Genomic DNA, 144,179 nt, shown 5'->3' on the forward strand with positions numbered 1-144,179 from the left:
TAATAGGAATTGCTGCAGTAACATTTCCATATTTCTGTGCTGCCAGCATAACCCTATTTTCATAGAAATCCATCAGAACCAGGTACCCATCAGTGGGATTCCTAAATAGTGATACATGGAAGACAACCATCTACTAACTCCAGAAAATACCTAGCAATCCATGTAATTTAATGCAGAGATACAAGTTGGGGCAAGTTCTCTGGAGCCCATGTTTTTCCCCACCTTTAGTCTTCATCTGTACCTCCCATTGCTTGCAAGGATGTAATGGTCCAAAGGAAGGAGACAGGAAGGAACTGGTTTCCTTGTTATACTAAATAGAAGACAGATGGATGGATGGATGTATAGATAGATGGATAGATAGATAGATAGATAGATAGATAGATAGATAGATAGATGATAGATAGATAGATGATAGATAGATAGATGGATGGACAGGTGAAATAATTGAAATAAATAAGATAGATGATAGATAGATAGATAAATGATAGATAGATGATAGATGAAAGGATAGAAATAAACAAGGAAATGAATGAATGAATGAATAAACAATTGAACAGATAGATCAATAGATGATGGAGCTACACATACTTACCCTATAACCCCACTGGCATTCCAAGACATGTCACCAAAACAAAGAATGTAATAATTCATCTTCTTTAGGCTACCATAAAGTTGCAGAATTCTCTGTCTCTGTCATGGCAAAAGTGAATTACAACTCAACCAAGTAAAGAATCCAAGTTAATTCAACAACTTTCTCATTGTAATCACAGCTCTCTTTTGAAGTTAATTCTAGTGTATGGAAAAGAGAAATAATCCAAAAGGTAGATAAGAATAAACCAATGACTGCATCTGTTGTCATGCAATGCTTTCATAAGTCAAAGAAGATTCAATAAGCAATTGAACCTAATGATCTGTTTTCACTGCAGTTCTTGGATGTTGTGCAGCTAGTTCATCAGAAAGCCTGGAAAGTGGGTGACATATTTCACGCAGTAGTCCAATACTGCAAGCTGCATGAGGAGACAAAGGAGCTGAAACCAAGCCTCTTTGACTGGCTCCTGGAGTTGGGATAAGACAGCTGTCCTCTAAAGACTTTCATCTTTTATTGCAGTTTAGGTTACAGTGGTTTGTGCAATGCTATAAGTTTTCTCATAACATTAGCAGAATTAAAAAAAACTGCTCCTAAAGTCTGTCACACACAGATATACTCAAAAGAAAAAAGAAATTGTCATTTTTATTCATCATTAGAACCTGTGGGCAAGTTTTGAAATATTGTGCTGTAGAACATTTTATCAAAAGGGAAATTCTTTGCTCTGATATAGGTAAGCTTGTGAATAGGCTTGAACCAAATGAAGATTGCTATGGCTACATATTTTTATAATAAAATGACAAGCAAAATGTCTTTATTTACATGAATCAACTGAAAATACTGGTCAAAATTTTTTGTAAACAATAGTATGAATTTCATGTAATCTCTCTATGGAGGTCATTCAGAAAGTAACCAAATCACAGGAGGGTTTAAGAAATGATGGAGAAATTCTAGGTCCCTATTTAGGCTTAAAGCAGATAGCTAGGTGGTACAGTGGATACAGCACCAGATCTGGAGTTAGGAAGATGCACCTTCTTGAATTCAAATCTAGCCTCAGAATTATTAGCTTTGTGAAAAATTACTTAACCCACTTTGCCTCATTTTCCTTATCTGTAAAATGACCTGGAAAAGGAAATGGCGAATTACTCCAGTAACTACTAAGAAAACCCCAAATGGGCTCAAAAAAAGTCAGAAATGACTGAACAAAAACAAAATTAGGTTCAAAATATTGCTTCTTTCAGATATATCTCAGTAGACCTTATCCAAAATACTTCCATTTCTTCAATGTTATCCACCAGCACCTGCTGCCCTTTCTGTAAAAAAAACTGAAAATTTTTCTAATCATAAAGATACCTGTCTTTCAGTATAAAATATTTACTTCGCTAAAAAACTTTACACTCTATTATATAATACCCATTTCAAGAGGAATTTTCTAGGAGAAAAAAAATACTTTGAGGAATTCACCTGAGTTCCATTTTATTTTGATCTCTGAATTTAGTGGCTCATTTTGAATAGTATGCTATACTGTACTGCTACCAAGATATTCACATGTGACTGGAGTAATATCAAATATTAATACTGACAATGTTGCACATGCTTAATTGCTCCATTCCCCTAATTTTGCCAAAGAGGCTGGCAATGAATTTGGGGTAAAATATTGTAATCCTTAGAAAGTTAAGAAAACAGAATTGCTACCATGTCCATCTTCCTATAACAATATTATTACACAAGAAGATTGCTGTCTCTATTCCACCAATATAAAATAAAATCTTCCCTAACTTTTATTTTCATGCTCAAAGTTCCTCAAAGGAATTCTTAAAATATTCTCCTTTTGTACTTAAATTTTTTTGCAGATTCTGAAGTTTAAAGTGAAGGATGAAAAAAAAGAATCATATAATCAAAATTATTACCCTAAGGTCTATTTCTATCCAAGCTCATATTGAAATATCTAAAACACTTCCATTCTTTCTCCAAAGCATCTATTTCTTGGCTAAACAGGTATCAAAGGCCCATTCAATAGTCCTGAATGATATAGATCTGGGATTCTTATTATGCCCAATGTTCAAATCAAAACTGTACCAAACATATTTTGTCCAAACCATCAGTACTTTGTCCTGTGAAGTGAAAAGGGGTGTTTTTATTTTTCAGAATAACTCTTCATAATTGTATGTAGCCTCTATTGTGATAGAATAAATGTTTACTTATCTTACAAAGCACAAATGATATGACTGGATTGTAAAAGTGTGATGCTGTTAAATATGTTGTGCTTAATGTTGCAAATTAATCAGAAATAAATTTAAGTTACAGAAATTGGCATCTTTGAGGGGTGTTTTTCTCCCTCAAAATAACGTGGTTTTTTAAGTAGGAAAAGAAGCAAAAGTGTGTAATGGGACAAAAATGTCAAAATATCGTCCAGAAAACTCAGAATTGGGGCAGCTAGGTGGCACAGTGGATAAAGCACCGGCCCTGGAGTCAGGAGTACCTGAGTTCAAATGTGACCTCAGACACTTAATAATTACCTAGCTGTGTGGCCTTGGGCAAGCCACTTAACCCCATTTGCCTTGCAAAAACCTAAAAAAAAAAAATAACTCAATTAAATCTGGGTTTGAATTACATACACACACACACACACACACACACACACTCATTCCATAACTCCCTTTATTTAATATTTACTGTGAATTCTTGCACAAATCCCTTTACCTTCTGATCAAGTGATTTATTCATCTGTAACATAGGTCAGAAGGATTATGGATCCTTCTATTTCTATGGATCCTTCTATTAGCTTATGACTAGATTCTACTGAAAAGCCTTAACATCTCCCCTCTTATTCTAGGGAAAACACAATTTGTTGATAGTGTTTCTCTACTAACATTCCTTGGCAGGCCCTTTAGATTTGATCTACTAATAGGGCATTTCATCTCTTGTCAGCTGTTGAAAGGTTTTTTAATTGTCCTTCAGTGCCCTTTTGATGGTCTCCTATACCCATCTTCTGGGCTATCTTTTCTAATAGACATTTCTATGAAAGCACAAAGTATTTGGGGACAGAGGAAAAACATTTGGAGTCAGAGGATATTCAAATCCCAGTACAGTTATTGGGTGGTTGTCAGTCAGGATTTTGTACACTGGAAGTCTGGATACCTAGAATCTTTTCCTGGATTTGACAGGACAAGTCTTCTTGGCACTTCCCTTGAAAGATAACCAAGCAAACTTCTACAATCCTTTCCTTCTTGGGCAATAAATGTTGTTTGGATTTAAATGAAACATTTTATTAATATTTGAATAAGTAGGGAAGAAAGAAAATATGGTCTAAAATTGTCCAACTGCTAGTCAACAAGGCTTTCCTGATTATCTCAGGCTACTTACTCCCCTCTACCTACTCTAAAAGTTAATGTGAATTTTGTATATCCCCAGTCATGACATCAAACACAATACTTGCTTAATAAACATTTGCACTTTGATTTTTTTCTCTCAATAGTACCATACTATTCTGATGACAACAATCACCAAAAATTTCCCTATTTTGTGGTGATCTTGCCTAAGGACAAGAAAAGCATTTTTTCATCACACATTTAAATCAATCAATTAACTAAAAGTTATAGGGTATGGGTGGGGACAACTAGGTGATGTCATAATGCATAGAGCATTAGGCTTGAAGTCAGAGAGATCTGAGTTCAAATCTACACTCATTCTTTGTAGCTGTGCGATCCTAGACAGGTCACTTCATCTGTTTGCCTCATTTTCTTGATCTTTAAAAATGATCTGGAGAAGGAAATGGTAAAAAAACTCCAGGATATTTTACAGACACAATTCATATGATTAAATAACATAAGTCAAACACTAGTAAATATAAGGATACAAAAATAAGAATAAAGACTCCTCAGGAAGCTTACAGTTTATCTGTTGTACAATTGGTCTAAATTCCCCAACTTTTTAACAGTCCATCCACTGGTCTCAGTATTGTTACCAATGAACAAATCTTTTCACATTTCTATGCCAACATTCTTCACACACAGTCCTAGACAGGGATTTCAGTCTTCCCTAGTCAACAACTCTCAGAATCTCTCAAGATGCCAGTTGCTATTGTGGTAGACTAAATCTTACTTAGTGAAACATGTTTTACTTTTCTTAGGATAAGAGGCAGTGTTGCAAGAGCATTTTCAAACTCATACACTTTAATAAAAAATTCTAGCTCATATGAACATAAAAATCTAACAAGATTACACAAATTGATATCATTTGTGCCATACTCCTGAAGGCTACCTTCCACCTTGTCTGTCTTCATATTATATATTCTGACTTCCATCAGTGAACAACTTATTCATTAAGCAGGTAAGTGCTAAACATGGAGATGGCAAGAAATGACAAAAAAACACATTCCCTGATTTAGAAAAGTTCAAATTCTGAGATGATATTCAAATACAAAGTAATTGTGAACATACAATACATACAGTTAAACTCATTCTACCTCCATCAGAGACTAAACTCCTCAAGGTTAGGAATTCTTTTGCTTTTTCTTTGTTCTCCCAAGACCATAGGCTTGTGGATTTAGTGCAGTATTCCCTCATTTTATGGATAAGGCATTTTGTCTGGGGTCAACTAACTAGAGGGACAACTGGCAAAGAACTTGAGTCTTTCTTAAACACAGTGAGGGGCACATCATGGGTGATTGCTACTATGACTCTTACCAAACTCAAGCATCTAAAGTCACACAAATATTCATATGTAGTGCAAGGGTGCTTAATAAGCATGTGGTTGACTGATTGAATGAGGCCATAGATCCTCCTCTCCTAGGGCCCCTGCTGAACAGGGCCGAGGGCTCAAGAGGCAGGTGGACTATCAGTCCCAAACTAAGCCCAGGAAGGCCCTGGAGGACAGCTCCTGTTTGGGGGATCCAGGGAGAAAAAGGGGGGATGGCAGGTGCAGGGCTGTCCTGCCCATCACAAAGGTCACCCTTGGGAGAGAGGCAGAGAGGGATGAGGTGAGGGGCTAGCCAGAAAGAGAGAAAGAGAAAAAGAGAGGAAGGCAAAGGGGAAAGAAAGGGGGAAAGGATAAGGAAAAGATGGAGAAAAGAAAAGAAAGGGAGAAAGAAAGAAAAGAAAGGAAAGGAAGGAAGGAAGGAAGGAAGGAAGGAAGGAAGGAAGGAAGGAAGGAAGGAAGGAAGGAAGGAAGGAAGGAAGGAAGGAAGAAAGAAAGAAAGAAAGAAAGAAAGAAAGAAAGAAAGAAAGAAAGAAAGAAAGAAAGAAAGAAAGAAAGAAAGAAAGAAAGAAAGAAAGAAAGAATCTCCTTGGCTCTTTGACTTTAGACTGATTTCCGCCTGTCTGCCGCTGCCCCGACTGCGCCTGCGCCAAAACCTTCCTTACCGCGCGGTCATCGGAAATGACGTGTCCTACACCGATTCCGTACGGAAGGCGGAACCGGGCGTCCGTCTGGGCGGCGCCATGTTGGAGGCCGCGCCAGGACATCCGGGTGCCGAGGGAGGCCAAAGGCCCGGCGCGCTTTTCGGGCCATGAGCTGGCGAGTGCGCACGGAGCCCCTGCCCGGGGAGCCCCCGCTGACCATCCCGGGGGACCCCTACTCGGTGGTCGTGCTGCTGCGGGGCTACTCGGAGCCGCAGGGCGCCGGGGGCGCGCAGAGAGCGGACGGCTCGGTGACGCTGGTGCTGCCGCGGGCGTGGCGGCCGCCGGGCGCGCGTGGGCAGCCCCCCGCGGGGCCGGACGCGGCGGCCGCCCTGGCCCAGGCGGGCTCGGGCCCGGTGCTGGTGGACACGGGCGGGCCCTGGGCGCGGGACGCCCTGCTGGCGGCCCTGGCGGCGCAGCGCGTGGGCCCCGACGCCGTGAGCCTGGTGGTGGGCACGCACGGGCACTCGGACCACGTGGGCAGCCTGGGGCTGTTCCCGCGGGCCGCGCTGCTCGTGGGCCACGACTTGTGCCTGCCCGGGGGCCTCTACCTGCCCCACGGGCTGAGCGAGGCGTGCCCGCTGCGCCTGGGCCCGGGCCTCGAGGTGTGGGCCACGCCGGGCCACGCGGGCCGCGGGGACGTCAGCGTGGCGGTGGCGGGCACCGCCCTGGGCACCGTGGTGGCGGCGGGAGACGTGTTCGAGCGCGAGGACGACGGCGACACCTGGCGCGGGCTCAGCGAGGACCCCGTGGCGCAGGAGCGCAGCCGGCAGCGCGTGCTGGCGGCCGCCGACGTGGTGGTGCCCGGCCACGGGGGCCCGTTCCGGGTCTTCAGGGAGCCCTGACTGCGGGGGGCTGCAAGCACAGGCCCGGCACTGCTGCTGTTACTGCTGCTGCAAGCACAGGCCCGGCACTGCTGCTGTTACTGCTGCTGCAAGCACAGGCCCGGCGCTGCTACTGCTTCTGCAAGCACAGGCCCGGCGCTGCTGCTGCTGCTGCTGCTGCAAGCACACAGGCCTGAAGCCCGCCGAGCCTCCCCGGAGAAAAGCAGCCATGACCCCCTAAGGAAGCACCCCAGGACTGTCCTGGCAGCGCTGATGAGCCCTCTCTGGCCTTGGAGGAGGAAAATCCATTAACTTGCAGCTGTTTCTGAGTCTCGTTTTCCTCCTCTCCAAAATGAGGTTAGGAATACCTTCTTGCTGAAGGTCAAGTGAAATTTAAAGACAGAAAAGTATCAGCCAAAGGGGTGGCTAGGTGGCTCAGTGGATAGAGCACTGGCCCTGGAGTCAGAAGGACCTGAGTTCAAATGCCGCATCGGACACTTAATAATGACCTAGCTGTGTCTCCTTGGGCAAGCCACTTAAAAATAGTATCAGCCAAGTAGAATGCCTTAAGCATATGTCAGACATTCATGTTGGCAGTCATATTTAAATAAATGACTAGGATAAATTGCACCTTTTTTTTGCTCCTTCCTAAATTCAAGGTTCAGCTATGGGTGGAAGTAAGTGGAAATGCTGTCCTCAGCATGTGGGTGCGAGTTTTTCAAATAAATTTGTATTCATCTTTTGTTTCTACATTGATTAAATACTTCCCCAATCCCTTAAAAGAAAGTTCCCCATAGAACAAAACTTTTTTAAAGAGAAAAAGCACACAGAACATCTGACAGCACATATGAGATAGCCTTGATGCACCCTACTTCCTCCCAACCTCTAAAGGACTTGGGGGGGGGGGTGTCTTCTCAACTCTCCTTTCTGGGACCAAATTTATACTTGGTAATTTTGCCTGTTAAACTTTGTTTTGTAACAGCTTTTCTTTCCGTTTACATCATATATATTCTTGGTTCTCTACATCACTAGATCCATTCATATAAATCATTCAGTGCTTCTGTATATTCAGAGTTCCTTATATCCTTAAATAGTCCATTTCATTCATTTTCCACAATTTACTCTTCCCCCAACTGATGGATATCTATGTTGTTTCTAGTTCTTTACTTCCATATTTTGGTACATAAGGGATCTTTTTCCTCTTTTTATGAATGACTTCCTTAGATTATATGTCTAGGAATGGAATCTCAGGGTTAAACAATATGTTTTAGTCATTTTTCCATCCAGGTGCTATTCCTCCAAAGCCTAAGCTTCAAAAAAAAGTTCAGGCTTCTTAGATCTAAATTCCTTTATATCTTTCTCTAAAGATCCTTTGAGAAAATACTAGCACCTAAATCTTAAATTCACCACTGCTATTTTATAACATCCTGTTTAACACTAAATCCAATCTGAATAATACCCCTATCACCCTGCCCAAGGAGAAAAGTAAATACATGAAAACAAGGATGAACTAATTCTGAAAACTAATGAGCTAAAAAATGTTGCTTCTCCCTCTTCCAACCTCCCCTCTAGCTATATATTATGTCTTGACTGGGTGCTCAAATCTAATCAGATAAAATACTTTTAATCTAGTCAACTTTCTATTAAATCCTGTCTGAATTCCAAGTCCAATTCTTCTTGCCTTAATGCATTCAATGAGGGCAGACAAAGAAATAGGCTTGTCTTATTGCAAATGTTTGCATGGATGTCAGGGATCACATAGATTGGTGATCATGGGTGAAAACTTAAAAGGCAGGGCAATCAAGAAGAGAAAAACAGCATGAAGGTAGAGAGTAAGCCTGCTGCTGTTATACATTAACCTATAATAAGTGGTGACCACCATGTGGAAGAGCATGTGTTAATAGCTTCCCAATTTCCTACCAAGTAATAGGTGAAGATGTGTGAAGAGATGATAAAATAGGGATGTAGGCCAAGCACCACCATACTGCCTGTACCTTGTTTCCAACCCCACTCAGGGATTTAGAGTCTAATAAAACCACACAAGTATGGACCAGGCCAAGCACTGCACAATTTTTGTACCTCAGTGCTGTCCCTGGGACTGTCTAATAGGTTACTGGGTGTGACAAAGCAGTACAGAGACAGTCCCAGTAAATCAAATGGTGACATTACTTTCTTTGCCAAAATTCAATTTGCAAATCATGGGCTTACTCCTTGGAGCTCTGCCTTGCTGAAGTTTGGACAGAATATGTATATACAGAGAGAGAGAGTGCTAATTATATAGTTGTGTTATTCTTCAGTACAGTTTATTTTGATTCACTACATTTAACATGGTCAAGCACAGTTCAGGGAAGGACCTGTCATGTATTTAAAAAATTACTACTTTATTTTCACTGTTTCCCAACCCAGAGATTGCCTGTGAAAAGCATTTCTAGAAACTAAATTCATTGTATATATTAATATAAAAATTATAGCTTTTAATATTACATGCAGAGAGGTGGTCTTCAGGAATAGGGAAATAAGGAAAAATAGGGGTGTGGCATTAGTCAGGACACTTACAGTCCATTCTAGCATACCCAGCAAATTCTCATTCTACTTTTCTATAGTCTTGTTTTCTCCAACCCAGAATTTCTGTACCTCCCTATCTATCTACTTCCTTCAAATTCAGTTCATGATTAATAGTTTTCATTTTTATATTTGTATATTTTGTATTTATATTTGTATATATATTTTGTTTATACTCATACAGTACCTGGGCCATAGGAGAGCACAACTATCTACCCAGCTGGTTGATTTTTTTAAATCACTCTGAAAGACCTCAGTCTTTTCAGACCCCCTTTTCAGACCCCCTCACTCCAGCAAGTGTTGATGCTGTTGAATAATTTTTTTTGTATCTTTTTTTTTTAGTTGTTTTTTTTGTAAGGCAAACAGGGTTAAGTGGCTTGCCCAAGGCCACACAGCTAGGTAATTATTAAGTTGTATCTTTTGAAAATAAAATTCCAGACCCCTTGAAATAATTTTATCTAAATTTGTTCTCTGTTTTTTACTCTTAGCAGTTCTCCAAGCTCCAGCTCCCAAACTTCCACAGATCTGCATTGAAATGAACTCTTTCACTTTCATTTACCTTTTGGGGAGGAATATTCTCCATTAATTATCTCTTCTATAAGCTTTCCTCTCCCTGCCTTACACAACCCTACCCATGCATAATGACTGTGAAGTTGATAATATTTTGTAACTTTTCTCCCCATTTCTATTTCTGACCCTGTCACAAATGGAATCTATGAAAGAATCAGGTGCCAAGGGAATAGTTCCAACAATCTGACCACTGGGCAGGTGGGCCAAAAGATGGAAGTAGACTGGTCCTTGTCCCACAGGAACAGCAACAATAGCTATTATCTCATCGAATTGTCACAACCACCCCTTGAGAGTCAGTGCTATCACAATGGAAGGGGGAGTTGCTGAGCCAGTAAAGACTGTGGACAGAGGACCTGGATGTCATTGATGTGGAGAGAGTGCAGCCCTTCCATAATTGTTCAGCTTCCCTAGTTGTAAGCACCCCAGTTCTTTTTTGGCTTCTTACTTTAGACTAAACTTGGACTCAAAGATCCACTTGAATTATGCAAGGGAATCACTTGTTCAGGAGGACTTAGAAAACAATTTTCAGTTGTATTTTTCTAAAAACCTAAAATAAAATCTTTTGTATACTCCATTAACTCTTTCAATGCAGGAGCACATTATGTTGAAAAATATGTTTTTGTAAAAAAAAATTATTTAGTTGTTTTAGATTCATTTATAGCATAGTTAAGAAGAAATTAACAAACTCCTAATATAATTGATCTTTTGCGAAATTCTTATTTTAGCCCAAATTTGGCACAAAATATTCAGCACTGGGATGAAAGAAAAAAAATATTTTTTTCAGTACTAAAAGAGATAATCCTAGTGCCTTCCATCTATGCCCAAATAAAGATTGAGAGGTTTACCTTCATGCTCCTTGAAAAAAAAAGACAGAAATTGCTATTTCTAAGATAGAATGGTTCTAAATGATCCCAGGTGAATTTTTATATCAAATGACAAATTCATCTTTCTAGCTCATGGGTGACATTTGTGAAGGTTAGTTTGTCATACAGTTTGCAAATAAGACGGCCAATTCTGAGGATCCCAGCAACATCTGAAGGAGGGTAAAAATCAGCAGTCCACATTGTGACCTATATGAAATCAATGGAATTCCTAATTAAAATTGTGATCTATTTCTTCATTTGTTTCTTCTATCAACCTACTTTTTAAAAAAGGAATAAAAAATATAAGAAACTTATAATTTAGTGAAAGGAAAATCAAATGGGAAACAGCAAGAGCAGTATTTTTTTTGGAATTGTGTGACCTCTAGACTTGAGTTGATACACTTATGAAGCCAAGAATTTGGAGAGATGTTCTCTAAAGTCCCTGCTAGATTGACAATTATTGTGTTCCTATCTGCAGGTGTCTACACAAGACACTGATATAAAATTTTTAAATATATTAATCCATAAATCCATTAAGATCACACACACACATCCCAAAAAGGTTGGATTAAGAATGATTGTAGGGGAGGCTAGGTGGCACGGTGGATAGAGCACTGGCCCTGGAGTAAGGAGTACCTGACTTCAAATTCAGCCTCAGACACCCAGCTATGTGGCCTTGGGCAAGCCACTTAACCCCATTGCCTTGCAAAACCCTAAAAAAAGAGAAAGAATGATTGTAAGCAATATCAAACTTTATCTTCTCCAATGGTTTTTTGGTTTCTGGATTATTTCAAAATCTCGGAAGAAACACCTTGCCATGGTCACACAGTTAAGAATGTCAAAAACAAGATATGATTCCCAGTGTCCCCTTTCTATCCTCTTTTCAGTAAACTCTTTTATTTCAAGAATTGTCTCCTTGTAGGTTCATTTCAATCTAATATTTACATTCCAGTGGAAGGAATACAGGAACACAGGAATGTAAATAAAAAGTATACACAATATAATAAGGAACAAAAAGTAATGAAAAGTGATTTCAAGAGAATACTAACAATGGGGTGGGGTTGATTTTTAACATATATGAAGTGGTACCAGTGCTGACACATGAGTCGTCATGATGTTTACTGTCTTCAAGTGTTTAAAGGGTTGTAAATAGAAGGATGGTTAATCTTGTGGAAGGGTAAGGAAAGTGGGAAGGGAACAAGCATTTATTAAGTGCTTACTGTGTGCCTTAACTTGATAAATGATTTACAACTGTCCCATGCCTCTCTTAAGAAGTACTGAGTCCCCAATACTGTAAATCTTCCCCTGAAGGCTGAATCACCATATACTGAATGTTGTAGAAGGGACTGTGCAAATTGTACAAGATAACCTCTTAGGTCCCTATCAACTCTTTAGATTGTGATTCTAATTAGATGACTCTTAAGACTACTTTCTACCTCTACAGCTAGTAAATCTGTCCAAAGTCCTCTGTCTTGTGTTGGAGATCTCAGTCCTAGACAATATAATTCTTAATACTACTCACCACAAGTAACCTCATCCCCCTCCCCTCCATATTGATCTGTTCAATTGATTTCTGTATTAACCATCAGGTTAAGCCTTGGACACACACAGGACAACATAGAGATGTCATTGATCCTCCCTGGGTCCCAGTTTCTCCATGTGTCTCCATATAGGGTTAGACTATCTGTTCCTTGATGCTCTACAGTGATTTTCTGGCAGAGTCCCTGCTCTTAGAGGCAGGAAGGGATAGGAGCTGTCTGATTAAAAAAAATAATAACAAAAAAGACAGGATTTGCCACACTTTCTACATAGCCCAAATCTCCGAAGCAAGGGGAAGTCTCTATGTACCTTGACTTCGACTGAGTCCCTAGATCATTCTCCCAGTTCTTTTTTAACTTCAGTTTTCATTTTGCTCCTTGGAGAAGTAATCCTGAAGTCATTAGTCCAAGCTTTGCCAACTCAACTTGTTTTTCAAAATCTGCAAGCTCAGGGCTCTTTGCCCAGGAAGACTATTATCCTGAGGCATGGAATTTGTTCTTTTAGAATGTCAAGAACAATGCTATAACAATCAGAAACTCTTGCTAAATTAATACACATACTGTGAAAATTAAAATACCTCTGTGAGTCTCTCTCTCTCTCTCTCTCTCTCTCTCTCTCTCTCCTTCTCCCTCAAAATTTTTCACAGAAATTTTGTCGATCAACCAACAAGCATTTATTAAGCAACTGTTAGTACCACACACTCTGTTAGGCTCTTGGAATATGTAGACAAAAAATTATAAAGCTCTGACTTCATGGAGTTTATTTTCTAAGAAGGGGGAAGGGATAGAATATACAACATGTGCTTTTCAGTCTTTTATGTGCCATTAGTTTGAAGTTTCTTGAAAGTAGAGATGGTGGTCTTGGGAGTTTTTTGTTTGTTTGATTTTGTATTTGGATCTTCAATGGTTAGCACCATGCCTGGTCCATAGTAGATGCCTTACACATATATATTGACTATCTGACATAAACATAGATAAAGTTATATTGAGATGAAGGGAGGCTTAAAAGCTAGTGGAACTAGGGAATACCAAGATAAAAATAAAATCTTTCTTGCCTTCAAGGAGATTATAAACATATACATATAAGTACAGCTAGGTTCCAATTAGTTTGAGTAATGAATCCATTGAACTGATTGCATGTTCAAAATCAATGTTTGATTTTGTTTAAAAAAATGGGCATTGGTTCCAGCTCAATGGAAGTATGCACTACAAATTTGAAAATGCAGCCACTTAAGTGGGATTCATTATTGGCATTAATTGGGACTTATCTTTACACACAATATGCATGTAAAGTAAACACAAGATCATTTTGGTGAGGAAACACTGGCAGAAGGAGGGGAACTTTCGTGTAGAATGTGAGGTTTGAGTCTAGGCACCTCGAAATTATCTAAGGTAAGTTAGGAAAGTCTGCGAAATGAATCTCTCAAACCACGTCCATCCACTGCCATTAATAATAATAGCCTAAGGGGTGGCTAGGTGGCACAGTGAATAAAGCACCAGCCCTGGGGTCAGGAGTACCTGGATTCAAAGCTGGTCTCAGACACTTAATAATTACCTAGCCCTGTGGCCACTTAACCCCATTTGCCTTGCAAAAAAAAAAAACCCTAAAAAACAAAACAAAACAAAAAATAATAATAGTTTACATTTACCTGAGCATTATGGAATAGTGACCAGAGGGGACAAGGTCTAGAGACAAAAAGACTTTTGGGTTCAAATCCAAACTCTGATACTTGCTAGCTCTGTGACTTTCTGAATTTTACTTTCTTCATCTGTAAAATGGGAATAATTATAATTGTATATTTTAATGTAATTTATACTGTTAGGATTTGTCTTGCAGATAAGGATCAAATGACATGATACAAATAAAGTTCTTTCCAAACCTTAAAAATGCTATTGTGGGGTATACCCACAGACATACACATTTATAATATTATGATAACTAAACAACTATTCACATTTATATGGAACTTGAAGCTTACCAAGACTTTCCTTACATTAGCCTTGTTAAGTAATTAGTGTAAGTATAATAATTCCCATTTTACAGAATGGGAAAGTATAAAAAGATTTACCTAAGATCACACAGCTACTAAGTATCAGAGGGTAGATTCAAGGTTAGGTCTTCTGGGGCAGCTAGGTCACACAGTAGATAGAGCACCAGACCTGGAGTTAGGGGCAGCTGGGTGGCGCAATGGATAGAGCACCAGCCACAGAGTCAGGAGTACCTGAGTTCAAATCCAACCACAGACACTTAATAATTACCTTGTTGTGTGACCTTGGACAAGTCACTTAACTCCACTGCCTTGCAAAAACTAAAAAAAAAGGTTAGGTCTTCTGATTACAAAGTTAATGATTTTCCACTGCTAATCATAAATTTATTGCGTGCATACTAGGTGCTCAATATTTTGCAAGAGGATACAAAGAAGTATGAGATACAACTCCAGATCTAAAACTTACAGTCTATTTGAGGGAAATATGTACATATGGATGGATGTATCTATGTGTGTGTCTGTACATATATATATATATATATATATATTAAACATAAATTTATATATATATTAAATAGGGTTTTTTTAATGCATTTCCCTTTCTTCTTTTAATAAGTAAGGGTCCATGCATATGGCATGCATATATCATAATGCTCTCAAACATTGGTTAAGTCTGATGAACTGCTTCATTTTTCCTTCATATTTGTTCTTTATCAGAAAGGATGACTCACTGAGTAGGGGAGGAGAGAGGAATATATTTGGAAACAACTATAATATACACACAAAATCTCTCAACAAACAAGTATAACAAAGAATGTTCCCCTGGAACATTGATGTGTATAGGCCTTGGCTCTGGTCAGTTCCAATGACATGAGTTTTGGCTGGAGTATTTCCCATGGAATGATGAGTCTGAGCCATTGCTGCTTCAATGATTTGATCATTGATTCCTTAAGGGTTTATGCATCTGGATTTATACAACATGCAGACGATTGCTGGTAAAAACAACAAAAAAGTAGACTGCAATGCTATCCTAATTCTCAAGGCACTATCAGAATCCAATCATTCTCTGAAAAATATTTGAGAAAAGTACTTTGACAGTCTATGAAGAGGTACAGACTTAACAGATTTAGCAATAGAGACTATTTCATATCAAGGTGAGCTTGAAGTTCCCCAAGGAAGTTGTTGTCTTCAAGAAAAATGGTGATGCTAATATATCCAGTACCATCAACTCGCTGCAATAGAAATACTGGTTAAAACCTATTCCAGTCTATTTAAAATATTAACAGAATTCTGCAAGCAACATTATCTGCATACTTTGACCATCTATCCTATGTAGAGGCCTAAATGAGTATAGTTATAAATAACAGTGCAACTTAAGAATGGATCCTGAAATATTTGACTCTGGGGACCCTTAACATGAGAAGAATGGAAGTTGTAGCAGAACTCAAAAAGAAGAAAGGTGTTTTCTTACTGTATAGGTGGGGTATTGAATATGCCCAAGAAGCAATCCACTGACAGACTTCAGAGTTTACAGCCACTCTCAGATTGATACACAATAGATCCAAAAGTTTGAGAAATCACAGAATGATCATGGACTTTGGGTCCTCTGTCCTTTGAATATGACCATTCCAGCACTGGATTGCTTAGATCTCAGGCTCTGTCTGACATACACTAGTGTCAAGGATGGAGGACATCTAATAAAGGCTGGTAGAAAGGAATTTGCCTGGATCTTGCAATTATAATTAAAGGACTTTTAAGCAGGAGAAAGAGAAAGAAGAAAGCTTTCTTTATATGTATCAAAAGTCTTAGTGAAGTTTCACACTATTAAACTTTATTGCTATTTTAAGCTATTATATTTAGTGATTAAAGCTTAAATATGCAATAAGATTTTTGGGACAATTTGAATTTACTGATTTAAAAAACCCAAAATTGCTATAATGTAGATACAGTATGCTTATAAAATTTGCAAGTGACATAAAACTAAAAAAAAAATTAAAAAAACTATTTGATGATAGAGTCGAGATTCACAAAGGACATACAGTCCAAATTTAATTAGATGAAATGTTTCCTATTATCCATAGAGAAAAATGTAAATTTAGCTTTATACTTGGATTAAAAAACTCAACTTCACAAATATGAGATTGAAGAGGAATAATAGCAGTTTGTCTCAAACAGATGTTATTTTTAGTGGACTGTCTCATATAATCAAAGAGACAAACACAATATTAAAAGATGATATTTTTGTCCTTCCTTCTTGGAAGACCATGACATCAGGGAAGTGATGTCATGACAAGCTCATGAATTGGATTTGTGCTAAGAGACCAATCTCACTTTCTCCTCCAGAGTTGTCTGGGTCCATTGGTCAGACATGAATCAGGATGCCTGGAGAAGATCCTGGATGCCGGGCAGTCAGGATTATGTGACTTGCCCAAGGACACACAACTAAGTGTCAATTTGCCTGAGGTCAAATTCAAAGTCCTTCTGAATCCAAGGCCAGTGTTCTATTCACTGCACCACCTAGCTGCACTTACTTATGAAAAGAAGCTTCTTTTTAAAAAAAAACTATAGTGTCCAGCACAAAGGAAGCAATAGACAGATCACATGTAGCTTAGCTCTGGGAATTTATTCTCTTAAGTACATGGATGCAATTAGAGAAAGGAAGGAAGGAAGGAAGGAAGGAAGGAAGGAAGGAAGGAAGGAAGGAAGGATGGATGGATGGATTCACATTTCATCTTTCAGATAAAAGAATACTAGAAGTCTTAAGTGAGATGGGGGGGGCATCATAGATATTTCCTACCTGTGAAGGAGAGGAATAGATAGCATTGGTTTACCAGGGGCAAAGTGGAAAAGAAAGGTATTTTGGTCACCACATACAAGAAACACCTACACTTGTGAAGGAGTCTCAACTGAGATTTACTTCAGTTTGACACAGAACATTTTATTTATCAAAAACTCAATATGGGAAATAATTCTCCTGTTTGATTTGACACCAATCAAGTAAAGGAAAGAATAACAGATAAGTATACAGAAAAGTTGCCCTCTCCTCCAGGAGAGAGAAAAAAAAAGAGAAGCTATACCTTACTATAAATATGTTTTACATTTTCAGCAATTAAATTATCTTCCCCAAAGGGATTTGCAAATGTTCTCAGTAATAAAGGGTGAATATTGTCAGTATAATAAAGAATTAATCATCTAAGTGAATTTTGATCTGCATACATTCTTGCTATGTAAAGGAAAGTTAAATTCTTCTCTAAGTAAATTAACTGAATCAATTAAAATGCATATTTGCTATTTTCTTAATTCTTTTGTTATAAGTTAAATATTTGCTTTAAAAATATAGTGATTATTTTATACCCAGTTTCAAAATAGACTACTCATGAACATTAATATGTAAATTATAGTATCTAACATAATGCCTTGACCATAATTCAAATTACTTATTCAAATAATCAACAAGCACTTATTAAATTACACATGTGTGTACATACATATGTACATATTCATATATAAAACCAATACAATTGTTAACAGTCCTTTGACTTCAAAGAATTTATATTCTAACAGAGGAAGACAACACATAAAAGAAAGCTGAAAGGAGGAAGGGTGGAAGGATTTGGGAAGGCAGAAAAGTCTGAAGTCTGACCTGCAGCTTGAAATGAAATAGATATGGCTGCCCAGGAAAACTTTGGGATCACTGTTCTTAAAAGAATCCAGCTGCCTCAAATAGTAGAACACATAACTTCCTAGAATTTATAAAAAGAAACTGAAAATTTAAAAATCCTGCCATACATATAGATAAAAGCTGGATCTAAAGTCATAAGTCTTGAATGAAAATCTAATTCAATTACTATCTGTGTACTCTGAGCAAGTCATTTTCCTTTCCTCAATTTTCTCAACTGTAAAATGGGGATAATAATGGAACCTACTTCCCAGGATTCTTATGAAGATCAAATGAAAATATCTATATATAAAATGTTTATCACTATGTCTATCACATAGAAAAAACTAAATAAAACTTTTTTTAACAAATTTGCTTGTTTGCTAATTATGTTTATATTTTTAAGCATTTAATTTGGAAAAATAAAATATTTCCAAAAAATTTCCTTCCTACAAGACATTTCCTATCTATATGTAAAAATTATTTAAATTATTTTATTTATTATTATTATTAAAATAAAATATAATTTATTACTAAATTATGTTTTGGGCAATAGCCTTGCCCAGTAGCATTAATTAAGAAACAAAAGAGGCTTAAAAGGAATTTAGATTAGATATCCAAGAGGAATGACATGTGTTCTTTAGATTATGACATTAATAGTATGATGAAGAACCTCCAGCACTCAACATCCTTTAGCATGTGAACATGTATATGTGAACATCTATGTGCTTATTGTTATATCACCATATCCTGGATAAATAATGAATTGGGCCTTGCACATGGGTGTTTAATAAATGTTGATTCAATGTTGAACCAATCAACATATGCAGTTAAATAACTAATATATTGTATCTAATGTATGTTGAGAAATACTTCAATAGGTATCAGTTCAAATTATTTGATGTCTTTCAAACTTGAATAAGTGTATTTGAGCTCATTGTGGAATACTTTTACCATTTACTTTTTTTTAACAGGAATACATAATAACTTTTTTCAAGTCTTTATTAATTTCCAGAGAATATCTTCTAGAATCAGAATCTTTAAGTTTATATTGTAATCATCGAATCCAGCCTTTCTTGAATCAGTCCTTGCTCCCAAGATGTCTTATGTCATCAACCAACTTCTATTCGAACAACTCCAGTGATAGGAATAAGTCAATTCCTTCCATTGCTGGACAGTTCTAATTATTAGCAATCACTGTATGTGAACTACAACTGCCCAACTTTGTGGTTGAGGCTACCATAGTTTCTTTAGAACCAATGGCTCACCATTGTGAAGTGAGGATTTTTAGTTGTCCCCACTCTGACCACAATCATGATGGGTGAATTATACTCTATTACCAAACTCAGAGAAATTATAGTCCAAGAAGGAAATGGGGATATCTCCAATCACCTCCTCCCCAAAGAGCAGGTTTTCTTACAGCTTGCTCTGGTCTGGTTCAAGAAAAATACTATAGAATCTACCCTACTCCATCTCTCCTCAGTCTCCTAACCAGGACCAATGGTTCAACTATGTTGTTCTCCTGTGATAATCTGTGATTTGATTCAATTCAGTTCAATTTAATTTGACAAATATACTAAAAGCCTTTGATGATCAGAGCCCTGTGCTTAGGGTAGAGAAAGAACTTGAAAAAGACATAAGTCCTCCCTGTCTTTATGGAACTCAAAATGTGACAGATAAAATATAAAAAGAATAACTAGAATCTACAGTAAAACATGATAATTACATCAGATAGGTGACAAAGTGTTTATGGGATAAAGCTACACATAGTTTAAAGATATTGGAATTGATTTTTGAAGATTAGGTAGGGAGAATTCTGACAAGATGACAGAAATAAACTCACCATCATCATATAAGAAAAGTAAAAACTAGAAACTCATCAGGTTAAAGTAAAAGAATAACAATAGTTGAAAAGAAATAAAATTCCCACAGGAAAACAGATGAATTGACTGGGGAACTGAGAAATAAAAAGTAAAGTTGCAGGCAAAGAAACTCCCTCTTATTGATACCTGACTAGTAGTCCTAGGTGCTGAGAGCACTGAAAGGTAAAATAATTTGCCCCAAGTTACACAGCTTGTATATGTCAGAAAGGACTTGAACTCAGATCTTTCTGTCTCTCTTGACACTACACCATACTCACATGGAACACTACATAGAATATCAAACTTTTATGATAGCTGTCAGTTTTTCTATATTGCTTTCCCTTTTTTTAACTTTTAAAAGGAATGTATATCTCATAAAAGGGAGAGTAATATATTGGGAAATGTTGGTGATAGAAAAATAAAAGCTAAAATCTACCAAAAATGTTGATAGTTGTATATTAGATTATTAACAAATATTACTACGATTAAAAATCACTTTAATTTTTTCATATGAAAGCTACCTGTTCATAACCTTTGACCATTTCCCAATTGAATTGTTATAGATTTTACAAATTTCTTAATATATTTGAGATGAGACCTTTATCTGGGAAACTACAAATTTTTCACCATTTTCTGCTTTCCTTATGATCTTGGCTACATTTGTTTTATTTGTACAGAAAAAACTTTTAATATGACATAATCAAAATTATCTATTCTCTATATCTTGTTTATTCAAAATTCTTTACCTATCCATAAGTCTTGTAAATAATGTGTACCAGTTGTATTTATAGTCACTTGAAAAATGTTCTAAATCACTATTGCAGAGATGCAAATTAAAACAACCTTGAGATACAATTTAATAAAGCTATTAGATTAGCTAAAATGATTGGAGAGAAAAGCACAAATATTAAAAGAGATGTGGAAAATTGGGATACTAATTCAAACATTTCAAAAAGTAATCTGGAATTAAGCCCAATGAGTTATTAAACTGCTTATACCCTTTGACAGTTAGGTAGCTAAGTGGTGCAGTAGACAGAGTACCAGCCTTGGAGTCAGGAGGACAGGAGTTCAAATCTAGTCTCAGACACTTGCCACTTACTAGCTGTATGATGGGCAAGTCACTTAACTCTGATTGACTCACATCCAAGACCATCTTCAATAGTCCTGATCCATATCTGATCACTGGACCAGAAGGCTCCAAAGAAGAAAGTGGAGCTGGTAACATGACATGACACCCCTCACTCAAATCCAATTCATGTGCTTGTTATGGCATCCCTTGCCTGATGTTGTGGTCCTCTTCAAAAATGAAGGACAAACATCAGGTTATACCACTACTAAGTCTATTTCCAAAGAAGATTAGGGAGAAAGTAAAAGAATTAATATGTTCTGAAATATTTATAAATCTGTTTTGGGGTGGTGGAGTTAAGATGTCAGAATAAAAGCAGGTACTCCTGTGAGCTCTCCTCCAAACCATTTCAAATACTTTTAAATAATGATTCTAACCAAATTCTAGAGAGGCAGAACCCATGAAAAGTGAGTAAAACAATTTTCCAGCCCAAGACAACTTGGAAGATCCATGGAAAGGGTCTATTACACCAGAGTTAGAAAGGATCCACAATGCAGCCCAGAGTGCACAGAAGCAAACCAACTTCAACAATCCAGGAACAGTCCACAGGGTTCCTAGGTTCCTGAGGGCACCTGGATCTATGTAGCAGGGGAATTTTCCATACCTCTCAGCCCAGGGATTGCCAAGGACAACTTGGAAGGACAGCAGGGAAACTCTACTTCACCAGAGTGAGCACAGAGCCCAGTCCAGTGCAGACCCAGTCCCTGGCAACCGGGATCAGGCCTGGGGAGCCACTCAGCATCTGTTTCCAGAATTCTCAGTCCAGTGACAGTAAGGGGGATGGAGGAGACTGCAGAGGTCCCTTTGCTATCCATGAGGCAGGACGATGTGGCTTCATCCATACTCAGAAATAAATCACAGTCTGTGGTCCCATCTCAGGAAAAGAACAGAAGTAAAACAGCTCAGGGTTTAGCAGAGCCAGGATCCTCCTCACAGTTCCAAGGCAGAAGGGAGTGCTTGTGGTCATCCACAGACCAGGAGAGCAGTCAGAACCTCTCATAAGACCTTGGAGGAATTAAGAACCTGCCTAGGGAGTGTCCTTGAAAATAGCTGCAAAAACCCTCAGCACTTGGAAGCAGAGCCCACCTTAACACAGAGTTACAATCAAGTGGGGAAATGAGCAAACAACAGAAAAAAAACCTCCCACCATAGACAATTACTTTGGTCCTATGGAGGATCAAAATACATACTCAGAAGATAATGAAGAAAAAGCTTCTGTATCCAAAGCCTCCAAGAAAAATATGAATTGGTCTCAGGCTATGGAAGAGCTCAAAAAAATTGAAAATCAAGCAAGGGCTGGGGGAAGTAGAGGAAAAACTGGGAAAAGGAATGAGAGTGATGCAGCAAAATCATGAAAATCAAGTCATCAGCTTGGTCAAAGAAATCCAAAAGAAATGCTGAGGAAAATAACATCTTCAAAACCAGTCTGGGTCAAATGGAAAAAGTAGTCCAAAAATCAAATGAGGAGAAGAATGCCTTAAAAAGTAGAATGGGTCAGATGGAAAGGGAGATACAAAAGCTCTCTGAAAAAAAATGTAGAATGAAGCTAAGGAAAACCAATGATTTTGTGAGAAATTAAGAAACAATAAAACAAAACTAAAGAATGATACACTATAGGGGGAGGCTAGGTGGCACAGTGGATAAAGCACCGGCCCTGGAGTCAGGAGTAACTGGGTTCAAATCTGATCTCAGAAACTTAATAATTACCTAGCTGTGTGGCCTTGGACAAGCCACTTAACCCCATTTGCCTTGCAAAAATACCTAAAAAAAATGATACACTATAATATGAAATATCTCATTGAAAAAGCAACTGAACTGGAAAACAGATTCAGAGAGACAGTTTAAAAATTATTGGACTACCTGAAAATCATGACCCTCCCCCCAAAAAATAGCCTAGATATCATGTTTCAAGACATTCTCCAGGAAAACTACCCTGATATCCAAGAAACAGAGAGTAAATAGAAATTGAAAGAATCTATTGATCATCTCCTGAAAGAGATTCTGAAATGAAAACTCCCAGGAATATTATCGAAAAGTTCTAGACTCTCAAGTCAAGGAGAAAATATTACAAGCAGGAAGAAGCAATTTAAACATCAGGGAACCACAGTCAGGAATACACAGGACTTAGCAGCATCTTCTTTAAGGACTTGTAGGGATTGTAATATAATATTCTGGAGGCAAAAGAGCTTGGTTTACAGCTGAGAATCAACTACCCAGCAAAACTGAATATCCTCTTTCAGGGGAAAAGATGGGCATTCGATGAAATAGTTCTTACAAACTTTCCTGATGATACCACCAGAGCTGAAAAGAAAGCTTTATCTTCAAACACAGCATTCAGGTGAAGCTAAGAGAAGGCAAATGGGAAGGGCAATTTATAAGAGATTTAATGATGTTCAACTGTTTGTATTCCTGCATAGAAAGATGAGACTGATAACTCATATAAACCTTCTCATTTATTAGGCCTGGTGGAAGGAGCATATGTAGGCAAGGTATAGGAGGGCATTGAATTTGAAGGTATAATATATTAAATATTGGGGCAGCTAGGTGGCACAGTGGATAGAGCACCGGCCCTGGAGTCAGGAGTATGTTAGTTCAAATCCAACCTTAGACATTTAATAATTACCTAGTTGTGTGGCCTTGGGCAAGCCACTTAACCCCATTGCCTTGAAAAAACCTAAAATTAAAATAAAATTAAAATATTGAGTTAATGGGGGAGGAAAGAATTTAGTAGGAGAAAGGAAAAGAAGAGGTAGAATAGAATAAGTTATTTCACCTAAAAGTGGCAAGAAAATGTTTTCACACAGTGCAGTGGCAAAGGGGGAAGGTGAGGGGCAGTGAGTGAGCCTTACTCTCATCAAAAATGACTCATAGAGGAAATACTCATACACATTCAATTGGGTATAGAAATTTACTTTACCATAGACAGAAATAGGAGAAGAAAGGGATGGGGAAAAATGGAATGGGAAAGAGGATAGTTGGAGAGGATAGTCAGATACAGCACACCTTTGAGGAAGAACAAACAGGGTGGAGAGAGAGAGAGTGAGAGAGAGAGAGAGAGAGAGAGAGAGAGAGAGAGAGAGAGAGAGAGAGAGAATGCATAAATAGTGAGGGAAATACAGCTAGCCATAGTAACTGTGGGGAAAATATTGAAGCAATTTCCCTGATGGACTTATGATGAAGAATGCAATCCATCCCAAAGACAAGAGTTGATGGTATTTGAATATGGACTGAAGTACACTTTTTTCCTACCACTTTATTTTTCTTAATGTTTTGCTATCTTTGTGGGGGGCTAGGGGGATCATGTCTTTGTTGTAACAACAAGACTATTATAATATGAAAAAAAATAATAAATATACTTCCAAGAGACATGGTATTATTTTTAGTGATAAGCAGGACTATCTATATTGATCAGAGGACAAATAAGGGTGTCAGCAGACAGGATGTTAAATCTGTAACAAGGAAGACTTGGGTTCAAATCTTGATCCTATGACCCTGGGCATGTCATTATCCTCTCTGAACCTCATTAACATTTAATATCTGTTAAATGAAAGGATTGACAAGATGGTTGCTAAGAAAATTTTCATCTCTAAATATTTTCATGATCTCAAACTCAAAAGTCATTACTTTTGACTTCTTTTTTTGAAGCCAGAGGATTGTTGTAGCTAGAAAGAGTTCGGGGGGGGGGGGTGTCTGATTGGTGGCAAAGGCAGAAAAGGGAAGGTTTGGAGTAATAATACCTATGGAAATGAGAAATGGAGTGGAGCAGGTAGATCATTTCATATAAAAACTGAGGTCCAGCTGAAGTTAAAGGTGGTGAATCTGTAGTTGGTAAAATCAGCTCAATTTCTTGACCTTCTTCAAGGACACTCAGCAGCCCTGAAGTTGGAGTGACTTGAAGGGGGCTTTAAATGTTTAAGGTAATAGATCTTTGATTGCATCACATTTTAGCTCCTACCAAGGAAGGAAAGAGGAAAAGGATAGAGACCTGTGATGGGGAGGGGGGAAGGAAAGGAATGGTATAAACAGGGCAGCCACTGATACTTCCCCATCAGTTCTAGAAGGAATAAAACTGAGGTTCTCAATGATTCAAGAGAGAGCCATGGGTTTATTAGGGAGGGGATAGGGTTTAGTTTGTTTCTACCTTTCTTATTACCAAAAAGGAGATTAGAGGGGAAACCCCAAAATATCTAAACATAAATTCTGGAATATAGAATATATTCCAATATAGAAGAAGCTAGCAACAAGATAGGAATATGTGGATGTGTCTGGAGCAGTGGTAATCTACTATAAACAGCTAGAGGTCATCAAAATCTAAAGGGGTTTTTTTTTAGACTTTCATACCTAGGAATGAAGATTCTTAAGTTAGGAGCAGTAGATTGGGGTCAAAGAATTCTAGCACTGGAAGTAATATAAAAAAAAAGATCATAGGGTAAGAATAAATAAAGCCAGCAGGATGGGGGAGATAGATTAAGAGCCTAGAGATGAGGTAAGTATTATGTTTGGTATAAGCCAAGTGACAGAAATAAAGCCCAAGTTATTCATGGTTCCCATTCTTGTTTAGTGTCCTTAGAAACTGAGATTTCAGTCTGATAAAACTTAGGAGGGACATCATAGCTGTATTCAAGTATTTGAAGGAATGTGGAAAAGGAAACAGATTTCTTTTCTTTTTTATCACCAAGAACACAACTAATAACACTAGGCAAAAAGTGGGAAAACAACAAATTTATATGTTACATAAGGAAAAGTTATCTGACCATTAGAGTTAACCCAAAGTGGAATGGGGATTGTGCTGGATCAAATGAGTGTTTATGGAAAGTACTTGACACAATTCATGGGACCTATAGGTTCCATATAAATGCTGATTCCTTTCTTTTCCCTTCCCTTCTCTTGGATACTTATGGTCTCCCCCCTTCCCCCTACCACCACCACTTGAGTCTTTGAACAAAAGGTCCCTCCCAGCTCTGAGATTTTCTAAATTCTATGAGTGTGTCAGTCTAAGAGAAGGCAAAGTCTAAGGGTATGACTAAAACAGAGTAGAAATCATTAGAATCCAGTTTAACCTATATGTGATCAAATTAAGAGAGGGTGATCAAACATGAATATCCATCAATATTCATCAAAGTAAAAGCTGAATGAGATGACTGTGACCCAAGCATTAACTTCAGTGAAAAGGTTGGAAGATAGCTACCACAAAGCTGGGGAGCAGATTTCATTGACCTTGAGAATTGGTTTGAGGAGAATAGGATTGAGGGAAATATAGCTAGCAATAGCAACTGTGGGGAAAAAAAAAACATTGGAGCAATTTCTCTGATGGACTTTATCATGATAAAGAATGCTATACATCCCAAAGACAGAGATGATGGTGTCTGAATATAGACTGAAGCATACTTTGTTCCTCACTTAATTTTTCTTGAAGTTTCTCTTTCTTTGGAAGGGGGGATTATGTTTACTTTTACAACACGACTATTGTAGTAATGTTTTTCATGGCTACACATTTTTAACCTATAAAAAAGTAACTTGCTTTCTCAATGCAGGGAGTGAAGTAGGAGGAAGGGAGAGAATTTGGAACTCAAGGTTTTGGCAGTAAATGTTGAAACTTGCTTTTACATGTAGCGGGGAGAAAATTTAAAAATAAAATAAACAAAAAAAAATCTGTGGAAGCAAAGAACCAGAAAATGCAGAGAAGTCTGTCAATTGGGAAATGCCTGAACAACAACATAGTACTGTGCCCTAAGATATGAGCTTGATGATCTTAGAAAAATGACACTTGAAGAAAATAAAGATAAAAAAATGAATAGAAACAAGATAATGCTGTACACAGAAACAATATTGTTTTGAAAACAACTTTGAGCTACTAAGTCATTTTGACTATTCTCAATTCCCAGATTAGCTAAAAAGAACATGAAGACTATCTGCATCCACAGAAAGAGCTTATAAACAGAAACAAGTATAGAATGAATTTACATGTGTGCATGAACACACACATATATACATATATAAAATATAAAACATAAAACATTTCATATATATATATATATATATATATATATATATAACATAAAATACACATATATTTGAGTCTAATGGTGATAAAAAAGAAAAGAAATCTAATGTTAGATACCCTGGATAGGTTAGTTATGTAAAGTAATTGTATCATGGTTACCAATCACTATGAATTGTAAAAGAAGTTTGAAAGCATAAACCAATTCTTACCCCTCCACTCATTCATCTATTGAAATCTGTCTACATCAATAAATATAAAAAAGATTTCTATAGGCTCTCCATATTAAAGAGTTGGTGCACTTTTGTCTGACAAGTCAAGAATTTCTTAGTCATTTTGCAACCCTAACATTTTATACATTTTCCCCATTTTCCCCCCATATAGACGATCTGAACTAAAACCTTTCTTCTATCATATCAATTCCAAGTAATGTAGACATATTAGGAGCTTATTATGATGTTAGTAAATAGTGCCATCTGGTGACACAAAAAGACAAAATGATGGGTACATCTGACTCTTTAAAAAAGTCATTTTTCTTTTTTTTAAGAGAAATTAAGTGATTTTAATCAACACATTATTTTAAAATCTTGACGTATCTTTATAGGATTAGAATATGATGTAAAGGGATGAGATTCAGAGATGAAGTTATTATGTTTCTCAGGAAGCTATTGCACAGAAATATCAGTTCCCTAAATACAAGCTCTAATTCAAGCCACATAATAAAATGAGAAAAAATGATCACATACATTTTTCATTTCAAATATATTCTCTTTCACACTTGTCTTTGAAGATAAGCATATAATGAATTAATAGTTATAGTTAAAAGGGAATATATGATTAATGGGAAAAGATTATATTTAAAGTAATGAAATCATTCATTCATTCATCAGATACTTAGAATATGCCCCTACTTCACACTGATAAGAGTTTTAGAATAGAATCTCCTTAATTAAGTGAAATTCTTTATTTATCACAATTCTCATTACATAGGTCACCTAGGGATCTGAAGTGCTCCAGTTTATAGGATTCTTGTCTTTTGTAAGACAGCTCCAGGTTATGAAAATCATGCTGTAAAAATTTTTGCTTCCTGATGAGGTTGAGATTTAATTAATAAGGAGATGAGTGATGGTTTTTGACACCCTGCTTAGCATGCTGATAAGCTTCACAGACAGTTATTCCAAAATTATTTGGAAAAGCTCTAATGGCAATGCTTTAAAATTCCCAAGTGCTGATAAACTTTGAGAATCTGAGACAAGTTTCTTGCAAGAATGGTTGCTTCATTGATTTCCATATCTGTATTTTTGTTTGGGAATCAGCTTCACCTTGATTCCAAACCACAAATAAAAATCATTTTCTAATTTTCAATAAAACTGATGAAAACAGCACAGGGCAAAGAAAACCATTTCCCCTCCCAATTCTCCCCTCTCCAAATTTGCCACATATATTTGCATATATAAATATAGTTAGAATAAGGGACTAACCACAGTGGCATAGAATGCCACCAATACATTACCCCATGGGGAAGAGACTGGAGGCGGGTAACAGAATGTCCCAGGAGGCCTGTGGGATAGTTGCAGATATTCAGTCTGTGGTTCCAGTCCATTAACCATGTGGTAAGGAGGTTTATCTCTGAAAAGTTCTGCCTGAATGTGACATCATTTGAAAGACACTAATGAATTATCCTTGTTCTGAGATCTGACTTTCTCCCCATCTGACAGCATTCTAGAGAGAAACACTTCTGTGGAAGGAGAGGTCATCTCATTCACCACCACATGTTCTGTTTGGCTTTGCCTTGATCTTTCTTCTTTTATTTTACATGAAGGAGTTAGGGACATGTTTACAGCCTTGTGAATTTTAAGAAGTCACCTTGTTGAGCCACCAAAGATATAGGAGTATGGTCCTTGCCCAGGTTTGCAGCCAGTTGGTCTGATTTGGGGACCCTGTCAAGCCAGGACCCATGAGACCCAACCCAGTAGTAACTAGTAACTAAATTCATTATACAGGTATAACTTATTTGGACATGACCTTGATGAAATCAATGCTATGGAGAAGCTATGTTAGGTCTCCGCAAAGACCAAGACATCAAAGGAGGAGCGTACACTTTGGGAAGAAATATTTATACTTCTGTTCTTGCTGTACTGGCTAAGTAAATATCCTTCAGTAACAGCTAACTGATATTAATTCGTTAAATGGAACTGGCAAGCTAATCAATGGTGGCTAAAAGGACCACTAAAAGGGGACTGTAGTGATCAACATTTTAGAAAGTTATTCAACCCATCAGGGCAGCCCTAGAATCCTGAGAGGGAGACATAGCTGGTCTAGCTCTAGCATAGAGTATAAGAGAATATTTGCTATATATTTATACGTTGTCTCCCTTATAGGGACAAAAATTCCATTTTTGCCTAGTCCAGTGCTTAAAACAGAGTAGGCACTTAATACTTGATGATTATGCAGAAATAGAAAATAATTTTTATTTTAAAAAAAGGCAAGAAAATGATGTTGAAGGAAGTTTTTCTAATTTATGATGATTCTACTTATTTCCTCTCTTTGCAATCCCTCATCAAATTTCAAACGTTAAAAAGGAGTTTTAATGTACATTTCCTATTGGTCCTCCTGAGGTAAGAGCCCTCTGAATGAGAAAGGTTAGGTAATTTGACATTTGCTTGATTTAGACATAGTGCTACCTGAAGGTAGGTTGCTAATTAGATGGCATCTTGTGCTATGGTATTGGAGGAACTCAAGTCTAACATAGTGAAGAAAAATATACTAAATTACACCAGAAGGTGGCACTAGATTGACAAATTAATAATAGCTCTATTTCCAGATTCTCAGAATTGCTATTTAAATTCTTCTCTGAGATTTCCAAGTCTGGAATACCCACAAGTAGACTCTAAGATTTTTGAGGGAAAGATTTTGCCTCAGGTGCCTAACATAACATGGTACTCAAAGGAGGTACTTGATAGTTAACTGAATTTAATGGGCAATGAAGTAGATGCTAATTGCTTATCATATAATAAACATTTAATGGTTCTTACTGATTGTTGTTCTTATTCAGCAACTGTTTCTTGGCTATTGAGGGCATGGCCTACATCCTAGAAGTCAGGAGCACAATTTGTAATAATGTAAGTATGAAGGAGTTTTGCTATCCTACAGTGAGCCCAGCTTTAATACAGTCATGGAAAATTGAGACTACTAAACCTAATCTATCTCTTAACCCCACTACTTACCTTGGGGGGAAGAATTTCAGAAAATGAATATAGAACCTCAATCTGAAAAGGGGAAAGTGAATGAAATGTAAATAGATATAAGAATTTAGAGACCCAGATGGATTTGAACTCAAGAAGATGTATCCCTGACTCCAAGCCCATTACTCTATCCACTGAGCCATCTAGTTACTCTAAAACTGAGAGACAGAATTTTAAAACAAGGAACAAAACCCTGGAAAACCAACTGAAAAGAGTCAATAGGTTGTTCCCAGAGGTATACCTTAAGAAAGAGATCATTCTAATGTTGGGAAGTCCTGTGGTGGGAAATGGGATATCGCATATGGCAAAGAACATTGAGATCAATTTTATGGGAAAATAAAAAATGTGAGGGGTGGGACAGGCTAGAAAATACAGACAGTGTAATTAATATAGAAATGAATGAAAGATCTAGAAAGGAAGCAGAATAATTTTATTCAAGTGACTTTTCTATCACCCAGAAATGTTTCTTTCAAGTTTGAGCTTAATTTCCCAGCTGTGAATTGTAGAGGAAATGAAGGAAGTTTCCATTTTGATGTTAAATTGCACATGTTGTTTTTATCTCTCAATGCAAAATGAGATGATTCTCTAAAATGTTAAACTTAAAGAAAATTCAATCTCTCTAAAAGTCTGCTTTCTCATGAAAAGAACTACTTAAAACATTTAAAAAAATACAGATTGGATTAGATAAATCATTTGGTAAGGTTTACTAAAAGCTAGGCACTTTACTAAGCACCAAACATACACAAATGATAAAACAAGATGAACCTCACTCTCAAGATCCTTCCATTCTAGTAAGACAACAAATGAAGGGAGTGTCATGATGGCAAATTCTAAAATCTTAATAAGACAGGTTGGCAATGTAGCATAACTGATAATGAATAAGTTCCAATGCTTTCTAGTAAAATAAATTATATTAACTTAGTAAGATAGTTTGTCAAGTTAGCATAACTGGTTCCATTTTTGCTTTATGTCTCCATTTTGTATTTGATATGTCACATATAGTTTTTAAACAATAAAATAATTTAATTAGCAACATGTATGTGATCTTGAAAATAACTGATAAATATTTGCATATCCTCCAACAAGGCAGACTACCAGTAAGAAAATTTTATTAAAACTTTAACAATTATTTTTAACAAAATGGCCACAAAAACATGTAGCAAACAATTTAAGCTGAAAGTATAAAACCTTCTTAAGATTCCAACTATCAACCAGTTCCTAAGTCACAAAGAATATGGGAAGTCAGCCTCCTCTGTTTTCTGCACTTCAGACAAGAGCAAGTTCATGTGGTTCAAAGGTTGGGCTTGCCAATGTTTGGCAGAGGTTTGAGAGATTTAACAGAGGACAACCCAGGAGGGAGCTACAGATGGAAACTTTTCTAGCCCCCTAAGAAATAACCATTAAAATCTCTAAAATCAAGGTGTCGGGATATGTTTTTAGAGATCACTACCCAAAGTATTGTTTTACCCTTTGATTGATGGGTTAATTACATGTGTTGAGCACATGCTCATATAATTTGAGCACAATAGTTATTTGAATGATGAGTATAATTCAATGTAAAGTCAATATCCATATAACTCAGGCATTTCTCTTTTTACTACATCAGTGAAATATTATTTGTTTGTAACAGGCATCTAAAAGACTGTTTGTTAAATAACCCAGATCTCCTTCCAAAGTGATATCAAACCATTCAACCATTCAACCTGAGCTCCTTCTACCCAAATAGATCATCTAACTCACATCACTTCATTTTGTCCAGAGGAAAAAATTATCATGAATGTCAAGTTTTTGCTAAAAATCAAGATTAAATTCTATCATCTGTATTCTCTTTATCTACCATTCTAGCAACCCTGCCTCAAAAAGAAAAAAGTTTTGGTAAGATTTACTTGTTATTGATAGGGTAATTGGTTGCTGTAGGGTATATAGAGTATTGGGCATACTCATTATCCTGAGTTCAAATTTGATTTTAGACACAAGTTCTGTAACCCTGGCTAAGTCACTTCACCCTGTTTACTCAATTTTGTCATCTGTAAAATGAGCTGGAGGAGGAACTGGAAAACCACTAAAACATTTTTACCAAGAAAACCTTGAATGAGGATGAAATCAGTCATAACAAACTATGAACAATATATTATGACAAAGAATTTCTGACATATATTATTGTCTTCTAATTATTACTCTCTTCTGTATAATTGTATCTATATTCATTGAGGAAACTGGTCTTTCATTTTCAAACACACAGAAATTACTAGGTGTCTATAATGGTATTCTTGACTAGAGATCAAAGCACTTTACCCTGGACAAAATCTACAGGAACTCACACAAAAGGGAAGATGAGGTAAGAATCACTGACATCTACAGAGAATGAGTCTGTAAAGCAATCTTCCCTCCAACATCACTCCACTGAAATCAGTCTCCATGGTAAAAACCCTAGAAAGTAATGTATGAGGAACTGGACAGCTCCGGTAACTGTGATGGTTTTTACTGTATTGATGATGTTATGTAGTGTGAATAGCCCTTGATCAGTATGCCACTTCTTTTGTTGACTTGGAGAACTTGAATTCTTGGAATAAGATATACCACTTTTCAAATTTCTGAGACTAGGGGCGGCTAGGTGGCGCAGTGGATACAAAAAAAAATATTACTGAGACCAGCTCCTAGAGGGAAAGGTATCCATGGTCCATCCAAGAGTCAATTCTTTCCATGAAATATGTAGAATTACTTTCCTCATAGGACTTTTATGGATAAAGGACTTTGAAAATCTTTAAGTACTGTATAAATTTGAATTATTATGATTATTTCAGTAAAATCAATTAAGACTGGTTACAATTTTCTTAATGTAGGTAATTCTTGTTTAATTAAAAATTTCCTTGATAAGATTCCAAGGTTCCTATCTTTGTATTTTTGTTTCACTTGTCCTATTGTGAGCTTTCTATAAGGCTAACTATAACTAGCACCTTTGCACCTGGGATCTCAATGGTTATCTTATTGGGACTCTTAGGTTGTTTGTATTTTGCCTGCTTATATTTTCAAGTTAACTATTCAAACACATATATGGGCATGCATGTGTATGTGTGTGTTTATATGCATTTGCGTATATAGATGGATGGATAGATATATGAATACACACATATCTGGATAATTGACCTAAACATTTGGCTTTAATGTCTAGCATCTCAAATTCTGTTCACTATATCTATATAGATAGACCTTTCTAATTTCTAACTGAGGGGCAGCTAGGTGGGTGCAGTGGATAGAGCACAGCCCTGGAGTCAGGAGGACCTGAGTTCAAATTTGACCTCAAACACTTACTAATGACCTAGCTGTGTGGCCTTGGGCAAACCACTTAACCCCATTGCCTTGCAAAAACTAAATATATATATATGTATATATATACATATATATATATATAAAATAAAAAAATAATTTCTTACTAATCCACTGTCAATAAAATGTATGTTTACTTAATAATGGTGAATATTCTACTTTACATATATCCTATCCTAAAGAGAAATTGAAAGTTTGGAAGTCCTTGTTCACTTCTCTGTAGGCTGACTGCAATCTTATTATTATTTGTTGGATTTCTGGCTCTTAGCTACAAACTGTATTAAAAGTTCCCTACTTTCAAATCAATATCTTTCCCAATAAACTTTATGAATAATACACATATAATGTTTTCTTTAAAAATTTTATTTAACATAGTGTTGCAAAGGTGCTTGAAAACAGAATCTTGGAGAGATTTGGCTAAATTAGCCAGTTTTCATGAACAGTAACATGATGCTAATCATAACATTTTTTTAAAAAAAGAAAAGAAAGTAGTGACCTTGTCAAAATATCCCATTAGTCTATTTTTCCCATCCAATAATATGCACACAACTTCTAAACCTACTTATTCAATCTTTTTAGTCATACATGTCAAGCTAAGAACAATACATGTAAATAGCCTTCTTTGGAGAAATACTGAAAAGAAAAATTAAACGATGTATCAGAAAATCTTGCTTTCATTTTTGAGAGGCTTATGTTCTTAAACCCAGATCTCATCATTCAGCGCCATATTCTACAGGTATTATCCTTGCTACCTGTAATACAAATGGCATATTGTTATTTAATGTTGCTTTTCAGAAATTTATTTTCTTGTTATCTTCTAGACTTCAGTCTTTTTCTTAGCTATAATAAATTATTGACTACTATGAAATCTACCAGGGCAGCTAGGTGGCAAAGTGGATAGAGCTCTTAATTTGGAATCAGAAAGCCACATTTTCCTAAGTTCAAACCCAGTCTTAGACAATTACTCGCTATGTGACCCTGAGCAAGTCATTTAACTATTTTGGTCCAAGATAAGATGGAAAAGGAAATGTTAATTTTTAAAATAATTTGAATAGAGTCACAAAAACTCAGAAACAACTGAAATGACTGAACAACTAAACTACTAAATGAGCCAAAGCTTCAAGGTCTAATTATTAATTCCCTATGAATGTCAGGAAGTTGTGTTTGTTAATACTAGTGAAATCAAAACCATGGAGTCAGTTTCTCCATAGATCAGAGAGCACAATGGATTGAGGGCTGAGTCTAGAATCAGGAAAACCTAAGTTCAAATCCAGCCTCAGATACCTACTATCTGTGTGACCTTGAGTTAGTCACTTAACCCATTTATATCAATTTCTTCATCTGTAAACTGAGGATAATAACACCTACTTCTCTGGTTTGCTGTGAAAACCATATGAGATTATAAATATAATTTAGGCATGATAAATGTTAACTATTACTATTATTAGCACCATTCTAAACATCGACTGAATTTTAAATCCTCAAAATGCATGATATTAATTGATATGATCCCCAGTCTTTTCCTATAACTCTCCTTAAACATACATAATTTCAAAGAGAGAAATCTTTTCCTTCTATATGTTTCTGATATTATCTACCCATGAATTAGGTTTATCCTGTAAAATATCTTTGGCATTTCTCTTCTAAGACTCATCCCCACCCCCCACATCCCTACCAAAGGAGATCCATGGAACCCAGCATACTCTTACATGCTTTGACTCAAAAAGTCCTAACTACTTTCAAGAAAGGAGTTGATGAGAACTCTTTGTCATTAGGATGAAATGACGATGCCACCTGACATCCGTGGCAATAAACCTTTTGACTAAAATAAAGAAGTATCTAGATGCTGGGAATAGATTTTAATGGAGAGGATGGACAAGGGCATATTCTGACTTTCCATGAAGCCATCTTGGGTTTAAATGTACGGAAATCCTCCATTCAAAGTCATCAGTAATAATTTTCAAACCTTGATAAAATAAGGAATGATTCCCCCATTATCACAAAGTTAAGTAAGTTAACAGATCTATAGGATCAACAAAGAAATTAAATCACATCCTACAAATTAAATCACATATGTCAGTTTGTGGTAATGTTTATACCACTGCTAGTTATAAATGAATTTTGTACTTTGAAATGTATTGAAGTTTGTTTGCTTTCTTTAATCAAAATAATTCGAATAGGAACCTATTTGTTTGAATTGCTTACATTTTAATTAGTTAAACTTGTGGCTAGTGAATGTGCCACCATCCTTGGAATGAGGGACTCTTGCAAAGTCATCTAATCTCTCAGGGGTCAGAGGGAATTCTCTAAGACTGGAAGTTTCAGAGAAAGTATGGATCTACATTGGAAGAAGTTCTTTGCTGGGAGTTCAGAGTTCGCTAACTCCACTAGGACCATGGGTCTGGAAACAAATAAACTTGAACGTGAAGTAAAACTGGACTTACCGCACACATATCCCCACCCTAGGGTCTTCTAGGATCCTTTCTAAATGGTCAAAATCCCCTAGAAGATCCTAACATTGCTTCTGTTAATAAACATTGAAACTTTTTAGGTCCTTTCCCCTTAATCACTTGATAACCTGATAAACTAATTCACATGAATTTAGAAAATCCAGTTTTGATGTCTGGGTAAGTCATGAAAATGTTTCAGTTTCAGTTTCAGTTTCTTCATTTGCAGAATGAGGAAATCTCTTTGATCTTTATCATCATAATGGCTTAATATGTCACCACTCCTTCAGATATTTATTTACACTTTAACACAGTACTTTTGGGAAAGATTCTGTCATCCCAGTGATGAAAATTCAAAAATTGCAACAAGACAGCAGGAATGATATTAGTGGACTTGAAAGATTGTTTCACAGCTTACTCTAAAGCTCATTCAATAGATCATTCTTTGTTTTCAAATATGCATACTAACACACATAGTATTATACAACTTCAGAAAACGAATGTTCAGTATCTGGTAAGGAATTTCTATTCGATTAGTGGAATTTTGAGAAATGTTTATGAATATTTAAATAATTAGGCAAAAATTAGAGAAAGCCAATTTTTTATGCTAGGGAAATTTGGCTTGTCTTTACATGTTTACCCAAGGTCATAAAATAGTGAGATGGTTTGACAGTTTTAGTTATCAGACCATGTTCTTATTAAAATTAAGTAATGGGGGACAGCTAGGTGGTGCAGTGGTAGAGCATCAGCCCTGGAGTCAGGAGTACCTGAATTCAAATCCAGCCTCACACACTTAATAATGACCTAGCTGTGTGGCCTTGGGCAAGCCACTTAACCCCACTACCTTGCAAAAACAAAGTAATAATTAAATTAAATTAAATTAACTAATGTAATGAATATGGTATTTCATGAAGATAGGTTTATGGGGATTGTATTTTAGATAATTCCTCTTTGAAATATGCCATGTTTCGATCAAGGCAATGATTTAAAGAAAATTTGTTTTAAAATTAGATCAATGATTTGTATTCTTCACTTACCTGTAATGATTATATCGCCTTTATAGTTGAAAGCACAAGAGAAAATTTCATCTGTGTGGCCTTCTAGAATCTGGAGGCACTGTCCTGTGTGAGAGTCCCATATTCTAGCTGTTTTATCAGAGCTGCCTGTCAGAAGACGATTTCCTTGAGGATTGAAGGAAATCTGAAAAAAAAAGTACAACATGTGATAGTACTAATAAGAGTACATCCAATGCTTCTAATGACAACATTCCGAGTTATGAGGGTGGGGTTCTAGGGTCCATGTAATGATTAAAATTTTATAGCCTAAAATGATGAAACCCATGTCTTCTTCCTAATTATAATCTCTTAAATAGTTCCACTATTTTATGTTAGCTTTGTCTCTTCATATTTCTACTGAGCTATACTTGAAAGTGAGAATAATTGTGTACTTTTGAGTTCTAACCAACATTTCCCGTATTTTTCTTATATTTTCTTTTTAAATGAAAACTAGTAATAGGCAACATTCTACTAGTATAGTCAAACAGATAATTTAAAAATAGTTTCAACTTGATAAATAAAAGAAAAATTTGTGTTAGCAGAGACCTAAAAAATAATTCTATTTTAAATATTGTCAGATACAGTCTATTAATAGCAACTAATAAAGTGACGCATTTCCATCTTTCATTTATGCTGTCTTTATGATAAATATACTCCTATCTTTATCAAATTAATAAAGATTCCAGTCCTTCATTGCAGAATATTTATTTTTAAAATATCAACACTACGATACTTGGAAGATGGCGACAAGAAGGGATCGAGTCTTAGGAGCTCTCTGATAAAATTCATCAGCTAAGGACTCTAACTAAACTTTCGAGAGACAGAACCCACAAAGGGACCCATTGAGGCTGTTCTCCTACTAAAAGTAACCTGGAAAAGAGCAGAAAGGCTCTGCTCCCCAGGACGGAGAGGCGGCCTGCCAGAGGGGTGGCCACCAGAGCCAAAGAACTTCAGCCTCCCGGAGGCAACCCCAGGACACTGGGAGTCTCAGCTCACAGCAGCAGGGGAGTCTCCTGAGCAGCACCCCGAGGAGCACCGGGCACAAGGTGGGGGAACAGCGGGGGACCTCTGCCAGTCCCAACTACTTTCAAGAAAGGAGTTGATGAGTGAGCACATGGAGCCCAGCCCTCAGGGCACACAGCAAGCAGCCTGGTCTTTCCCCAGCCCTGATCCAGGAAACAGAAACAGGCAGAGCCAGTAAGCAGGAGCCCCCAGGGCATGAGCCCATTGAGCTGAGGGAGGGGAGTGAAGAGAGAGAGAGACTGCAGAGCTCTGTCCTCTGCCCCTGGAACAGGACTCTGGGGCTCTGACCACATTCAGATCCTGATGGCAGTCTAGGCCCCCCCCAATAGAACAGCAGGGGCCCCCCACCTCAGCCCCGTGGCAGAGGGGGGCACTTATGGTCATTCATAGATCAGGAGGGAGGACAGAGCCTCACACACTGAGACCCTTGTGGGAGTGTCCCAAAAGCTCAGGAAGCACCCCAAACCAGCCCCAGGCTGGGAAAATGAGCAAGCAAAGAAACAAAAGGAAGACCATTGAGAAATATTTTGCAAATGAGCCCAAGAAGGATCAAAATACTCAGTCTGAAGATGAGGAAGCACAAGCTCCTGCATCTAAAGACTCCAAGAAAAACAGAAATTGGGCTCAGGCTATGACAGAGCTCAAAAAAGACTGAAAATCAAATGAGGGAGTTGGAAGAAAAACTGGGAAAAGAAAGGAGAGAGATGCAGGAAAAACATGAAAATGAAGTCAGCAGCTTAGTCAAGGAAATCCAAAAAAATGCTGAAGAAAATAGCATACTGAAAAACAGCTTAGGTCAAATGGATAAAACAGTTCAAAAAGTTATTGAGGAGAAGAATGCTTTAAAAAGCAAAATTGGCCAGATGGAAAAAGAGCTAAGACAACTCTCTGAGGAGAATAAATCCTTCAGACAAAGAATAGAATTCAGGGAGATTGATGAATTTACCAGAAATCAGGAATCAATACTTCAAAACCAAAAAAATGAAAAATTAGAAGAAAATGTGAAATATCTCATTGAAAAAACAACTGATATGGAAAACAGACTTAGGAAAGATAATTTGAAAATTATTGGAATACCTGAAAGTCATGATCAGGAAAAGAGCCTTGACATCATTTTCAAAGAATTACTACAGGAAAATTGCCCTGATATTCTAGAAGCAGAGGGCAAAATAGAAATGGAGAGAATCCACCAATCCCCCCGAGAAAGAGATCCCAAAAAACCAACCCCCAGAAATATTATAGCCAAGTTCCAGAACTCCCAAGTCAAAGAGAAAATATTACAAGCAGCCAGAAGGACACAGTTCAAATATCGTGGAGCTGCAGTCAGGATCACTCAGGACTTAGCAGCAGCTACATTGGAAGCTCATAGGGCTTGGGATACAATATACCGGAAGGCAAAAGAGCTTAGAATGCAGCCAAGAATGAACTATCCAGCAAGGCTGAATGTCCTCTTCCAGGGAAAAAGATGGACTTTCAATGAACCAGGGGAATTTCAAAGGTTCCTTTTGGAATGGCCAGAACTGAACAGAAGGTTTGATCTTCACATACAGGACTCAGGTGAAGCATGGAGATTGGAGGAGAGGGGGGAAATATGAGGGACTTAATGAGGCTGAACTGCATGTATTCCTGCATAGAAAAATGACACTGATAATACTCATATGAACCTTCTCAGTTAATAGAGCAGGTAGAGAGAGCTTTTATAGTTGAAGCACAGGAGAAGGCTGAATTCGAAGTGTGTAAAATTCGAAGTGGTGTAAAAATGGAGTCAATAGAAAAAAAGGGAAATGGAATGGGAGAAAGAAAAAGGAGGGGGGGAATAGTCCAAGATATTTCACATAAGATTTTTTTTATTACAATGAGCTATTACAATGATATGGAAGGGGGGAGGCAAGGGGGAATGAGGGAATCTTCGCTCTCATCAGAGATGGCTAGGAGAGGAAACAGCATATATACTCAATGGGGTATAGGCATCTGGAGTAAGAAGGAGGGGGGAGCAGGGGGAAGGGGTGGGGATGTGAATAAAGGAGGAGAGGATGGACCATGGGAGGAGAGTGGCCAGATATAACACATTTTCTTTCTTACTTCTTGCAAGGGGCTAGGATTGGAAGGCCTGCCCAGGACCACAGGGCCAGGTGGATTCTGGGCCTAAGGGGTGGTATGGGGGCTCAGGGCCTCTTGGCCCCAGGACCAGGGATCTGTCTGCTGCACTACTCAGCTACCCTACAGCAGAGTCAGAGTGAAAGGAGAGAGAAAATAGAGTACATGGTAGTGGAGAAATAAGAAAGGAGGGAGTTGCGATCAGCAATGGCAACGTTGGAAAATTATGAAAATAACTTTTGTGATGGACTTATCATAAAGAATGAGATCCACCCATGACAGAGTTGTTGGTGTTGGAACAAAGACTCAAGCACATTTTTTGTTATTATTATTTGGGGGAGGGTGCAGGGCAAGTGGGGATGGATGGCCTGCCTGGGGCCACATAGCGGGGTGATCTTTGGGTGTCTGGGGCCAGATTTGGACCCAGGTGCTCCTGGCCCAAGGGCCAATGCTCTGTCTGCCACCCAGCCACCCCTACTATTATTACTATTTTATTATATTTTGGGTCTTTTTTTTTTTTTTTTTTTGGTTTTTGCAGGGCAGTGGGGATCGGGTGGCTTGCATGTCACATGGCTGGGTGATTGTTGGGTTTACGAGGCTGGATATGGACTCGGGTGCTCATCGCTCCAGGGCTGGTGCCTCGTCCATTGTGCCACCTGGCCATAACTACAATTATTACTACTAATTTTTTTTATTTTAATTTTTTCTCTCCCCTTTACTTTTTTTTGCCCAAGCAAGTCTATCTATATTCATGGGGGAGGAGGGGTATTTTGTTTACTTGTAAACAAGAATATTTTATTAATGTAAAAAAACATTTGTACAAAATTAGAATAAAAAATAAATTAAAAAATAAAAAAATAAAATATCAACACTGATTTCCACATATAAGAGAAAAGTAAAAGTTAAAGAACTTTAAACCTAAGTCTGGAAAAAGTAACTTGAACTGCATTCCAATTCATGAAGGTAGGATTTTAGAGAGAGAACTGAGCAAGTATATGGGACCAATTTGAGAAAGGAAAGATCTGAGCGTGATGAGAAAATAAGACTATGCAAAGAAGTAAAAAGAAGAACCTGAATTGTGCTTCAGAACATAAGGTCAATTCTATATTTTATTCAATATATAATATTTTTATACCATATACAATATATTTTGTATACTATACATTTTATATATTATATAGTATGTAGTTTGACCAAAGGAGTGTACTCAAGATAGCATATGGTCTCGACCTGTGGAGAAGCCCTCAAAGAAAGCAAAAAAAAAAAAAAAAAAAAAAACCCAAAACCAGTTATAAGAGGCTCAATTCAAAATATCTCAAGGCAAAACTGAACCAAATAGACAAAGGAGTCTAGTTGGGAATAAGTACACATCCTAAACCATAATAAAAATCTCTAAACACCTGGACAATAATTGAACAATTGAACAGCAAAGTACTAAGATATGTGTTTTACTTGATTTGAACATTATAATACAAAAATAAATCTTTGGAATTTCTGAAAATTGAAGAATTTGAGAATACCTATTGCTATAATTTACTATCAAATACTATTAGTGATTATTAGTTCAATGATACAAATGCAGTACCAATTCAATGAGCCAAGTTATTTATAACGTGAAATGATTTCTATAAAATTATCCAATTGTATATTTACTCTAAATGGAAAAAGTTGCTTAAAAGTTCACTAGATTGCCTTACTGTAATTTTGGTACACCAGTTTTTTTTAAATAAAATTTTGTCATCTTTTGCCTAAATCTAAATTTCTTGTAACTTCCTCCTTTCCCCTCCCAGAGAGTTCCCTTATAAAACAAAAAATTTCTTAAAAGAAAAATAAAAAAGAAATGGAGGAAGAGGAGACATCAGAAAAAACTGGTCAATACATAAAAAAAATTTTTAAAAATTCTTCATGCCTATGGACTACAAACACACACACACACACAGAGAAAGCCCTCTGTAATAGATTTCAGATTGGGAGGATGAGACAGAGAGGGAGTTGTCTTTGCTTTGAATTCTGCACTGTTCCTTTTAATTGCTTCGTTGTGGATGTTCTTTCAGTTTCTTTTGTCACTGTGCATGTTATTTTCTTAGCTCTTCTTACTTCACTTTACATCAGTTCATGAAATTCTTTCCAAACTTCTGTGTATTCATCATACTTACAGCACTATAATATGCTATTACATCACTGGACCACAATTTGTTTACCTGTTCCCCATTGGCTAAATAACTACTTTGTTTTTTGCTGCCATACAAATAATATTCTATGATTGATTGTGGATATTGGATTTTTGGAGAAAAATTGATTTTATCTCCAATTACCATGTTTTCCTTGAAGATACCCTTATAAAAATGTGTACCATAAAATATGTGTGGTAAATTTCTTAGGGTAATATGAGAAATTAAGCCCTTTATAACTTAGCTTGTATTTAAGTAATTCATTTAAGATTATATATATATGTATATATATATATATATATATATATATATACCCCTTTTGAGTTAAATTTTTCTCAAAAGCTATAAATTCTAATTAAATAGTTGTAAAAGGAAAAACCAACTTACCTTTGAAATTTCACCTTCATGACCTTCTAACTTGGTAATACATTTTCTTGTAGCAGCACAAAAAACTCGTGCTGTCCCTTTATCAAAGGAAAAACATATATTCAGTGAGCATCTGATTTTTGTTTTTATAATCCTCTATGTTGAAATGTAAGATAATAATCTTGGTTTCACATATCCAAAGGTCCCCATGTCTAGGAAGAGTAGATGGAGTCTGAACTGTTGCATCCATTTTTTTAACTTTATAACAATGACATGAGAAGACAGTAAATTCAGGAGGGGCTTTGTTGGTAAATTAACTAGCAATTAAGCATAAAAGTTCATGAAAGACCTGCAAACACCTAACTCTGCTCTTGAATTCTAGAGAGTTCATAGAAATCAGTGTTCAGTTTAATGGAACAGAACTAAATGGACCAAAGTACTGGATACTAGCCCCTGACTTCTCCAAAGCTCCATGACTTCATTCAGTACCCTTAGGCAGGAAGCTCACCCTCATCTCAAGGATAGGGAGACAAATGGCAAATAGGTCAAGTTGCTATTTGCTAAGGCTGAGGTCATGTTTAAAATTCCTCTATTTCTGGAGCATCAGGAACAAAGAAGCTAAAATGTAGGATATTGCCCATTTCCAGGTGAAGAGGATCCAGTGAGAAATGGGCGGTTCTGTTGAATAGTAGACAGGAGTTTAAGATGTTCCAGAATAATGATAAATAGTTTGGTCCACTTGCCAGCACTCTTCAGTGGATTGATCACAGGTCAGGGAAGTGAGGGATGGCTAGGTATTAACACTCTGACTCCTGTCTCAGCAACAGCAGAATACCTACAGTTTCTAAAGGAGTTTCCAGGGGCAAGAGTTGCAAAAAAAGAACACATTTCTTGTGAAACTCAGAATTGTAGTCAGTCAGTAAGCATTTGTTAAACACTTAGAGGGAACAGGTATTAAGCTAAGTGCTGGAATACAAAGAGAGGGAAAAACACAGGAGCCTGTCCTCAAGGAGCTAAGTCTAATGGCAGGAAACACAGGTAAATAATAATGTGCATGTAAGATATGTGCAGCATAAAATGGAAGGTCCTCTCAAAGGGAAGGCACCAGTATTTGGGAAAACCAACAAAAGTGTCTCCTTTGAAATTTGAGTAGAGTCTTGAAGCAAACCAGGGACAGAATGCAATGGTGAGAAAGGAGAACATTCCAGGGATAGGGGACAGCCAGGTATGGAGAGACTGAAAATGGTGGGTTCTGGGGAAGAATGCCTGGGGTTAAATGACTGGTACCTGAAACACCAGATATTTCTAACTTTTAACAAATGCCTTCAATCTACTGCACCATATCTCTTACTGGAAGTGCTCAACTAATCTATGCCCATAAACAACTTTGACACAAGAATTATACATCTTTATGAAAGAGTTTCTTAAACCGTAATTTCTAACTTTTAAAAGTACATAAGCTAAATTATACAAAAAATAATCATGCCAGCCATTACAAAATATTTACTAAGCCAAAAGAACAGGACTTCCTTTCCCTTTCACTATCTGCTAAGTTTTCACCCAGTGGGTTTAAATCATCATTTCATTTAAAGGTAAAGAAAGAATCCTGAACATTTTTTCCTTCATACTACTCTTTTTTTTAGTTTTTTTCAAGACAATGGGGTTAAGTGGCTTGGCCAAGGCCACACAGCTAGGTAATTATTAAGTGTCTGAGGTCAGATTTGAACTCAGGTACTCCTGACTCCAGGGCTGGTGCTCTATCCTCTGCTACACTTAGCCACCCCCTTCATACTCCTCTTACTTTTGCCCTTTGGTCAAAATATCAATGGCCAATTTCTGCAATTTCAAAAATTATAGAACAATGCTTGCCTGGATGACTTCTACTTTCTCAAGTGAAAGAAAGAAAAAGCTTATTCTACACTTACCTTTTAACAACTTCTGCACATCACCAATTGAAAAGTAAGAAATTCAAGAAACAAGATATTTTTGTTGGATAGATTCAATAACTTAAAAATTTTTGCATTCTTTAGCAACTCGTTTCATAAACAATTTTCATTAATAAAGACCTTTCATAAGAAAAATTAATAGATATTTAAACTACTTTAAAATGAAAAATATTTTGCAAAATTCTGGATGAAACATTTAATATATACATATATAGAGTCTGAGTATCAGCATTTGGCAAGAGATTCATGTTAAAAAACACTATCTTTAAAAATTATCATTTGTTTAATTCTTCAGATTTTACCTTAAACATTTTATTATAATACTTCCATATCATTTTAGTACCTACCAAATAAGCTAATGTGTCACCTAAGTGACAGCATGGTAGAGTCAACAAAAGCTTAAGCCTTTGAACCTGGAAAGCGTAAGTTTAAAATCTATCTTTGAGTGGCTTTGTCCCCCTTAGAGGAAGCTTCTGCAATGGTACACTCAGAGATACAGAATTAAAACAAACAAATTTTTTCATAAGTAAAACATTATCAGTTTACTTACCATCAGCTGAAGCAGTTGCAATAAGTTGTCCTGTATAATCAAAACAAATATCTAATATTTCATCATCATGACCTGTTAAGGTTGCAATGCATTTCCCATTCAAAACATCCCAGAGCTGTATTTTAGGAGAAAAACAAACAAACCATGAATTTTTATTTGAGAAAAGTATATAAAGTCAAAATCAAAAACAATCTTAAGGATATAATTGTAATTGGTAGGCTCAATTATTTGAAGTACTGTGCCAAGATCATAGATGTGACCCTTAAGTTAACTTCACTTATTCTATGGACACAAACACCTCTCCTAGAGTTGGTTGCCCTTCTCAAATCCAAAATATTTTTGTCAGATTATCAGCACTTACTAAAAAATAGAAACTGTAGAATAAGAATATTAGCATGAAGGGCATTATTCTAAATTCATAATCTATTATGTTATACTTTTCAAAGTTAGGGATTATAAAATATATTATTTTAAATACTTTCTCCTGATGGTTTTTAATGAAAATGATATTTCACTTCATAATATTCTTATCAAACTTTCCATTTTCTCTTACAAGAGCAAAAAATTCAGAAAGAAAATCTGAAATAAAGTAAAAAATCAATAATGCTATTGGTTTATAGACATCGTTTCCTATTAAGAGAGAAGAGGAAATTTTTTTAATTTTTAAATTTATTTTTCTGCCTTCCAAATTAATAATGTTTTATTCCGAAAGATTAGCACACATAGAGAATTAATTTATTAGGTAAAGGACTTTCTTTAACTTACCATACATGTTTTATCCATAGATCCTGTTAAAATTAGAGAACAATCCCAGTTGAACAAAGCACTACTAATCTCTGCACGATGACCTATTAAAGTATATATCTTCCTAAAAAAAAAGAAAAAAAGAATGAAAGCTAATGGCATATTAAATCCCAGACATTTAAACCTATTGAAAAAAGTCCAACAATTGTGATATTTACATGGCCATGATATGAGTGAACATGGTCATACATTTGAGTCAAAAGGAAGAGAAATCTTCCAGTCAATGAATTTCCAAAATCTTTTTTTCATGAAGGCAAAATATTAATATTGACAGCATAAATAAAAGAATGGCCTCATCTCAGAAAGGAGTGGAGGTTTGGAAAATAATGGAGTCAGTCTCAAAACCAGAAAGCTTGAAAATATCCTCATGCTTTATTTAGCCAACTATTGCCTCTTCAAAGAATGAATAATAAATTCATGGACTACTGAGGTCCTTTGTTTCTCTTCTCATCTTTTGGTGAAAGTATGTTAGCTAATACCTGTTTTTAGCTTCTTCAGCAAATTAGTAATTGCATTCAGGTTTTTACAGGTTTTTGGAAATTATCTAATTTGGTTAACTTATTTGTGACTAAGATTTTTAAAAAACTACAAAACAAAAATGATTGGGTCAAATCAAATTTAGTAAATTATCTATATATTTGTTTCTCTGAGACATGTTGATATTCTTACCATACATAAAAAGTTAATTATGTGACAAAAATAATCAATCAAACTAAACCATTATGCTCATTATATTGCCCTTTTGTCAATTTTACATTATTTCCATGTGTTTACTGAAGATATTTCTGTAAACAGAGAATTCATAGAAAGGATGGGCCAAACAGAGGTAATGAATATCAAGGGAGATATAATTGTCAGTTTTGATTACCTAAAAAGATTTTGCCCCCCAAAAAAAACCCACAGTAGCTAAAATAATAAGGGAAGCAGTTAACGGGGAGAAAATCTTTGCACAAAAGTCTGATAAAAGTTTCATTTTCCAAGATCAATAAGAAGTTTATTAAAATTAGTTTATATATATATATATATATATATAAATATGTCCATACATATATATATATATATATATATATATATATATATATATGCCATTCCTTCGATTGGCAAATGACTAACTATATGAACTGGCAATTTTCAAAGGGTAAAATTCAAGTTTTCAATAGCCATATAAAAAAATATTCCAAATTTCTAATTAAATTAAAGAAATTCAAGTTAAGGCAGCTCAACTCTGAAATACTATCTCACATTAATCAGTTTAGAAATTGTGACCAAAAAATCAAAATAACTAATGGAGAAAGAGTTTCAAGGAAAAGAGCACATTCCTAAACAACTGGTCCAGAGGTATGGTCCAGTCATTATATCATCATCATCATCACGCACCTAGTGGTATAGCATCCAAATTCTTAAGAGGAGAAGCTGAGTGAATGACAAGGAGACATAGATAGAAAAATTTTAATAATAGGGTACCTCAACCTCCCTCTCTCAGAACTAAATAACTGTAACTACAAAATAAACAAGAAGGAAGTGAATAAAATCTTAGAAAACTTAGATATGATAGATAGACTTCTGGGGAGAAAACAGTGGGGCTAGAAAAGAATATACATTTTTCTCTGCAGTAAATAGCCACTAAACAAAAATCGACCACACAGGGCATAAAAGTCTTATAATCAAATTCAGAAAGGCAAAAATAATAAATGCATAGTTTTTAGATCATGATGCAATAAAAATTCCATGTAATAAAGAGCCATGGAAAGATAAACCAAAAATTTGCTAAATAACAATTTTAAAGGATGAGTGGATCAAACAAAAAGTAGAAATAATCATTTCATTTAAGAAAATGATAACAATGAGATATCATACCTAAACTTATAGGATACAATCAAGGCAATTTTAGGGTATATTTTATATCTCTAAATTCTTATATGAATAAAATAAAGGGGAGATCAATGAATTAGGTATACAACTAAAAAAACTAGAAAAAGAACAAATTAAAAATCCCCTATTAAATACAAAATTAGAAATTCTGAAAATCAAGGGAGAGATTAATTAAATTGAATTAATTAAATTGAAAGCAAATAAAATTAAGAGTTTATTTTATAAAAAAACAATAAAATAGATAAACCTTTGGTTAATCTGATTTTTTAAAAAAAGTAAACCAAATTACTAATATCAAAATTGAAAGGGTGAACTAACCACCAATGAGGAGGAACTTAAAGAGATAAATCAGAGTTATTTTGCTCAATTGTATGCCAATAAATTTGATAACCTTAATGAAATGGATGAATATTTACAAAAATACAAACTTCCCAGGATTAACAGAAGAGGAAATAAAATGCTTGAATAACTCCATTTCAGAAAAAGAAATTGAAGAAACCACCAATAAACTCCCTAAGTAAAAGTCTGCAGGTCCAGATGAATTTACAAGTGAATTGTAACAAACATTTAAGGAACAATTAATTCCAATTCTACATAAACTATTTAAAGAAATAGGAGAAGGAATTCTACCAAATTCCTTTTATGACACCATTATGGTGCTGATGCTTGAACCAGGAATAACCAAAACAAACAAAGAAAATTATAGACCAATCTCCCTAATGAACATTGATGCTAAAATCTTAAATGAAATTTTAGCAAAGAGATTACAGCAAATTATTACTAGGATAATACCCCATGATAAGGTAGGAGTTATGCCAGGTAGACAGGGATGGTTCAATATTAGGAAGACATTCAATGTAATTGAATATATCAATAACAAAACCAATAGAAATCATTTTATTTTCTCAATGGATGCTGAAAAAACCTGACAAAATACCATATTCATTCCTATTAAAAACAATAGAAAGCATAGTAATAAATGGAATTTTCCTTAAAATAATAAGCAGTATCTATCTAAAATCATCAAAAAAATTATAGATAATGGGGATAAACCTAGAACATTTCTAATAAGATCAGGCCATAGCAACTATAAAAAAATTGACCTTGTTTTTAGATCATGATGCAATAAAAATTACATGTAACAAAGAGCCATGGAAAGATAAACAAAGGTCCTTTGTTACCATTACTGTTCCATGTGGTATTAGAAATGTTAGCTTTAGCAATAAGAAAAAGAAAAAAACTGAAGGAATAAGAACTGGCAATGAGGAAGCAAAGCTTTCACTCTTTGCAAATGATATGATGGTATACTTAGAGAACCCAAGAAAATCATCTTAAAAAGCTACTTAAAACAATGAACAACTTCAGCAAAGTAGCAGGATATAAAATAAACCACATAGGTCATCATCAACATTTCTGTATATGAACAACAAAGCCCAAGAGCAAGAGTTAAAAAGAGAAATTGCATTTAAAGTAACTGCAAACAACATTAAACACTTGGACATCTACCTCCTAAGAAAATCCAGAAACTTGTATGAATATAATTACAAAGCACTTCAACAATTAAATCTAAAAAAATTGGAGAAATATCAAATGTTCATGGATAGGCCAAGTTAATATAATAAAAATGACAACTCTACCCAAATTAAATTATTCAGTGCCATACCAATCAAACTATCAAATAACTACTTTACTAAGTTAGGGAAAAAAACAGTAACAAATTTCATCTGGAGCAACAAAAAGATGAAGAATATCAAAGTAACTGATGAAAAATGTAAGGAAGATGACCCAACTCTTCCAGATCTAAAACTATACTATAAAGTGACAGTCATCAAAACTTCCAGGTACTGGTTAACAAATAGAGTAATGGATCAGTGCATTAGGATAGGTTCAAAAGAAGCAGTAGTGGATGACTATATTAATCTAACATTTGACAAACCAAAGACATTAGTTTCTGAGATAAGGACTCACTATTCTACAAAAATTTGTTGGGAAAACTGGGGAAATAGTATGGCAAAAGCTAGGCATAGACCCCCATCTCATACCCTATACCAAAATAAGATCAAAAAGGGTACAGGATTTAGACATAAATAGACCAATTAACAGACTAAGAAACAGATCTATGGAAAGGTGAGAAATTTATGATCAAGCACCCTTTTTTTCTGAAAAATCTGGAATCTAAAAACTGGAAGTGTTTTATACAGTGGTTCTAGATTTTTTACTTGCATTTTCTACTTTTTCACTCTTGATGCCTTTGTGCTCATTGTTTTGCATTTATTACCAGTATATTAGGTAATGCTTTGCCACTGTCTGCCCCCTGGAAATGGCTCAGAAAAGATTTTTGTACAGTGCTGAATTAAAGTTCAAAGTGATCCAGTTTGCCAAAGTGAATCGAAGTTGTACTGCTGAATGTCAGTTTGGTTCTCCTCCAACTGAGAAAACAATCTGAGACTGGCTCTGGGAAGAAGAAACCCAACTAAAGATGCCCAGGCAGAAGAAGGCCACGAGAGGCAAGTCAGCCAAATGACCTGAGTTAGAGAAGGAATGGAAGTGATCGATGGAAGAGCAAAGGGCCAATGGAATTCCTATGTCCACAAAGATGGTTCAGCAGGAGGCAAGAAGAATTGCTGATGAAAAAAGATGTTCCTGATTTCACAGGAGGACACAATTAGTGCTTCAAGTTCATGAAACAGAATGGACTAAGCATGTTTCCAGTCACAAGACTTGCCCAAGGAATGCTGTGGTCATCCCCAGACAAGAGCAGGAGAACAAGCAGAGCCTCTCCAAGACAATGATTCATCATCCAACACAGATAAGGACAAGCTAATGGATGGGAGTTTTGACAGTGATGAGTTCTATGAATTTTATGATGAATAAAACTTGAGTTTAATACATTTTTTCAAATTTGGGGCCCTAAAATTAAGGTATGTCTTATGCATGGGGAAATATGGATGATTTTGACTATATTAATTTTTTTTTTTGCTTTTTGCAAGACAGTGGGGTTAAGTGGCTTGCCCAAGGTCCCACAGCTAGATAATTATTAAGTGTCTGAGGTCACATTTGAACTCAAGTCCTCCTGACCCCAGGGGGTGGTATTCTATCCATTGTGCCATCCAGCCGTCCCTTTGACTATATTAAATTAAAAAGTTTTGGCACTAATAAAATCAATGTTACCAAAATTAGAAGGAAAACCAAAAGCTGGGAAACAATTTTCAAAGTCTGGGGTTCTGATAAAAGTTTCATTTCTAAAACATATACAGAATTACTTCAAATTTATAAGGTTACAAGTCATTCCCCAATTGATAGATGGTCAAAGGATATGAACAATTTTCAAATAAAGAAATTAAAGTTATATTTAGTCATATGAAAAATGTTCCAAATCATTATTGATTAGGGAAATGTATTTTAAAAACCTATGAGAGGGGTGGCTAGGTGTCGTAGTAGATAAAGCGCCGGCCCTGGAGTCAGGAGTACCTGGGTTCAAATCTGGTCTCAGACACTTTATAATTACCTAGCTGTATGGCCTTGGGCAAGCCACTTAACCCCATTTGCCTTGCAAAAATCTAAAAAAAAACCTATGAGGTATCACCTCACATTTATCATATTGGTTAAGATGACAAAGAGGGAAAATGATCAATTTTGAAGAGGTTGTGGGAGGATTAGGACATTAATGCATTGCTGGTGGAGTTGTAAATGGATCCAACCATTCTGGAGAGCAATATGGAACTATGCCCAAAGAGCAGTAAAACTATTCATACCCTTTGCCTTGGCAATACCAATTCTAGGCCTATATCTAGAAGAAATCTTGAAAAATGGAAAGCCCAAACGTTTCAAAATATAGCAGCTCTTTTTGTAGTGGCAAAGAATTGGAAATTGAGGGAATGCCCATCAGTTGGGGTATGGGTAAACAAGTTATGGTATATGAATGTTGTGAAGTAGTATTGTTCTATAAGAAATCATGAATGGTCAGACTCTAGAGAAGGATGAACAAATTACAAGAACTGATGCTGAGTGAAGGGAGCAGAACCAAGAGAACATTGTACATATTAACAATATTGTGAGTCAATCGACCTTGATGGATGCAGCTGCTCTTAGCAGTTCAGAGACCTCAGACAGCTCTAGGAGTCTGGCTATGGACAATGCTATACCCATCCAGAGGAAGAAAAACAAAACAAAACAAAACAAAACAAAACAAAACAAAACAAAACAAAACAATCGAAAGAATCTGAATGAACACTACATACACTTTTTAAAGATTTCTCTTATGTATTTCTTTCCTATTCTCATGGTTTTCTTTCTTTTCCTTTAATCCTCATTCCTCATACAGAAAAAGAATAATCTGTAAATTTACTAAACACAAATGTTTATGTACAACATTCACCAAATTGCTCACTGCTTAGGGGAGGGAGGTTGGAAGGAATGGTAGAAGGAAATTATGTAAGTTAAAAATATTCATTTGTATGTGAATGAATGTTGAAAAACTTTCATAACATGTAATTTAAAAAATAAAATATCAATTGGAAAAAATTTTAAAAAGAAATGAATATTTACAAAAATGTTTATAGCAGCTATTTTTGTAGCATCAAAGAGCTGGAAATAAAGGAGGTACCTTCAATTTGGGGAATGACTGAGCAAATTAAGATACATGAATGTAAGGAGTTACTATGATATGAGGAGGGATAACAATTTCAGAGAAACTGTGAAGACCTGCATGAAATTATACAGAGTACAGTTGAGTAGAAACAAAACAATTTATGTAATAAACATAATCATGAAAGTAAACAATTTTGACTGAGCAGTAACCATTCCACTTAACTAATAATGGATCATACTATGCAACTCCTGAGAGGTGGTAGAATTAAAGATATATATTTTTACAACAAACAAAATGGGAATTTGTTTTGCTTGACCAGGTGCAATTGTTACAAGTTTTGCTTTTGTAGCTTTCCTCTCCCCCATAGGAAAAGATAAAAGGCAGAAACTGTTCATTGAAATGAAATTAATTCAAATTTTTAAAGAAAATATATATGTATATATAATATAGATATTATATATACACACATATGTGAGTCAATGTATTATACCCCTATATGGTAGAAACCATAGATTATTATTAAACTTATGAATAGCTGTTATGCATCAATTAGAGAAACAACTCCAAATACCTTCCAGTCTTAACATCCCATACAGAAACTGTATGATCAAAGGAACCAGTGATTATTCTGTTTCCTGCTGTATTAAATGACAATGAGATGATTTCAGCTGAATGTCCCTACAGAAAAACAGAAGACATATCATCATGAGTAAACAATCTTTTTAAAGTTTTCTCCATACTGACTTTATGAAATCTTCCAAATATAGAAATACTCAGATAAATATTGCACTTTATTGCATTTTGTTTGATTTTCAAATCTTTAAACTTCGGGAGTACTTTGTTTCCCTAAATGCAAGATGAAATTAAAAGAAACCATGTATATGAACTTAAATATCATGGTCCTGCAACATTAAATACTTAGTTGTATTTCTGTATTGCTCAAATTACTTTTTAGTCTTTTCCATTGCTGTAATTATTCTTTTTAATTGTACAGAAAATTATTAAAAGAAACTTAGTTTAAAATTAGTTATATAATTCATCTTAAAATAAAATCTCATTCTTTGAGAGCCTAGGTAGGTTTTTATAAGCTTCAAAAAATTGAAATTAAAAATTCTGAATACTTGATTCTACAGTTCAAAAACAAAAAGAGGAGAATTCACGCCCTTGAAGCAGACATGTAGGAAAGTATGGAGTTTATGACTCATCTTTTCAGCTCCATTTTGATAAAGGTATTGAAAACCATAATTTTAGTTGTGAACATAGGAAGGAATTAATGGGGAACTTTGACTTTCTCTTCTTTTGAAAACATGTAGTGACCCTTGAAATGGATTTTTACCCAGATGAATAATTACATGAATTAGGAGAATGGGGCAGCAATGGAATCAAACTTGGTGTTATGATTTCTAATAAAGCAGCAAAATTCTTTTAAGCCTAGAATTGAAATAAATCTGCATAAAATGAAAAGCAGTTATGTATCAATTTTTTTTGGGGGGGGGACAAAGACCTCAGTGGATCACCAAACCCAAATGGTCCTAATTATTGCCAAAATTATATCAGCGTGGTTGCTGAAAAATAAGCTATGCACAGGAAGGGCCTATAGGAAGGAAATATTAAGTGATTAATTCACTGTAGAATATTACCCTTTAATTTATTCTTCCTTCATTCTTTAGGGGAAAAGAGTAAAAAAAAAAAACAAAAGTGAAATCCTAAGCATCAAGAGTCAATTGGCAAAAGGGGGAAAAGACAAAAGAGAGTGCCATATGTAAGCTTTAAAGTTTTCTATACTTCTCCTGTTTCTTTTTATGTGATTAGGAGATTTGCAATAATCTGAAGGAAAAAGGTTGGGATCCAAATATTTTCCTAATCATATTGAAACTGGCAGTTGTGGTAATATTATAGCAATTTCTGTCAAATGGATTCAATGAAAAAATGGTTTGGGTTAATTTCTAAATTTTGAGAATTAAAATCATTAATTGTAAATGCCTTTGTCTTCTTTCTTTTCTTTGTTTCAGATTCACCAGAACCCAACATATCTTTATTCTTTCATTTTGAAACAACCGACAATAGCTTGAGAACCATATCAGCCTACACTTTGATAAGTGCAGCTACCCAAATGATCTGAGAGGTGGAAGCATGAAACACTGGTGAGTTTTGGCAAACACATGACCCCAGGAGAACCCCGAATTCTGGAAATTAATTATGGAGTGGCAATGATGGTGGATCTCTCAGTCTGAGATAGGCAGTTATGGAAAGAGGAACCATGTATCTCAATGAGGGAAGGCCCTGAATTCTAGTCACCTTGATTGGCAAAGAAAGGATTTCCTTGATGGTGATGAATTTATGGAGAGGTATAGGACCTAAAGTCCTAGAGACAGGAGTGTTGTGCTCAGGTAGAGTTCAGGTCCTCAGACTTCGAAAGAGATTAATGGAAATCTTTGATCATTACTAATTTCTGTATGAGAAAACTACAGAGCATCGAGAGACTGAGGCAGACTTTGAGGAATCAAAAGACCTGAACTTTGTCTTCTGTAATCACTATGAATTATTTGGACTGGAAAAATGGGAAAGGATTTGCTTTTCTAAGTAGCTCCAAGTTTATTTCATTTTAGGGGAAGTAGAAGCTCTTAGGATAATATCAAAAGCCTGCTGTCTGAATGAGTCACGGGAGAAATGCTGGGATTTACAGAAATATAAGAAGTTGGGAATCATAGAGCTCTCTTTAGTAACCAATGCCAATATTTGTTTTCTTGTTGCGGTAACTCCAAGACCTTAGGGCAGTGTCATAAGATTGAAGATCTCAAAGATAAAGAAGGGACTTACCAGAATGTTAGGGGGTTGTCTTTCTAGAGATATCCAATTCATTTCCCCTATTCTGAGGGAAATTAGAACTATAGGGCGATGCTATGAGTCTATAAGAAAGACTTGACTGTACATACAATAATCTGAGCAACTGTATGTTGTTTTTTGCAAGCTATTTGTGAGACAGAAAAAAATGTGTAGTGTAATAATAATTCATTATTAACTTGAGGCTCCCGATTAGGGAGTCGGGACTCTTTTACCATTTGTGAAAACCTAAATACAAACACTATTGTAAAATTTACAGAAAAATTTTTAAGTAAAAGCAGAACAAGACAAAGACATGATTTGGGAGAATAGTCTCCCCCCTATTGAATCTGGCCCATCCAGACTGTGAAGTGTACTGGGCCATTATGTATATATTTTGTAATTCCTTCTCTGTGGCCATGTTATATCCCTTCCAGAAAAAATATAAACACTCTTATAGGGTAGTCACTTTTTTTTTGTCTTTGTACATTGACTAGTAGAATGACTTCTGTTTACTAGTTTCTTACTAAATTGAATGAATAGGAAATTTAGAATACATCTTATATTATGCTTATCTTCATAACTAATAAAAAAGTGAAATAATCAACATACACTTAATGTGACAACTTCCTCTCCATTCTGAATATCCCACAGTTTGGCTGTAGTATCCATACTTCCAGTAGCAACCAGTGTACTTTGAGGGTTAAATGATAAGCACACCTAAATCACATGAAAGAGGAAAAAATAGCAACAAATTTGCTCATTTAGGAAAAGGCTTCAAGATTCAATAACATCATCAAATTCTGGTTAGTTGTTTGTCACCTACAAAAGAAAGAAAAGCCTTTTATAAACATGGTCAACCAGATACCCCCATAGAAGCAGAAAGTCCCAAAGCAGCAACTTACCATCAATCCTTGAATACAGATGCTCGATTGCTATTTAAATTATTTATAAATTATTATTAATGAATGAATGCTTAGTATATAAAATGGTTTTACTTCAAAAAATATTTTTAAAAAATTAGAAAAAATAATTAGAATTTTGAAAGAATGACTTTATAATAGTGCAGACCTATCTATATAAATATCAAAAACCAGTACATTAAACCATAAAAAATGTATAGCACAGATGAACAATAATACTAATACCAACAGAAATTGGACAACTCAAGCATTTTAATTTAAGAACTGTGTGTGTTTGAAGAGGTGTCTTTTGTTGTACTGGACAGAAACCTAAGCAAGTCAGTTAAATTTTGTCTCATATACAGGAGAAAAACCATTTTTTGTAACTGAAACAGGAATTAAAGAGCCTTTGATTTATTAGAGCCAGGTTCTTATATTGAGTCTCATGAGAAAATATTTTTAAAAGTGCAAATAAACTCACACAAATATACATACACACAATTTCTAGTATAATTATTTCATCTTTTAGCAAAGATAAACTCTTGCAGTTTTTCAGTCATTTACTGCAGCTTAGAATCTCAAGTTGTATCTACAAAAGCATACCTCAATTAATATAAGGATCAGTAGTTCTAATTAAAATTGGCATTTTTATTAGAATACAAGTTACTCCCTTTCAAATTTGCATCCAAATGGACCATAAAGGTGGTTTTGATATTATTGACTCTTTGTATTAATGTGTTTACATTCCAAATAAAGGAATTAAAATAATTTATTAGATTTCTGCTGAGCCCTTTATTCCTGATACCTTTCTGCTGGAACATTTGACCAATAAACTCACCTATTTTCTCACTTAGGTCTGTAGACTTTAGGAAATAGATTTTTGGTCCCAGAAAGGTCCCCAGAAAGACAGACCTATCACTTTAAAATTCACAAACATTAAAAAAGTAGAAAAGGAACTTGAATCAATAAACCCTAATTTCATTCAACTTGTACTGATGCCTACTCTCCAACCCTATTGGTCCCACTTACATGGGGAAATAATAGGATTGGGGTACATACAATAGTCTAATATGTCAAAAGCCATATGGCAGAAACAAGTAGCTAGATGAAAAAAAGAAAGAGAATATAGATTAAAAAGGAGTTGTAAATGCTGACTACTAGCTATTGTAATTTTATCAACTACCAAAATTGTTAAGAGGGAAATCAGTATCTCATTTTGAAATTGGGGGGAAAAAATCCATCAAAATTCCCAAAGGAGATGATCAGCTTATAGATTCTAGAGATGGAAGGAACTTTTGAAATCAACCAGTTCAAAGTCCTCATGAATGGAAAACACTGGCCAGAAAGATCATAAAGATAGTCAGTGAAAAAGCCAGGATTCAAATTTGGTATTTCAACAACATACATGATATTCTTTCCAGGAAATGGAAATATAAAAATAGATACAGAATGATGTAATTACACTTTTCAATAAATTATTGTGTTCATTAAAAATAAAAAAACTATTAGAGAGTAAAATAATAAATTGAAGAGATAAGGAAGATGACCAAACAATTGTTTATCTTAAATTTCTCCTCCACCAAAACTTTAATATAAATTAAATGCTAGATAGAGTAATTCTAGTTGAATCTCCCATATAAGACAGATCTTCTGCAAAAACTAGCCACCAGAACACTTCAATGCTTAGAACTCTGATCCCTCTTGACTTCATGTCACTTCACACTGAGAAAAAACAAAGCTCTAAGACTTTTGACACAGAATTTTGATGTGGGGATTGCTCCACGACAATGACTCAAAATGCTCTTAACTCCACAAAAGATGGTCAATACTAATTACATCTAACCATGAAAAGAAAAGGGAAAGAAACTGTGGGGACAAAGAGAAAAGGATGAGTTAAACATGATAGAAGTCATTCCTGATGCTAAGAATAAAAAGGAAAAAAAAAGAAATTAGGTACATGGAACTGGAAATCCAAATAGTAAAGGATCCTATCACCAACCTGACCCAGGACTGAATGATCTCTTCCAGTGCAAGTAATTTGTGGCTCCCCTACAGTTCAATCTCAGGGAACTATCAAGTTAAGGACTGAAGATGAAGAATTAAGAGGATTTCCAAAGGCAAGCATTGTTAATACAAGAAAAAAGTTAAGGGGCAGCTAGGTGGCACAATGGATAGAGCACCAGCCCTGGAGTTAGGAGTACCTGAGTTCAAATCTGGCCTAGGACACTTAATAATTACCTAGCTGTGTGGCTTTGGGTGAGTCACTTAACCCCGTTTGCCTTGCAAAAACCTAAAAAAAAGTTAGAATGTCAAAATATGAATAAAGAAAGCCTATATAAAAACATAACACACAGTGAAACAAGGTAGGAGGACCATGAAAACAGGGGGAGGGAAGAATGAGTAAAATTTCAAAAGAAAAATTCACTTTGGACAAGAATTAAAATATGTAAAAAATACATAAATTACTCATTGAAAAGAGAGTGGGGAGGCAGAGCCAAGATGGTAAAATAGTAATTGAAAGAATTCATCAATCACCTCCTGTAAGAGATCCCAAAAGAAAAACTCCAAGGAGCATTGTAGCTAAATTTCAGAATTATCAGGTCATGGAAAAAGTATTGTTAGCCGCTTGAATAAAAAAGAAAAGGGGATGAGGGGCTGATAGAAGGAAGTATAGATTGAGGGAAACAGTGCTCAGAAGCAAAACATTGGTAAGGAGGGACAAGGTGAAAGGAAAGAAAAAGTATGAATAGGGAGAAATAGAATTATGGGCAATACAAAATTAGTAAAACATAACTGTGAATGTGAATGGAATGAGCTCTCCCATAAAATCAATTTATTGTTTATAAGAAACACATTTGAAGTAGAGAGAGGTAAAAGATTGGAGCAAAATATACTGTACTTCAAATAAAGTTTAAAAAGCAGGTGTAATAATCCTGATGTCAGACAAAGCAAAAAGAGATAAGTGAATAAACTAATGAGTCCTTCATTTTTTGAAGAAGACCATTACATCAGGGTGGTGATGCCAAGACAAGCACATGAACAGATTGGGGGGGGGGGAACTGTGCTAAATCACCAGTGTAACTTTCTCCTTCAAAGTCATTTGGATCCAGGACCAATATAAATCAGGACAGCTGGAGATAGCCCTGGATGCGAGGCAATCAGGGTTAAGTGACTTATCCAAGATCACACAGTTAATAAGAGTCTAGTGTCTCAAGCTGGATTCGAATTTCCTTCCTCCTGACTTCAAATACACTGTACCATCTAACTGCCCTGGGGGAGTAAACCACTTCCTGCTTAAAGGTACCATAGACAATAAAGTGATATCAATACTAAACATATACGCACCAAGTTGTATAGCATCCAAATTTCTTAGAGGAGAAGTGAAATGAGTTACAGGAAGAAACAAAAAGCATGACTATACTGTGGGGAACTTCAATCTTCCCTTCTCATTACTAGGTAATTCTAACCAAAAAATTAACAAGAAAAAAGTTAAGGAGGTTAATAAAATTTTAGAAGAGTTAGATTCAATAGACCACTGTAGAAAATTGAATGGGGATGGAAAGGAATATACCTTTTTCTCCCTGGTACATGGCAACTTCATAAAAATTGGCCATGTATTGGGGGCATAAAAACCTCACAAACAGATGCAGGAGGACAGAGATATTTAATACATCCTTTTCAGATCATGATATAATAAAAATTACATGTAATAAAGGACCATGAAAAGATTGGCTAAAAATTAACTGGAAACCAAAAAATTTAATCCTAAAGAAGAGTGATGGGACAGCTAGGCAGCACAATGATGCAGTGGCTAGAGCATCAGCCCTGATAGAGTCAGGAGGAGCCTGAGATCAAATTGTCTCAAATACTTAATAATTACCAGTTGTGTGACCTTGGACAAGTCACTTAACCCATTGCCTTGCAAAAAAAGGAAAAAAGATTAAGCGGATCAAACAACAAATCATAGAATCAATCAAAAATTTCAACAAAGAAAATGACAATAATGAGACACCATAACAAAGTTTATGGGATGCAGCAAAAGTAGTGCTTAGAGAAAATTCTATATCTTTAAATGCTTACATGAAAGAAATAGAGAAAGAAGAAATCAATGAATTGGGCATGCAACTTAAAAAAGCTAGGAAAAAAAACAAATTAAAAATCCCCAAATAAATACCAAATCAGAAATTCTAAAAATCAAAGAAAAAATTAATAAAATTGAAAGTAAGAAAACTATTAAACTAATAAAACTAAGAGTTGGTTTTATGAAAAATAAAATAAACCTATGCTAATTTGATTTAAAAAAACAAAATTACCAGTATCAAAAATTAAAAGGGTAAATTCAACACAATGAAAAGGAACTCAAAGCAAAAATCTAGAGCTATTTTGCCCAACTGAATGCCAGTAAGTATGACATCTAAGTGAAATGGATGAATGTTTAAAAAACATAAATTACCCAGATTGAAAGATGAGTAAATAAAATATTTAAATAGCCCAATTTAAAAAAAATTGAAAAAAGCCATCAATGAATTCCCTAAGAATGTTTAAAAAACATAAATTACCCAGATTGAAAGATGAGTAAATAAAATATTTAAATAGCCCAATTTAAAAAAAATTGAAAAAAAGCCATCAATGAATTCCCTAAGAATAAAAAAATCTCCAAAATCAGATGAATACACAACTAAATTCTATCAAATTTTTAGAGTTCAATTAATCTCAATACTACATATACTATTTAGAAAAATAGACAAAGGAATCGCCCTACTAAATTTCTTTTATGACAAAAAAAAGGAAATGAGAAATGTTAGAGAAGATGTGGGAAAATTGGGACACCAATGAAATGTTGATGGAGTTATGAACTGATCCAATCATTCTGGAGAGCAATTTAGAACTGTGCCCAAAGAGCAATAAAACTGTGCATACCCTTTGATCCAGCAATACCACTACCAGGTCTATATCTCAGAGAGTATTAATAACAGTTGTAGCAATTCTTTTTGTGGTGGCAAAGAACTGGAAAGTGGGAAATGACTGAACGAGTTGTGATTTATGAATATAATAGAATACTATTGTTCTATAAGAATGACAAGCAGGCAGATTTCAGGAAAACATGCTAAGACATGAAGTGATGCTAAGTGAAGTAAACAGAACTAGAACAACATTATATACAGTATCAGCAACATTGTCTGATGATCGACTATGATAGACTGAGTTCCTCTCAGCAATACAATGTTCCAAAACAACTCCAAAAGATTCCTGTTGGAAAATGCTATTCACATCCAGAGAAACGGTAGATCAAAGTACACTATTCTCCCTTTTTTTCTTTTTTTGGTTTTTCTTTCTAATAGTTTCCCCCCCCCCCCTCTTTTTCCTGATTCTTCATTCACATAATGACAAATATGGAAATGTTTAACATGATTGTGCATGTGCAATCTATGTCAGATTGCTTGCTGTCTTGGGAAGGGAGTAGAAATGGAGGGAGGGAGAAAAATTTGGAACTGAAAACCTTACAGAAATGAATGTTGAAAACGTATCCTTACCTGTACTTGGAAACAAATAAATTATATTAAATCAAAAAAAAGAAAATAAAAGAGAGAGTACTGTGGACTCCCTAAAGATTGTGTAATAATTAAAAAACTAAAGAATGCCCAGAAGCAAAGAAAAACTTTTAAATTTAGAAATAAGATAATAATTTAGGTAAGAAAAGTAGAATTCTTCATAAAGCATAAACTCTGAAAAAATAACAGATCTGAAACAGAAAAATAATGAAGTTAAGAAAATTTTATCAGAAGAGAAGTAAAAGTAAACAATCTAAAGCAGTATCAATCAAAAAAATCTGTATACCATAATACAGGAAATAAGAGAAGAAAAGCATCCAAAATATCTGAATACAGACCACAAAGCACAAGTTGAGAGGGGAGGCCCTGGGGGACATGGGGAGGCAGGAACTAATCTTCAAATTCTAAGACTTTTGGCAGCTGAATGTAACAATTTCAATAATGTTAAACTTTGTCAACGCTCAGGAGAACCTTCAAATATGAAACAATGGCAATTCAAATAATCTAGAATTATTTTGCATTCTCAAGAAATTATAAGAGTGGAACCATATATTCCAAAAAAAATAAATAAATAAACTCAAGCTGCAATCCAAAATAACATATCCTGCAAACCTGAGGCTAATCATCAATGAAAAAGATAGATGTTCAACAAAACAGAATCATTTGAGGCATTCCTGCAAAAAAGAAACCAGAGGTGAGTGATTCTTCAAAATAGAGGCAATTTGAGGCATTCCTGCAAAAAAGAAACCAGAGGTGAGTGATTCTTCAAAATAGAGGCAATTTGAGGCATTCCTGCAAAAAAGAAACCAGAGGTGAGTAGATTATTCATCATGTAAAAACTCACAATTATGCTGCTAAATAACACATAATTGACAAAGAATAGTCTTTAGATACCTTAAAGGCGAGGTGGGGATTGAAGTTTAGAGTACAAAATCTATTCTTAGCAAATTCATTTTTAAATTTATTGATGTTACTATTGCTTTCTATTGCCAAAAGCTATGGTCTTTCCTTAGTCCTTGTTCTACTAAACATGTGCAGCTTTTGACAATGCAGACCACCCTCTCCTCTAGGATAATCTCTCTTCTCTTGACTTCCATAATGGAATTAGATTACTATCTGTATGATAGTAATTGTTATCCTTTTGCCTACCCTTTCTCTGATCTCTATACTTCAATCATTATCCCTAATAGATGTTTTCCAAATACAATGTATGTATAGCCCTAACTCTCTCTTGAATTCTAGTCTTGCAAAGTCAATTGCCTGCTAAAAATCATTTGAATGACCCATTGGCATGTCAAACTCAATATGTCTGAAACGATTCATTCTATTTTTTCCCCCAAACCCATTCCTTCTCTAGATTTCCCTATTTCTCTTAAAGCTACCAATGATCACCAAAATTCTAATGTCTGAGTCATCCTTGACAGGTCCCTGTACTTTAGAACCATCTCTTTCTTTCTTTTCACTGACAGAGGTTCTATTTATCTCCTTGCTTCCAGTTTTTCTCCTCCTCAATACATCTTCCTCACAGCTGCCAAATTCATGTTCTTTTTTTTTTTTTAGGTTTTTGCAAGGCAAATGGGGTTAAGTGGCTTGCCCAAGGCCACACAGCTAGGTAATTATTGTGTCTGAGGCTGGATTTGAATTCAGGTACACCTGATTCCAGGGCTGGTGCTTTATCCACTGTGCCACCTAGCCACCCCCAAATTCCTATTCTTAAAACACAATTCTTAACATGCTGCTCCTACTGAAAAAAAAACCTTTAGTGATGCCTTTTTATTGTCTGTCCTTCATTATTGTAGAGGACCAATGACACAAGGAAAGTGTCTATCAGGGAGAGGAAGACCCTCAGGGTTTCAGACTAGAATCAAAACAATGGTTATTTGCACTCACTCAGAGCCATAAGAATTCAAAAAATGAACAAATGAGGTGAGCTTTGGGCTGGGACCTATTATTGGCAAATCAATGAGAACCCAGAGATTCAGGGTTATAAGGCATGGTCATATAGTTCCATTTGAATCCCAGTTGGCTTTATCAAAGCCTGGTTTCTTCCATGTATTTCAAGAAATCATAAATGAAACTACATGAAGCAAAAGAGGTAATTGTCCCATTTTTTTAAATGATGAAATAAATAAATAAGAGGCAAAAAAAATCTAGCCCACAAACCCCAATGTATCTTGTGAGGTTTCAGAAATCTAAATGCATATGACTTTGGGCAAAGCACCCACCGAAACCTGTGGGAGTATAATTTGCTACGTAACTCCCTAATGCTAAGAGGAAAAGATACAAAATTCCCAAGTGTGGCATATAAAGAGTTTTGTAATATGTTCCCAACTGGACTTCAAAGCATATTTCGTCTTATTTTCCTTCTAAACCTCTCTTTTCTAAACAGACTAGCTCCTTAGCTATTTCCTTGAAAGGATATCTTCTTATCTACTTACAAGAACATATGACTCTTCACACTTGGCCAGCATTCCCTTCTTGTTCTGCCTCCTCCATGATCACTAGGTTCCCTCAAACAAACAATTCAGGTTCCACATCCTACACAGGCTGTCCCTGTTCTCTCACAGGTTTGTTAAGAGTTCTTTTCCTCTTGAAATTAATTTGCAAGTATTTTGCATTCACTTTGTGTTTGTTTATTTTTGTATATGTACTCTTCTGTAGAAGACTCCTTGAAAGAACACTGTTCCTTTTCTTTTTCCCATAGAGTCTTGAACAAAGCAAATATTTAATAAGCAATCCCATTTACATTGCATTTTAAGATGCTAGATGCTTTGATTATCAGAACAACCCTTGGGGGTAGATATTAATGACTCCATTTTACAGAAGAGGATACTGAAGGGCAGAAAGGTCTAGAGATTTGTCCAAGGTCACAATGAAGAAAGATTCAAATTCAGTTCTTCCTGACTCTAGGTCATGCCATGCCACCTCCTTTAATGGTTTAAATAATTAAACTGAATTGAATTAAGAAGGAAATGCTCAATTCATCAAGAAACACTATTAATACGTTTTTTACATAGTCTAGAAATTATTTTAGTAATTTAACCTTCAGAGAACCAGTTGTCTACTGAAAACAAAGATAGAAATAACATTCTTATACTCATTCAATTGTAGAGCTATTTGAAAGATAATAAAAATTATGTTAAACTAAAATTGAATTAGCTTTAAATGGTATTAGCTGCAGTTTACATTTATACAAAATGTTTATATGGAAGACATTGCATAAAATAAAAAAAAAAATCAGAAAATAGAATAGAATGTTAGTATTGGAGGGGACCTTAGAATCATTAACCATATTTTTGTGGCACAACATGCTAATTGCCCTGGGAATCTCTTTTTAAAAAGAAAATCACAGTGTTTAAAATACAATAGAATTGTTAGTATACTCACTATTTCTGCTGTATGGCCTCTAAAAGTATGATAACATTTTCCAGTTTCTGCACTCCACAGTTTGCAAGTCTTATCAAAGGATCCAGTGGCAATTTTATCACTAAAATTAAGAAAACTTTATTTAATAGCAAAAAATAAAATTCAGTATAAATTATTGAAAGACAAGGAAAATTTATGTATGATTCTGGAGCTACTAATAAAATATTAGGAAGAGTACCTGTAAATAGCACCCTAAATATGTATCTGACACATAAATATATTTTATAAAAAGGTCTACTTCTATTATTTATTTTATGTAAAAAGACTGCAAATTCTTTAAATAATGATTGTTATGATTTTTAAAATGTACATAAATTAGGGTAAAAATTCCATCTGGAAAGTTGTTATGAAACAGATATAAAATATGGTCAGTGCAGATATAAAAGAATTTATTCCCCAAAAATATCTAAAAATGATAATTTATTAGTGAATCATAATGCAAAGAATCAGAGAACTGAACAAAATTTTGAGGTACTTCCTCCTCTCTCCCCTTGAGATAAAACTGTCAAAATTACCATTTTTAAAATTAAATAACTACCTATTCTACTAAACTCTTGAGGAGCTTACCATCTCATAAAGTCAAAATATAAGTCTATACACATTGCAGAAATCAAAGGAATAGTTGAAGAAAGAGGGCATTACTTTTGGAGGGCAAGGGGATACAGTATGTGTATATAATTTGTGTGTGTTGTGTGTGTGTGTGTGTGTGTGTGTGTGTGTGTGTGTGTGTGTGTGAATACATTCCTTTCTTCTCCATATCCAGAAAGGTGTCTTACTAGACACAAATTGTCTGTTGTATTGATGGATGTGATGTTGAAGTCTAGAGAATACATAATCAAACCTTCAAAAAGTTATAGTTGAAATAATAATATCAAAAGTTATGTTATCTGCTATCATTTCAACAAAACTCTCTTCTCCCTTTTAGTGTAAAAAAACCTTAAAAATTGCTTTTCTCTGCTTAACCATGAGCATAGACAGATCAGAATTAAATTACCTGAAATTGAATGAATTTAATCATTTTTCAAGTACTGATACACTAATAAGATTCAGGTGGACCTTATTTCACAAATATTTCACAATTCACAATTCACATTGCATCAGTATCTGAGGTACAAAGTTTCAGAAAAAGGGTAATAGAAAATTTCCACTCTAAATATTATCAAAAATTACAAAATTCTTTGCCATTTCTACTGTCCCTCCCCAATGCAGGCCCTTATTACCAGACCTGTATTAGTCACAAAAATTACCCAAATGGTCTTATTTTCTGGCTTTTACTCTTTGAATTTCACATCTAATTCATCTTACTAGAAAGCTACTTTTACCATGGTACTCCCTACTGACTTCCATTCCTACAAGGTCAAATTCAATCTGTTAGCCTAGCATTTAAGGTCTAGCACAATACAACTCAAATCCATATTTCCAGGCTTGTTTCTCAACATCAAAGCCCTCAAAATCTAACCCCAAATCTATCTTTCCAATCTTGTCCCCCCCAATTTCCTGACAGAATCCTCTGTCATATCCAGATGATTTTATTCATTGTCTCCATGGCTTATCAATTCCTATGTCTCCCTACTGGTTATTATTTTCATCCTACCTAGGATGTGTTTCCTACTACTAGCTATTCCATTGTATCAGTTCCTAATGTCCAAACTCAAAAGTCTTGATCATTAAGCAAGTCCTCCCTGAACAGACCTAATCAGAACGATAATTGTATATGATGTTGCCATTTCTGGTTATGATCACCCCTCTGGCCCCTAATCACCTACTTCTTGGTATTCTTATTCAACTTGTCATTTGTTTTATCTTCCCAGTGAGACCCTGTGTTAAGATCCTGTGGAGTGAGGAACCAGGTCCTCTATTTCTTTGCAAACCTAATCTAGATCTATTGATATGGCATCCACCATCCCCCCCCCACAAGCTAGTGCTCTCTCTCCCCTCAAAGGAATACCTTTGAAATCTATGAGGCACAGACTTAAGAGGTCAGCACACTTTGGGTCTCACTATTAGATGGCAAGATCCTCAAGGACAAAGACTTATCTTTTCCTCTTATTATTTGTGCTTATTTAGTACAGAGCTGATCCATGATTTGTTCTATTTATGAAACTGAATAAAGTGGCATCCTTTACCAGGTCTGAGTGTCTGTCATTTGCTTTCCTTTTTGGTTTTTTTTTTTGCAGTTTCCCCAAAATTTTAATGTCATTTCAATTCAAATACATGAGTAATTGAATACAATTATATTTACCCATAAGGATTATTGAATGCGATAGCATACACCACATTCCTGTGACCTTCCAGAGTATGCAGCTCCTCCCCAGATGAAGTATCCCAGAGTTTGCATGTTCTATCATAGCTACCGGTAATAAAGCTTCAAAAAACAAAACAAAAAAGGAAATGCATAAGGGGGATTAGAGTGAAAATAAAAAAGCATTCCACTTAACTTCTTTTTAAAAAATGGGTAGATCAATTTTTTTTTCCTTTGGTTTCTCAATGGAATTAGTTTAATTAGTTATACAAGAGAACCAAAGCTAACTCCCAATTTCATATCTTATCTGAAAAACACTAGTAATACAAAAGATAACACTACCAAAAAATACCACCTAGAATTCTATTTAGGTTTTAATTCCTACAAAGGGGGAAGGGAGTGGATGCAATGCAGAGGGGAAAGATTAGGACCAATAAGTCACTATTTCTTACATTACTTACATACTTTAAAAAGGATTATGTCTTCTGTTATTACTTGAGATAAATATTCAACTAAATTTTCAGTCAGGAAAGAATGAAGCTGAGAGTAACTAGTCAAGAAAATAAACATCTCCTTAGGGCTTGCTATGTTTGTGTAAAATACTGTACCAGGGGCTAAAACATTTTTGAAGGAAAAAAAAACAGCTTCTCTCAAGAAATTCACATTCTACTGGAGGGCAACAGAAAGTATACAGATAAATGCAATGTTTGTACAAAAATATTTTAGAAGACAGAAAGCATTTGTAATTAGGAAATAAGGAAAAGTCTCATTTAGGAGAACATCTGAGTTGTGTCCTGAAGAAAGGGAGCACACATATACATTCATTACTACTCTGGGCATAGTGATAGCCTTGAAGTTTGAAGGAATTCATTTTAGAATAAATGAAAAGAAAAGAAACAGTACTAGGCTACATTCATTAAGGGAAGAAAAATATCCTATTTCAATTCCCCATTTCTTTGAGCAAAGTGCTCTCAAGATAGTAGGTACTTAAAAATCTGTTTTTAATGAATTAATTGGATTATATCACAATCAGTAATGTGTAAGATTCAATACCTTAAAATCGTACAGGTAAAAAAATATTAAAGGTTAAGAAAAAGTTCAGAGAATTAGGCAATCTATGTATTATTAAACAGAAGTGTGAAATAATCATTCTATTATCTCTCATTTTGGAGGTTGACATCTTGAATTCTTCAAACACATCCCTGGTGTCATTATCAAAAGTAAAATATTTACCTGGATGGAGCACTGGTTAGATTTAGTGTGGTAGTTCTCATACTCAATCCATACCCCTTCCTCCCAAATGAGCTACATTTTAAAACATACTATTCTCTCTCTCTCTCTCTCTCTCTCTCTCTCTCTCTCTCTCTCTCTCTCTTGTTCTCTTCTCTCTCTCTCGTTCTCTCTTCTCTCTCTCTCTCCCTTTCTCTCCATTTCTCATCTCTCTCATATATAGATTTATAGATATCTAGCTAGCTAGCTCGATATACATATATATGATCAAAGCATTTCACACTTACCATTCTTTTCTGTCATATTTTTTAAAAAATCAGAAAATAGAAGGTAGCTTTTATTAATTGTCTCATCATACAAACAATGAAATAACAACAAGAGAAGCTGGGTCCAAATTGCACATAAGAATAGGTGGCCTGAACCTACTCAAAAATCTTTCTGAGACAGCAGTAGTTCTTGATATTTGGGGGAATGTGCAATTTTTTTGTTGAGTTACCACTATTCCAGATGGTGAAACCCTGCAATTAAAGCCTGATACTTTATTTAACCAGATCTCACTTCATTTGGACCACAAAGAGATACTGAAATGCTACTACAGAACTATACTACAGAAAATAGTTTTCCCTGTAGGCTGCAGAAGGGAGATTTCTTTTAAATTGAAAATCTTTGAAGATTCAACAAGAGTAGATAGAGAACTCTAAACAGCAGCTTCCCAGTGTTATAATTTTTCCACTACTTTTTCTTTCCCATTTTAAATTACCAACACTAAAATCTATCCAATAAAATTGTGCTTGGGTGTGCCTTTTTAAAACTTCAGACAAGGGCAAAGTCAAGCTTAACTGGATATAGAAAAAGATAGGGATTTTTCCATGACAAAAGGTCTTTCAAAAATAGATAGTGAATAGAATTCTAGGATTCCAGAGTAAATGAATAAAACCTCTAATTTATTCATATTCATGCATGAAAAATCTTTACTATTCTAGAAAGGAGAAGGAAATCTGTATTTCAAAAATAAATTTAAGAAATTTAATTTTTTTTGAAGATGAAATATTAAAAGTTAAAAAGATCATTCCCAAGGTGAGAGTCACTTATCAATTCAAATGACAAAGGTAATAGGCAAAAGTCATTCTAAAACCTGTACCTAAAGGGAACAATGGGTTTAGGAAGTATTTGGTAGTCTTGAGTTAACATTTTGAGCTCTTTTTTCAATTCAGAACATATTCTATTTCTTCCTGTGGTTTTCTGATGGGTATAGAATAATCATGTGTATTTGGATTTTTCTTCTTTTATATGTGAAGGTCTTTCAAGTGGTCATTTGAAGAATATGTTATCATTAGAATTATTAAAATTAGTCCTCATGTGTTTTGGAGTTTGCAGCATAGAAGGTTTTTGTGACTTTTTTGTTATTTTGTTGTTTTTTTTTCCTAGAAGTTATCTGTAAATTCTATTAATTGATACTTCCTATGTTCAAAAGTTATGTTTGATTGTGCATTATTGTGCATTTGTGCATATTGTGCATTATTTCTTACATTATGACATTCAAGTTTTTTTAACTTGGCTTGTTCTAGAAGACCTATAATCTTTAAATTGTTTCTACTTCTCCTTTATTTAAGATCAATATTTGATTGTCCAGAGATTGTGTTTCTTCTTCCAGATTGTCCAGATTGTGTTTGCATTTCCAATCAGTTGTTCTTTTCTTGATGTTATATAAATGAATTTTATCTACATAGCAGTTAGTGAAAGGTTATGAGGAGGAAGGATCAAATGCCTGAGGACTTTGCCTGCTCATAGGTTTAAGCTATAAAAGCTTTTATTTGTATTTTGTTATTTTTCTCTTCAGACCAATTCTATTTCCCTTATGAGAAAGACAGACAAAATAATCATAATCTATACATGTTGTGTTCAGATCTAGCCTGTGAGCTTCCTTTCAAAAGAGACTCCTCTATATCTGGAATGCTTTTCTTCATCATCTCAGCCTCCTGGACTTCCTGGAAGATTTCTTCAATTCCCACCTTGGAGGAAGCATTTCCCAATCCCTCTTAATTCTAGGATTTCCCTCTCTTGATTTATTTCCCATTTATCCTGTCATTAGCTTGCTTTTACATAGTTATTTGCGTGATCTCCCCCATGCACATTAGCCTGTGAGTTCTTTGAGTACAGAGACTGTTTTTTAGCCTTTCTTTTTTTGGTATTCTTAGTATTTAGCATAATGTCTTACCCATAATTAATAATGTTTATCGACTGACTGACCAGGACTGAAGCCTGCTCACCTTAAAGCTTTATCACTATAGTTTCCTCAAGGTCAGTATTCAAAATAGTATGAATTACATGTTAAAAAAAAGTCATTAATTTTTTTTTTTAAAGAAAAGGAAGTTCAGGGGCGGCTAGGTGGTGCAGTAGATAGAGCACCAGCCTTGGAGTCAGGAGTACCTGGGTTCACATCAGACCTCAGACACTTAATAATTACCTAGCCATGTGGCTTTGGGCAAGCCACTTAACCCCATTGCCTTGAAAAATCTAAAAATAAAATAAAAAAAATAAAGAAAAGGAAGTTCAATGTGATAAATGGAAGTACTTTTTAACATAATTCACCAGCACAGAATTCAATTAACAATGGATAATCTTATGACTATAAATGAAAAATATTAAGAACTTTTAAACAGAGAAACTTACCATGAACCGGATTTGTTAAATGCAACATTAGTCAGTGGTAGTATGTGTGCTCTGAGTACCTTCAATATAAGAAAACAGACTTTATTCTATAATAAAAACAAGCTTCTAGAAAGTCAACATATTCTTTTAATTATTCCTAATAAATATAAAATAACTAATACCTTAAATAAGTAAAAGAATGTTGTGGGTTTTCTCAAACCTGTAATATATTTCTCAGGCCTAAGTATTTACACAAACAGAATGAGGTCATCTGAAATTGACTGTCAGAGGTCAAAAGAAATGATGATGTCATCTACAAAACCTTGCCACTAGATTGATTTTACAATTATAGACATATATATATATATATATATTATAAACAAACACAGACATCTCTATCTATAAACATAGATACAGATATTGAATAAAGTTATAGATATGCCTTTCTTTGGATCAAGAACCAGAAGGTAATCTTAAAGATTATCATATCGATTATCCTATTTTAAAGATGAGGAAATAAATTTAGATAATGAAAGTTCAATACTTGGGTTCTTATTCTGCCTCTAATATTTACCAATTTTATGATCCTGAGTAAATAAATCCTTTAATACAGCTCAGTTTCCTCATATGTAACATAGAGATCATAATAATACCCTATAGTCCTTATCTCAGTTATTGAGACGAAATGAGTTCCTTTACCTAAGACCTCTTACAAAACTTAAGCTGTATAAATATCTATTATTTTTATTAAGTAGCAGAAATAGAATTAAAACCCATCCTCTAACTCCACAGCTCTTGTTCTTTCTATCATCAAATTCCATCATTATCAATAAAATTGACTGGTTATTCTTTATCTGGGAATCAACATCAACTTTAAATGTTAGGTTTTGTTTTCTAAATATGTGTATTTGTTACAAATGAAAAACCCAACTTCAAGCTCACTGCCACTTACAGTTCTATCTGCAGAGCAAAGATTTTATTTATCTGGGTGTCTCCTACAGCATCCAATAGGGTCTTAGTAGTATTTGTTTAAGGAACAAAAACAGGCTCCTAAACCTGTTATCTGAAGTTGAATATTGCCATCTGCTGGAAAAATCATGTCAGGACAAGGGGAATGGGAAAAAAACCCTTAATTTACAGTTGCTTGCCTTCATATTTTTATTCTGCTGATTTAAATTGTTACTCTATCTGGGAAAGAAAAAGATTGTTTTGGTATACTGTACCTGAAAGAACATGTTTAATGTATAAACAGTATCATTACAATGAGTGAAATCTAGCCTCTTTTTAAAAAAAAATGTTATTTGAATCAATGAAAAAACAAGGTAGAAGCAAACTGTGAGTACATTGAATCATGTGGTTTTAGGATTTGGAGTCTGAAGGCTCTTAGGGATAACCCAATCCAACCTCCCAATTTACGTCAAATTATTTGCCCTAAGTAGTAAGTAGCAGAGCTCTGATTTGAGCTACACATCATAGGAATCTGATTGAAAATTCAATTTCCAGTGGACTATACAGACTCCTCAAATCTCCTTGCCACTTCTTTGTTGTTATAATTGTCTGCAATTATCATTATATTTAAGATCATGGTATTTAGAGCTCACACCTCATTTTACAGATAAGGAAACTGAGTCCCAAAGAGACTAAGTGACTTGTCCAAGTTCACACAGCTACTAAGCAGCAAAATTGGGGTCTGTCCTCAGTGTTTTGTGCTCTTCCTACCATTCATCATAACCACTATTTATAATGTAGTTGATCCGTCTACCTCAGATTATATATTAAATATTCCCAATAGAAGAGGAGGAGGGACAAAGATTAGGGATAAAGAAGAAAATGGCTATGGGGGATACAGAAGAAGCAAAAATGACATTTAAATCTTAGGGGTACAGTAGATTTGTTTTTATCAGAATTCATTTTGAAAACTTGAAAAAATATGAACATCACAAAATTTCATTAAAAATTTGTTATAAACAAACTATATGAATATAACAGATAGGATAGAAGTGGAAAACATTAAATTTTAGTGAATTAAGAATATTTATTTCAATATACTACAAAAATGTTCAATATAATTAGAAGATTTTTGCTCCAGTTTTCCCCACTACTTAGTACACTCCTCACCTCAGCCACTTGGCTTCTCTGGCTTTGTTCAAGTCTTAGCTTAAACCCTCCCTTCTACAAGAGGTCTTTTTTTCAGTCACTTGTCTCCCTTTTCCTTTGCTACTCCATCCTTATGCTGGGGGAGGGCGGTGGTACAGTGGACAGAGCTTCAGAACCATAGTTTTAAATATCTTAATTTCAAAGGTACCATTTGCAAATAATTGGATATTCAGATATTTGTATGAAAATAATGAATACTCTTAAGATTTCTTTTAAAATGTGTATTTCTACAATTTTATTTCATTTTAGCTTCTTCACATTTAAATGGAGATAATATGTGCATATGTACCTCGATGGTCTTTTTTTTACAGTTAAGTTTAATTAGTAAGAGCTATTATTATCAGAATGATATATTGATATTATTATTAATAGTAACATAAATTACAATAAAATTTAATATTTAAATCTGTAAATAAGAAATTTGTAATTTATTCATTGAAAAGTTAAAAGGATATTTCTTTTATTTTTTACTGTGACAAAATTTTGTTTTAAAAAATTCAGTTCTTTTAGTATCCTGATCCAGTCTATATGCGAACTCTGGAGAAAACAAAAATGCTGCTGCATCATGTTCAATTACTTCAGTGACTATTATTATTTGTTTGGTGAATGGTGAGCACTCCTTAAATACTGACTGAATTGAACTGAGTTATTAGAACACTTTGTAGCAGCAGAATGACCGGGCAGATTGCATCTAATATGCAAGAAACAAAAAGAGAAAGAGGCCCAGTGAGGAAAGATTGTTGAATAAAGGGAATAGAAATGATAATAAATAGATAAGGAAATGTGAGAGTGACTTCAAAGGAGGATTAGAAAAATTATTATGACATTGTATATACTGAAATATTATTTAAATGTTAAGTGTCTTAGAACAAATTTGGTTGCATTGGCTGTATGATGCTCATTTTATAAATAAAAATTTTAAAAGAAAAAATTAAGTTCATCAAATGCAGTCTCAAGCAGTGCAGTTATATGTATATTGTGTATATAATATAATATGTATATTATAAAGAAAAGAACTACTCTTCCTAGACAAATATTTCTGGCCTACCTTTAGACTAATAGACAGCAAACAACAAACCCTTTGAAAAGCAACTACTCAGATACTCAAAGAGAATGAAACACTGATTCAGCCACACTTGAATTCACAGATTACAATATACCATCAATTAGAATCATTCATTCATTCATTAAATAGCATCATTTTCAAAACAAAAAAATAAATAATTTAATTCACAGTAGTATGATTATTATCTATGAAATGAGAAGTTTGCTAAAATCTTACATGATACACCACTCCCAAAAATCATTTCAAATTGTCATGGGTACAAGGCAGATAAAAATTTACTACCCCATGCAGAGCTCCTTATGTGAAATAACATTAACAAATAATCTGAAGATGAAGTTCATATTTTTGTTCACCAAAGTATTGTTCATTTTAACTGAAAAGTAAAGAATACATCCATAGTCAAAATCTCATTAATGATATTAAAAAAATTTTTAAATAGTTATTACCTTAAAAAGGTAGAACTTGTGGTCACCCTGTTGTCCAAGTTTATCTTGTAATTTCAAAATTAGTTGTTTGACTTGATCTGTTCGAGAAGCTGTGATAAGAGGCTCTGCTTTCTGAATCTCTTCTACTAAGGTACTTACATCAGTACTGTAATATGTAAGAAAATTATTCTAATAGTATTATTATTCTATATGAAAACAACATTGCAAATGCATTAAATACAAAATTAAATTATTTTATTAAAAAAATTTATAAAATGAGAAATAGAAGCTCATCTTGGAAAGCAGAAATTCAAACAACATCTATCAGTAACAAATCATGTTATTCTTCCAAGAATTATCTGTCAGATTAATAATACAAGTTAAGGTGAAGTGATGGTCTTGGAAAATTCACAGTGTTGTAGTAAGATCTTATTTTCAATCTTTACTATAAGGCAAGGACCTTGGCTTGACTTATGTTTTATATCCATACTCACACAACTCAAGACAACATCCTCATTATGCCATTGGTACTCTTTGAGAATCAGGGACCAACAGTAACAACCACACTATCTATCTGGGAGTCAATCTTGAACAAGATTTACCAACAAACTGCCTAAGATTCAGATAACATGCAATGCTATCGATTCAGCAGAGCACAATGGATAAAGAGTTGACCTCAACACCAGGGTGACAGCAGGACCATATCCCATGTCTGATATATCCTAGCTGAGTAACTATGATCAAGTTACTTCAGGACCCTAGGCAACCCTGGAAAATTATATAAAAACTGAAGAATTTGGTTTGTTGGTACTGATCTGCATTAGTAGAGAAAATTTCCTCCCCAAGGAGCTCTCTATGTCAATGAAATCACTAGTTCTGTCCCTATCCATACTAAGCAGGATCATAGAATTTTGACTTTGGAAGGACCTAAGACATGACCCAACCCAACTCCAATGGAAACAGAGACAGAGACAGAGACAGAGAAGTGTTAAATGACTTGCCCAAGATAACACAATTACTAAATAAGATACTCAGGTCCAGACTCGGTTCTTCTGGTTCTAGATCTAGTATTTGACCTACTATCTCAAATATCCTCTTATCATTAACACGCAGCAACTGAACTCTTACCATGTGCTACTGAGGAAGTGGAGAGGCCACCACTGGAGCAATAAAAAGTAGGTTGACTTCTCTGTTCCAAATGTCATTCTTCAAATAGTTGAAAGTTATTTTTCCTTAAATTTCATAATCTCCTGCTTCCTCAGATTTTGCTCAATTTGAGATGACTTTCAGATATCTCAGAAGTCAAATCACCTTCTTCCAGATATTTTCTGGTTTATTAATGTCCTTCTCAAAGAACTGGACACAATCTATTATTCTAATCTAATCTGCCCAGGATACACTCTGGGATTCATTTTCTCCCTCATAGTATCTGATGAGTTAAAGTGAAGATTATTAGACTGAGACTAAGGAGATGACCTATAACTGGTCTCTTCCTCTACTTCTACCTTGTGACTTTGGGTCTCTTCCTCTATCTGGGTCTCAGATTCTGGGGGGATGAGAATAAGAACAGACCATATTCCTTTGAAAGGGCCTCTAGATGGTACAGTGAACTAGGCCTGGAGTAAGGAAGACTCATTTTCCTGAGTTCAAATCTGGCTTCAGACAGTGACTAGTTAAGTGACCCTGATTAAGTGACTTCACCCTGTTTGCCTTAGTATCCTCATCTGTAAAAGGACCTGGAGAAGGGAACAACAATGAGGTGACAGAATCTGAAACAACTGAACAACACGATGACTTCTAAAGATGCCTTCCAACCCCAATCATCAAATTTCTGAATATTATATATATATATATATAATATATATATAACACACATATATTTCATATATATGATATATATTCATAATTATATTCATTGTTGAATATGATACATAAATTACAATTGACAAATTAAACATTGACTTTTTTCTCGTATTTTTAGCTAATATTAAGCTTGTGGTCAACAAAAGGTTCCCCAAGTCTTTCTTTCCCATCAACTGTTGTTACCAGGGTAATGTGTGTTTAACTAGTACTGATTTATTTAGTCTAAATAGAAATCTCATTTTATCACTTTGGGTCACTATTCTCACTTCCCTAAATGATTTTAAGTTCTAATTCTCTCATTTTAATACACATCCTTTATCTTTGAGGTCTTCTACAATTTGCAGGTATGACTTCTAGCCATATCTTGTTCCTTGGAGGACTCTTATCTAGTGGATAAAGCACTGGATCTAGAATCAGAAACATCTGAATTCAAATGAGCTTCACGCACTAGCAGTATGATTGGGGCAAATCACTAACCTCTGTCTGCCTCAGTTTCCTTAACTGTAAAATAGTCATTGTAACAGTGCCAAGCTTGTACTTTTGTTGTGAGGATCAAATGATTTTGTAAAGTACTAAGCACAGTCTCTCTCACACATACTAAGTTCTATCCCCATTGCCAACCCCAATGACAAAATTGAATATAATATGACCAAGGGCAGAGAACCTATTGATATGTGATTATTTAGCCTGGAGAGAGGGATCAGCATTCAATTAATCAAAATGCACATTTTCCAATCATCATTATCTAAATCATTCATCCATCACATACAGGATGTCTTTGCCAAATGTTTGGGTCTTTTTTTTCTTTTTGACAAAAATCAAGATATTCTGTCTTCAGCATTTTTTTACTCCCCTCTAACCCTATCCAAAAAAAGGGGGGGGAGGATAAATGAGGTTTGTTTGTCTCCAAATATATGTAAAAACATTTTTTAGCATTCATTTTCCTAATTTTGAATTCCAGATTTTCTCCCTCCCTCCTCCTTGAGAAGGCAAGCCATTTAAAAACAGATTTTTTAGACATGATATTCTCAATGACCCAATTTCCAATTCTTTCTAGTTCCTGTTCCCCCCTAAGTATTTACAAATCATCTCTTTAATCTAATTTTGAGCTTGCTATGGACTAATGTCTAATATAATAATAATTTTTCTCCTTCATGGTAATGAAGCAAAAATAGGAATTGAGTAATTTGGTTTTCTCTTTGTCATTTGTTAGTGGGTTTTTTTTCCTCCAATTAGTGGTCTATCTATAAGTTAGCTTGTTGGTTTGAAAATTTGGACTCAAAATACCTCATATATTTGTTGTCTTCTATATTTTGCTAGAAACTCAGTTCATGATGGGCTTTTACCTTTATGATACATCTTTATAACAAGGATTTATGTTATATGTGTGTCCTTCATATTTTGTTTGTGTGTGTGTGTGTGTGTGTGTGTGTGTGTGTGTGTGTGCCCATGTGTTTTAAATCTAAGGTCAATAGAGAATTATCTTTGTAGCCATACTATTTTCCTTAGCTTTCTTTTCCTTCTTGCCCTCTTTGGAATTATTGCAATTAGTCAGAATTTCATTCCAGAGATTCTCTTATTTTTAACTTATTCTCTTTCATGGAGTCAGGCCATAGATATATCCAACCTTTCATTAAATTTCTTGAAATCTGCTTTTATAATGTCTAAGCTACTAAAACATTAAAATATAAAGTCTAACAAAAACCCCAAATTTTTCTTCACTACTGAAAACTTTGAGATCTTCTGCAGAGCGAATTTTAATTCTCCTATTGAAATGGTTGAGGGACAGGTTATGATTGGATTAGGGAACCAAATTAAGGTAAACATGGCTCTGATCAATTCCTTCTCACACTCCAGATAGAAGCTAGGTCAAATTTGCCCTTCTCTTCCTTAAGCTCTACCCTATACTCCATCTCACCACAAATGACATCGTCATCTGCTTTACTAAGATTAAGACCAATCATGCTTCATTCTCCCTTCTCTCCCACTACACTTTAAAACCTCTATACATCTTCACCCATTCTCTCCTCCTCTCCAGTTTCAGAGGTTGCAATAGCCCTTTTAGTTAAGATTTACTCTTTCCCTTGTACCTCTCCTTGCTCCTATCTCCCTTTGCCTCCTTCTGGGGCTAACTATAACTAGTCCCCTTTCCTCCCAGCTATCTCTAAACTTACAATCTTGTTCAGGTCTCCCATTAAAACAGACACAGCTTCCCTTGACACTTCCATTTTCTTAATTGATCATTCTATATCAGTTCCTATTTTTCACTGAGAAACATCTACAAAGAGCAGTCTGAACTTGTTGTATCAGTTTTCTCACTACCCATTCTCTGTCAGCTCTTTGAGATCTGGATTATTCTTGTCATCATCACAGTCATACTTTCTGGACTTCAAAAAACTTTCCCCAATACACGGGATGACTTAGAACATCCAACCCTGGAACATCCAATCAACAACTTGCTCAATCAAGAACATCTCTCAGCAAACCCTGCCCCCTCCTCCCAGTGGAGAGCTCCTCCTGGGGCCTCTATTTTGTGTAGGGGGCCTAAGTTCCTCTTCATGGTCCAGTTCCTGATTTCCCGTTTAATTATCCCTTCTACATCACCATTTTCCCCATTCTAGTTTTGATATATTGTATATTGGCGTAAGAAATTTAATGGAAATTTGGGGAGAGTTTTGTGGAAGCCACAGATGATACAGGAAAGCTAGGAGAGAGCAGAGAGTCTATGATCAAATACTTAACCCAAATTTTATATTAAGGTCCTGTAAATATCCCTTCGGAGAAAAAAAAGGGAGTAAGAAGGGAGTACCAAGAATTTTTCCCAGGATTTTTCAGATAGTAGGGGCACTGTACCCCAAGTTATGGAATAGGTAATTGTATTTAAATCTATGCCCTCAAGGGTGTACCTTCATCTCCCAAACTCCCAAACTTTTTCTGCATTTTTACTTTTGTGTGTTGTCTTCCCTATTAGAATGTAAGCTCTCTGATAAGATGGACTTTGCTTTCCTTGTGTTAACTCCTTAGTACAGAGTGTGGAACTCACAATAAGGGTTTCATAGATGCATGTTTCTTTCCTTCCTTCAGTCCCCACCTCTCTACTAAAGTTTTTTTCAAGAATGAGTAGAGAACTCTCTTTCTTGCTCATATAACTTCTTAAAAATCTTCCTTTTGAGTGTTTTTGCAACAATGCATGCTACTGACCCACTTGACCTATACTACCCAACTAGGTTCACCACCTGTTTGTTCTTGTTTTTCCACTTCTCAAACCTTTGATGGTTCGCTATCTTTCCTCCACCACCTCGATGCGTCTATGGCCCAATATGTTCTCCTAGACATTCTCTCTTAGGAATTTCACTTGCTTACATAGTCTGATTAAAACCTCTTTCCAATTCCTTTCCAATCAATGCATCTAGCTCCCATCCCTCTCCTAAATTCTAGTACTATACATGGTGGGCACCTCAATCTGGAGAGTTTATAGAAACCTCAAACTCCACAATGTCTCCTCAACCTAGCCTTCTCTCCAACTTCCCTATATCTACTGATGGTACCACCATTCTAGCGGTCAATCAGTACTAAAAACCTCAGATCCTCTTGGATCTGATTAAGTTTCTCAATCCTTTTGAATCTACCTTAACTATACTTCTCACATTCTTCTCATTCTCTTTATTCATGCTGTGGACACCCTAGTTGAGAACCTTCATCACCTCTGATTTGTACCAGCTTCCTGAATGGTCTTCTCCCTTGAGTCTCTCCCAGGCTACCAACTCTTCACATGGTTACCAAATAACATAAACTACCTCTAAGTAAGAATTGTTTCATTCTTTTTATTTATAAACCTAGTACCTAGCACAGTGCCTGGAGCATCCCTAATGCTTTATTGCTGTTTGCTTGATTCCACTATCACAAGTCTCTCCTCTACTCAAATATCTTGTTTCTTTTTGTTTTGTTTTTTTGTAAGACAATGGGGAGTGCCTTGCCTAAGGCATATTAAGCCTCTGGGGTTGAATTTGAACTCAGGTCCTCCTGGCTCTAGGGCCGATGCTCTATCCATTGCACCACCTAGCTGCCCCCCAATGTATCTTTAATAGTTCCAGAATTTTATTAAATTCAACAAGCAACTTATTAATTGCCAACTATGCAGAAGTTCTCTCATTTTTCAAGGCATTTACATTCCTGATTTGTATGGGAGATGGAAGACAAAAATAGAAAAAGTAGATAAAATTTACATACAAAGCTAACCCCAAGATATTTCATGTGGGAAAGATCCTAAAAAGCCTCCTATAGGAATTGGCACTTGAACTAAGCCTTGAAATTAAGAACTCTAATTCATAAAAAAAAAAAAAATCAGAAGGATCAGATTATTCTTTATATCCCTGACAGCATCTAGAAAAATGTTTTGGATCATGAAATAATTATTCAGACTAGAGGAATATCTTTTGAAAAGTAAGTGAAGAGTTAGAGGAATAGATCTGATAAATAAGGCAAGTGACCTTCAGGAAAAGAGAATTCTGAATATAGCACAATGATGAAGAGATGCAAAGGAATTCTTTGGGCAAATCCACTATGATGGATTAAAAAAAAGCTATAGGCAGGAATAACACAAGACAGTAAGGCATGAATGGATTGCAGCATGTACTTGTGGAGGGAGGATATTTATCAGTGGGAAGAGAGATAAACTAAAGTAATAAACATATGACCCAATGAGTTAAGTTGTGTTATCTAGAAATAGCCATAACAGAAAACTAAAAAAAAAGTTGAGTTATTAATTATACTATGATGAAATTAATAATTATCTATCCTTAGAATCTTTTCCCTACTCAATGTTCTTTTATCTGCCCAGATAGGATTTTCCACTGATCATTAGCAAGACTAAAACTTTGAACCATAGGATGACCTTATCATTAAGTCAATGCTAATGAAATATGACCTCTTTAGCATCAGAAAAACAATCACACACAATTTAGATTTCATTTGTTTATTTACCCTTCAATTATACCTACAAGTTCTGCCAGTCAAGCAGTTGTGGTATGCTGGTGGTCAGTAGGAGTTTCTACTACCTGGGGGATTCCAGAAATTGGGAGGGGTCTTGCAAGATAGTCTTGTCATGAAGGCCCTTCCCTAAAAACTGAGAGTCAAGCCCTGAGTATAGTTCAATTCAATATCCTTCAGTTGGCACCCCAACTATATGATGATTTGGTCTGATATCATGAAGAGGTGATATAAAGGAGATAACAGCATCTAAGAGGTAGGCATATTCCATGGATATTCATAACATAACCCCCCAAAAGGATATGGGAAGAGAAATAATCTTCAATATATGATTTCTTAACAGAGAAATCCTTCCTCAGAAAACTTTTTTCTGAAAATAAGAGGTTAGGTCTTCTATGTACAACTGTGCACAATAAAATAAGAGGGACTGGCAATAAAGACATTGGCCTAATCTCCCTTATTCCCACATTGAAGATGCAAAGATCAATTTCATTTTAGAAATGAAGTTTCCTGTGCTATGTATGAATTTGGTACCTCCCCAGATGGAGAGTTAACATGTGAAGTAGCAGCTCCAGGGGCTGGAGCCGGAAAGAGTTGGGGGTCCTATCATTATCACTAAAGGGTGTAGAGGAAATGTTGGTGAGGAGGCATCACTTTGCTAGAACCTCCTTCTGGTGTTCTCTTCTTTCTGTAGGGAGGTGTGACTATAAAATAGTGAAACAATTCTCATGACTGTGGTGTGGAATTATAAACATTTATATTTAAATCCCCTGAGTCTCTCAGCTAAATAATCAGCTAAGTTTCTTGATTATTGTAACATTAAAGCTCCATTTTATGTCAGATCTTTCCTAGAGATCACTCCTTAGGCAAGCTTTCCACTAAATAGAATGGTTACTCTGAGTTACATGAGATTCGTGGTTTTTCTTAGAAAGTACAATAAGGTATATGGACATAATTTATGTCTTCTTATGATATTTTAATGACCCTGAAAGTCCTATTTGCATAGAATATCGACATAGAAAAGATTCTAGAGATCAGCTAGCACAAACCCTTTATTTTATAGTGATGAAATTGAAATACTTGATAAAAGTCATATAGCTAAAGGAGCAATCCCAGATCTCTGAAATTCCAGGACAAAGCTCTTTCCATCTTCTGACCAGAAGTCATGCAAAAAATTCAAGCAGATTTTTGTTTTTTTCTGGTTTTGTTTTTTTTATTTTACAGTTTACCACTTGTAGCCAGGAGGAGACTGAACAGAAATGAAAATATCCAAGGATAGACACAAAGAATGCCCCTTCTCCCATCATTCTCTAATATATAAACCCCACTCATATCAAAAGAGGAAAAGAGAACACAATATGGAACCTTTTGAATCTTATTTGAGCTTTAATCTATATACTCATGGATCACCCATAGTCTGCCTATTAACTAATATAATCAACAATGTAGGAATTTTTTAATAATTATTACAAGAACTTACATGCCATCATATTAACTAGATTACTTACTTAGGACTGAGATCAAGTAAATCTATGGATTTGGTCTTTAGTTCTCCACCTTTTTCATATTCTAGAATGATACCTGTAAAAATAAAATAATCACCATTTAGAATATTACTGATAGTACAGTACCTCAGTCTTTGACTTGGAATCAGGAAGAAATCTGAGTTCAAGTCCTACCTGAGACACTTATTAGCTATTGTGACCCTAAACAAAAAAGTATTTCTGCCTCATTTTCCAACATCTGGAAAATTGGAAAAATAATGGCAACAATATCTCAGGGATATGATGAGGATCAAATGAAATAACAATATTTTGTAAATCTTAAAGTCTTTATAAATGCTAATTATTATTATTATGATTACTCATTATGATTATAATTGTAAGATAGTCTTGTAATGAGAGCCCTTCCCTAAAAACTGAAAGTCAAGCCCTGAGTATAGTTCAATTCAATTTCCTTCAGTTGGCACCCTAGCTATATGATAATTTGGTCTGATATGACTAAGAGGTGATATAAAGAAGATGACAGCATCTAAGAGGTAGGCATACTCCATGGATATTCATAGCATAACCCCCCAAAAGGATATGGGAAGAGAAATACTCTTCAGTATATGAACAATATATAACAATTATAATTATGATTACTCAATATATTAGCATTACTCATTGCTCAATTATATATGATTACTCATATTTCAAAGTGTAAATCTGTATTAGTATAGCCTTTGAGAGTCCAGGCATATTTCCATGATGGGAAAAAAATGCTAGATTGGACTAAGTAAACACTGAAAGCCATGATAGAAGTGATACATATTTAAAGCATCAAAGGATCAATTATCAGTGTGTCTCTGAATAACAGGAAGATACAAAATTTTCAGGAGAAAAATTCTTGTCTTGACCATCCCTCCAAAAAAAAAAAAAACCTGAGAGAATATCAGCAAGCACTAATCCTTCCTCAAAAAACTTTTTCTGAAAATAATCTGTAAATTGCCATATCTTCATTCAAGTTGCAAAACTCATTTGTGACCCTTACTTATCTTCCTCTGAGAGCAAAGGTCCATTTTAATATTAAAATTTAATATAAATATAAAATTTAATATTAAATTTTAATATTAAAATTCTCCTGTTGCTGTATGGTAAAAGCATATAGAACACAATGTTTTCCAAAGAATAAAAATCAACATCAAACAAAGGGTAGTGAATGAAGAGCTGTATGATAGGCATGGAGAGGGTACTACATATAATAAATGAAGGACTTCAAAAACACTTAAGTAAAAGATGTCACCAACCCACAGAAGAGTGTAGAATGACATCCATAATTATTCAGGTGCTTGGTGTATCTAACAAAGTGGATGAAGAATGCCAACTGACCACTTTTTTGGGGGGGCAGCACAATAGCCTTACAAAGAACAAGGCAACCAGTCAGTCATTAAACAAATACCTCTTTTGAGCCAAATACTGGATGAAAGGAAAATTGGATAGAATGTGGGCTGGGCACACGCTGGCAGAGAGAGACACAATCAATGGATAGCCCACAGATCTGCTGGCATCTTCCTCAGGATGGCAGAAGAACTTAAAGAAGTCCCTTAGCACACTGAGTGAATCCTGCTGTGCTAACTCAAAAGCAGCCACAGAGAAGAGTTGCCTGTAGTCATGTGTGGGCATGGAAGGGCAGTGATCTCTGTCATTGGAGAAAATGCCCAATGAGTGAGATCACAAATCCACTTGGAAATTTGAACAATGATGTACATTTTCAAAAGGTCATCAATAGAAACACACCTAGAAGAAGATAACTGGGTGGTGAGAGCACCAGATACCAAGCATCTGAAGAAACTGTGAATATTTACCCTAGAGTGATAGACACTAAAGGGACAATGTATTATTTTTATATATTTTGAAAAAAATCAGTAAAGGTGAAAATTAGTGACAAGATGATATACAAAGCAATCAGTGATTGACATAAAACCCATCTCTTCAGTCAAAATCCACAGTAGTTTGAAAAACATTGGCCTATCTAAAATGGGAAAAAGTGGATGAAAAGTGCATATTGTCTAAAATGTGATATGTTATCTCATTTCATTTTCACAAAAACCTGAGACATAAACTATTATAATCCTCATCCAACAGATGAGGAAAATGACACAAGCACAAGTGTCTGATTAGTTTAGGGGACTTGTCTGAGGTCATATAGTTAGTAATTCGAGCCTAGATTTAATATTGCCAAATTCTATCCTCTAAGCTTTGTCTATTGGGCCACCTGGCTAACCCTATTAACAGCAACAATTTTTTTTAAATCACAACCTAATTCTCTTTTATCATAATGTATCCTCTTGGAGCACTTCATATCCCCATATTGATTATTCATACACTAATTAGTTTACCCTGCTTTAAGTATTTATTGAATACTGATGTGTACAATGGATGCTGTAGAAATAGAATGGATGCTACCTATAAATAAGAGGAAGGGAGTTTAAGTCAGTAGCTTTGGATAAGTCATTTACCCTAAGTTCCAGGTTCTTCATCTGTGATATAGGGATAATCATATTTGTACTAAATTTTAAAAATACTATGTGAACAGGAATCATTTTATTATTACTAATCATAATGGATGATGAATACAACCTATCTCAGAGTTTTATTGTGAGAATCAAATGGCATAGCCATGTCAAACTGCTTTTAAATGGAAGATACTTTATCTAATTAATCCAGTTTGGCAAAAATAATTATGTATTTCTATATGTATAGATCTAGTATATACAGATATATACCTATCTGTATATAAATATACATTGTTGCTGTTATTGCTATTTGTTAGCAGACAAAGAATTAACTGCTCAGTCATGAAAAACCACACAAGAGAAATAAAGTATTAAGTATGAATAAGACAGAGAAATGCTCTTTATTAGAATGAAGTGATAAGCGTAGGGAATGAATAATTCAAGGATAACTGTTCTTGGTCTCATCTGATGATTTTTTTAAACAGCTATTTGCTCTACAAGAATATCTTCTTAAGTCAGTGGTGCCAATAAAGTTTTATATCCAAATGAAAAAATTGAAGTCCCAATGACATAAAAAAGTTTTTATGTCTACAAACTATTAAGTTATGACAGTAGTAGAGTTCCTTTATTTATAGCCATTGCTCATTTATATTTTGTGTCTCTTTTCTGTCTTCTAATTCCAAAGTATGGAGTTTTCTGAAGGTTAAGGTTCTTTTCCTTGTTCTTTTCATTTTCTAGAAACTCTTAAGAATTCATCAAGTCTCACAACATTCAACTATCACCTCTATTTGAAAAACAGCTCTCAAACTGTAACTCTAGTCCTGCTCAATCTTTTGAACTCCAATCTCTATTTCTGTATAGAGCACCTCATCATTTACCATCACCACCTCTACCATGTTTCTTGACTTTTCTAATTGCTGCTAATTGTTTATTTTCTCAGTCATGCAGCTTAAAACTTGGGAATCATCTTTCATAGTTCATCCTAACTCCTCCCCCTTGTAGGTGAAATATAGAGCAAATATTATGAATTCTTTTCTCAAAAATGTCTCTAAGACAGAGGTTCTTAATCTTGAGTCCATGGACCTCTAAGGAATATATGGATAGATTTCAAGGGTCCAAAAAATTTGGATGGAAAAAGCAGTAACTTTATTTCAATAGAACTGGTTTCCTTTGTTATTCTATCTATTATTTTATTTCATACATTCAAAATTAGTCTAATCCATAAGTTTTATGAGATTATCAAAGGTGTGTATACAATAAAATAGTGAAGAAACCCTACTTTTGGATATGTTCCATCAACCAAGTTCAGGCCCTTATAAGTCTACATTTAAACCACTATTGCAGCCTCCAGAATGGCCCTTCACAATAATCAATGCAAAATTCTCACATCCTAAATATAAACCAAAGCATGCAGTGAATTGCTACACTGTAGAACCAAAAGGTACCTTCAAGATAACCAAATTTTTAACTCCATTTATTTTATAAATTAGAAAATACAGGTCAAGTGATTTGAGCAAGATCACAAAAAACCAAGACTGCACTATAAAATCCACTTACCTTCCATAAGGTCCTTTACAATGTGCCTCTAAACTTAACTTCCTAGCCTTATTTCTAGTCTTTATTGTGTCTCCTCATTCAGAATGGTCTACTCATTGTCCTATCAACTAGCCTCAGAAGACATTGATTTGAAAACCAGACCATCCACTGAACTTTCTTACCTTTGCTCATACCGCTCTCCATACTTGGAATGTCCTATCTTCCCACCTAACTAAATATTCATTCTTCAAGTCCCATGTCATTGGCAATGCCTTCTCGTGTCAATCTCAACCTACACAGATCTCACCCTTCTCCGAGATTATAGTGCTTGTTTCCTCTATCACTCATTTGACAATTAATTAATCACAACCTGTTTGGTGACATATTATGTCTCATTGTCTTAGCTTTCATTATTAGTAAAACTTTTCTTGCAAGCACTGAACTCAAGAGTTAAAACAATTGGGTCCTCTGTTTGCTTCTTCATCATCTTCTCTGAGACTTTAGCCTTTAATATCTTCAGGATTCAAGTTAACCTGTATTATTCAAGTAATTCACTTTTATTGAAAGTAGGATTTAAATAAACCTGCAAGAAGTTCTAGAAAGTTCCTTCAAAATGTAAAAGTGTCTTATTTTCTGTGTACATATCTAGCTTTCCCTAGTAATCTTATTAAAATAAGCTTTTTTCCCCATTTTCCTATAAGACACAATACTGTATTTCAACCATAAATAGGAACTAAGCGAACATGTTTGCTAATCGATTACATTTAGATCCCACTAATATAATGAAACACGTATATATTAAGTACCTATTAAGCGGAAGTTACTGTGCCTTGAATATATTCATAACTTTGCTTATAAATAAATCTGTCTTCTGTATGTATGTCGATAGATTTGTATGCCCAGCTTCACAGTAGTGTGCATGGACAGCGGGCATTCTTCCTCTGCCTGTTGTTATTGTTGTTCTGTTTTTCTTGTGTACAAATAGGTAGAACTCTCAAGGACATCCTCAAGTTATCAGGAGAAAGACTTCCACCAGGTTGGGAGGAATCCTTGATGAACGTAAAGGAGACCATTGGAATGGAAGGCCTAGGTAGAATGGGGTGCAATCCACATTATTGGAAGGAATGCTCACATCAATGATATCACAGACAGATTTACATACATATATTCATACATATATCCATGTGTGTTTATACATATTTATATATGTATACATATATATAATATATATATTTATATATATGAACAGTTAGATGGATGTGTACTTAGACACCAGAGCAGTGGCTAGAGAGAGAGAGAGAGATGGGTTTTAAGAGGGAGGAAAACCAATATTCAAATACTATCTTTGACACTGGCTGGGTAAACCTAGCTACATCATCTAACTTCTCAGTTCCCTAGCTGAGATGAAGTTGCAAAGTAGGGACTGATGCTCATTGATACAGGGAAAGTTTCCTAGAAGAGAGGAGTTTCCTGATCAAACATTCCCTATAGTAGAAATGTGGTCCCAAAATGTTTGTACGTTATTATTTTTAGTATATTTGATAAACTGACCCAGGGAAGCTAGTATGATTTAAATAATAAAGGACATCAACCCCTAACTCTACTTTTGTTTGTACAGAACTGACTTCATTGGTTTTAGTGCTGGAACTGGAGAGACATAAGGACCTGTAAATCCAGAAAGGCAAAAATGACTTGCCCTAAAGTCATAAATAATTGTCTGAAATAGGATCTCAATCAAGGTCTTCTAGACTACAAAGGTAGTATTCCACAGCTCTGCATCACCACCTCATAACCTAAATATCTTTTTTCAGTTCATCAAGTATACAAAATGTATTGTACCTATTTATTCCCTGTAATCCCATCTAATCTCTGGTCTTGGTTTCCTCGTTTGAAAATAAGCAAGTTGGCCAAAACCTCAATTTCCCTTCCAGTTCTGAATTTGTATAAATTCCAATCCTGAGTTTGTCTGTTGGACAAGGAGTGAGTGGCTGGGCAAGAAAATCACTTTAAGAGGAGTCTCTTTACTCCCTAAATCTAAAAAGTGAATCAGATTCCTTTTTGGTTTTGTGGAGATATGTTTTTCTCCACCTGCCCAGCAAGGTAAGGGGCTCTGGACTTGAAATCAGGAAGGTCTGAGTTTAAATTCTACCACTGAAACCCACTGGTGGTGTCAGTGAGTCAATAAATGACCATTTCTATAAGGGCCAGTCCTAATGGAAGATGAAGCAAAGCAGAGTCAAAACAGGGTACTGCTCTCAGAGTTCACACTTTAATGCTGAAGACAACGTGTAAATAGTGATGTATATACAAGAATATATTTAGTGTAAATGGAAGGTAATCTCGGGGAAGGCTCTTGAGAGGAGAGAGATGGGAAAGACCAACTGCCAATGTAGGCTTGAACTGAATCTTCAAAGAAAGCAGGGGCCAGATGTATGTACAAGATCTGGGCTAATCTGAAGGTAACTGGGAAAGGCTAAGTGCCAGCATGGACTTGAACTGAATCTTGAAGGAAACCAGGAGGCAGAGGTGGGGAGGAAGAGCATTCCAGCATCTGAGGTAACGAGCAAAACAAAAAATCTTGGAGATGGTAGTAGGTAACTTAAGAAATTACAAGATGGCAGACTTTGTGGGGTCATTTGAGTTTGTAGAGCTAAGTATAAGAAGCCAGAAAAGAAAGGCTGGACCAGGTTATGAAGCGTTTTAAAAGACACGAAGAGCTTTTATATTTGATTCTGGAGATAAGTGGAAGCCAAGGAAATTCTCTAGAGGAGAATTAGCACAAGTACCCCTTGTACACAGGCATCCCTTCTCTGGGGCCATGGTCTTCTTCCAGAAGGAAGGACAAACATCACTAGGGAGCCACGGAGGTTACTGGGGATGTGGGGAGGGGAGAGGTGGACAATCAGACTTTTGTTAGGAAAAAATCCTTTAGCACCCAAACTGAACCCGGAGTGGAGTTGGAGGAGAGTCTCAACCTCGTTTTCCTAATCTGTGAAGGAGGAAGCTAAGCCCAGGATCTTCCAAGGTCCCTTCCAGTTCCAACCTTGATCTCTCCGGGACTCAGTTTCCCAGCCTACCAAACTTGGGAGGGGGAACTCCTGTGTTTTCCTCCTTCCGATCCCTGTCCGGGGGCTCCCCCGTTGCCCCCTTGCCGCGTGGGCGAGGCGCCCCCCTCCCCAAATGCTGTCGCCCCTTCCCTCCCGTACCCCACCCCACCAGGGACGCGACCCGGGCCCCTGCAGGACCTTCCCCTGCCAGGGAAGACCCCTCTTTAGGGCGAGGAGATCGAAGGCGGCGGGTACCTGGTGGATAATACCGGAGCAGGAGCCTCTTCAGCTTCATTCTCTCCCTCACTGGGCACCGGCCAGCGGCCTCCATCACCTTGGCAACCCCCTAACAGAGGCTCCCGTAGGTCAACGCCTGCGCATGCGTTCACAAGAGAGCCCCTGACTGCGGGCGGGGACTCCAGGGGTCCAGTGGGCTCCGTGTCGGGGTCCCCGGAGGACTCTGGCTCTGCGCAGATCGGGGAGACGCGGAGGCCACATAGCACCTTTTTTGGTTTTTTTGGTCCTGGGCCCCTTAGGATAGACATCACAGCATCCTCTGGAACGACCCCCTTCTCCTAACACTGTTTTTTAAACTCAGAAAATTAAATACCTGGGAACTAACTAGATTGAAACACAGCTTTCAAAAGAAAATAAAAGTAAAAATCAACAGTTTTCAAAATGTTATTTAAAGTTCACGAATCCCAGGTAAAAAAAAAAAAGCCCTACCCTGGAGGTTGCTGGGGAAAGCCTGCTGGAAGGTCTCAGCCTGCGAAATGTTAGAAAGATGATGGAGGTCCTCTCCCCCATCCCATTAGCCACTCTACCTAGCCTAGCCCAAAAGGCAAGACTGGCAGGGTTTGCTATTCACTGAGCCGGGACAATTGTGGGGCCTAAACTCCGTCTTGGTTTCCTCCTCTATAAAATGGACCTAACATTAGCCCCCCTAGCTCACAGATCCGGAGGAAGGACCTAGGAACTTATTAAAATTCCAACATCACCAAGGTTTTCAAAGTAACATGAAGATGAAACGCACTTTTCAGATCTTAAAATTGCTAGGTAGTGCTGGTTTGGGAATCCAGAGGAGGAGAGTTCCCATCCCACCTCAAACATTTGACTACAGCTTGGGCAAGTCATTCATCCCTGACTGCTGCTCATCCAGGGTCACCTCCGGTGGTCCTCACTCTTGTTCAGACCCAGATGGCTCTGGAGGAGAGCTGATTTAGCACAGTCACCCCCTCATTTAAAAAAATCCAGTTCATGTGCTTGTCATGGCATCACCTCCTTGATGTCATGGTCTTCTCTGATAACAAAGGACAAACATCATCATCAAATGCTAGCTACTCTTATGTTGGGGGAGGTTCTCCAGAGATCTTAGATGGAGAAAATCATTTCATTTTGCAGAAAAGGAAACTGAGGCTTAGAGACAGAAGCAGAATGTAAACTCTGAATTTCTGCCTTCCCATTTAACTCTCTAGTCACTCTACCTTATTGTCTACTTTTCTTACTTAACTGTACTGACTACACCCAGAATTTGGAAGTGAGAAATCTATCTGAGTCTCACATTTCTGCCCGTTGAATTTTCACTGAAAATGAATTGTTTATTTATGTATTTATTTAGGTGTACTGAATTTTTAGATGTAGAACATATAGAGAAAAAAAGCTTAGACAATTTCAACATCCCTCATTTAACAGATGGAGAAACTGAGAACAAAGCGATGTCATCCAGTTTTCCATTTTTATTGGCAACTGCCTTTCTTTGGGGGTAATCCTACACCCACTCAGTTTTCTCTTTCCATGATAAATAAAATCCAATAATAAGAAATAGACCCTAATGATAGGAAAAGAATAGGGTAGTCAAATTATTGTTTCATCATTTCATTCAAGTAATTGCTTCATTATTTCCTCTTCTTTTTACAGATTACAAGCTGCATTTTGGCTCACTGACAGTTTATTAGTCAACTTTCTTGACTAATAAGACTTTGGGAAGATATTAGTGGCAGGATGGAAAGGGAGATTTAAAAAAGGGAATCCAGGGGTGTTTAGCAGAGCATGTATTCTCCTCTAAAAGATAAAAAACATTGGCCTATAGTCCCTGATAGATCTCGTGTCTTCTAATAGAATTCATATGAATGCTGTGATTGGTGGAGTGTGAGGTGGTGAGACTCATCTTAAAGAAAGTTTAGGTAAATTTGTTGTGGTTTTAGAGATTTTTTTTTTCTGTAAACTTCTTAGTTAAGTCATGAAAAACAAAATGGAACTGTAGTATCCTGTTTGTGTATAGATGTGATCAAGTACCAAGAGAAGCATAGTTTACAAATCCCAAAGACTTTCTCTCATGGCCTTGATTTGAATTGTGGTTAAATTTAGACTGACTCATCCCTGGTTCAGATCCAAATGCTACTTACCCATTGTCTTTAACTTGCCTATCCACTCTCTACTTCATTCTTCATCTAACTGAGAGTCATTTACTAAGAATGTCTATCAATTAGGAATGAATAGATTTTTTTATAACTATTCTAATCTCCACATCACTAACAGGAAGTCAGCAATATTTATTTAGTAAATAAACTACAAAGCAGGAGGGGAATTCATTTCTCATGAAGTCCCAGGTCACAGGTCATACTTGGGTAATTTCTGTACATCATTCTTTGCTATGCATTGGGAAAATGGAACAGCGAAGAATGAAGTGCAAAAAAATTTCAGTTGAAATTTCACATGGGAAGGCTCGTCCATCCACTTTACCCACTAGGTGACCTTGGAATGTGGTTGAATTTCTTGCATATTGATATATTGAGAGTTCCAGATAAGAGTTGCAGCAGCACTTTTAATCTTTTGATGACATTATTGATCTATTTCCTCATCCATTATGAGGAATTTATATATGTTTATATATCTCTATATATAATTTAAATACTCAGGTAGATCTTTGAGCTTTGGGAGCTGCTTCTGATGATTTTTACCTATCTTTTCCATCTCCTCCCAAAAGTTCATCACAGACAGCCTATCCAACAAGCTAGAAACTGCCTCAAAATCATGATACTTCTATCAGTGGCAGCAAAAGGTGGATGACATCACTCAAAATTTATTGTCTCACAGAGACCTAATTATGTAAATATATTTTAACCCATTCATGAATATAAAAATGCATGAATAGCAAGTGTGATGCTCTTTCAGTAAAAGTAATTTTATTCTATGCACTCCAGTCTAGCATTTAAGACCCATACAACTTGCACCTACTTTTCTAGTTCTAGTTTCTATTATTCCCCTTCATGTAACCACCATTTCAATCAAAACTATTCCATCTCTTAGCTTTATGCTTTTATATAGGTGACTGCTCATATCTAGAATTTGCTACTTCTTTAACCTCCTGTCATTTGAACCCAGGTCCTCCTGACTCCAGGGCTGATGCTCTATCCACTGTGCCACCTTGCTGCCCCTAGTAACACTTACTAGCTGTATGACCCTGGGTAAGCCACCTACCCTTGTTTGCCTTGCATCCAATTGTCCTGTTTCATATCTGGCTGCTGTACCCTGATGGCTCTGGAGGTGAAGGTGAGGCTTGTGACTTTGCACAGCACCCCCTCACTCAAATGCAGTTCACCTGCATATCAAAGCTTCACCTTCTTGATGTCCTGGTCAGGAATGAAGGACACCATCATCACCACTTCATCTGATAACTCAGTTGATGCATCCTAGACTAGTTTTTGAGGATAATCCCCTTAATTTTTAACACTGCTTTCTCTCTTGAAATCACTTTGCATTATTATTTTTATATTACATATTAACTTATCTGTACATTCATATCTGAGCAGCTGGTTAGTACAGTTAAAGGGTTGGACCTAGAGTCAGAGGATTCAAGTTCAAAATGGACCTCAAATAGTGAGTTGAATGACCCTCGAATGTAGATTAACTTTTCTCTCCCTCAGTTTCCTCATTATAAGATGGAAATGATAATTTCCATAATAGTAGATATCTCTCAGGATTATTATGAAACTAATTTTTAAAAATATTTTGCAATCCTTAAAGCACTGTAAAGATGCATTATTATTATCATTATTTCACCAGTATATTGTAAGATCATTAAAGGCAAGGATTGAATGATTTTCAGTTTGGAATCCCAACACTTATCATAATGACTTATATGTAGCAGGCACTTGCTATATATACTGTTAAAATTGTTGAATGAATATTGAATGGTAGACTAAACAGAATTATTTACTGGCAGCAGGGGGCAGCAGTGTACACAATTTTGGATAAAAGAATTTCCTGGAGCTCAGGAGGAGCCGATCAGCAAATGTGTGTATGGGACAGAGTTCAGAACCTCATAGATCTATGATAACATCCTTGTGGCTTCCTGCTGTTTGCCTTTGAAGATAATTCTTTCATGGTTCCAAAACAGGAAAAAGGAGACTCAAAGATTCTTGATTTGTTTCTCTAAAGGATTTTCCATTTGTTTGTTTTAAGAGATTTTTCCTTTGTTGGTTTGATTTTCTTTGATCCCTCTTCTCCCCCCTCATCCCCAATCCCCTTTATATTTAGTGTGAATATTCCATTCCTAGTCATTGTTTAATATATCTGAACAAAACAGAAAATCCTTATAACTTTTTGAAAGTAGGTGCTGATGAATTAAAAGACACTTTTGAACAATCAAATCTATTGAAAGATACACATTCTCATCAGTATTTTGTCTTAATCTTCTATTTCCTTCATGCCTTGTCTTCCATTTTTATTTATCACTGATAATTTCCATAGCGTGTTTGCTTTTCTTGTACTTTTGTCAAATTACACAAAACCAATTGAAACTGTCTTCAGAATCAACATTCATTTTTTATCTTTAAAATGATAGTTCCTTTCCCTGTCAGCAAACATTAACCATAGCACTACTTCCTCACTTTTGATTTACTGTACATAGAACACTTTTGTTCCCTCCATAATTGTCCATTTTGTATATATGATGATAACTTGGACATTATCTGACAAGTTATCTGAACTTATCAGCGAAACATACACTCAGAAAATAATATTGGGGGAAAAAATTGGCATTGATTTTATTTCTTGGACAGGGTTACTGAGGCATTGAAGCTGAAGAGCTCTAGAGATTATGGAGTGCAGCCTTCTCATTTTAAAGAAGAGAAACCTGTGGTCCAAAGAAATTTATGTGAACATGTTCTGAAATGCATTGAATCATTCAAATAAGAATTATTTGAATGTTATGCAGGTGTGAATGTGCATGTTCATACATGTATGTGTAGATAGGGAAAGGGTCTAGACCTGTGATTTAATTATCGTGAAGAGTCTCAATATGAAAATTTCCCCCATTAAAGCCAATTGTGTACTACTCTATAAATTACAGTCTTAAAGTATGCCCTGAAGAGACCTTAGATGTTAGAATGACTTATCAGGCCATAAAGTCAGTATGTGTCAAATGAAGAATTTGAATTCAGGTCTTCCTTAGAATTCTATGCTCAAGCCTCTATCCACTATGCCAAGAGAACTCTTTTATTTTTATTTTTTTAGGGTTTATTTTTTTGCAAGGCAAATGGGGTTAAGTGGCTTGCCCAAGGCCACACAACTATTATTAAGTGTCTGAGACGGATTTGAACCCAGGTACTCCTGACTCCAAGGCCGGTGCTTTATCCACTACACCACCTAGCCGCCCCAAGAGACCTCTTTTATAATATTGCTATTACATATTTCTGAAGATTTTAAGTTATTTCAGTTCCCCAGTGTCTGAAACCTAGTTTTGTTGATAGATGAGGGAAAACAGTTTTGAAAAGGCATGAGATAAGGATTTCTACTTTCCCAGCAGGTATCATACTCTTTTCTTTATCACATCATTCATGTGTTGTCTACCCCCCCCCATTGAAATGTAATAGAAACATCTAATAAAGGTTTGTTAACTTAAAGCCAGACCCATCCAAATATTTGAAGTCTCATAACAGCTGCTCCAAGTTTTCTCTTCTCCAGTCCCCATTCATGATACATATGAATCATTTGACCTCCTTCTTCTGCTATTCTTTCCTCCTTTGACTTCTCAGGCTGTTCTCATGGTTCTCTTGAAGGCTCCATCTCTGATGGGTGCCTTTGATTGTTCCTTCTAACCTCTAGATGAAAACATTCCCCACACACACATTTCCTCTTTATACTTTATCCATTGGTGACCTCATCAATTTCCATGGTTTTAATTGGCTTCTCTATGAATGAATAACAAATAATGAACTTCAGTCTAAAGATTCAAGTTGATTTTCACGGAATCACAAAATTTATTGAAATAGTTAGAAGAGACATTAGATACCATGAATCCAATCTGCTCCTCAACAAAAATCCTACCACATTTTCAAGGTGATTTGCTACTCACATAAAACTCAACATCTTTAGACCTCAGTTTCCTCCTCTGGTAAATGATGGTACTGGATTAGATGAACTCTAAGTACTCCTCCAACTCTGTGATCCCATGAAATGACCAGTAGGTTCAATAACTTAAAGATGGATGGATGAAGGCAAACCATCAGTTCTTGAGGTTGCATGCAACTCTCTTTTGGATAACTCTGATTGTTAAGAAGTTTTACTTAAAAAGCTGAAATCTACCTCTCTGTAACATCTATGTATTACCTCTGGTATTATCCAACTTCATTCAGAAAAATCTAACCCTTTTCTCTCCAGACTGCAATATCAACTTTCTCTAAGATGCCCCCCAGATCAGGCACCTTCATTTCTCCCCAAATTTACTTTCAACTTCTTTTAAGTTTTGTCTGCCTCAACTGGAAACACCAAATAAAGGCTGATTGATGTAACATCATAGTTATCAAAATTCTTGAAGTCTGACAATAACTGTCCTAAGTTTTCTTTTCTCCAGTCAAGAGTTCCCCAGTTCTTAGGCTGATCCTCCTATTTTACCTCCCCAGTTACTCTGTTTATGCAAGTCAGTAAATACTTATTTAAGTAATTACTATATTTGAGGCACTGTTTTAAGCCCTGCAGATAGAAAGAAAAGTAGTCATTGTGGATACTGCTTTTATCTAGTTCCTGAAATATGGTGTTCATAAAAAGAACCATGCTCTGGATGTAGGCTAGTCAGGGCAGAGTGTAAAGGCACAATTACTTCCTTCCCATCAGGTATCATGAGTCTCCATGTATTCCAAGATTAGAAAGAGAGACAAAGACAGAGATCTCTTGGACACTATGCCTTTTGATGTACTCTAAGATTGGAGGGGGATGAAAGGAGGAAAGGAGGGAGGGAGGGAGAGAGGGAGGGAGGAAGAGACAGAGACACAGAGATTCAGAGAGATACAGACACAGACACAGAGACAGACAGAGATCCTATTTATAAATTTTTATATATACATGGACATTTACACATATAGATCCACACAAACACACACACACACACATTCTCTCTCTCTCTCTCTCTCTCTCTCTCTCTCTCTCTCTCTCTCACTCTCACTCTTTCTCTCTAGGAAGTCTGGCTTCTGTAATCTGAGGTGAGGAATATAAGATTCAAAACTCTCTCAACTTAATGCAGCTGAAAGTTCTGGTGACTGACCTCCAGATGAAAGAAGTTAATGAAAAGAAGAAAAACAGAGAGAGAGAGAGAGAGAGAGAGAGAGAGAGAGAGAGGAGGCAGGTTTGTTGTCACTGGAGAAACATCTTTTGGTGTGACATAGGCAAAGGTATATAAAAGAAAATTACTAATTACAGCCCTGTGGAAGCTTGTTTGTCTTGACCTTGCAAGAGTTAATTCTAAATGAACATTAATAATACTAATATTCATTTCCAAAATACTAGAATGACAAAAGCTAAAAGAGCACTTCTCTAGAGTAGTAAGGCAGCCAAAGGAGGGAGCACTAGCCACATTGGTAGTTACCTGTGGTTGGCAATAGTCCAGGTAGGGAACAGTTGAAAAGTGAAGAAACTCTCTAGAATACCATCACTCACACAAGACAAACCTTCCTCTCCAATATTCTCCACCTTCTGACGAATTCCCCCCCACACTAATAAATTACTTTTTTGAGGGAAATTGTTTTTAATTTGTGTATGAGAGATTCAAAATAATTTTACTATATGGAGATTCATTGTTACACTATGTTTCTTTTTTTTTTTTTTTTTTAGATTTTTCAAGGCAATGGGATTAAGTGGCTTGCCCAAGGCCACACAGCTAGGTAATTATTAAGTGTCTGAGGTCGGATTTGAACCCAGGTACTCCTGACTCTAGGAGTACACTGTGCCACCTAGCCGCCCAACACTATGTTTCAATAACATGTTTTGATACTAGCTCTCTGGGACAAGCCTAGTCTATAAGAGTCTGAATAAGATGGGGGCTCAAGCCATTTTTTTGCTTTGACATCAAACATGGACGTTGAGGAGTTGGGGAAGACTCTCTCAGGAAGGTGCTGGTGAGCCTAGCTTTCCTCTGTCACTGTTCCTGCCAGCATCCCAAATCCTTGTTCCCCCTATATTTGTTATTGTTAATATCTCACTAAAAAAATCAGTAATTACTCTCATATTACATCCCACCAAGCAGCTTATGCTCAGTGGTATGCTGGTATATGTTTTAACATCTGACTTTCCAGAACAAGTGCAAGCACAATACTTTTAAATTTAATCTGCATTATTAAGATTTTTCTCCACCATTTTATGAAATCTAGACCATAAAGAAAACAATGAATCAAGGCCTGATTTATACTATCTTCCAATTTCCTAGATGGACATGCTTATATTAGATATTTAACAATCAACTCTCCTGTATCACTCCTGCTTATATTCTAGGCAAATGGATTTGTCAATCCAATATTCCTTTCTAGTCAAGTTTTGACTTGGGGTGGGGGGGAGATGGGTTATTGCTATTTAAGGTCTAATTTGATCCATGTTCTCAAATTCAACAGGTCTACCTTGCTCTTAGTCATCTATGTTTGTGTCTCTGGATCACTTACATACTGTAGATCTCTTACATCACATACACCCAAAAAGGGATTTGTAGGTTTTGAAACATTTTCACATTGCTTATATCTTTCAGTCCTTACAACTCTATGAAATAGGGCAGAAGTCAAAATATTATACCTACTTGCCAGTGAAGAAATTGAAGGTCAGAGTTAACTGATTGGGCTAAAATATACAACTAGTAAGCCAAAGGGGAAAGACTCAAACCCAAATCTTCTGATTTTAAAATGCCTTACACTAGATTCAGAGCTTGCCCAACTCTGGACAAATTACCTCCTCTCTCTGGCTCTTAGTTCCTTTATTCAGCAAGAAAACAATTGGACTAAATAATTTTTCACACCCCTTCCAACTCCAAATCCTACAAGAAAAGGGAAACTGCACTGTTGACAAGAAGTATTAATAATACAAGAACAACACAATAGCAGCCAAGATCCAGTCCCTTTTTCTGTAGGCACAGGGTGATTTTATGGGAACTCAGTAAAGGGGGTGGGTCATGTGGCAAAGGTTAAAAGATAGAAAACCTGAGTACCCCATCGGTATCCACAAAATGTTAAAAAAAAAAAAAAACAAGAGAAAGTTTTAAGAAGGAGATAGATTACTATATAGGAGGGAGGTGTTAGATGGGATGTGATCTTCATGAGAGAGTGAGTTAAATCATACATCTGTTGAATCATTAAACTGTAAGTACAATCCCCTTTGAAGTTTAAACCCAATGTCTGTTAAAGACAATTTGACCATATCATAAAGTCAGCTGCATTCCATTAAATGGCATTCACACTTTGGAGGACCATGAGTCCTAGAACTCTTCTGGTGCATTCCCATATTCCTCTTTTATTTTCATTATTTCTCTAACCCTCAAGGAGGAAGTTATATTTTTAAAAGTACAGTGGTCATCCTAGAATGACTTTTTCAGTATAATAAACTTTCCAAGCAAAGGCGTTAAAAATCTCCTATTACATGTCCTGTGATTTCATGTTAGAGCAGAATTATTGGAAACCTTTAGCAGAGAAATTTACCCCTGACTTTCACTGCCAGAAACCATAAAGACAAATAAAAGCTATTTTTATTCACAGTGGAAAGTCCCACTATTTAAACATTTACACAATACAGACTGGTACAGACAATTATTCTGCTGTAGTGATCCTGTATAGATCACTATTATTCTAGATGTATGGGCACACAATCATTTAGAAACAAAAGAGGAAGTTCATAAACCTCAATCTGGTCCAATAGCATTAGTCACATTATAAACATCATCTGCTATATTTTCTAGTACACATGACACATTCATTTCCATTACCTTGGCAAGCAGAGAAAGTGAACATTCTTTTTGAATACAATTAGAATTTTCTTCTGGTGAAAATTTTTCTTGTAAATATTTTTCTTAAAAAATTAACATAGGGGAGGCTAGATTGCGAAGTGGATAGAGTACCAGCCCTGGAGTCAGGAGTACCTGAGTTCAAATCCGGCCTCAGACACTTAAAAATTACCTAGCTGTGTGGCCTTGGGCAAGCCACTTAACCCCATTGCCTTGCAAAAACCTAAAAAAAAATAATAATGTAAAAACCTTGCTTTCATAAAACCCTGTTTATATAAAAACAGGGTATTTAAGAGAAATACTTGGAGGTTGGGGAATTGTGTGGGTTTTTTAATGAAGAATAGAGAGTGGATCAATGTAGCGGTTTTTTAAAGATACTGTTAAATTCCACATTATGGCTACTTAAGAGGGATGCATGTCTGTGTGTGTGTGTCTGTGTGTGCATCTGTGTGTGTCTGTGTGTGCATCTGTGTGTGTGTGTGTGTGTGTGTGTGTGTGTGAGAGAGAGAGAGAGAGAGAGAGAGAGAGAGAGAGAGAGAGAGAGAGAAATGGATAGGAAGAAAGAGGGTCACAAAAGAGGACAAGGGAAATGTACTATTCAATTCAGTAAAGTGTTTAATAATCACCTTGGCTGCCAAACATTTTACGAGGTAGGAATCAGTCCCTGCCTTTCAAGAACTTACCATTGTAGAAGGGAAAGACAACACCTATGAAGATAAGTAGATCATCCGTAGGAGGAATGAGTAGTGGAGAAAGGGACCAATAACTGGGTGAATCGGAAACACAGGACAGGTTGTTTCAGGGAGTGCCATTTGAACTGAACTTTGAAAGGAATTCAGAATTGCATTCCAGGCAAGAGGATATAATGTGAGCAAAGGCCAGATGCAGGAAACTGATAGATATGGGCAAAGAGAGAGAAACAGGTAGGGATGAAATCATAGTAAAGAAGAAGAGAGAGATCCCACGCAAGGAGTCCCCTTTGCATTGGACTATTCTCTACCGAGTTTTTGATAAAACAATTGTTTTGAACTCAGGACAAATATTATCATAAAAAGAAGAGGACAGAAAAACACTTAGTTGTGTTTGGGGCCAGCCTACCAAAACTCTTTTGATACCATGTAATGATGGTCCAGAGAACATAGTTTGTGTTCAGCTCTGGGCTTTGGGAGAAGGGATCTAAGACATGGAAGAGTAAAATGATGTTTGGGGAGAGGAATGAAAGAAAAGAAAATATAAAGTTTGTATTTGATGGTCTCCCAGAATTTTCAGATATTTGACACTGGCCCATTCCAAGCCTACAATACTTTTCCTGCTCATCTCCACAACCCAACTTCCCTAGCTTTCTTCAAGTTTCAGTTAAAATTCCACTTTCCACAGGAAAACTTTCCCAGTCTTTAATCTTCCTTCCTTTCTTTAATTTATACTGTAAAGATTTTATTCATTTATAGATTATATTATTATCCACATAGATTATAATTGTTTGCAGAGTGTGTATTCTTTTAGGCTAGTTACTCCTTGAAAACAAGGTCACTCATTTACCTTTCATTGTCTTTGGTTCAAATCCTATCCCTGTATTCACTAACAGTGTGATTCTGGACAGATCATTTAAACTTCTTAGGCATCAGTTTCTCTATTTATAAAATGAGAAGGTTAAAGTGAATGATTTCTAAATATCCTTTCAGCTCTAATCACTGAGAGAGAGAGAGAAAAGCAGAAATCACAAGGGATGACCAGATACAAGTGAAGGGAAAAGAAGGTGAAGAAGATACTGAAAATGAAAATCCTTGGCAGAGAACGAGGTGAGTCATGTCACTGAAGTAAAGGGAGAAGAGAATCCCAGGGGAAGGGGAGGCAACAGGATTTTCTTTCAGAAATTTGGTGATTAAGAGTTAATGGTCTCCAAAAGAGTAGTTTGAGCCAAGTGATAAGGAGGAAAGTCAGATTATAAATTACTCCTAAAAGTTTAGCAGTAAAGAAAAAATCGAGATATAGGCTAACAGTTTCAGAGAAAGGTCTTTGCAAGATTGTGGGAAAAAAAAAGAGAACTGAAAATATTCTTACATCAGGAAAAGGAACCAGTAGAGAAAGAGAAATACTTGACCATAAACCAATCAACAATCATTAATTCAATACTTAATAAGTGCCTGACATGGAGTAAAGTTCTGGGAATACAAAGAAAGGTTTAAAAAATTCCCTCCCTTCAAAGAGCTTACATTCTAATGGGGAAGAAGGGAACAATACATGAAAATATGTAGAAAGGAAGAGGTTTAAGACTAGAAAGTATGATATCCCCAGAGGATCCAGTAAAAGAGGAGATAGGGCAAACCTGGAGAAGGGTCTCATTCTTCCCTCACCTCCTTCAACTAAATGCATGTTCCTGACAAGTTCTCTGTGGATTCTACATCCCCAGTCCCTCTGATCCATTCCATTCTTTCTGCTTCTACTGCCACCATGTTGGTCCTAGTTCCTCTCATACTTCATTTGGATTCCTCAAATAAACTCCTAATTGGTGTCCCTGACTCCAGCCTCTCCCATTTCCAAGCCACGTTCCACATTTAACAAGAAAATGGTTCATTGCATTGAATTTTGGTTGTATGTACTGTAGAAGTAGAAGAGTATTTAGTGATGCCTACACTTCTCTGGGATACTTAGAAGGGAGGGGAGAAGAATGGACAGAGAAAAGAGAAGAAAAGACATGAGAAGGGATAAGAGGAAGTAATGAGAGACAAGAAAGGACAATAGAAAAGATTATAAAAGTAAGATGTGGAAAAAAGACAAAGCATAATTTCTAAATACTTAGTAGGGAGGAAGGAGGAGTTTCTAGCTGTTATCTTTTCTCAGCATTATCTTCCTCTTATGCCAAATTCAGGCATACTGGAAAGGGACCAGAGAAGATGTTTGAAGTGTTTGTCAGATCAACTCCTTTTGTACTCTGTAATCCTCTCAGGCTGAGGGTCAAGAGTTATCATCTCTAAGGACTACTCTTAGAAATACTCAATAGTTAATTATTCAATTTATTATTTTTGTTTTTATTTAATATATCCTCAAAGACTTAATAGGTCTTTCCCCTACATTAATGATTTCAAACTTTTATGTATAGATGTCCCCCTTTTATATTAAAAATTTTGTGCTTGTGTTTTCATAAAGTAATCCATGTAAATAATTTTCTTAGCTTATATTTTATTGAAGAAATATTAAATATTGATTATAATTTTAGAATAATGCATGTTTAAATCTTAAGTTTATATATATGCAAATATTCATAAAATTTATCTCCACAAAAATTCATAAAATTCTTTTGGGGAATTCAGTTTACTTGCCAAAAATTAATGATATTGAGAAATACTATAAATATTATGTTATATTACTTTTAATTATAGCACAAATATTGTTTAACTTCATATTTCCATATTTCACATTTAAATGTAGCAAGAAGGGTGATATACAATGTCTAGAGACAGTCTCCGCTGAATGATGGTGATGGTGGCAGAATTAAGTATTCTAATTCAAATTTAGCCTCATTTTATCATACTGTAATATGTAAATGTAACACTACTTTTCCTATTTTTTGACTTGAATTTTCATGTTAGTCTTTCATTTTTTGGGTTTGGTTTGAACTATGTGTTTATTAGGGAAAGGGGATGTATTTATGCAGGCCTTGTACACAAAAATATTCAATGCCTTTGGTGATTGATTCATATCAAGTAGAGATTGGGATGCAATAGAGGGGAAATGTAGCCTAGGTATATGCAAAGTATCAAATGTGAAAGATTTATATGGGAAATAGCCAATGGTCCATTTTGGATGGAGGAAGTTCTGTTGGAGAAAGACTAGAAAGGCAGGTTGGTTGAAGGGAAAATGTTACCTAGAAAGCCACTGCATTGGTAACACAAGACAGCCATCCCTGGCCTAGAGTCCAAGTAATTAGGTAAAGAACCATAAGGAAGCAGTTGATCTTGGAGACTACTGATAGCTTGAATGAGTAGAGGACAAAGAGCAAAGTCAGTATTCATGAAGGAATTTGAGAGATGAAAGTTGAGTGTATAATCAGGAAAACAATTTATGGACCTTGGAATAGTTCCAGGAGTTAACAGGATGAAAGATCTGCTCATTCTACAGAGTGACTGGAGGGAAGTAGAAATGAGGGTCCTTAGAATGAAGTTTGAGAAACTATGAAGTGAGAGGATCAGATAACATTTCATTTATTGATCTCAGCAGCTCCCATGGATTTAATTATTAGCTGTAACCAACTGATTTTCAGATCTACTTATCTACTCCTAACTTCTCTGCTTTCCTTCAGATTCACATCTCCCTCTTGAACTGGAATCAGTAGACATCTTAAACTAGATATGCCAAAACTTTACTCATTATCTTTTCCCCTAAACCTTCCTTACTTCCTTAATACCATTGTTGGAACCATAACCCTTTAAGCCCTTAAGTTTAAAACTAAGGTATCATCCTTGATTCCTTTCTATCTCTCACTCTATGTCTAATCTAAAGGTCTCTCAATTTAACATTTGTAACATTTCTTGGTGTTGCAGCTTCTCTCCTTTTCAGGGCTGCTAATTCTCCTGTCACTCAGCTCTCACTTGGGGCCTCCAAGAAGCTGTAGCATATACAGTGGCCACTAAAACCAGATTGACTGAGGAGCTAAACCAAATTAAGGGTAACCAACAAACCTCAAACCCATCAGTAAACTGGAGGAGGGGGTGTGTCTTCCTCAAGCCTGGAAAGTCTTAATCTAATAGAATTTGTGGATTTGTTCCAACAACCTTGAAATCATTCTTAAGCAGATGAGCTTGGTCAGACTTTGAAGACATCAAAGTCATCCATTACCTTCCAAGCCATTGCCAATTTTCCTGGCTTTTGTCTTGCCACTAGATTTCAATGACTCTGGAAAAGAGAGTGAGATAGCTCTATGCAACTCTGCATCACTTCAATCCAATTCACCCACAAATCAAGACCATGATGTCTCAATCCTCTTCCAAAAGGAAGGATGACAACAATAGTAACAACATAGTCACTGAGAATAAAACAAGAGTAGATGATATGGGAGAGGGAAAACATCCTAATAAATAAATGCCCAGAGCAAAAGTTTTGCCTGTCAATAAAATTGACCAGTTTAACTCTGGTAAAAAAGTTCAATAAGGTTGTTGTGCCACACACATCACTGAATACTTGAGTACAGTCACTAATCACTAACCCTTTATTTCTCCTAAATGCTATGCTAAGTACTAGGAATATAAATTAAAAAGAAGCAATCTCCCTCAAAAAAAAAAAACAAGACAAAAAAGAGGTAAAAAATATTCCACACCTCAAAGAACTTGTAATCTAATTACTGTGAAGTAGAAAAAGTACAGTAGGAAAAGTACTGAATTTGAGTCCGAAAATTTAGAATCCTTGTTTCTACCATTTACTATGACCTTGAAGAAGTTACATGATATCTTAGGGCCTCAATTTCTTCATCTTTACGATTGGGAAATGGGTTGACTAGATGGCTTCTAAAGTCCCTTCTATCTCTAAAGCCATTACTTTATGAATTTAAAATAAGGAGGCAAGGTTTATAGAATTATCTTACATATGGTAAGATACTATAAATATATTTTAGTTTTCTGAATTCCTTTTTTAGTTTTCTGCTATTACACCATCTAACCCTTTGGTTGAATGAAGCAAGCTCTATAATTATGTCTGAGGAGGTGGAAAAGAAACTTAATATTATTATTTTAAAAGGAGTCTAAAAATTATTTTACTCAAAGGAAAGGTGGTTTAAGGTTTCCTTTAAAAAAAAAAACCCAACTATAAATGACCCAGTTTTCAACTAGGTCAAGTGTGGTAGACACAGTTAAATCATCAAAGGCTCAAATTAGCCTAAAGCAGAGGAAGATTTTCATAAAGTGACTTCCTCTCTGATACTTTTGCATGATTGGAACCTGTCTTTCCAGGCAGTTCAGTTATTGGTATTGGGGGGGGGGGGGGAGTTGGGAGGGGAAAAAGAGGAGAGTCTGATGAGCGTGACAATTCTTCAACTTGGTTTTCCCCTTCCTCCTCCCAGTCTATACAAGTTTCCCCATTTTTTCACACCCTGTTTGATTTTCCCTGGATTGAATGTCTTGAAATAATGAAACTAGGGTATCCTCTAATCCGTTTTGCTCCTTTCTGTTCTTTTCACACTCCTTGGAATTTTAGAAAGGTAATCTATAACCTTAAATACCATGTAAATCTTATGGTATTTGTTCCCTTTTAAAAAATTTGTCCATGTTCTCTCTAACAAACTAATTTTCTAGAATTTTTGTTGTTATTTTTCTGAAGCCTTGCTTAACTGCAGATAATATTATAATACTAATCTTTGCAACAACCACAACCAAAAGAAAAAAAAACTTACCTGAGGCCCACTTTCAGTGGTGTATAGATATAATATAATTTATAGATCTATTTTATTAAACTAGGCCTTGAATTAAACAATTATGAATAATTTTGTATAGAGATATAAATGGCATGCTCCTCAAAATTGAAAATGATACAAAGCTAAGAAAGAAAGCTAACTCACCAAATGATGGAGAAGGACCTAAAAGTATTTTTACAAGCTAAAATTTTCAACTGAATTTAATAAAATGAAACTTAGTGAAGATAAAAGATAAAGTTATATGCTTTAAGGTCCAAAAAAAAAATCAGTGATCTGAGTAGACAATAGGAAAAAAATTGTTATCTAACTGTTCTTTCTAAAAGGGTCTAAGAATTTTAGTTGGCAGCAAACTCCATGTGAGTGAACAATGTAAAAAGTAAGTCAAAAATACTCTTATCTTGGACCTCATAAAGAGAAATACACTTTGGGACTTGAGGTGATAGTCCTGATGTCCCCTCATTCTCTTCAGAGTTTCTCCCCATCATTATGTTCAATATTGATTGTCACAGTTTATGAAGGATATTGGAAATCTCAACCAATTCAAATATTCATTTTTGTCTGTGTTTTTATGTACATTTTAAAACAATTATTAAATTCATTCAAAAAGCATTTAGTACCTGCTATGTAGAAGTCACTGGGATAAGATGAGTTTTCAAAAAGTTTAATTCTAATGGGGTTGGAAGTGAGTATATATACCAAATACTTTCTCTTTCCCTATATATGTATATACACATATATATCTTTCTCTCAATAGATGATAGATATTTATAGATTGTTACATTCATACATTTATAAACATGCATCCATATACACACAAAGTGATTTCAAGGGAGAAAGAGAAAAAGCTAATAATGTGAAGGTTCGGAAAAGGCTGCCTCTTAGGAGGTAGCACCTAAGCAGTGCTTTAAAGGAAGTCACATATTCTGTACTATGGAGGTGAAGAGGGTCTACATTCCCAATATGGACAAGCACTTTGGCAAAGGTGCAAAAACTAGAGATGGAATATCATGTAAGGGGACAGTTTAACAGGCCAATTTGACAATGAAGAATGCAGAGAGGGAAGTGATACAAAATAAGTTTGCAAAAGGAAGTAGGAGCCAGATTGTGAAAGTCTTTCAATGCCAGACTGAGAAGTGCTTAGTTTGGAACTGAACTAGATATATTTACTAATATATCATATATGAGTGATTTATTAATAAATAAATGTGTAAGATGGTGAAGATGGTGAAGACTTTTAAATAGGGTAGTAGCATGATTAAATCTGAGTTTTAGGACTAGCAATTTGGCAATTGTGTGGTGTGGGAGTGATTGGAGTAGAAAATTCAATAGGAGGCTGTTGCTATTGTCTTGATGAGAGGTGAGGAAGGTCTGAACTCAAGTAAAGGCTATGTGAATGAAGGCAAGGGTATGTGTGTGTGTATAATATATTCATATAAACATACATGTATATATGTTAATCTTTTGTAACCACATATATTATATGCAATGTTGTGGAGGTCAGATAGAAAGAAAAATGAATAACTATGAGGATTGAAAGATAGCAAAGAATAATATGAAGACTGCATACCTGGGTAAATAGAAGAACAATTCAAAGAAAGGGGAAATTTGGAAGAGGAAAAGCTTTTAAGTGAAATTTGGGGTATGTTAATTTTGAAATACCTATAAAATATTCAGGTAGATATATAGAGAAGACAGTAATATCATATTGGAGTTCTGGAAAGAAATTTAAGATTGGCTATAGATTTTGGAGTCATGGGTATAGAAATTCTATCTGAATCCATAGGAGGCAAGAAAGGGGAAGGGAAAAGAGCAGAGGATCCAGCACAGCATTGCTTAGCAGAAGGAAGAAAAGGATTCAGGAAAGGAGACTGATAAAGTCCAGGAGGAAAGGTTATTGCTGTACTAGATTTAAGTGAGGCAAAGTTGCACAAGTCATCAGCCTCATTCTCTCTTCCACTGTTATCAAAATCCAGTGACCTTGGATGCGACAGATGACCCCCATCATCAATGTCTAACCAAGTTCTAAGTGCTCCATAGCATCTGCTTCAGCTGCCTTTATGACTATTGGAACACAACCCAACAGAAAGTTATCAGGGCATTTAAGTCAAATGAGAAGAGGGTATCCAAGAGGAGATAATGGTTGACAGTGTCAAAAAAAATAGAGATGAAACAATGATTGAGAAATGCTATTAAATTGAATAGTAATGGTTCTTTGATAATCTGAGAGAAGGCGTGAAAAATGAGATGGAAACCCGACTTTCAAACATTGAAAAGTGAATAGGAAATGAAAAAATGAAGCCAGTAACTATAGATAACCCTTCTAGAAGGTTCAGTATGTAAAACAAGTGATATAAAGTGTCAACTTAAGAGATACAGGGTAGGGGTGCCTAGGTGGCACAGTGGATAGAGCACCAACCCTGGAGTCAGGAGTACCTGGGTTCAAATCTGGTCTAAGACACTTGATAATTTCCTAGCTGTGTGGCCTTGGGCAAGCCACTTAACCCCAATTGCCTTGCAAAAAAAACCCTAAAAAAAGAGATACAGAGTTAAGTGAAAGGTTATTTTAGGGCTAGAAAGACTTATTTTTGAAGGGGCTAGGGAAAAAGTCAGAGGATAAGCAGAGTTTGAAGATGAGAGAATAAAAGAGGATGAATTATGAAACAAGCTCCTGAAATAAAGAGGATATTTTAAAAATACCTAACTAAACACAAGAGAAGGAGCCAGTCTTAGCAAGACAAAGGCTACCTCTTCATCAGAGACTAAAGCAAAAAAGGAGAGGAGAGATGATGAAGAAGAGGAGGGTGAGGAAGAAATAAATAGTCATGCATTATACTAGCTTATACTATATGAATTCTACTATGTATAAAGAGTAAGTACTGGTGCTCTCCTGAGGAGGGGAGAGGTGGTGTGAGAGGTTCAAGAAGAGGAGTTTTAGAGAATGTGATAGAGATTTTAACCTAGAAAGAACAAAAGAACTGCATTGCAATAATGAACCCAGTGGTGATTAGCTCAATTTTAGTCATCCCATCTAGCCCAGATTCTCTGGAAGCATTCAGTACCCCATGAGTAGATCAGAAAAAGCAGCTGGTTGAGGTAACTCTGGATTGGGATTTGGCAAGACTCAAAGGAGGTTAGGCAAGGAGGAAATCAATTAGTATTAAAGGGCCTAAGTATGAGACAATCTCTGCTCCCGAAAAGTTTATATTGTAATGGGGGAGAATGACAAAATTATACCAGACCTCCTGTTTTTGTTTCTGGTTCAATGAATCACTCAAGAGTGTGAGGGTTCAAATAATCCATTACTTCATGGAAATATATACAAATACTCTCAAGTATTAGCAATTCACAAAGCAATTGAATAAAGTAAAATTTTACAAAAGTAAAATAAAGAAAATCTATCAGCATGGAAATCAAAAGCAACAAAGAGATTCTCTGGGGTCTCAAACCCTAAAAACTGTCATAACAATTCTCTTTTGCAAAGGGACTATGGCTAGTCAATTCATCTAGGGGCAGATTTCACTCAGACTGTACATTCTGCACCATAGCTTCTGGGCTCACAATGGTTCTAGTTGTTGTAGGGAGCTCTCACACCTCCCCAATTCTACCAGTATCCTGCCCCCCAACAATATTTATCATAATGGGATCAACTAGGAGCTACAGTGCTTAGAACACAGCCTAGAGTCAGGGAGACTCATTTTTCTGAGTTCAAGTCTGGCCTTAGAGGATTAATATTTGTGCAACTCTGGACAAGTCATTCAACCCACTTTGCCTCAGTTTCCTCATCTGTAAAAAGAATTATCTGGAGGAATTGACAAATCATTCCATGTCTTTGCCAAGAAAACCTCAAATAGAGTCACAAAGTACTGGACATGACTGAAATGACTGAACAACAACAACAGATGGGTGGACTGGATAAAGAGAGCTCAATTCTCAGAACAAGGGCCATGTCAATCTGGGGGGTTGGGAAGCTTACTTTCAGGAAAGTATAAAGGAGAGAATTTTCCCCATGTTCTCATATCCAGGCACACACAGATATTATCTAGCTGTTTTGTCTTCCCTTATTGTAGTGTGATCAAGTCAAGTAATATCTGTTAAATACTTCTTATATTGCAAGCACTTCACAAAGCTCTGGAGACACAAAGAAAAGCAAACAAAACAAAAAAAAAAAACTCCTTGCTCTCAAAGTACTCAGTCTAATTTGAGAGACAACATGAAAATACATACATATATATATATATATATATATATATATATATTATCAAGATACATATATACTATCAAGATATATAGTGGGGAGGGCCTAAGATAAGGAAGACTGGGAAAGACTTTTTGTAGAAGATGGTGACAGTCCTGATGACAGGATTTTAAATGTCTGTTGAGCCAGAACCTAGGGTATATACAAAACAAGGATTGAACTCTCTTTCCTAAGGATGAATGAGACTTCTGTAAGCCTTCAAGAGGAATAAGGGGAGGGGTGAGAAATAAACAATTGAGGAAATGGTAGTGGCCTTCAATTGTCTGACATACTATTGGATTGTCATGTGGCCAAGAACAACTGTTTCTGTTTTGTTTTAATTTTTTTTTTACCCTATGTTTGTTATGTGTATTCACTTCTGGTAGAGTCTTTATCTTCTCAATAAATACTTTTTTGTAAAAGATAATTAATGTTAACTGATCAATTCCTATTCGGATTCTTTAATAATATCGTATATTGCTGCTTCAGGTAAGAATTGTGCTGCATGATTTCAAAAGTCTTTTATTGTTTTGGGATTCTATGATTTTATAGTATGGTCATAAAACCACCATGCTGTGACCCAAACTTAAGGTAGAACACCATACATATACCTCTGGGTATAACTCTGGGCAGAGTTGAAGAATTCCCATTTTCTTTTCAAACCAAATGAACTACTTCAAGGTTTCAAGAGTTTCCAAAGTTCCAGGCATAATATTATGTAATATATGTAAATACAAAGAGCAAGCAGATCAGTGGCTGTCAGTCCCCATACATAGAGATTGGAGAAGTGTGAACTTGGCATGAAGTGAATGGGTGGTAGTTAAGAATGAAGCCATTTAAAAGTTGATTTCACTGTTTTTCTTTCTTAAGTGCAAGTCAAAGGTATTACTGGGTTTTTCCCTCTGATATTCTGTTATATATCTGCTATAGCAATCTGAGGTTTATTTACATAGTGTGGTTGGATATAGGATGAGAGCTGTAAAATATATTTTAAAAAAGCAAGTACTTGTAAAAGCATGTTTAGGATTTGGAAAAAGAAATTGCCACAATGTATTGTTGCTAATGAAAAATTCCCCACCCCCAAACACATTCTTGTCCTTCATTCAAATTGTATTACTAAATTTAAACACACACACACACACACACACACAAAAAAAAAAAAATGCAAGAATTTTGGTTCTCCATGATCATTCTTACTCTTCAAAATCCTTTCCTATTAATATCCTTTCCCCTTTGATATTTTCTATTTCAGAGCATACCCCTTAGGAATTATTTTTTTTTCTTTTTCCAATTTTTAAACATTTTGTTTTAAAGTTTTGAGTTCCAATTTCTATACTTCTCTTCCTCTCTCCCCTTCCCCTGAGACAATAAGCAATTAGATATAGGCTAAACATGTGAAATTATGTAAAACCTTTCCATATTAGTCATTTTGTACGATTAAAATAAAAGGAAAAATTAGAAAAAGGGAAAAATAGCATGCTTCAGTCTATATTCAATCAGTATCAGTTCTTTCTCTGGAGGAAGATAGAATGTTTAATCATCAATTCTTTAGGATTGTCTTAGATCATAGGTAAGTCATTCACAGTTATTCATTGAACAATACTGCTGTAATTGTGTACAATGTTCTCCTACTTCTGTTCAGGTAAGTTTTTTCCAGGTTTTTCTTAATTATCCTGCTTGTCATTTCTTATAACATAATATCCCATTACAATTATATATCACAACTTGTTTAGCCATTCCCCAATTGAAGGACATTCCTCTGATTTGCAATTCTTAGCCACCACAAAAAAAAAGCTGCTTTATTTTTGTTCCCATGGGTTCTTGGTTCTTTTTCCTTTGGGGGGGGTGGTATTTTTGATATATAAACCTAATAGTGGAATTGCTGGATCAGAGTTTGCACATTTTTATAATCTTTTGAATATAGTTTCAAATTGCTCCCCAGCAGTGCTGGATCAGTTCTCAACTACACATGCCCCAGTTTTCCCACATTCCCCCCAAAATTCAACATTTTCCTTTTTTTGCAATATTAATATTAACCCATCTTCTAGGTGTGAGGTGGTGCCTCAGAGTTATTTTAATTTGCATTTCTATGGTCAATAGTGATTTAGGGGACAGCTAGGTGGACAGTGAATAGAACACCAGTCCTGGATAGAGTTCAAGGTCAATACAATTAGGGATGAAGCAATGATGCCCATAGAAATGCTAGTTACAGAAATAAGAGAAGGAAAAAAATAGAGTTTAAGTCTGGCCTCAGACACTTAATAATTGCCTAGACCTTGGGCAAATCACTCTTAGCCCTTTTGCCTTAAACTAAATTTAAAAATTTTTTTAAAGTGATTTAGAGCATTTTTATATGACTATGACAGCATTGATTTATTTTTCTGAAAACTGTCTTTTCATATCTTTTGACCAATTATCATTTGAGAAATGATTTGTATTTTTACAAATTTGACTAAATTCTCTATATATTTGAGAAATAAGGTCTTTATCAGAGATAATTACTGCAAAAAATTTCCCAATTTTCTCCTTTCCTTATAATTTTGGTTGCATTGGAGTAATTTGTATAAAAATATTGATAATTGCATATGATCAAAAGTGCCTATTTTATATTTTGTAATACTCTCTATCTTCTTTGTTCCTAAATTCTTCCCATAATTAAGACAGATAAACTATTCTACGTTTCTCTTAATTTACACACCCTTTCTGTGTAAATCATATACCTATTTTATCTTATCTTGTTATATGATGTGAGATGTTGATCTATATGCAGTTTCTACCATACTGTCTTCCAGTTTTCCCAGCAGGTTTTAATCAAATAATTAGTTTTTGTTCCAAAAGTTTGGGTCTTTGGCTTTATTATGCATTAGATTACCATGTTCATTTACTATAATTTGTGCCCAATATATTCCATTGATCCATCATTCTATTTCTTAGCCAGTAGCAGATTGTTTTGATAATCACCACTTCATAATATATTTTGAGATCTGATATGGCTAGAAGACCTTTCCAATTTTTTTCATTGATTCCTTGGATATTCTTGACCTTTTTTTCTTCCCGATGAATTTTATTATTATTTCTAGCTATATAAAGTAATTTTGAGAGTTTGATTGGTATGGCACTGAATAGATTAACTTGGATAGAATTGTCAGTTTTATTATATTGCCTCAGTCTACCAATGAGTAATTCATATTTCCCCAATTGTTTAGATCTGACTTTATTTGTGTGAAAACTATTTTATAGTTGTATTATTCATCCTTGTCTTGGCAGATATGTTTTATATTGTCTATAGTTATTTTAAATTGAATTTCTCTTTCTGTCTCTTGCTCCTGGACCATAGTAATATTTAGAATGTTAATGATTTATGTAGTTTATTTTGTATCCTACAACTTTGCTAAATTTCAAGCAGTTTTTTAGTTGATTCTCTAGGATGTTCTAAGTACATGATATCACCTGCAAAGTGATAGATTTGTTTCTTCATTGCCTTCATCTATTCCTTTTAATTTTTTTCTTCTCTTATTTCTGTAACTAACATTTCTATGGGCATCATTGCTTCATCCCTAATTGTATTGAAAAGACTTCTAGCTTATCCCCATTACAAGTAATGCTTGCTAATGGTTTTAGATAAATATTACTTATCATTTTAAGGAAAACTCAAATCTATTCCTATGTCTCTAGTGTTTTTAATAAAAATGGTGCTGTATTTTTCAAAGGCTTTTTCTGCATTTATTGAGTTGATCAAATGATCTATGATGATTTTATAATTGAGATGGTCATTAATGCTGATAATTTTCCTAATATTCAACCAGCCCTGAATTTCTGGAATAATAATTCAAGATAAATTGTTTAATCTCCTTGGTAATATTCAATTTACAATTTTCACATCAACATTCATTAGGAATTTGATCTCTAATTTTCTTTCTCTGCTTTGACTCTTCCTGGTTTAAGTATCAGTGTCATATTTATGTTTTAAAAAGAATTTGGAAGGAATCTTCATTTGCCTATTTTTCCTAAGAGTTTATATGGTATTGGGATTAATTATTCTTTAGATATCTGATAAAATTCTTTTATGAATCCATCTAGTCCAGACAATTTTTTCTTAGGAAGTTCATTACTTGCTTGTTCAATTTCTTTTTTCTAAAATTGGATTATTTAAGTATTGTATTTCTTCTGCTAATCTTGGTAATTTATATTTTTTGTAGGTATTTACCCATTTCATTTAGATTGTCAAATTTATTGGTATATACCAGAGCAAATTTGCTCCTAACAATTTTCTTACTTTTTTTCATTGGGAGTGAATTCATCCCTTTCACTTCTGATACTAATAATTTGGTTTGCTTCTTTCCTTTTTTTAAAATCAGATTATCTGATGGTTTATCCATTTTGTTGGTGTTTTTCCCTATTCATTAAATTAGTTCAATGGTTTTCTTACTTTTTCTGTTATTAATCTCTCCTTTAATTTTCAGAATTTCCAATTCGGTATTTAATTGAGTATTTTTAATTTGTTCTTTTTCTCATTTATTTTTTGACCAATTCATTGATGTGGTTTTTTTCCCCTCAATTTCATTAAATGCCACTTTGGTTGCATCCCATCAATGTTGGTATGTTATCTCATTTTCACTTTCTTTAATGAAATTAGCAATTATTTATATGATTTGTTCTTGATCCACTTGTTTTTGGGGTTAGAGTATTTAATTTCCAATAAATTTTTATTTCTTTTTCTATTGCTCATTATTAAATGTAATGGTTGTTGTATTGTGATCTGAAAAGTATCTATTTACTATTTGTGTTTTTCTGCATTTGACTTAAAGGCTTTTATGTCTTAATACATGGTCAGCTTTTGTGTAGGAGCAATGAACTGTTGAGAAAAAAAGGTATATTTCTTTCTGCTGACATCCAGTTTTTTTTCAGAGATCTATCATATCTAACTTATCCAGAATTTTATCCACTTTTTAACTTCTCCCTCACCCTTCTATTCTCCCTGACCTTTTATACTTCCTTCTAGGGTACTTCATATCTAACTGTCTGTGCCATTCCTTCTTTGAGACAATTTTGATGAGAGTAAGATTTAAGCTTTACCCTACCCCATCTTTTCCTTTATTATAATAATTTTTTCAAGGTTCCTTTATGTGGGATAATTTACCCTATTTAATCCCCCAGTTTTTCCAGTACAATTTTCTTTCTCACCCCTCTATTTATTGAGGGGTGGGGTTATCTTCCTATCATAGTCACTTTATATCCACATCTGTCTACATATACTCCTGCTAATTACTCTTAAATAATAGAATTGTTAAGTTATAAATATTATCCTGTCATATAGAAATATAAACAGTTTAACCTTAATGAATTTCTTATGTTTCTCTTTTAAGTTTTCTTTTTTATCTTTTTCTATGTTTCCCTTAAGTCTTGTATTTGGAAGTCAATTTTTTATTCAGCTCTGGTCTTTTAATTAGAAATGTTTGAAAATTCTCTTTTTCATTAAATATTCATTCCCCCCCTCCAAAAAAAAATCAGTTTTTCTGGATAAATGGTTCTAACTCCTTTACCTTCTGGGATATCATATTCCAAGCCTTCTAGTTCTGTATCATGGAAGCTGTCAAATCCTGTGTAATCTTGACTGTAGTTCCATGATTTTTGAATTGTTTTTTTTTTGACTGCTTGCAAAGCTTTCTTCTGGATCTATGAGCTCTGAAATTTAGCCACAATGCTCCTGGTAGTTTTCATTCTGTGATATCTTTCATGAGAATACATTATAACTTGCAATATGGATGACTATAATAAATTAAAGGTTTTTGCACTCATAAAACTATGCTGCCAAAATTATAGGGAAAACAGAAATCTGGGAAACAATTTTCACAGCTGGGGTTCTGATAAAGGTCTCATTTCTAAAATATATAGCCAATTGCATCAAATTTATAAGGTTACAAGTTTTTACCCATTGATAAAAGTTCAAAGGATATGAATAGACAGTTTTCAAATGAAGAAATTAAAGCTACATATATTATGAAAAAATGCTCCAAATCATTGTTGATTAGTGAAATACAAATTAAAATACCTATGAGGGATTACCTCAGACCTATCAGATTGGTTTAGATGACAAAAAGGAAAAACAATAAATGTTGGAGAGGTTGTGGGAGGATTGGGACATTAATGCCTTGTTGGTTGAGTTGTGACCTGATCTCACCATTCTGGAGAGCAATATGGAACTATGCCCAAAGAGCAATAAAACTGATCATACCCTTTGACTCAATAATACTATTAATAGGCCCATATCCAAAAGAAATTATAAAAATTGGGAAAAGTCCCACATTTTCCAAAATATTCAAAGCAGCTCTTTTTGGTAATGGCAAAGATTTGGAAATTGAGATGATGCTTATGAGCTAGGGAATGACTGAACATGAATGATAGTATATGAAGTTATGGAGTGCTAGTTTCTAAAAGAAACCATGAATAGTCAAACTCTAGAGAAGTGTGGATCAAATTACAAGAAATGATGCTGAGCAAAAGGGAGCAGAACCAAGAGAACATTGCACACATTAACAACATTGTGAGTTGATCAGCCTTGATGGAAGCAGCTCTTTTCAGAAGTTCGGAGACCTAGGACAACCCTGGAAGACCTGTTATGGACAATACTATCCAACAGCTAGTGGAAGGAAAAAAAAACAAAGTCAAGAAATAACCCTAAAGAATCTGAATGAATACTACACACACTTTTTAAAAATTTTCTTAGGTATTTCTTTCGTATCTCATGATTATCTTTCTTTTTTCCTGAATCCTAATTCCTCATACTGAAAATGACTAATCTCTAAACATGTTTAACCCAAATATGTGTGTACAATATTCACCTGACTCTTTACTGTTGAGGGGAAGGGGGTGAGAAGGGAGGGGGGAAGGAAATTATATAACTTAAAAATATGCATATGCATGTGGATGAATGTTGAAAAATTTTTACAACATGTAACTGGAAAAATAAAATATTAATTTAAAGAAAAAAAGAGTAAAAGTAATTCTTTTTAAAAAATATACTTATTGAACAAAATAATCTTGGAGGTCCTTGAGTCAACTTTCTACCCGATGCAGATATCCCAGTGTTGATATTTATTTACTCTGATACCCCTATAAATTCCTGTTTTTCAATTATGAAAACACACTTCCTCTTTGGAAGGGTCTTTATCTTTCTATTAATATTTCAAATTGCTATGATTGGGTATTTTCACCCAGAAGAAAGATCAAGCCAACCAGAAAAGAGAGATAAGTAGTAGAACTCTAAATTGTAAGACATATGTTAGGATCAAACTTGAATTGATGTCCATATTTTGTTTTGCACATTTATCGACATGTATTTTTTAACATGTGCTATCTTAAAATTCCTTCAAGATTTTACTTGGCTTAGTTCACTAAAATCAACATAAAACAAGGATTATTATCATCTATATTACAGATGAGCATATTGAAATAGAGATCAGGAAGACTTTGTGCAAGACTGAGACACTGCCCAAGAAAGAGGTGACTATGTTTCCCTAGATCTAGCACTTAATTTAATAAATTATACCATTTCCTTATTATATATATATATATATGTATGTATATATATAATTATTTACTTGTTCCTAAGAGTGTATTAATCCTTCCTCATGTGAAACTCATTTAATTTCATTTACCAGGCTTACTCTTGACTAATGTTTGTCTAACCAAGACTAATCTTTAATTGCTAATAAATGATAAGAATTAAATGTCAGGGTAATGAGAATCTGTAATTCTAGTGGAGGTTACCAGTTATGTAAATTTATTTTAATTATTTTAGCAAGGTTAGGGAATTGGGTCCAGAGTTTTTTCTCATATGAATGCCTAAGAACATGAAAAATAATTCAGAGTGAATTTTCATGCATATCGATGCTTCCGTCATAGAGACATTTTATGGAAGAACTATGAAGCATTAACTGGCTTTCCTGCCAATTACTACAAAGGTTAGGGATGAATTTTAAATATCTCTAGCTTCCACTTGAAAAGCCATTATTCTGTTGATTTTTGTTTGTCTTTTTGCTTTTCATGTTTTTCTTGGAGGTAGGATCTGTAATTTTTACACCAATTTTTGGCAACTATGGTATTTGTTGATGCAAAATAGAAGTAATGCATATATAAATGTAAATGGAATTCAATGGGGGGAAAAACTGACCAAATATATAAAAACCTTTCTTTCGTAAATTTTTGGCAATAGTGAAAAAAATGCTTTCTATCATAATGATTTGTCTGGGATAGTCCAGCAGTGACCATATTATTAGAAGTGTTATATGGCATCTGAGACTAACAACTAGAGGTTAGAAGCTAGAATTTGCAGTTTAAAGAAACTAGACTGTTCTTCCCATAGTACATTCTTAGAGTAGTAGAGTCAGATGGTTATTGGCCAGAGGAGGGTCAGCCTTTCTTTCAGTCTCTAGAAGAAATTGAGAAAAATGATAAATCTATAAAATAAATATCATTTCCCTTCAAGAACCCTCATAGGCAATAACGAAAGAAAGATTTGTCTTTTGCTATGACGTTTAACTCCAAGAACCTTAAAAGAGAATTAATACAAGGAGATTCTCTATTCTCTGCCTCTATCTCTCTGCCTCTCTAGCTCTATCTTTCTGTCTCTGACTCTGTCTTTTTATATCTCCCTTTCCCATTCACTTTCTGTTCTCTCTCTCTCTCTCTCTCTCTCTCTCTCTCTCTCTCTCTCTCTCTCTCTCTCTCTCTCTCTCTCTCTCCCCTCTCCCCTTCTCCTCTTTTATTCTGGCTCAGTTTGAATATGATGCAGGCTGTTCTCTCAGGATAGGACCCCTTCTCAGCTTTTCTAGGCCAACCACAATCAGCAAAGATACAGCATGCGAGGTTAAGATTGAGCCCAAGCCCAGATACAGAAGACACAAAGAAGCTGATATTGTGCCATCTGGAGCTGTGTGCAGATAGAAAACTCAGGATATATTTAAAGTCAGAATTGAGTTGGGGGTGGAGGGTAGGCACATAGGAGATTTTCATATTGTATGAAGATAATTCCTGGTGAAGAGGAATTTCTGTTCTTAATCAACTTCCAAATCAATTAAGGCCCTGATGTGCAAGAAGGCATTCTATAGGAGAGTTAAGCCTTTTTAATGTTATAGACTCCTTGAGCAGTCTAATGAAGGAGATAATGTTTTTAAAATAAAAACTACATAGAATTACAAAGGAATCAAGTATCAGAATTGTAATCAAATAACACAATATTAAAAAAAAATGATGGACCCTTGGTTAAGAACCCCTCTGTTCTGTAGGGTGCTTCACTAAATTCCTCTATCTAGATTCTGTCATCGATTGTTACCAATGAACGGGTCCTATCTATACCTATTTCCATGCAGAAAAGAAGGAAGAAAATGTATTTTAAAGGGGAACACACAAATAATCACAAGGGAGGAAAGAGCATAATGGCTCAAAGGAATGAATGCTGATTGAGTGACAAGAGTATCATTGCTATCTCTGTCATTCACAAAGTAGGTAGTGGAAAGGATAAAGTTCTGAACTTAAGAGTTAGTATAACAAGTCCAAAATACTGCTTCAGACCTTTCCTAGGAAATCACTCATTATAAGTCATCTTTGTAAAATGGAGAGGTTGAACTCCATCATCTGTTTCCTTCTACTTCTGATCTTATGATGCTATGAAATGTAAGGCAACATTTACTAAATGCCCCAAAGTAGTACAAGGTGATATAGGACATATAGGGGGAAGAGATCACTTCTCATTGGAATGATAAAAAGCTTAATAGAAAATTAGATCGACAAAGATGGGCAATAACTGGGTGAAGGGTATGGCAAGAACTGTGATGCAGAAATAAGAGAGGACAGTGTTCAGCTCTCTGGACCTCAGGTTTCTTATCTGTAAAATTGTGGAAGTCAGACCTGATAACCTCAAATATCCCTACTATGATTCCAAGGCATGTTCAGGGAATGGCAAATCGATTAGGTAACCTAGAACATAGGATATGCATAAATCAATAGTAATAGAATAGCAATGGAATCAATCAATAGGAAACGATACTAAATTGGAGTCAGGTCATTAAGGGTTTTGAAAGGCTGATAAAGGATTTTGTAGACAGCAGGGAATTTCTGAATTATTAAATCAGGGAATCTTCATGATAGATTTGATGCTTTTAAATTATTAATCTCTTAGCAAAAAATAGACTGGGTTGAAATGGCAAGAGATTGGAGGTAGAAACACCAGTTAAAAAGCTATTCCAGGGGTGGCTAGGTGGCACAATGGATAGAGCACCAGCCCTGGAGTCAGGAGTACCTGAGTTCAAATCCAGCCTCAGGTACTTAATAATTACCTAGATGTGTGGCCTTGGGCAAGCCACTTAACCCTATTTGCCTTGGACAAAACCTAAAAAAAATTTTAAAAAAAGATATTCCAAATACTCCAGTCATGATGGTGATAGGAAAGAGGAGGAGGATGGAGAAGATAATGATGATGATCATGGTAATGATATGATGATAGCTGACATTCTTTGCCCGACACTCCTAAACACTTGGCAATAATTATCTCTTTCGATCCATACAACAACCATGGAAAGTATGTATTATTATCATCTCCATTTTATAGATGAGGAAATAGGCAAGCAAAGGGTATCACATTAGTGTCTGAAGGCAGATTTGAACTTGGGTGTTCTGAATTCCAACTCTAACTACTTTTGTGAGGTAATTACCTAGTAGCAGTAGACATAGAAAGGGAAGGAGTATATTTTGAAGGAATAAAGTCCATGAGGGATTGACTGTGGAAAGTACATGAGAAGTAAAGGTAAAAGAAGGGTTTCAGGTTGTGATTTTTGAGGCATAAGAGAATGGTAATACAATGGTTCCAAGAAATCAGAATGAAGAGTTTGTTTCATGAGAAAATTAGTTCACTTTTAGACAGATCAAACTGGAAATGACAGCAGAACATACAGAGAAAAATCTTCAGTAGTTAATGGAAATAAAGAATTGGCATTTGAGAGAAAAGTAAAGTCTAGAAATATAGATTCAAAAATCACCAACATAGAGGTGATGGTTAGAGTTGGAGGGTGGATGAGCAAAAAAAATTTAGAAGTTACAAGAAGTGAACAAATTACAAAGTCTTGGGAAATGTCTGTCTTTGAAAGAAGAAAAAGGAAGAGAAGTAAACAAAAGACCTCTCAGATAAGTAGGAGTAAAACCAGAATAAAGTTGTAGCCCAGAAACTGAAAAACATTAGAGATTTAAGGAGTTCGAAGTCTACATCAGTAGTGTTAAACTCAAATAAAAAAGTGATCCTCATAGACTGCCTATTGACTTAGAAAACCACAAATTAAAAATATCTATGGTGTATTACATTTTTATTTATTGGTTAAACATTTTCCAAGTGTATTTTAATCCAGTTTGGGCCAGATAAGAGAGTTTTGTAGGCTGCATACAGATGGTGGGAGGTTGATGCCTCTGCTCTACACCATCAAATATTGTAGAGGGGTAAAAGAAAATGAGTTCAAAGAAAAGGACATTGAACTGACCATTAGGAGTTACATTCTCTCTTGACTTTTAGAGAGTTGCTTCAGCACATGCTAAAGTTGTCTGAAGTAGAGTGAGAGGGTAGTCAAAAAGTACCAACAAAAGTCGCAAAGTTCCCTTTTTGGCAAACAAGAAAGAAAGAAGCAATAATATTAAAGGGAGTGGATCAAGGAAAGGTTTCTTTAGCTTATAGGAGAGTTAACCTTCAGTGAAAAAGGAGGTCAAGAAGAACAATGTAAGAGCCAGAAGACCTGGCTTTGAATCCTATATCAGATTTCCTGCCTTGTGATCTTCTGCCCATCATTCAATATCCTTAGACCTCAGTTCTTATCTGTAAAAATAGGGAAATATAATCGATAGAGCATTGGAGTTTACATTCTCAGATATTTTTTAGTAACCTCTCTGTGTCTCAGTTTCTTCACCTATAAAATAAGGGAGCTGGACTCAAAAGTTTTTAAGATTCTTTCCCATTCAAAATTTGATTTTATGAATGGACAGCCTCTTAAGTACTTCCCTTCCAGATTTAGATCTATAATCTCAAGGAGACATTGGTCATGACCTAGCAACAGGATGGACTCCAGGGAGTGAAGAGAGACTAAAGCAGGGACAATAGAAAGTAGGCCATAGTTGTGAAAGTATGAACTAATAATGTGGTCCTATGATTGTTTGCATTCCATGCAGTGAAAAAGAGAGATTTGGAGAGAGACAGAGACAGACAGAAAGTTGAAAACAAAAAAATACTGAGACAGAGAGGCTGAGAGAAACAGACACAGAGAGAGAAAAAGAGAAAGAGAGGGAGGCAGAAAAGGAAGAGGGGAGAGAGAGGGAGAGAAAGAGGAGGGGAGGAGAGGGGCAAGGGAAGAAGAAGAATAGAGGGAAAAGCGAGGGGTGGGAGAGGAGGGAGAGAGAGAGATAGGGGACAGGGACAAGGAAAGAGGGAGAGAGAGAGAGAGAGAGAGAGAGAGAGAGAGAGAGAGAGAGAGAGAGAGAGAGAGAGAGAGAGAGAGAGAAGGTGGGGAAAGGGAATAATTGGCTGAGTAAAAATTGAGGAAAACTAGAAATGAATAGGCTCAGGAGCAGTGGATCAACCTTGCAACAAGAAGAAGGGAGAAAATAGGTGAAGATGAAGACATTTTGAGGTGAGATGGATGTAAGTTCTTCAAATTAAACTTGTTTTCAATTTCTTCTTAAAGATGGAAGAGAGGTCATCTAGTCAAAGTGCAGAAGGTAAATTACTGGAGTACTTGAGAAATGTATAAAACAGTTTTAAACAATCCTCTTGAGGAATGCAGACTAGGAGTTTCTCAGATGTACAAGTATTCATTGTTTACTAATTCACTGAGGTAGACATTAATCTCATTTGTGCCTGCTCATTTTGTGCAATTCTTGCCTCTACATTTACACAACAGGAGCAAATAAGGGCTATTGATAGGCTATCCCTCACTCTCACTATGTGACCAGCCCATCTTCTTTGCTGATATATTCTTTTTCTTTTTTGCAAGGCCCCCATTGCCTTGGGGGTTAAGTGACTTGCCGAAGGTCACACAACTAGGTAATTATTAAGTGAGGCCAAATTTGAACTCGGGTCCTCCTGACTCCAGGGCTGGTGCTCTATCCACCATGCCACCTAGCTGCCCTGCTGATACATTCTTTACTATTCTCCTTTAAAATACTCAGATTCCCTTCCATAACTACTTATAAATTATGGCCTTTCTTCATTGCCCTTAGCATAATGCTCATTTTCAATCTCATTCCTTTTAGCCATACATAAGGAAACAATAGAATTGATGAGCAGCAATAAAAATCCGGTTGAAATTAGACGAACTGTTTAATTAGCAAACTAATGTATACTATAAAACTAGCAAAATATTATCATTGACCAAGTCAAGATGTTTCCATGATTTTCTCCAACAGCAAGGTACCTAGAAGCAGCAGACCTCCGGAATGTTAGTTCTGAAAAAGGCCTGAGAAGCCACCTTTGTACCTTCACTCATCACTCCTGCAACTTTCAGGACTAAAGCATCCCTCCCTATCCACCACACATTCTAATGGGGGTATCTCTTCCATTAGAATATAAACTGCTTGAAAGCAGAGACTGTTTTTGTATTTGTCTTCCCATATTCTCAGCAAATAGTAAGTGGTTAATATGTGTTCATTCATTTATTCAATCCTTCAACTTTGTTGCATATACTCAAAGTTCACAGCTAGACCCTCTTCTCTAGAAAATTCAACTGGTACATTTCTGATTAAACAACACTATATGGAAGCTGACTCCAGTTTCCATCATTATCCTTTACTTTTCCAATTCTAGTGCCTGTTATATATGAACTCTTCAAAGTACAAGCCACAGACTCATAACAACGTGAGTATCTAAGAATATTTCTACATACCACAGCTCAAAATCAAACATCATGCCGATTCAACCATAAGTCTTCCATCCTCACCTGATCACTCCATTTGACATACCAATAAGGTTATGTATTTCTATCACTAATCCCTAACTGCTTGCTTACTGCTAAATCTTGATTAGTCTGATTAAAAATATGTTTGAATCCCTTTCTAATAATGAAATTTGTTTCATTATCCTGGTAGAACGGCCTATTCAGTCAACTGTCACTCATCTCAGTTATTTCCTAGGTCCAGAAACCTGATCCTATTGGAAGGTCTCAGAACTGAGGTGGAGAGGAACTAAGGAGAGAAAGATTCTACCCTGCTAGTAATGGCATCATTGAAAAAGCTCACCACTGAGCCCAAGATAGATGGATGAGAGTAAAGAAAAGGGTGGGAATGAAAGGGGAGGGTATAATTAGGTGGTGCAGTGGATAGAGAATTCACCCTGGAATCTGACCTGAGTTCAAATCCAACCTCAGACACTTAATAATTATCTAGCTGTGTGACCTTGGCCAAGTCACCCTTAACCCTATTACCCTAAATGAATAAAATTTAAAAAAAAGGAAAGAATGATGGTCTAGGAAAATAAATTGGTGCTGATGGAACAAAAGTCACAGTGAGTGGTAGTAAGATCACATTAAGAGTACACAAGGGCAGCTAGGTGGATAGAGTATCTGCCCTGGAGTCAGGAGGACCTGAGTTCAAATCCGATCTCAACACTTAACAATTACCTAGCTGTGTGACCTGGGGCAAGTTACTTAACCCCGTTGCCTTAAATAAATAAATTTTTTTAAAAGAGTAGGCACAGGAAAAAAAAGAGGGAAGGGGTGATGTATAGGCATAGAAACTAGCTGAATGCAATATTGTGGCTATTCATAACTTTTATCATTTGGGGTAGATGTGCTGATATTTACTGTCAATGAGGCAACAATATCCAAACATCAATGTAAGCATCTCTATTTCGCCAATTTGACAAACAGGATGTAGATCTAGAATTCAACACACTTAGAGTACCATGGGATGTCTTTGTGAATTTGAAATATCTTTGAACATCTCCAACATTAATGACAGATATGGTCAAATAATTCTCATCAAAGGGTTTGGCAAGTAATTCATTGTATCTGTGTCATAAAGAGAGGTCTCAAGGGTGCCAGGTCTTATGCCCTATACCTGTTCTCACAAGATCTCATTTTTCAACTTCCACATTTTCCCTGGTCAGGAGGAAACTCAAAAGAAATAGAGCTACTGTTTCCTAGTAAAATCCCCTATAAAAACCAAGTCTTTCATCTAGTCCAGAAAATCCAGAAACCTAGTGATACCCTGTAATAATCCAACCACATTAATAGTTTTACTGTTCTTATACATAGTACATGTAATATTACATCAAACTTAACCCTATTTGTTTCTTTGTACCAACCTCTACCTTTTGGAATTTCTGGTTTCCTACAAAACTTAGCCCAGATGCCTCCTTTTGTATGAGATCTTTCTGGGTTTTGCCAGCTGATAGTGTCTTGGCTTCCCTGGCTACCTTGAATCTGATTGCTACAAAGCATGTTTTGCACATACCAAATATATGTGTTTTTCCTCTAGGAAGCTCCTGAAGGGCAAGAATCATTTCACTTTTGTTTTTGTATTACTAATACAGGAAACAGAGCAAGTGCTGCCTTGGTAGACTGTGACAGATTTATAAAATAATACCTGGGCAGATGGATTTCTGTAAGGAAGCAGGTAGACTAAATGAAGAGTTCATTGACTCTCAGAGCAGGAGAAACGAGAAGCTCAAAATGTTTTTGGCGTCAATTCTTCAGAACACTCAAAAAACATAAACTATTTTTTGAGAAATAGCACCAGATGGAAACTTGATCCATAAATATAATTTTTATCTGAACAACTCTCCAGTTACTGTGAGAAGACTGTGTAATCCAGTCACATGATGAAGATAAAAGGAAAATTCTAAAGGGAGAGTCAAGCTGAATCAAGAGCACCAACTATATTTCCTAATGCATAAGGGAAATGAGGGGTGGGGTAAAATGTGCTGAAAAGATAACTGAAACAAATTGCTATCTTTAAAACAAAACGTGTCTCTGAAGGAGGTGAATAAAAGAAAATCAGAACCAATGCCAAAGCAAAAGATATAAAGTATCAACTAAATTAAGATGATCAGATATGAACTCAAATGGAGAAAACTAATGAAGACATTTGATAATAATAATTATATAGTACCTACTAAATGCGAAGCATTTTACAACTATTATTTCTTTTGATCCTCATAATCACCTTAGGGGGTAGGCCATTATTATTCCCATTTTATAGATAAGGAACCTGAGGCAAATGGAAGTTAAGGCGCCCATTTTATAGATAAGGAAACTGAGGGAAATAAAGATTAAAGGTGCCCAGGATCATATAGCTAGTGTCTAAGGCTTAAACTCGGGATTTCCTGATTTCAGGTCTAATAATCTATTCGTTGGGTCATCTAGCTATCTATGATTCAAAATATAATATATATATATATATAAAATATATATATATATATATATATATATATATATATATATATATATATACATGGGAGGTAAATATGAGATCTCATTGCTCCCCAAATCTCTGAGTCAACATTTGGCAATAGGTTCCTTCAGAATCAAGGCCACGTGTTAGTTTTGATGAATGGGATCCATTTGTAAAAAAAATAGTGGACTGTGGGAGAGGGTCTCTGAAGCCCCTTCCCTAGCTGATATAAAACCATGGCTAACAGGTGAAGCAAGAAGACATGTTGATGATTTCTAGATTGGACTTAGATGCCCTGAAATACTTCAATACAACTACTGTTTTTCCTCAAAAGAATCCAGTTTCTCCTTGGTCCAAAATCTGATGATATGAAGTTCCAATATTTCACATGTTTGAATGGACTCAAATCCAACACTCTCCTCAAAGACTATCAGCCTCTTGAATTTGTTGAGATCAATTTACACTTAATATGTGCTTATTAAGTTTTATCCAATGAGGAAATTGCAAGGGGGGGGGATAATAAAGTCATGACTACAGTATTTCAAGATTGTTGTGATTTAATATTAAAATACTTCAAATTTTATATCACTTAATGAGTGGTGTGTTGTAAACTTTTAAAGAATTGGTTTTAACCATAATATTATGCAATTTTTATAAACTAGTTTCCTTTTTAATAAACAAGAAAGTTTACTAGATGATTTAAATGGTTTGTTCAGCTCAAAGAGTCAATGAACTTATGATTCTCCTTGATCTTGTCATGTATCTGGTTGCTAAAGATATGGTCACATTAGTGACTTTTATCTTTTTATTAGTTTAAGCTATGACTCACAAGTTTGTTATTTTAAGATTCTGGAATTACATACAAGCCCATTTCTCAACTCATCAGTGAGGGGAACTTTGACCTCTTTCTTTACTGACCTAGGTCAATTTGCTTTCTTTCGGCAACCTGGTGACTCTGAGATTCATCACAGAGATGCTAAACCTTAGTGTGAGCACCAATCAGCTTAAGCCTCTTTGGTCAGAATTCTCTACCTCATCCAAGAAATCTTCCATTCTCAGCAGACCCAACCCAGTTTTATTCTTAACATCCGCTATCCTTACCCACAAAATTCAAAACTGTTATGTTTTGTAGTCTTAAAAATTCCCTCATCTTCTTCATCTTCTTCCAGTCCAACCTGGAAGTCACTAATCCTCACTGATTTTTTTCTTTCCTATAAACAGAGGCAGCTTGGAATAGTGGCTAGAGATAAAATCTCAAACCTGGAAAGACTTGGACTCAGGTTCTATCTAAGATACTGGTTGCATGAATCTTGGCAAGTCAATTAACTCTAAGTAACTAGGAGCTGCTAGAGGAAGTTAGACTACATATACATATATATATATATACATATATACATATATATACATATATATGTATATATATACACATATGTATATATATATATATACATAGATAGATAGATAGATAGATAGATAGATAGATAGATAGACCAATCAGTAGTCTCACTGGGGAGTTCATTGAGTCAATGAAATTACAGTGTCCAGTCTCAAGTACATTATTCGCAGACAAACTGATTGATGTTTACCTTTTCTTTCCTTATCAAGATGCTTTGTTGCATTAATGTTGAGCCATTTCAGTGCTACCCAACTCTTCATGACCCCATTTTGGTGGTTTTTTGGGCAAAGATACTACAACATTTGTCATTTCCTTCTCCAAATCATTTTACAGATGGAAACTGAAACAAACACAATTAAATGACTTGCCCAGAGTTATACAGTTAATAAGTGTCTGAGGACAGATTTGAACTCATGAAGATGACTCTTCCTGATTTCAAACCCAGTGCCCTATCCATTGTACCAGCCAGCCAGCCATGGTGAGGTGTTGATCTACATTCACTAAATTAATGAAATCACAGATCTAGTCTGCAGTACATTATTCATAGACAAATAAACTAATGTTACTCTTTGCTTCTCAAGATATCTGTGTATGTGTACATATATATATGTGTGTGTGTGTGTGTGTGTGTGTGTGTGTGTGTGTGTGTGTTTTTGTGGAGAGAGAGAGAGAGAGAGAGAGAGAGTGATTTAGAGTGTGAGAGAGAGAGAAGTAACTGGCTACTGAGTTTGAGACAAGGAGTGACTGGAAGGCCTTGAAGTTGAATGAGTGGAATTAAATACAGAATTGATGTAGAAGAAAAAGGTATTGAAAAAATAAAGTAAGGAAAGCTGGGAAAAAAGAAAAAAACAGAGACAAAAATAGTAATTATCTAATCAACTTTGAAGGGAAAGGGTAAAAGTTAATCATAGTAACCTTGGGGTTCTTCAATTTGAGCCTCCCAAATAAAATTTTAAATCAAACTTTTAACAGCAATATAAATGTTTATTTTAACCATTTTAGATAAAATATTTCTAGGTTCTATTTTTTTGGCTTTCTTAAATAGAAGCTATTAAATACAATTTAACTATTTCTTGTTGACTTCAGGCCATTTATTGCTCTGTGTAAGATAGTTATGCTTTAATGTAACACTAAGGCATAGACATGTGTTTGCCCCAGTATAAATGGTTCTAGAATTCTATGAGGTCTTCCATTTATTTTGTTTGTGGCTTTTCACTCTAATTTTGGATTCTTAAGCTATCACTTCTCACTTCTGATAGTCCACTGCCAATACATTGACCTATGGCAGGAGATTTCTATTTCCAGTTTATGTGTATATTGGTAATGATATTGATTTTTGCCAATTGATTTAAAAACTTTTTTTCCCTTTATCCTCTAAACAACTTAAATGGTAGGTGTATTATCATCCTCATTTTTACTGATGAGCAACCTGAGGTAGGCAGAGGCTAGGTAATTTGCCCAGGATCACACAGATAAGTTAATGTTTGAGATCACTTTTGAACTCAGATTTTATTGTCTTTGCACCCAATTTAAAAATCAGGTAACTTATCTTTTTATAATTATATGTAAAATCAAAAAGAGCTCCTTTTGAATGCCAAAGGGGTTCTCCTATTGAGTAAAATAAGTGGGTACTAGTACATGGGCTTTGTAAACTATTTCAGGCAAACAGAATTTTATTTTATTTCTTTATTTAGCTTTCTGCTATGTTACAAATGGAGAAGAGTGAGGTAATCAACTTTGAATCCTACATTGAGAATTAATTTTATTTTTGGAGTTTGCTTAAGAGAAAATAATTGGGAATCTATACTTAAATCTATACTGACATGACTATGAGGAGGGCCCTGCCTTTGACAGTAAGTCTGGATGACTTTCCAAAGCAGTTTTCAATACTTTGGTTAATTCTAAATGCCCATAATGTTCTTTAAATCAACTCTAATTTACATTAACAAAAATAAGACATGAAATTTTAAAAGAAATACTTCTAATTTCTGGTTTGGATGCCTTTCCTCAAAAGTATCCCATTATTATTCTTACATAATACATTCCATATATATGATGACTAATATAGAAAGTGGAATAATTTTTTCTAAATTTTCCATGACATTGACATATAGAACTGGGGTATATAACTAGAAGAAAGTGTATGCCTATAACAAATTAATAAATTTTGTAGTAGATAGTAATTTAGCGAAAATAATTTAGTCAAAAATCATTGGCTATTTAGTTATTTATTTGCTTCTTTTATTGTTAAGATCAACAATTTTCTATCATTTTCATGGAAAAGGGTAACATTGAATGAAACATCAAACATTGGTTGGAATAAACCACACAAATAAAAGAATTCAAAATGCTCTTACCAAAAAAATAAAGTTAATAATAAGACTTCAATTCTTCAAATAACTAAATATCAAATAATAATAACAACAAATTAGCTTACTGCTCTATAGACTGATTAAGCCAGCTCCTATGCTAGTGCTCAGAAACAGTCAGGGCCCTCAAGGGAATTACATTCTATCAAGGAAGACCGAACATGTATACATATATGTACAAGAATATGAAAAATAAATAAAATTTGGGGGAGGAGCTTCTACAGGACTCAGGAAGAGCTTTCCCAAGTAGGTAGCATTGAGTGGAACTTTGAAGGAAATCTAAGTTTCCAAGTAGTGGAAGTGAGGAAGAAGTGCATTCCAGAATTGAGGCATAGCCAGGACAAAGGTGTAGGGAGTGAAGATGGATTATTGTGTGTGTGTGAAGGACACAGACTGGAAGTTTAGGTTAGGGACATGTTGGGAAAAGTTTTAAATGACAAACATTCAGTGGACATATGAGCTCGTTATCTATAAAAACAACAACATAAAAGAAAAATAGAAAAAATATATATATATCATGCTTAAAAAAGCAAAACTACGATGCAATATGAATCAACTTCACTAATTGGATAGATCCAATGAAAGATGGCAAGCACACAATGATGTGCGAGTGGAAATTTCAACCTATTAGGTTCTTTGGTCCTTCAGTCCTTTTCCTAATTCCATTTCAATAGCTTTGACATCTTCCTTCGTCTGGAACAATTAAAAAAAGAAACAGAGACACACTCAGTGAAACAAGCAGATGGGTAATTGCCAACAATTACAATGATGTCTATCCATGCAGCTTGATTTTTATGAATCATCAAGTTCTCTCTTTTCCATGATCTCTTTATGAGTCCCCAAATCTATTCTTGTTACCAGATACTTGAACAAGAAACAGATCTATGAAGAAAAACTGTTCATAAATAGCCCTAATGGTGAATTTGCATAGACCACAGAGAGAATTCCAGGATCATGATTGCCTCCCCAATTGGGAGGGGGTGGGGAGGGGAGTTTCTAAGGTGTCACATTGGAACTAAGCTAGAACAGCAATGACATATAGGTGAATTTACAAGTAATGCTTTGCTCCCAAGGTAGGTAGGGGAGCAGAAATGGAACAGAAATACTTCAAAAGCTAAAAATAGCCAAATTTTCCTCATTTACAAAGTTAGGGCTCTAAGTACCAGACTGAGGAGGATCCCCCCAAAACCAGAATGTCAACAGAAAAATATTCCCCACCCATTCACATGCATTGGGAGACAGGATCATACTTGTATATCACAATACCTTAAAATCTTAATGGCATTTTTCACCCATAATTCACTTGGATCAGCACACACAATGTGTTTTCTGGCATAAAAGCTAGAGGGAGAAAAAAAACCTTTGGTTATTTTATGCTTTGAACACCTAAGTTTTTAAATTGTATTCTCAAGAGAAATTGTTTATTTTACATAATTAAAACAGTCAGTTGTTTTCAAATCCAAATGGGAATAATCATCAACCAGACACATTGGTGACAAAACCAGAACCACAAACATATTTTCATAGAAGAAAATACAGTGGATCCCAAGTTCAATAAGAACATCCTGCTCTTCCCCCATTCTAGTACTGAGGATGATGGGAAAGATGGCATGTCACCTTATTTGTTAGCTATCTTAGCTTAATGGGAAGAACCTGGACTCAGAGTGAGAAAAGCTGGGCTCCAAGTATTTGAGCAAATCACTTCACCCTATTGTCTTCAAGAAAAGGATTAACAATCACTTGTCAGGTATGTTGTAGTTGGTTCTTTGTTTAGCTATACATTGGACTAGATGGTATCTAAGGTCTTTTCCACCTATGCAATTCTCTGCTACCGCTCCAGTCTCATTTTTCTCTTTTCTAATATTTACATTACATACCTCACAAAAATGTTTGGGGAATGTGTAAAAGTATATGTAAATATAAATATATAAATATATGAACATAGTCTATCTTATGTGATATAGAATGTATTAAGCTAGTAAAGATTTTTGAGCACTGTATATAAACATGTTCTTGTCACTTCTAATTAAGATATATCATGAAGTGTCTTTAGAATTTAATTTAGAACTCAGAGATAAGGCATCATAACACAAACTGTGCTTTGATAGTCATTCATTTCTTCATACACAGTATTCATCTGGGGAAATCCCTAAATAATAATGTTACTTCTAGCTTTCCTGACATTCTAATAACCTGTACATCAAAACTCTAAGATTCACTGGTGGATGGTCCTTTCAGAGGAAAGTCACAAGCTATCTAAAACTTAGTTGAGAAGTCTTTGAGATTTGTCTGAAGCCCAGAGAGGTTAAATGCTAGAAATGGAATTTGAGCATTGATGTTTTTGACTATATAAGTATAGTGCTCTATCTAGGATGCTACCACCTTTGTGGTCCATATTGCATGCCTAAAAATTAAAAATAATTAAAAGGAGAGAAGCTGTTTGCTATTCATCATCCAGATAATATATGTATGTGTGTGTATATATAATATTATATATATATATATTATATAATATATATATATAATAAATATGTATATAACTTACATCTGTAGGGATTTCACCCATAGCTGAAATGTTCTCCCCTGTCATATCTGCCTCTTGGCTTCCTATTCCAGTGCCTTCCTTCTGCCATTTGAGTTCTATTTATTCTATGTGTACCAGGTTGGTACATATTTATTTACTTGATATATTTTGAACTATCCTCCTTAGGTATTCCCCAGCACTGGCACATCGTAGACACGTAAATGTTTATTGACCAGTTGATATTACATCTGTTTACAGAGTTGCCTACTTGAAGCTTATTACTTAGTTGAAGTTCTAAAATGTATGGTTGAGGCTGACTTCCAAAGTATTTCTCTTTTAGCCACAGAGATTTCCAAAAGTATATCTTTTCACTCATTCAACACTTACATGATGGCGTCAATGTCACAAGCTTCGTACGACCACTGTTCTGTATAGTCTCTGATCCATTTAACAGGGACTTGACGTTCTGTATATCCAAGGCAACAATCAAAGCTGCTTGCTGCTGAAAGGACAAGAGGAAATCAATCATTAGGAATGAAGTCATCTTATAATAAGACATTCTAGGAACAGTGAAAGCTCTAGGTATCTAGTGAGTTGGCCTCATTCAGTGCATCTTCTACTTATTCACTGAATTAGCTTTTTCAGGACATAAAAGTTAATGCTGCTTCCCATCCTTACTCTTAAGGGCTAGTTTCTATAGTTGGGAGAACATCAATCAGCTATTTTCATATAAATTCCAGTGGTTTCTCCTAGGAAAAGTCTCTGTCCCTCCAAGGGACTATAATGATGATGATGATGTGTGTTCTTCATTCTCAAAGAAGACTACAACATCAAGGAGATGATGCCATGACAAGCCTGGGAATAGGATTTGAGTGAAGGGGGGCTGTGCTAAGTCACCAGCCTCAGTTTCTCCCCCAGAGCCATCTGGGTCCAGTGGCCAGATATGAATCAGGACGACTGAAGCTGGCCCTGGATTTGAAGTAAACAGGATGAAGTGACCTGCCCAAGGTCATACAGCTAATAAGTGTCAAGTGTCTGGGACCAGATTTGAACTCCGGTCCTCCTGCCTCCAGAGCTAGTGCTCTACATACTGCATCACCTAGCTGCACCAACAAGGGATATGTAGCAAACCAAGGAAGGGATACAAGAGGTACATTTACAAAGTACAATTTATGATCTCATCAAAAGTGTCAGGGAAATTTTTTGATGGTGTTTTTTTTTTTTTAAGACACTAGGGTTAAGTGATTTGCCTAAGGTCACATAGCTCACAAATATCAAGTGTCTGAGCTGGATTTGAACTCAGATCCTCCAGACTCTAGGGCTGGTGCTCTATCCACTGTTCCACCTTGTTGCCCCGGGGGCTGGGGAATTTTGGTGGAAAGCTTTCATCTAGGGAGCTCAAGGAAAGCTTCCTAGAAGAGGTGGCACCTGAACTGAATCTTGAATAAAGAAAAAAAAGCAGATAAATTCAAATCTGTCTGCCTGTCTCTTAAGTTTTACCTTGTTGCTCTCTTAGCTTGATACCAATCCATATTTTCCTTCCCACTTTTGAATTCTATTCCCAGGAAAGAAAGAAGCATAGGACTGGATCCTTCTCCACCATCATCCCATTTCAGGGACTTACCTGTCATGGTCTTTCAGGATAAACTCCTTACTCCTTACAAAAAGGAGGACACATCTTTGCCAAAGAAATGAGTGCCACTCACCTTGAGACACATCACAGAGGTAGGACAGCAACACAGCCATCAAAGAGGCCCAAAGCAGGGTCTTGTTGCCAGCTAGAATCATCTTAACTCTGTATCCTAAGCCGTTGGGACTTGTGGCTCGTGTGAGTGCTGGAAGACCAGTTAGCCTGAGCTGGCAGATGTGAGCAATCACCCAGAAGACAGACTTACTTATATACAGCTACTGAGAGCTGGGAATGTCCACAGAAGGCGTGTTCCCTTGGGTTTTCCCCTCACAGATGAACCTGCTCTCCAATGTCATCATGAAAAAAAAAAGCACTCAGGGAAATGTTCCTTCTTTTCCCAAGGAAAGAAAATTATATGCTGATTAATAAAACAACTTTTTCAATCTTCTAGCTGAGCTAAGACATTTATGAGATGATTTACAAAGAGGATAAGGAGCTTATGACTCCTGGCAAGGGAAAAACAGTAGCTCAGTGCTAAGTTATCACTCTATATATGAAGTAAATCTGGTTTATGATCAAACCAAGGTCAGCCCCACTCAGTGACATTCTAACATTCCAAAGTCAACCTAGTATGGTTTTACCTTATTTGCTTTCTCTAAGCTTTCAAGGAGGGGGACGATTAGGTGGGATGCCCACTGAGCTCTTGCATAATATTCTGTAGTTCATGTCAGATATAGAATCCCTGCCAAAGGCCCCTGAGGTTCTGTTTTAAGGTACAGGATGGTATTAAAATATTACTGGAATGATTACTAATATTCTTGTGGGTGGGGAAAACCATGGGAACTGAAGTGTCCTAAAATATAAAACTTTGGAGTCATCAACCCTGATGCAGGAGCCAAAGGATTAAATCCCTGGCTGAACTGATTTCATTTCAAATGTAAACAATATCCTGAAAAATCTACTAGTTCTCCAACCTGAAGAATGGTTCTTGTTTCATTCCTTTCCTAAGTTTCTATAGCTATGATTTGGAAATTTGTGATTTAATTATTGAGATTATGATTTATTTAAAGACTTTTGAACAATATGATGTCACTTGGTAGAATGACAGTTCTTGAAGGGGAGAGATTTTTAATTCACCTTTGTATTTTCTCAGTATTTAACTTGGCATCTGGTAGAAAAAAGAATTTATAAGTACTTAGAGATTAAACAGTGCTTAGACAATAGTTCTTAATAATATAGAGCTTAATTAATGCTGTAGAATATAAAATGTGTTGGGGTTAGTGGATAGAGTACCAGCCCTGGAGTCAGGAAGATTGAGTTCAAATCTGACCTCAGACACTTAATAATAGCCTAGCTGTGTGACCTTGGAGAAATCATTTAACCCCATTGCCTTAAAAAAATTTTTAAAAAGAATATATAACACTACATACTAAATAATAATTGAAATCTCAATGAGCAATGACAAGTAAAGGTTTGACCCAGCAGAATAAGATAAGGGCAAGTCATCCCATACTACTGTATTTCCTTGAAAATAAGCCCTAGAATGATTTTTTCATTCATTCAAATGATATTTGTAATATCAGCCCTGCCCCCCCAAAATATACCCCAGTTAATATCATCAGCCAGATGGATGCATTTAGTATGTCTATTGTAACACATAATGGACATATTGAATTATAAAATAATAATTTAAATAATATTGAAATTAATATTTAAAATGGATTTTTGTGCATGATTAAATGAATAAATATAGATTTGTGCATGACTAAATGAATTAATGTAGAATAAAACAAAACAAAAAAACTAAGAGCAAAAATTAACAAAATAAAAAAATAAGAGCAAAAAATAATAACCTTGTGTTATGTTCAGGGAAATAAGGTATAGGAATGTTTACCTATTGGGCAAGTATGATTCCCTCTTCCTTTTTATTCCCCTTTGTGGGTGTCTCCTTCATTACATGTTCCTTTATGTTTTTTTTCTCTCCATATAGTATCATAGGACCATAATATCATAGGTTTAAAGCTGGAAGGAACATTAGTGGCTATCTAATCTAACCTGCTCCTTTTACATATGAGGCCAGGGAAGAAAAGTTTAATCAATCAAATGGCATTTATTAAATTCTGGGCTAAATATAAACATATATATATACATATATATCTGCATATATATATATATATATATATATATATATATATATATACAGAGAGAGAGAGAGAGAGACAAAGATGGTCCTTGCTTTCAAGGGACTCACAGTCTAAGGAAAAGAGACAACAGGCAAAAAACTACCTTTAAACAGGAGAGTAAATTTGGGCAATCTCAGAAAGGAGATTTGAAGATTAAGGAAACCTGGAAAAGGCTTTTTACAGAAGATAGGAATTTAATGAAGACTTGAAGAAACCAAGGGGTTTAGGGAACTGGGGGAAGTGACTTGTCCAAGGTCACAGATATTGAGAGAGGTGGAAATTTTAGTCCAGGTCTTATGACTCTAGAGACATTTTTCCTTCTGCTTTAACATGTTGGTCCTATCTCCCTCCACTCTCATCTCCATGCCTTTCCCTCTGTGGGCAGGAGATGGTGATGGTAGCTGAATATATGTATTTCTTTTCCTCCAATACTCTTATTTTATGGTTGGAGAAACAGAAGCACACTATCAAAGAGGTAGGATTGGAGAGAGAGAGAAGCTGGGTTCAAATGTTGGCCCTGCTACATCTCACCTGTATGACCTTAATCACTCTCTGGGTCTTAACTTCCCCCTCTGAAATGAAGGTATTGGTCTAGATGGTCTTTCTCCTGATCCCAGGTAAAAAAAAAATACTTTCACAAGACCACCCAATATCTTGAGAACAACATTTTTTCATCATTAAATCACCTGCTAGAGCTCTCTATCATAGATTACCAAATATTAGAAGATGGGGGGGGCGGGGTAGGAGGGAACTCAGAGGTCCAATGACTTCATTTCACTGAGTCTATGAAAAACTAAGTCAGTGACAGAGTCAGGATTCATTTCTCAATCCATGGTTTATCCTATGCCACTGAACTGATTTTTTCCATCAATGAAAATAAAGATGGAATGCCCTTTTGAGCACATGTCCATTTTCAGTATTCAAACATATGATTCAATTTAATTTGATTTCATCATCGCACCATGACTCTCAATGTGGGTGGTGAAATTCAGTTTTCTTTTGTAACTCTTGCACTATTGGATGCAATTGTATTTGCCATGTCACCCATCTCACCATGTAGCCAGGTTTCTGTTCAGATTTTTAAAAAAAAGAAAGAAAAGAAGTATTGAAAATTTAAGAGGTCTATTTTCCTCAAATGTGAGAACTGTTTGTGAAATCCCAGACTTACAAAACGTATGCATTTTGATAAAGTGATTGCTTAATTTTCCTCTCACAGAAAGTGTTCTAAACTATGCCAAGTCTACAAGGAATGGAAATCATAAACAGCCAGTTGAAAAATTGGGCTGATGCTGGGAAAAAAGCAATTGCCTCAATCTTGAACTTGTACTGCCTATTAAATCAACCAAGAAATATTTGTTAAGCGGCTGCTATGTGCCAGACCCTGTGCTAGATCCCAGAATACAAAAGCAAAAATTATAACTGCCTCTGCCTTTAATGAGCTTACATGGAGGAGAGGATAGGGGTGGAGGCCTGGGGGAAATTTGTTAAAAATAAGAATATACGAAATGAAGACAGGGGTTTTATTGTTTCTTTTGTGGAAGAGGCACCTTTCACAGCTGATGGAATAAGGAAGAAAAAGAAGGTACTGAGCTCTGTAGCAAACTTTGAACTTAAAAAATTTTCTGTATCATCTAGGTCCATTCTTTCATATACCCCTGCCCCCTTTCCCATTTCATGATCTTAGTCTTTTAGGGGGTAATGATACCTCAACCTTAACATGATTTCCCCCTACCTCTTCCTTTTTGTCAGGGAGGATTTTTGCAAGGCAACGAGATTAAGTGACTTGTCCAAGGTCACACAGCTAAGGAATTATTAACTGCCTGAGGTCAAATTTGAACTCAGGTCCTCCCAGCTCCAGTGCTAGTGCTCTATCCACTGCACCACCTAGCTACCCTACCTTTTTCTTTAAGAATCTTTGCTATTTTCCTTGTGGATAGTATTCTCATTGCAAAAGATGCTAAATCTTTTAGACAAACTGTCATGCAACACCTTACAATGAACCCTTACAATGTGCTGGGGCGGGGGGGACGGTTACTGTGTGACTGTGCCTATTCCATTAAAATAATAAGTAACATGAATTAGACTAGATCTGAAATCACAAAAGACCCTCTCTCCTGAAGTTAAAAGAATTTAGGGGGGATTTCCCACAACCTAAGCATAGAACTTAGTTCTTTTCCTGCTTTTGTGAGTAGTGCTTCATTTAACTTTCCTCAATGAAGGATCTCATCTCTTTAATCTGCCCATCTTCAAATGACCACAATACTGTCCCATGCAGACTTTTCCAATTAAGGTTTTAAGCTTTTCTTCAGTCAGTCAGCCTCATTCTCACTGGAAGGCCTTGAAGACAAGAATCTACTCTTGAAAAGATCATCTGGGTTGGCTTGAGTAAAAACCACTAAGCTCTCTGTGGTAAGAGAAGTGTTCTGAATCACTGCTCATTGTTCTTTTCCTTTCACTGAGTTTTAGATTGGGGATGTTTACAAATCTCTGGTTTCACTAGTGCCACCCTCCTCCTCCAGAGGTGGAAACTTGGAGGATTCCAAGTCTTTCAGCATTTACAATGTGACAGGGTTTACTGAGTGATTGTGCTGATTCCATTAACATAATAAATAGCTTTGGTAGGCTGGATCCGAAATCACAATTAAACAGAATTAGAGTTGGAAAAGAGCTCTGAGGTACCTAGTCTAACCAATAATAGAACAAGTCTGCCCTCCCCCAAGACAATAATAAATCAAGAATCCAACCTTGCACAAAGACCTCCAGTGGAGAACTTTCTAATTTCCAAGGTAGCACCATTCCGTTTTTGGAGCGATCTAATTGCTAGGAAATTTTTTTCTTATATCAAACTTCACTTTGACCCTTTGAAACTTCTACCTTTTTTTCCTATTTGCATTTCTGATTGCCCCATTCATTCTAAGTTATAATATATCCCTTCATAGGATCCCAGTTTAGAGTGAAGGTGACTTAAAGATCATCTATTTGCATTGCCTAATTTCATTGAGAAGGAAAAGGGAAACCAAAGACCTTAACTGGCTTACTTTAGCCAGGTTTTACATTTGTTCCCCATATGGGTCTATAATATATCAACTCATTGGAGGGCTCAGCTGAGGAATGTCTCCAATCAACTCCAATACTAAATGACTCAATGAAGACTATCCAAATCAAATACCAGAGTGGGTAAGAGAGAAACAGTTAGATCATGTATCCCATCCTCTTCTCAAACACTCTTTTCTTCTATTCTGATTAAATGATCTCTTCACAACAGACAATATATTCTCCACTCAGTCTTTCTACTCCCCTTTTACAAATTAGACTTTAATTCCATCAAACCACCTATGAAGTAGCCTTCCTACTTTCTGGCACCTCTAAATATCTCTGTAAAAATGCCAATGCAAACTATTGTTCTCCTTGCTGGCTGCTCCAGAAGAAGCCAGAGAATTTGGCCAATCTTTTCCTCATTAGAAGTGGTATAGCCACTGTTTCTTATCCACTTCCCATCCTTGAAGCATTCCAAGCTTCCAAAAATAAATAAATATATCACATGGTTGGTTGCTCTTATGTGGGGACCAGACATATAGGCACAAATGACTTAATTTGGTAATTCCAAAGTTCCATCATAACCAGTCTGTGCCAGGACAACATTTTGTTTTGATTTATTTTTATCATGAAGTGAATTGACATCTTTCTGACACTTGTGTGACCTTGAACAAGTCAGTTGTCCTACCTGGATCTCAGTTACCTCATCCCTAAAATGAAGGGTTTGGACTACCATCTCAAAAGTCTCTGGCAGCTCCAGGTCCATGGTCCTAAAACTGATTCTATGAGCCAACAACTCTTAATATTCATCCTCAAGACCGCCCTCTCATCTTTTAGAATTTCCCCCAAATCTTTTAAATGAGCTTCCTCTAATTTTTTAATGATTGGTTCGGCAACACAAATTTTCAAGTAGGACCCCTTATTTATTTTCTAAATTTTCTTTGTCATGTTTTCCTTCATCTATGAAATACTCTGAGGGCTTAGATTCATCAAAACCCATCTCTGAAACCCTTCAGCTCTTGCTGCAAGGTCCTTAATCTAAAGCAGGTTTTATAACTGATGTCGTCATACCCTAGATGCTAATTACTATACTACCCTGTTTTATGAAGTCCAGTTCAAGAAGTCACATGATCAGTATTTCCATCCCACTGTAATTTATCAAAGGGTACAAAGTCTACATACTAAAAGTAAGGGAACAATAGCTACATTTTATACTTTGTCCTCTCCTCAAAGCTTTGTTGTTTTCTCTGGGCAGATAGAGAAGGGAAAAAGTTTAGGAAAAAAGGAGGGAACTGGATATTGGTCCTTTTTCTTCTTTCCCTCATTTTGTCCCTTTACAACATGTCTTCCATGTTTTGTTTTCTCCGCTCTCCCAGCCACATGGTAGTTCAAGCTCTCATCATCTCTTACCAGAACTGTTGCAATAATCTTCCAAAAGGTCTCCCTGCCTCAGAACTCTTCCTACACCAATCTATCATCTACTCACCTGCCAAAATGATTTACCTAAGACAGTTCTGACCGTGTCATCTCTACCTCCTTACTCAATCAACCCTAGTCTCATTATCTCCAGACTGCCTTGCATACCTGGAATGCTTTCCTTCCTACCTTTTGTATTTTGGAATCTCTGATTTCATTCAAGACACATCCTAAGTCCCTTCTTTCCTGTCATTAGCTCTTAGTGTTTTTTCCCTTTTAATATTATCTTGAATCTACTTTGTACAAAATTTACTTTGTACATCCCTAAAAGTGCTCTCTCTCTCTCTCTCTCTTTCTGTGTGTGTGTGTGTGTGTGCGCATATTTGTGTGTTTGTGACTTCTCCAATAGAACATAAATTCTTGGAAGGCAGAGACTGTGATAAACTTCCTTTCCTCAGCACTTAGCACAGTATCCAGGATATAATCAATGTTTAAATAAATGACTTCCAATTGATGACCTTTTAGTATGGAGATCTGAGGATATTTCTGGTACATCAAGGCAAAGGCAACACTAAAAATCCTATCACAGAATCCATTCTTCATCATTTTGCAGAAACTCCAAAGAAAGACACAGGAGGGATGCTTAATTTGTTTCACAGCTTAAGTTAAAGCAAAGATCTAAGTTGAGGAATTTGGAGGAAATTAGTACTCAGGAAACTGGTACAGACAAGAGCTTTAATAATATGTAGTGTAATAAGCAGGTTGAAAAAAGCACAGACTCCCTCTACACACACACACACACACACACACACACACACACACACACACACACACACACACGATGGCATCCAAGGCAAAGGAGGAGGGATATGTATTGGAAAGGCAAAATGCTCAAAGTTGGGTTTCAAGCAGTGAAATTATATACCCTAAATACCCTAAAAATAGGTTTGGCTGAGAACAGGTAACCAGTCTTAAATGTGGGAGGGGGCATTCCTAATCATACTCAGATGTGGTGGAGAAATGATCAGGGTCACCCTTAGAATACCAGCATTAGGGAAGACTTGGGTAGGAAGAGTTTCTTTATTGGAACTAGAAATTGGAAGAAGGTCTAGTTTGACTGCCTTGGGTAGCAGAGGAGAAGACTTCAGAGCACTGAAGCTGATCAGAAATTTTATCTAATCGGAACTGTGAACTTTAACTGTCTAACAAAGAGTTAATGTATCAAGAAGAGTGGAAAAGCACAACTTGGTCCTACCTTTGTAAGCATTTGGACCACTTAGCCTCAATGTCTCCAGTCTTATCATTATAAATATATCATACAATATAAAGATTATAATTATAAAAAAAAGAATATTTTTAAAATACAACAAATTTACTAGAAATTTTCCTTTGGCTCATTTCAACTCAAGAACAGTGGCATAATGAAGAAACTATGGTTTTCCAGAAGTCTTCCCAGGACAAAGGGTTGGCTCAAAAACGGAGAGAAAATTATTCATTAGGTTTGCACTCATGAACATCTGATTTACCATTCTCTAGGAGTGAGCTCTGACATATTACTTGCTACCTCTATTTACCAGAGTAGCTAATAAAGGAAATTACATATATCATCTGAGCCTTATGTGGTGAAAAAACATCTAGCAAGCCCCCGTCAACATTTGGCATAGTATATTCCAGCAATACATTTACTTAATTAAGTTGTTGAAGTAGAATGAGAGTGTGCTGAAAGGATACACTCCTAGGAATCCACAGGAAGTCTAATATACTTTCAAGAGAGTTTAAAAACATATTTCTCCCAACCTTATTAAGACCCTAAGTGTGCTAACCATTACTTCCTACAAAATAACACTAAAAAAATAGCTCTTCTGACTTGGAGCTTTGGAGAAGCTTGTAATCACACTTAATCCTCCAGGCAGCCCCAATGAAGAGGAAAGAA

The 144,179-nt window shown here is 35.6% G+C and overlaps 4 protein-coding genes across 9 annotated transcripts in view; 2 read left to right on the top strand and 2 right to left on the bottom strand.

The window, feature by feature from the left end:
- SPHKAP (SPHK1 interactor, AKAP domain containing) overlaps positions 1–2,896 on the top strand; it is a 154,527-nt gene extending 151,631 nt beyond the window's left edge. For 4 of the 5 annotated variants that reach the window (XM_074191213.1, XM_074191212.1, XM_074191211.1 and 1 more), the window contains one exon: positions 927–2,896. In XM_074191213.1, the coding sequence (XP_074047314.1) occupies positions 927–1,070 (144 nt within the window). In that variant the 3' untranslated portion in view covers positions 1,071–2,896. The other variant, XM_074191215.1, reaches the window with a different exon arrangement.
- Positions 2,897–6,063: 3,167 nt separating this feature from the next.
- On the top strand, positions 6,064–6,898 carry MBLAC1 (metallo-beta-lactamase domain containing 1). Its single transcript, XM_074191218.1, has one exon. It carries the CDS (start codon positions 6,096–6,098, stop codon positions 6,828–6,830), a length of 735 nt encoding a protein of 244 aa, XP_074047319.1. The 5' UTR covers positions 6,064–6,095; the 3' UTR covers positions 6,831–6,898.
- A 27,005-nt stretch (positions 6,899–33,903) lies between these two features.
- On the bottom strand, positions 33,904–90,971 carry DAW1 (dynein assembly factor with WD repeats 1). The gene is made up of 13 exons (XM_074191219.1): positions 90,634–90,971; positions 83,307–83,379; positions 74,968–75,112; positions 71,320–71,378; positions 67,417–67,539; positions 65,136–65,235; positions 55,907–56,014; positions 53,043–53,149; positions 45,970–46,072; positions 45,205–45,319; positions 42,730–42,806; positions 37,034–37,196; positions 33,904–34,301 (listed from the first exon to the last, which is right to left on the bottom strand). The coding sequence occupies exons 1-13, from the start codon at positions 90,707–90,709 to the stop codon at positions 34,267–34,269; spliced, it is 1,284 nt and encodes a 427-aa protein (XP_074047320.1). The 5' UTR covers positions 90,710–90,971; the 3' UTR covers positions 33,904–34,266.
- Positions 90,972–131,328: 40,357 nt separating this feature from the next.
- CCL20 (C-C motif chemokine ligand 20) lies at positions 131,329–135,949 on the bottom strand. Of its 2 annotated transcripts, none has more exons than XM_074192538.1 (4): positions 135,688–135,949; positions 134,369–134,480; positions 132,724–132,798; positions 131,329–132,150 (listed from the first exon to the last, which is right to left on the bottom strand). In XM_074192538.1, exons 1-4 carry the CDS (start codon positions 135,767–135,769, stop codon positions 132,114–132,116), a joined length of 306 nt encoding a protein of 101 aa, XP_074048639.1. In that variant the 5' UTR covers positions 135,770–135,949; the 3' UTR covers positions 131,329–132,113. The 2 variants fall into 2 exon arrangements, with proteins under 2 accessions (XP_074048639.1, XP_074048638.1); XM_074192537.1 differs by having other exon boundaries at positions 134,369–134,483.
- Positions 135,950–144,179: the final 8,230 nt, after the last annotated feature.

The sequence above is a fragment of the Macrotis lagotis genome, chromosome 6, assembly GCF_037893015.1.
Source record: "Macrotis lagotis isolate mMagLag1 chromosome 6, bilby.v1.9.chrom.fasta, whole genome shotgun sequence".
Lineage (NCBI taxonomy): Eukaryota > Metazoa > Chordata > Mammalia > Peramelemorphia > Peramelidae > Macrotis > Macrotis lagotis.

Bases quoted from the DNA above. Each gene is read 5' to 3' on its own strand.
- MBLAC1 (XM_074191218.1), top strand. From the start codon at position 6,096: ATGAGCTGGCGAGTGCGCACGGAGCCCCTGCCCGGGGAGCCCCCGCTG.
- DAW1 (XM_074191219.1), bottom strand. From the start codon at position 90,709: ATGGAGGCCGCTGGCCGGTGCCCAGTGAGGGAGAGAATGAAGCTGAAG. The intron at 83,380-90,633 runs GTACCCGCCGCC...TTATTTTTACAG, and splicing joins GCTCCGGTATTATCCACCAG to GTATCATTCTAGAATATGAA. The intron at 37,197-42,729 runs GTAAGTTGGTTT...TTTTTTTTTCAG, and splicing joins ATGAAGGTGAAATTTCAAAG to ATTTCCTTCAATCCTCAAGG.
- CCL20 (XM_074192537.1), bottom strand. From the start codon at position 135,769: ATGATTCTAGCTGGCAACAAGACCCTGCTTTGGGCCTCTTTGATGGCT. The intron at 132,799-134,368 runs GTAAGTGTTGAA...TTCTCCCTCTAG, and splicing joins TGTGACATTGACGCCATCAT to CTTTTATGCCAGAAAACACA. The intron at 132,151-132,723 runs GTATTGTGATAT...TAATTGTTCCAG, and splicing joins AATGCCATTAAGATTTTAAG to ACGAAGGAAGATGTCAAAGC.